Raw genomic sequence first — 121,896 nt, forward strand, 5'->3', positions numbered from 1 at the left:
TGCTGGAGATCAGAGTCGAGAGTGTAGTGCTAGAAAAGCACAGCAGGTCAGGCAGCGTCCGCTCATGACACCACCTCCCTCCACCCATTTACATAGCCATAAGCACCCCCTTTGTGAGTGTCACTTCCGTTGGTGACGTCATGATTGACCCCATACCCACACCCACTCAAGCTAGAGTCTCCGCCCCCACCTGAAGCTCCAGCCCCATTCCAGGTCCTAGCTCCCACCTCTGTCATGTCTTCACCATTCCCTCAGACCTCCCCCTCACTGAGGATGAATGTTTAGTCCTCAGTAAAGGCCTCACCTTTATCCCTCTACAGTCCCAGATTGATGAGTGTGACCTTGAACGTTTCTTCCGTCACCTCCGGGCCCATGTTTTCAACCAGAACACCCGCCCACCCACTGAGGACCCCTTTTCCGGCCTCCAACCCTTTCTCCCGCATCCACCTGCACACCCTGTGCTGGCCTGTTACCCACCCTAGACCTCTTCATTTCAAATTGCCGCTGTGACATGGACCGCCTCAACCTGTCCACCCCCCTCACCCACTCCAACCTCCCACCCACACAATATGCAGCCCTCCACACCTTCAGATCCAACCCCAACCTGACCATCAAACTCGCAGACAACAGGGGTGCAGTAGTAGTGTGGTGCACTGACCTCTACATTGCTGAAGCCAGGTGCCAACTTGCAGACACCTCCTCCTACTGCCCCCTCAATCAAGACGACACCTCCCATCACCAAATCATCATCTCCCAGACCATCCACAGCCTCACTACCCCTGGGGATCTCCCAGCCACAGCCTTCAACCTCATTGTCTGTGAATCCCTCACTGCCCGATTTTACCTCCTTCTGAAGAATCACAAACCTGACTGCCCCGGTCGACCCATTGTCACAGCCTGCTCCTGTCCCACTGAACTCATCTCATCCTACCTCAACATCGTCCTGTCTTCCAAACAGACCCCAGGAACTCCCCACCTACGTTTGTGACAAAACCCATGCCCTTCATCTCCTCCAAGATTTTCATTTCCCCGGCCCCCAACACCTCATTTTCACCGTGGACATCCAGTCCCTATACACATCGATCCGCCACGATGAAAGTCTCCAAGCTCTCCATTTCTTCCTCTCATGCCGTCCCAACCAGTACCCTTGCACCGACACCCTCCTCCCTCCTGTCCTCACCCTCAACAACTTCTTCCAATACTCCCACTTCCTCCAAACCAAAGGAATAGCCATGGGCAACCGCATAAGACCCAGCTATGCCTGCCTGTTTGTCGGATATGTGGAACAGTCCATCTTCTGCAGTTACGCCAGCACCACCCCCCCCCCCCCCCCCACCTGTTCCTCCGCTACATCGATGACTGTATTGGTGCTGTCTCATGCTCCCACAAGGAGGTCGAACAGTTCATCAACTTTACCAACATCTTCCACCCTGACCTCAAATTCACCTGGACTATCTCGGAGACACCTCCCTCCTCTTTCTGGACCTCTCCATCACTGACTCTGGCGACTGACTAACCACAGACATATACTACAAGCCCACCGACTCCCACAGCTACCTAGACTACACCTCCTCCCACCCTACCTCCTGTAAAAATGCCATCCCTTATTCCCAATTCCTCTGCCTCTGTCACATCTGTTCCCAGGATGATCAATTCCACCTTAGAAAGTACCAGACGACCTCCTTCTTCCACAATCGCAAATTCCCTTCCCACGGTTGACAATGCCTTCCGGCGCATTTCCTCCACTTCATGCCCACTGCTCTTGAACCCCATTCCTCCTAAAGCAACAAGAACAGAATCCACCCAGTCCTCACCTGCCACTCCACAGATCTCCGCACACAACGCATCATCCTCTGCCACTTCCAAACAGACCCCACCACCAGAGATATACTTCCCTCCCCACTCCTATCAGCGTTCTGAAAAGACCTTTCCTTCCACAACTCCCTCATCAGGTCCACACCCCCCAACCAGCCCACAGCCCATTCCTGGCACCCTTCCCTGCCACCACAGGAAGTGCAAAATCTGCGCTCCCACCACTCCCCTCACCTCCGTCCAAGAATCCAAGGGATCCCTCCACATCCATCAGAAATGTACCTGCACCTCTACCAATGTCATCTGTTGCACCCGGTGTGGTCTCCTCTACATTGGGGAGACAGGACGCCTTCTTGTGGATTGTTTCAGAGAACACCTCTGGGACACCCTTACTCACCAAACCCACCGCCCTGGGCCTGAACACTTCAACTCCCCCTCCCACTCTGTCAAGGACATGCAGGTCCTGGGCCTCCTCCACTGTCAAACCGTTACCACCCGACTCCTGGAGGAGGAGGAACACCTCATACTCCGTCTTAGGATCCTGCAACCACATGGGATAGATGTGGGTCGGGTCTGACAGATAAATGGGAGTGGGTGAGGTTGGGGGAAGGTGGCTCAGAAAGCGATAGGTGGATGAAGGTGAGGGAAAAGGTGATAGGTCAGAGGGGGCAATGATGGACAGGTCTGGAAGGCGGTGCCGAGTTGGAGGCTTGGGACTGGGATAATGTGTGGGGAGGGAAAATGAGGAAGCTGTTGAAATCCACATTTATCCCGTGTGGTTGCAGGGTCCCAAGACGGAGTATGAGGTTCAACAGCTTCCTCATTTCCCCTCCCCACACATTATCCCAGTCCCAAGCCTCCAACTCGGCACCGCCCTCCAGACCTGTCCATCACTGCCCCCTCTGACCTATCACCTTTTCCCTCACCTTCATACACCTATCGCTTTCTCAGCTACCTTCCCGCAAACCTCACCCCCTCCCATTTATCTGTCAGCCCCGACCCACAACCCCCATTCCTGATGAAGGGCTCATGCCCGAAACGTCGAACTCTCCTGCTCCTCGGATGCTGCCTGACCTGCTGTGCTTTTCCAGCACCACACTCTCAACGGCGGTCCTCAGCATCAGCAGAAACACAATGTGTAACCTCATGGCTGGGTATATCCCCACTCTACCAATGCCATCAAACCAGGAAATGAAACCCTGGTTCAATAGAAAGTTCAGGAGGGCATATCAGGAGCTGCACCGGGCATATCTAAAAATGAGGGGGCAACCTGGTGAAGCTACAATACAGGATTATTTGCAGTGCAAATGGCAGAAGCGTTAAGCGATGGGCAGGTTTAAGTAATACAATAACTAACAGATCAGAACTAAGCTCTGCAGTCCTGCCCATCCAGTCATGAGTGGTGGTGGACAACTCACTGGTGGTGGAGGCTCCATCAATATTCATCTCCTCAATAATGCTTGAGAGCCCAGCTTATCACTGCAAAGACAAGCCTGAAGTATTTGCATACATGTCTGAATAGGGATTCATCTTGACCTCCTCCACAGGTCCCTATCATCAGAGATGCAACCAAATGGATTCGCTCCAAGAAATATCAGAAAATATCTGGAGACACTGGATGCTACAAAGGCAATGGTACTGGAACCTCTAAAATTGACAGCAACCCTATCCAAGCTGTTCCAAGTTTAAAATCACACAACACCAGGTTATAGTCCAACAGGTTCAATTGGAAGCACTAACTTTTGGAGCGCCGCTCCTTCATCAGGTGGTTGTCAGGAAGGAGCGGCGCTCCGAAAGCTAGAGCTTCCAATTAAACCTGTTGGACTTTCACCTGGTGTGTGATTTTTAACTTTGTACATCCCAGTCCAACACCAGCACCTCCAAATCAAGTTGTTCCAGTACAGCTTCCAAACTGACATATACAAAATCCTGGAAGTCCTTTCATTGTGGATGTATCTACAATCTAAGGATTGTAGTAGATTAGATTACTTATAGTGTGGAAACAGGCCCTTCAGCCCAACAAGTCCACACCGACCCGCCGAAGCGCAACCAACCAAGACCCATTCCCCTATATTTACCCCTTCACCTAACACTATGGGCAATTTAGCATGGCCAATCCTCCTAACCTGCACATTTTTGGATTGTGGGAGGAAACCGGAGCACCCGGAGGAAACCCACACAGACATGGGGAGAATGTGCAAACTCCACACAGAGAGTCGCCTGAGGCGGGAATTGAATCCAGGTCTCTGGTGCTGTGAGGCAGCAGTGCTAACCACTGTGCCACCGTGCTGTAGCTCACTACAAACTTCTCAAAGGCAGTTTTGGATGAGCACACAGTGTTGGCCTCACTAACATTGGCCACATAGAGTCATACAACATAGAAACAGACACTTCGGTCCAACCGGTCCACATCTTCCCATGATCACATGAAAATATAATTCATAACCCTGTCCTCATTTTGTCATTTGCCTTTTTGAAATTTTATTTTATTTACTTTGCATTTAGATAGCAGCTATCCTGCCACCCAAACCTCCTGCAGTCAATCTCTTCCCTTCTTCTCTTGTTCCATTACCACACTCCTTGACCTTGCATCATTAAATCTTTTGTCATTTATTCACTTTATCATTAACCTTCCCTTTTTGCCCTTCCTCCTCTCCTGCTTTGCCTTACTCAAAACCTATTACATTTCAAACTTGTTTCTCATTCTGGAGAATGTTCTCAAAAGTTATTATGTTTTTCTCTCTCTACAGGTGCTGCCAAGAGGGCTGAGTATTTGCAGCATTTTCTGCTTTTATTTCAAACTTGCAGCTTCCAGATGATTTTGCTTAAAAGATCTTAATTTCTCCAGCAAAGCTTCTGCTGCCTAAATAGTCATACAGTATGGAAACAGACCTTCGGTCCATTTAGTCCACACTGATCACTTTCCCAGACTAAACTAGTCCCACCTGCCTGCATTAGGCCCATATACCTCCAAACCTTTCCTATTCGTGAACTTATCCAAATGTCGTAACCATACCTGCCTCTACCACTTCCTCTGGAAGTTCATTCCACACACGAACCACTCTCTGTGTAAAAAGGTTGCCCCTCGTGTCTGTTTTAGATCTTTCCCCTGTCACCTTAAAAATATCCGCTCGCCAGTTTTTAAAACTCCCCCAAGCGAGGGAAAAGACCCTTGCTACTCATGTTATTTATGCTCTTCATGATTTTATTAACCTCTATAAGGTCACCCCTCAACTTCCTTCGCTCTAGTGAAAAAAGTCCCAACCTATCCATCATTTTCTTCATTTCAAAATATACTTTATTCATAAAATATTTTGATGATCTGTACAATTGGTCATGCCATACATACGTAAACATTCCATTCCTTTGCATACACCGATTGAGTAATCATTTGTATATACAGGTCTGTACATTTACCATCCATATATCCATATATTTAGCTGAGGCGTCAGCGGAGCCCCCTTACTGCATGGCCCCCCTGTTATTTGGCAGGCAGACGTTACACGGTGTGCCCAACGTGCCAGTCCGCAACATTCAGTCGGGGTCAACTCCTTCAGCTGGAAGATCAACAGTTTTCGGACAGACCAAAGAGCGTCCTTCACCGAGTTGATGATCCTCCAGGCACAGTTGATGTTTGTCGCGGTGTGTGTCCCACGGAACAGACCGCAGAGCATTGAGTCCCACTTCACGGAGCTGCTCGGGACAAGCCTCGACAAACACCACTGCATTCGTCTCCAGACTTCCTTTGCGTAGGCACATTCCAGAAGGAGGTGTGTGACAGTCTCGTCCCCTCCGCAGCCACTTCAAGGGCAGCGTGCGGTGCGGCAGAGAGTCCTGGCGTACATAAAGGATCCCACAGGCATAGCCCTTCTCCCAACCTATCCATCATTTTTTTTATATTTCAAGAATATACTTTATTCATAAAATAATTTCATGGTCCATATAGTTGGTCATTCCATACATACGTAAACATTTGCATACAGAGATCAGAATTTATCATTCATATATACAGGTCTGTACGTTTATCAATCATATGTTATATATTTAGCAGAGGCTGAGAGTCCGGGCTTGCATAAAGGATCTCACAGGCAGAGCCCTTATCACCACCAGCCAAGTCATGTCTTGGTACTTGTTGGAAAGTTCTGGTGATGAGGCATTCTGCCAAATGGCTTTCACAGTCTGCTCAGGGAACCGCTCGATAGGATCCACCCTCTCCTTTTCCCGAAGGGTCTCAGGGACACCACGTGCTGACCACTTCCTGATGGACTTGTGGTCAAAGGTGTTTTTCTTCATAAACTTCTTCACGAAGGACAGGTGATACGGAACGGTCCAACTACTCAGAGCGTTCCGCGGCAGCGAGGCCAGGCCCATCCTTCGCAACACCGGGGACAGGTAGAACCTCAGTACGTAGTGACACTTGGTGTTTGCGTACCGGGGATCCACGCACAGCTTGATGCAGCCACACACAAAGGTGGCCATCAGGGTGAGGGTGGCATTGGGTGTATTTTTTCCCCTGTTGCCCAGATCTTTGTACAGCGAGTCCCTTCAGACCCAGTCCATCTTTGATCTCCATATAAAGTGGAAGATGGCCTGGGTGACTGCAGCGGCACAGGTTCTGGGAATATGCCAGATCTGTGCCACGTATAACAGCAATGACAGTGCCTCACACCTCTGATGACCAGGTTTTGTCTCACGATGGAAAGCGACTGTAGCTTTCATCTGCCCAGTTTCTGCCTCACTTTGCTGATACGCTCCTCCCAAGATTTGGCGCACGCCCCAGTCCCCACGAACCAAATACCCAGCACCTTCAGATGGTCCGTCCTGACGGTGAAGGGGATCGAGGATTGGTCGGCCCAGTTCCCGAAGAGCATGGCCTCGCTCTTGCCTCGGTTTACCTTGGCCCCCAAGGCCCGTTTGAACTGGTCACATATGCACATGAGTCTGCGCACGGACAGCGGATCCGAGCAGAAAACAGCAACGTCATCCATGTACAGGGTGGTCTTGACCTGCAGGCCCCTGCTGCCAGGAATAGTCATCCCTCTCAGGCTCGCATCCTTCCTGATGGACTCGGCAAATGGCTCTATGCAGCACACAAACAAGGCAGGAGAGAGAGAGGGCAGCCCTGCCTGACTCCAGATCTGACTGGGAAGCTATCTGATTCCCACCCATTGATTGAGACTGCACTGACAATGTTGGTGTAGAGCAGTCTGATCCAATTGCAGATTCCCTCCCCTAAGCCCATTTTGGAGAGAACAGCTCTCATATACCCTGTGTGATATCCTGTCAAAGGCTTTCTCCTGGTCCAGGCTGATCAGGCAGGTGTCCAACCCTCTGTCCTATACGTAGGCGATCGTATCCCTGAGGAGTGCGCGACTCTCAGCGATCTTTCTGCCCGGTACAGCACAGGTTTGGTCAGGGTGAATCACCGACCCCAGAGCAGACCTGACCCAGTTGGCAATTACCTTTGACAGAATTTTGTAATCCGCATTCAACAGTGAGATTGGTCTCCAATTTTTGAGTTCCTCCCTCTCCCCCTTCCGCTTGTAGATGAGGGTGATGATGCCTTTACTCATGGATTCACTCATGGTACCTGCCCGAAGCATACTGACATACACCTCCAGCAGGTCCTGGCCAATCAAGTCCCACAGAGCGGAATAGAGCTTGACTGGTAAGCCATCGCTTCTGGGAGTTTTATTCTTTTCGAAGGACTCGAGGGCCTTGGTCAGCTCGTCCAGAGATAGTGGCTAGTCCAGCCTCTCCCGTGTTCTGTCGTCTAAGACCTCCATGATAGAGTACAGGACTCGGAGGCCGTGCTATCGGTCGGCCTTGCGCATGCAGACTGGCATAGAAGGATTTACTGATCCTCATGACGTCAGCCTGAGATGACGTTATCGAGCCATCTTCTTCCTTCAGGCTGCTGAGCACGGAGCTCTCTTTGTGCACCTTCTGGAAGAAGAAACATGAGCACTTCTCGTCCTGCTCCACCGAGCGGACCCTGGACCGGAAGATTATCTTGGAGGCCTCCGAGGCAAAGAGCGAGGCTTGCTGGCCCTTCACCTCCTTGAGGTCCTCCGTGACATCCACCCCCATCGTCTGCAGCAGGAGCAGGTTCTGCTTACTTTCCTGGAGCTGGGACAGTTTTCCCCGCCTCTCTCTCGCCTCCTGAACAGCTTTGAGGATGAAGAACCTCTTGATGTTCCCTTTTACTCTTTCCCACCAGTCCGCTGGGGACTCAAAGAGGGGCTTCACGGTTCTCCAACCTGCGTAGTCCCTCTTGAGCTCCTCAATGTTTCCCGGGGTCAACAGCTTTGTGTTCAGCTTCCACGTTCCCTTACCAGCCCGCTGCTCGTCCTGTAGGTGACAGTCGGCCAGCAGGAGGCAGTGGTCAGAGAAGAACACCGGCTTGACGTCGGTGGATCTGACCGAGAGCGGTCGGGACACAAACAGCTAATCTATCCTTGAGCGGGTGCTGAAGACGTCGTGCAGCTTGGCATTTTTTACCGTGTCCATCAGGGCTCTGGACGTGGCGTCCAGTTTACTGTTCCCCCCGCCGGATCGTCCATCTACATCAATGATACAGAATGACCGGCCTGGACATAGCCAGCAACAGTGGAAGCTGCTGCAAGATGGCCAACCGTTCACTCTTACCCACTGGGGCATACACATTAATCAGTCTCAGGGGAGCATTCCTGTACATGACGTCGGCGACGAGGAGGCGCCCGCCCACCACCTCCTTAAACTCGGAGAAGCTGAAGTTGCCTCCTCGCAACAGGATACCCAGGCCGGAGGCGCGGCTATCATTGCCCCCCCCCCGATCAAACTGACGGCCCATGATCCCACAAGCTCGACCATCTCCTGTAGCTGCTGAGGTGCGGTATCCCACACTCCTGCAGGAACAGGACGTCGGCTTTAACGTTGGCCAGGAAGGCCATCGTAGAAACACATCGCGTAGCCGATTTGATGCTACGCACATTGATGCTGGCAATTCTTATCCCCATTTTAACAGGTTACGAGGTTACAAGTGTCCATTTGCTGCTGGTCTTGCCCCTCTGGGGTAGCTGTGTGCATCCCCATGGTGACGGCAAACTGCTGGAACCTCCCAGGGCTGAGGTAGCTGTCCACGCTGAAGCCATTTCCCCGCTCTGGTGTCTTCAGGTCGGGCCCAGGGTCCGCACCGTCCAGTTCTCCATCTGACAGCGGGGCTGTCACAGGACCGCTGCTCCCAGATACCTGGAGCTGTGGGCCGGTGGGTACCTCTTGGTTCTCACCAGGTGGAGGGAAGCCTTTACCCATCCCCTCAGAGGGATCGTCTTTCCCTGTTTGTGCAGTGCTGCCCTCCTTTTTCCCCAGAGTCTCTTCCTCTGGTGACGACTCTCCTTGCGCCCATCCTCACCTTCGGAAGAGCTGCCTGTATCCTCATCGTGTACGTGTCGCTTCCCCCTTCGCTGGGTGTCTTTGGGGGCCTTGTGAGGTTTCCTCTTCCTGCTTTTGACAGTAATCCAATCCTCTGCCTCCTTTGTTCCCTCCTCTTCCATTTCCTCCGTCTGTCTTGAAGGAGCTTAGATCGGCTGCTGCACCTCCCCGCTGTCTGCGGTCTGCTCCGCTACAGCCTGCCCTTCCTTCTGGGTGCCTCCAGACACCGTTCCCGTGCTGTTTTGTGGTACCTTGCTGGTCTTAGGTGGTCCACGGCTCGTGTTGCCACCTCCGGCCATCCTTGCATAGGTGGCGGCCCCTCGTCTTGGGCAGGCCTTGTACATGTGGCCTGCCTCTCCGCACAGATTACAGTTCTTGGCCTCCTTACATTCCTTGGTCGGGTGGCCTTCCTGCTTGCAGTTTCGGCGGACGGTCACCTTACTATCTGCCGCCATGTGGCCTGGCCTCCCGCGGGTTCGGTACACTTTCGGCTGCCCTGCGTATGTCAGGTAACCTATGCTTCCTCCGATGGCAAAGCTGGAGAGTGGGAGGAGGATGTTCACACTGGCATCGACCCTCAGGGTTACCCTGACCTGTCGTTTGCTGTTCCAGATCCTGAGAGGATCGACCACATCAGTACTCTCTCCCTCGGCGTATCTTCTCAGGAAGATCAAGACATCTGCTGCTGGGACATGGGGGTTGTACATATGGATTGTTACAACCCGACTCCTCTGCGCAGGAAGCACACACAACGGGACCGCCGACAAGATGGAGAACAGAGGTTCCCCTTCCTTCTCCTTGAAGACCTTCAGGAGCTGCTCTCAATTCTTCACACTCCTGAAGGTCACGTCGAAATAGCTTGCCGCAGGGAAATCCTGCAGGCAGTACACTTTTTTTTTCAAAAATATACTTTATTCATAAAATAATTTGATGGTCTGTACAGTTGGTCATGCCATACATGCGTAATCATTTACATACAGAGATCAGAATTTATCATTTTTAAACACAGGTCTGTACATTTATCCATCATATGTCTATATATTTAGTTGAGGCGTCAGCAGAGCCCAAATGACTGCATGGGCCCCCTGTTCTTCTTTAGGCAGACAGATGTTACACGATGGTCTTTCCCCACCGCGCCTTGGTGGCAGCTGTCCCAAGGTTCAGCGCATCCCTCAACACGTAGTCCTGGACCTTGGAATGTGCCAGTCTGCAACACTCAGTCGGGGTCAACTCCTTCAGCTGGAAGATCAACAGGTTTCGGACCGCCCAGAGAGCGTCCTCAGGAACTACACATATTCTGAGCCAAAAGACTGAGAACCTATCCATCATTTTTTTTAATTTCAAAATATACTTTATTCATAGAAATAAATCTTTGGTCTTGTACAATTTGTCATGTCGTTCATAGATATATACATTGCATGTCTTAACATTACAAAGAACAGATTGAATTACTCGAATTTACAGTTACCCTATTTACAGTTCCCTTTATTAACCATCCAGTCTCTTATTATTTAGCTGTGGCTTCAGCAGGACCCACCTACTGAGTGGGTGCCCTGTTATACTATAGCAAATGAACCTTTTTTAATCCCAGTTTATGGGGTTACCGTTGTCCATTTGACTGTCCTGTCTCTGGGGAAGCTGTCTGCATCCCCATGGTGAGCACGAACTGCTGGACCCTCGCTGGGCTGAGGTAGCTATCCAGGCTCTCACTGTGGTCATTTACCTGCTCTGGAGTCATTGAGTCAAGGCAAGGGTCCGCACCGTCCAGTTCTGTGTCTGACAATGGGACTGTCAGAGGATCGCAGCTCTCAGTTGTCTGTAGTTATGGGGCAGTGGGTACCCCCTGGTTCTCACTGGGTGGAGGGTGGACTTCGGGGGGTCCGTTGTTTCCTGGTTGGGAGGAAATGCCCTCCTCTTTATCTACGGTGCTTTGTCTCTTCTTCTGGTGGTAAAAACAATGACTGCAGATGCTGGAAACCAGATTCTGGATCAGTGGTGCTGGAAGAGCACAGCAATTCAGGCAGCATCCGAGGACAGGCAAAATCGACGTTTCGGGCAAAAGCCCTTCATCAGGAATAAAGGCAGAGAGCCTGAAGCGTGGAGAGATAAGCTAGAGGAGGGTGGGGGTGGGGAGAGAGTGGCATAGAGTACAATAGGTCAGTGGGGAAGGAGATGAAGGTGATAGGTCAGGGAGGAGAGGGTGGAGTGGATAGGTGGAAAAGGAGCTGGGCAGGTCGGACAAGTCCGGACAGGTCAGGGGATCGAGTTTCTGGAGGTTAGAAGCTAGGATGAGGTGGGGGAAGGGGAAATGAGGAAACTGTTGAAATCCACATTGATGCCCTGGGGTTGAAGTGTTCCGAGGCGGAAGATGAGGCGTTCTTCCTCCAGGCGTCTGGTGGTGAGGGAGCGGCGGTGGAGGAGGCCCAGCACCTCCATGTCCTCGGCAGAGTGGGAGGGGGAGTTGAAATGTTGAGCCACTGGGCGATGTGGTTGATTGGTGCGGGTGTCTCGGAGATGTTCCCTAAAGCGCTCTGCTAGGAGGCGTCCAGTCTCCCCAATGTAGAGGAGACCGCATCGGGAGCAACGGATACAATAGATGATATTAGTGGATGTGCAGGTAAAACTTTGATGGATGTGGAAAGCTCCTTTGGGGCCTTGGATAGAGGTGAGGGAGGAGGTGTGGGCGCAGGTTTTACAGTTCCTGCGGTGGCAGGGGAAAGTGCCAGGATGGGAGGGTGGGTCGTAGGGGGGCGTGGACCTGACCAGGTAGTCACGGAGGGAACGGTCTTTGCGGAAGGCGGAGAGGGGTGGGGAGGGAAATATATCCCTGGTGGTGGGGTCTGTTTGGAGGTGGCGGAAATGTCGGCGGATGATTTGGTTTATGCGAAGGTTGGTAGGGTGGAAGGTGAGCACCAGGGGCGTTCTGTCCTTGTTGCGGTTGGAGGGGTTGGGTCTGAGGGCGGAGGTGCGGGATGTGGATGAGATGCATTGGAGGGCATCTTTAACCACGTGGGAAGGGAAATTGCAGTCTCTAAAGAAGGAGGCCATCTGGTGTGTTCTATGGTGGAACCGCTCCTCCTGGGAGCAGATACGGCGGAGGCGGAGGAATTGGGAATACGGGATGGCATTTTTGCAAGAGGTAGGGTGGGAAGAGGTGTAATCCAGGTAGCTGTGGGAGTCGGTAGGTTTGTAGAAGATGTCAGTGTCAAGTCGGTCGTCACTGATGGAGATGGAGAGGTCCAGGAAGGGGAGGGAGGTGTCAGAGATGGTCCAGGTAAATTTAAGATCAGGGTGGAATGTGTTGGTGAAGTTGATGAATTGCTCAACCTCCTCGCGGGAACACGAGGTGGCGCCAATGCAGTCATCAATGTAGCGGAGGAAGAGGTGGGGAGTGGTGCCGGTGTAATTACGGAAGATCAACTGCTCTACGTAGCCAACAAAGAGACAGGCATAGCTGGGGCCCCTACGTGTGCCCATGGCTACCCCTTTGGTCTGGAGGAAGTGGGAGGATTCAAAGGAGAAATTGTTAAGGGTGAGGACCAGTTTGGCCAAACGAATGAGAGTGTCGGTGGAGGGGTACTGTTGGGAACGTCTGGAGAGGGAAAAACGGAGGGCTTGGAGGCCCTGGTCATGGCGGATGGAGGTGTAGAGGGATTGGATATCCATGGTGAAGATGAGGCGTTGGGGGCCGGGGAAACGGAAGTCTTGGAGGAGGTGGAGGGCGTGGGTGGTGTCTCGAACGTATGTGGGGAGTTCCTGGACTAGGGGGGATAGGACAGTGTCGAGGTAGGTAGAGATGAGTTCAGTGGGGCAGGAGCATACTGAGACAATGGGTCGGCCAGGGTGGTCAGGCTTGTGGATCTTGGGAAGGAGGTAGAACCGGGCAGTGCGGGGTTCCCGGACTATGAGGTTGGAAGCTGTGGGTGGGAGATCTCCTGAGGTGATGAGGTTCTGTATGGTCTGGGAGATGATGGTTTGGTGATGGGGGGTGGGGTCATGGTCAAGGGGGCGGTAGGAAGAGGTGTCCTCGAGTTGGTGTTTGGCTTCAGCGATGTAGAGGTCAGTGCGCCAGACTACCACTGCGCCCCCTTTGTCCGCTGGCTTGATGGTGAGGTTGGGATTGGAGCAGAGGGATTGGAGGGCTGCGCGTTGTGAGGGTGAGAGGTTGGAGTGGGGGAGGGGGGTCGACAGGTTGAGTCGGTTAATGTCCCGGCGGCAGTTGGAAATGAAGAGGTCGAGGGCAGGTAATAGGCCAGCACGGGGTGTCCAGGTGGATGTGGTGCTGACATTCTGTGTGCCCGTCTTCCCCATCCGAAGAGCTGGCCGTCCATCCCTCGGCTGTCTTTTCCCCCTTTGCTGGGAGGCTTTGGGGGCCTGGCCAGATTTTCTCTTCCTGTTTTTAACAGGTATCCATTACTCTGTCTGCTCGATTACCTTCTCCTCCATTGCTTCCATCTGCCCAGCGAGAGCTAGGATCAGCTGCTGTGTCTCTCCGCTGCTTGCCACCTCCTTCACTCCGTCCTGTTCTTCTTTCTGGGTGCCACCAGACTCTGTTTCCCTGCTGTCTGGGTGGACCTTACTGGTCGTTGGGGGTCCACGGCTCGCATTGCCACCTCCAGCCATTTGTGCGTAAGTGGCCCCCCCCCCCCGGTCTTGGGCAGGTCTTGTACACGTGGCCCGCCTCTCCGCACAGGTGGCAGCTCTTTGCTTCCTGACAGTCCTTAGTCAGGTGACCCTCCTGTTTGCAGTTCCTGCAGATGGTCACCTTGCAGTCCGTCGCCACATGTCCCGACTTCCCGCAGGTTCGGCACACTTTTGGCTGCCCTGCATATGTCAGGTAGCCTCTGTTCCCTCCAATTGCGAAGCTCGAAGGTGGGTGGAGAATGTTCCCATTGCCATCGACCCTCAGAGTCACCCTGACCTGCCGCTTACTGGTCCAGATCCCAAAGGGGTCGATCACATCGGTGGCTTCTCCCTCAACTTGGACGTACCTTCCCAGGAAGGTCAGGACATCAGCCGCTGGAACATGGGGGTTGTACATATGGATTGTAACAACCCGATTCCTCTGTGCAGGGAGCACACACAATGGGGTTGCCGACAAGGTGGAAAACAGTGGCTCCCCCTCCTTCTCCTTGAAGGCCTTCAGGAGCTGTTCGCACTGCTTCACACTTCTGAAGGTCACATCAAAGTAGCCTGCCCCAGGGAAATCCTGCAGGCAGTACACGTCCGCTGCAGCGAACCCACAGCATCCCAGCAGCACTTTCTTGATAAACAGCATGCGGTCAAGCAGCGTACGATCCTCTATCTTCTTCACAGTCACCCAGACGGTGTTTCGAACCCCCTGCCCAGGGCTGCGGGCAGCTGTTGAGGCCATAGCTCTGAGGTTGGCTGGTCCCTGAATTGGCGTTAGGCCGAAGCCAGCATGAAGATCCACCAATAGCAGGTTAGCACAACCAAACGATCCTCCAACGTCCAATCACGATCCAGCGATGATCTCCACTAGCTCTGATGACTTGCAACTTGACCCCTGTCCTGATAAGAACAGACACTTGATCTTAGCCAAAAGGCCGAGAAGCATCATATTTTATAACTCAAACCCTCCATTCTGGAAAACATCTTGATAAATCTTTTCTGAACCCTTTCCAGTTTAATAATGTCCTTCCTATAACGTGGTGACTAAAACTGTGCACAGATTCCAGAAGAGACCTCACCAACATCCTATACAATCCCAATATGATATCCTAACTCCTATATTCAAAGGTCTGAGTAGTGAAGATAAGTGTGCTGTATGTCATCTTAACCAGCCTGTCTACATGTGATGCAAATTTCAAAGAATTATGAACCTGAACCCCTAGATGTCTCTGTCCTACACCACTACACAGGGCCCTACCATTAATTATATAAGTCCTGCCCTTGTTTGTTTTACAAATATCACTGCTGTTGTTAGCGAACAGAATTTTAATGATTATTTTGGGGAAAATAAATCGCATTTCTCTATGACTGTGGGCGGCACAGTGGTTAGCACTGCCGCCTCACAGCGCCAGAGACCTGGGTTCAATTCCCAACTCAGGCGACTGACTGTGTGGAGTTTGCACATTGTCCCCGTGTTTGCGTGGGTTTCCTCCAGGTGCTCCAGTTTCCTCCCACAGTCCAAAGATGTGCAGGTCAGGTGAATTGGCCATGCTAAATTGCCCGTAGTGTTGGGTAAAAAGGGGTAAACGTAGGGGAATGGGTGGGTTGCGCTTCGGCGGGTGTACTTGTTGGGCCGAAGGGCCTGTTTCCACACTGTAAGTAATCTAATCTAATGACTCTATTTGCCTATCAATTTAATCTAAACTGGAGTAAGTGTTAATATTAGAATCAAACACATGATGGCGCCAAATTCTAACCATCCAGATAGTCATGCCCCACAGTTCCCACATAATTTGCTGTAATTGTAGGAGTTCCATTTCTTTCAACTTCAATATTTTGTATTATTCTGTTTCTCAGTGTGTTAACTGGAAATAACTGCACATTCCCTCGCTAGGTTAATGTCCAGCCGTCCCATTTAGCATTTCTTGTTTGCCCTCTGAGTTGGACATAAAAGATGCCATAGACTTATTTGAAAGAGCCCAGGGGAATTCTTCCCCGTGTACTGGCTAATCTTTAGCCTTTAACCAGTAGTACTTTGTCATAAGGTCACTGATGGTGAAGTGGTAATGTCACTAGACTAGTTAACCCAACACACCATGTACATGATCTTGCGACACAGGGTTGAGCCCCACCATGGTAAATAGTGAACCAAAACCTGGTCTAATTGTAATAATTGTTATAAAAGGCGAGGTGAAGTTTTTGCAATATTGCTGCTTGATTATTAATCCAGCAACTCAGGTCAATGCTCTGAGGAGCTCAAATCTTACCGTTGCAGATGATGGATTCTGAATTCGATTAAAAAACTGGAATTTAGAATCCACAAAAATTATTGTCAGTAAAAATACTATCAAGTTCACTAATGTCCATTAGAAAAGAAACTCTGCCATCTTACCTAGTCTGGCCTGCATGTGACTCCAGACCCATAGCCTCTTGACTGCTCTGTGGTCAATACATGCTGGCCTATTCAGTGATGAATGAATTAAAATAAAACTCATTTTGTTCACTAATGTCCTTTAGGGGAAAAAAAACTGGTGTCCTTGCCACAGGACTCTAGACCCACAGAAGTTGTATTAACTCTTAATTGTCCTATAGAGAGATAAGTAGAGATGGGCAACAAATATCATTTTTTAAATACTTTTCAAAAATATCCTTTATTCATAAAAATATTTTTACATGCATATGTAGTCACTGAAGCAGTTCAGTTCTCTACAGTAGCATATGAAGGAACAAACAAATATTAGAGTTTGACTGTATCCAACAAACAAACCAAAGGCATTTCTTACTTATACAAGATTATATTTATATGTACTTGAGGCACAGGGAAGGTCCTGAATGGACCCCCATTTAACTTCGACAGAAAGACCTCAGACAGTGGTCTTTCCTCACTGCAACAAACATCATTGACATTTACCATATCCAATTTAAGATTAAAATCAAATATTGTCTTTGAGAGCTTGCTGTGGGCTATAAATATTTATCACCATCCCTACATTATAACAGCGACTGGACTTCATTGACGGTAAAGCACGTTGAAACATTCGGAGGTTGTGATGCAAAATTTGATATAAATTAGATTAGACTCCCTACAGTGTGGAAACAGGCCCTTCGGTCCACACCGACCCTCTGTGAAGTAACCTACCCAGACCCATTTCCCTCTGACTAATGCAACTAGCACAATGGGCAATTTAGCATGGCCAATTCACCTGACCTGCACATCTTTGGATTGTGGGAGGAAACTGGAACACCCAGAGGAAACCCATGCAGACGCAGGGAAAACGTGCAAACTCTACACAGGCAGTCGCCCGAGGCTGGAATCAAACCTGGGACACTGGTGCTGTGAGTCAGCAGTGTTTACCACTGATCCCTTCATCCCAGATGGAGGCAGATCGTGGCAATATGCCTGACAATGAGGGGTTACAATTCTTTGCAAATAAAAGTTTCATAGATCTACACAGACCATTTCACTTCTGTCAACCTCCCGCTTGAAATCCTTCCTTTCCAACTTCTAAATAAGACCTGAGAGGGGACACATTTAAAAGAGACCGATGGGCAACTTTTTCATGTAGAGGTTGGTGCGTGTATGGAATGAGCTACCAGAGGAAGTGGTGGAGACTAGTACAATTACAACATTTAAAAGGCATCTGGATGGGTATATGAACAGGAAGGGTTTAGAGGAATATGGGCAAAGTGCTGGCAAATGGGATGAGATTAGGTTAGGGTATCTGGTCGGCATGGACGAGTTGGAGCAAGGGGTCTGTTTCCATGCTGTACATCCCTATGACTCCGTGAGCTTTTGCCCAACCTAGGAAAGTATTTCTGTTGTCAGAAACTTGCTCGCAAATTCAAAGCACTTAGTTCATGCAGCATATTTTATTTTGAGAGTACTAGCATGAAGAGCCTTGAAGACCATGTAATACTGCAGATGTAAGAAAGAGATATGCCGCAGCCCGATAAATCAGACATGCTGCATATCCCCGATTTCTAGCCCCCTGTTATAATCTTACAAACCACTTTTTTTACTTTTGACTGGCACAGACATGCTGAGCCAAATGGCGCTCTTCTGAGTTGTAAATTTTCAAGGACTACAGGCAACACATGCATCCAGCTGTTTAAACTTTACAATTCCCTCTATAAAGTTACCAGGCAGGATGATATCTGAGAGCCTTGAGCTCCTCAGGGATACAATCACCCTATGTGCAAGGTAGTGGGGTGGAGAAAGCTTGCCTCATCAGGCTGGACCGGGAGAAGGCCTTTGGCAGGATATTGCACACCTACACATATGGGACATGCTCTCCAAAATGGACTCTGGGGAAGGGATCCACACTTGGATCCGACTACTCTACACCAACATCATTAGTGCAATCAACAGCTGGGAATCAGAAAGCTTCCCGACCGGGTCTGGAGTCAGGCAGGCTTGCCCATTCTCTCCTGCCTTCTTTGTGTGTTGTACAGAGTCCTTTGCTGAGTCCATCAGGAAGGGTGCGAGCATGAGAGGGGTGACTATTCCAGGCAGCGGAAGCATGCAGGTCAAAGCCTCCATGTATGTGCATAACGTCACCATCTTTTGCTCAGATCCGCTGTCAGTGCGCTGACTCATGGGCATCTACGAGCTGCTCAAAGTGGCCTCGAGAGCCAAGGTAAATTGTGGCAGGAGAGAGGCCATGTTCTTTGGGTACTTGGAGGAGAAAGTGAGGGCTGCAGATGCTGGAGATCAGAGCTGAAAATGTGTTGCTGGAAAAGCGCAGCAGGTCAGGCAGCATCCAAGGAACAGGAGAATCGACGGATTCCTGAAGAAGGGCTTATGCCCGAAACGTCGATTCTCCTGTTCCTTGGATGCTGCCTGACCTTCTGCGCTTTTCCAGCAACACATTTTCAGCTCTTTGGGAACTTGGCCAACCCATCCTTTATCCCCTTCACCGTCAAGACAGATTACTTGAAGATGCTGGGAGTATGGTTAGGAATGTGTTGTGGGGAAAATCACCAGTCTCGAATCAGAATCGGGATTCAATGACAGCGTTTATTGTACAAAGAACCTGAACTCCTGGGGGGAGAGAGAGAGAGAGACGTCCGGCAGCACAGCTGTCAGCTGCGAGCCTTCTCTCACCCTCGGACCATAGGTCACGATATTTTATACATTTCACGGTATAATGGTCCAGATATTGAGTCTTTGTTTGTGCAGCTTGGTTTGTTCACAGAAAATATTACAGAGTCAATGTCAGTTTCAGAGGAATGTCACAGAGTCATTGTCAGTTTCAGCAGCTACGCAGAATACCAGTATGAGTGATATAAGGAGAACAGTCCCGCGTGCCAAATAGGATCCCCAGGATTTGTCTTTCAGCCATTCTAGCCAGCTATCTCCTCCTGTGGCTCCTTGTCTGAAATCATCCAGCTGGTCTCGAATGTTTTTAATCGCCTGTGTAAGATTGTAAAAATCGTCAATGGCATGGGTTATACACTTGTCACCAATGATTAGAGTCATAGACTCATAGAGATGTACAGCACGGAAACAGACCCTTTGGTCCAACCCATCCACGCCGACCAGATATCGCAACACAATCTAGTCCCACCTGCCAGCACCCGGCCCATATCCCTCCAAACCCTTCCTATTCATATACCAATCCAAATGCCTCTTAAATGTTGCAATTGTACCAGCCTCCACCACATCCTCTGGCAGCTCATTCCATACACGTACCACCCTCTGCATGAAAAGGTTGCCTCTCACCCTAAACCTATGCCCTCTAGTTCTGGACTCGCCGACCCCAGGGAAAAGACTTTGTCTATTTATCCTATCTATGCCCCTCATAATTTTGTAAACCTCTATAAGGTCACACCTCAGTCTCCGACGCTCCAGGGAAAACAATCCCAGCCTATTCAGTCTCTCCCTGTAGCTCAGATCCTCCAACTCTGGCAACATCCTTGTAAATCTTTTCTGAACCCTTTCAAGTTTCACAACATCTTTCCGATAGGAAGGAGACCAGAACTGCATGCAATATTCCAACAGTGGCCAAACCAATGTCCTGTACAGCCGTAACATGACCTTCCAACTCCTGTACACAGTACTCTGACGAATAAAGGAAAGCATACCAAACGCCTTCTTCACTATCCTATCTACCTGCGACTCCACTTTCAAGGAGCTATGAACCTGCACTCCAAGGTCTCTTTGTTCAGTAGCACTCCCTAGGACCTTACCATTAAGCTTATAAGTTCTGCTAAGATTTGCTTTTCCAAAATGCAGCACTTCACATTTATCTGAATTAAACTCCATCTGCCAATTCTCTGCCCATTGGCCCATCTGGTCCAGATCCTGTTGTAATCTGAGGTAATCCTCTTTGCTGTCTCCTACTCCTCCAATTTTGGTGTCAGCTGCAAACTTACTAACTGTACCTCTTATGCTCGCATCCAAATAATTTATGTAAATGACAAAAAGTAGAGGGCCCAGCACCGAGCCTTGTGACACTCCACTGGTCACAGGCCTCCAGTCTGAAAAACAACCCTCCACCACCACCCTCTGTCTTCTACCTTTCTAGCCAGTTCATGAGATCTAACCTTGCTAATCAGTCTCCCATGGGGAACCTTGTCGAACGTCTTACTGAAGTCCATATAGATCACATCTATTGCTCTGCCCTCATCAATCTTTTTGTTACTTCTTCAAAAAACTCAATCAAGTTTGTGAGACATGATTTCCCATGCACAAAGCCATGTTGACTATCCCGAATCAGTCCTTGCCTTTCCAAATACATGTACATCCTGTCCCTCAGGATTCCCTCCAACCAACTTGCCCACCACCAAGGTCAGGCTCACCAGTCTATAGTTCCCTGGCTTGTCTTTACCACCCTTCTTAAACAGTGGCATCACGTTTGCCAACCTCCAGTCTTCTGGCACCTCACCTGTGACTATCGATGATACAAATATCTCAGCAAGAGGCCCAGCAATCACTTCTCTAGCTTCCCACAGAGTTCTCGGGTATACACCTGATCAGGTCCTGGGGATTTATCCACCTTTAACCGTTTCAAGGCATCCAGCACTTCCTCCTCTGTAATCTGGACATTTTGCAAGATGTCACCATCTATTTCCCTACAGTCTATATCTTCCGTATCCTTTTCCACAGTAAATACTGATGCAAAATATTCATTTAGTATCTCCCCCATTTTCTGTGGCTCTGCACAAAGGCCGCCTTGCTGATCTTTGAGGGGCCCTATTCTCGTACTAGTTATCCTTTTGTCCTTAATATATTTGTAAAAACCTTCTATTTGCCAAAGCTATCTCATGTCCCCGTTTTGCCCTCCTGATTTCCCTCTTAAGTATACTCCTACTTTCTTTATACTCTTCTAAGGGTTCACTCGATCTATCCTGTCTGTACCTGACATATGCTTCCTTCTTTTTCTTAAGCAAACCCTCAATTTCTTTAGTCATCCAGCACCCCCAATACTTACCAGCCTTCCCTTTCACCCTGACAGGAATATACTTTCTCTGGATTCTTGTTATCTCATTTCTGAAGGCTTCCCATTTTCCAGCCATCCCTTTACCTGCGAACATCTGCCTCCAATCAGCTTTCGAAAGTTTTTGCCTAATACCGTCAAAATTGGCCTTTCTCCAATTTAGAACTTCAACTTTTAGATCTGATCTATCCTTTTCCATCACTATTTTAAAATGAACAGAATTATGGTCGTTGGCCCCCAAAGTGCTCCCCCACTGACACCTCAGTCACCTGACCTGCCTTATTTCCCAAGAGTAGGTCAAGTTTTGTACATCCACATACTGAATCAGAAAATTTTCTTGCACACACTTAAGAAATTCCTCTCCATCTAAACCTTTAACACTATGGCAGTCCCAGTCGATGTTTGGAAAGTTAAAATCCCCTACCATAACTACCCTATTATTCTTACAGATAGCTGAGATCTCCTTACAAGTTTGTTTCTCAATTTTCCTCTGACTATTGGGGGGTCTATAATACAATCCCAATAAAGTGACCATCCCTTTCTTATTTCTCAGTTCCACCCAAATAACTTCCCTGGATGTATTTCCGGGAATATCCTCCCTCAGCACAGCTGTAATGCTATCCCTAATCAAAAATGCCACTCGCCCTCCTCTCTTGCCTCCCTTTCTATCCTTCCTGTAGCGTTTATATCCTGGAACATTAAGCTGCCAGTCCTGCCCATCCCTGAGCCATATTTCTGTAATTGCTATGATATCCCAGTCCCATGTTCCTAACCATGCCCTGAGTTCATCTGCCTTCCCTGTTAGGCCCCTTGCATTGAAATAAATGCAGTTTAATTTATTAGTCCTACCTTGTCGGTGCCTGTCCTGACTGTTTGACGCACTTCTGTTCTCAGCTGTACCCGTCTCAGATCGATCTCTTTCCTCACTATCTCCCTGTATCCCCCCCCCCCCACCTTACTAGTTTAAATCCTCCCAAGCAGTTCTAGCAAATCTCCCTGCCAGTATATTAGTCCCCTTCGAATTTAAGTGCAATCCATCCTTCTTGTACAGGTCACTTCTACCCCAAAAGAGATTCCAATGATCCAAAAATGTGAATCCTTCTCCCATCACCAGCTCCTCAGCCAAGCATTCATCTGCTCTATCCTCTTATTCCTGCCCTCACTAGCTCATAGCACTGGGAGTAATCCAGATATTACTTCCCTTGAGGACCTCCTTTTTAAATTTCTGCCTAACTCAACCTTTTCCCTTCTGATGTCGTTGGTTCCAATGTGGACAATGACCTCCTGCTGGCCCCTCTCCCTCGTGAGAACATTCTGCACTCTCTCTGAGACATCCTTGATCCTGGCACCAGGGAAACAACACACCATTCTGCTTTTTCTCTGCTGGCCACAGAAACATCTGTCTATACCTCTGACTACAGACTCCCCTAATACAATTGATCTCTTGGAAGCCGACATACCCCTCGTTGCATTACCGCCAGTCTCAATATCAGAAACTTGGCTGTTTGTGCTACGTTCCCCTGAGAATCCATCACCCCCTACATTTTCCAAAACAGCATACCTGTTTGAAATGGGTATATCCACAAAAGACTCGTGCACTAGCTGCCTACCTCTCTTACCCTTCGTGGAGTTAACCGATCCGTGTGACTGTATCTGAGACTTTCCCCCCTTCCTATAACTGCCATCCATCACATACTGTTGCTGTTGCAAATTCCTCATCGCTTCTACCTGTCTCTCCAACCAATCCACTCGATCTGATAAGATTCGCATCCAACAGCATTTATGGCAAATATAATCCGCAGTAACCCTTAAACTCTCTTTAAACTCCCCCATCTGACAAGAAGTACATATCACTGCAAAGGCCATTTTTGCTCCTTCACAATCTACAGACCCAGAAAATAACACCGTCTTATTCCTCTACAAACATTGCCCCAGGTTAAATTAATAGCTATGGCTTATATTTTAAGTTAAATCAAGAGACTTATCTCCAAAAACATATAATCAAGAAAGAATCCACTATACTCACAACTGCAGCCTTTCTCTTAGAAAGACTTAAAACAACAATTAACTTATCTGATTCTGTGCTGTGAACTTCGCCCAACAGTTCCTCCAAGATTAGTTGTGCATTTCACTGTTTGTTCATTTTCCCAGATGCACTCCGATGTCCAGCAATACATGAATTCAAACAGCAAAGGCGGTAACTGTGCACGTTCTCTCTCTCTCTCTCCTGCACTGTCCTCACCATGTGCTTCCTTTGTCTGCCCTTCTCCTTTTAAAACTGCTGTTGTTTTGACTGTTTTTTACCAAAGTTCCAAAACAATGTAACAGCATATAAAACAGTATTTGCTGCTCCTGGAATTCGAGGAAATCACCTCCAACACCTAAAATTGTATGTACTCCCTCTTGCTGGGCTAACGTGGCCGCTATGCATAAAGTCTGAGTTCAGCCAATTCACCATTGATTGCTTCTAGAGCTTTTTTTGTATTGCTCCCCAAGATTGTCCATCCACACACAACATAGTTTCGGCTTTTAGCGTTGACGACCCCTGTTGCTCCCCCCCCCCCAAAGACAGAGATCCCAAAGATCCATACCCCAATGATGGTCCTAGCGTGATGGGGATCTGCCAATCAGTGCAGAATTCCTGGCTGATGGAGCGGATCACTATCCTTCTCCGAACATGTCCCCCACTTGGACATGGAACAATGCGAGGTCCTATCATTCCTATTGCGAAAAGGTTTGGGAGGTTTGGTTATCAGTAACATAAATCCCCTTAAATAAGAAAACGACTCCCTTCGCTGCTCGCTGTTCCTGGGCTTGTTTGTCTACCCATCTCGCCTCTGGCTCCTCGTTTGTTCCCACCAGCTGGTCGGTATCAAACAGGTTATGTCCACGTGGCAGAGCTGACGTTAGTGCCATTGCACCATCTGCATATAAACTGCCTTCCCACAGTCACATTCAAGCATGCCTGCTCGCTGCAGGTGCAGATAAGTTGTCCCTGGATGATTGTACGGTGCTGGTGAGTACATTGTGTCTGCATGCATGAATTGTTTCGAGCTACCAGGGCATAAACACATCTCCACCCCGTGAAATAGAGTGGGTAATCAACGATGTTTAAATAGGCCTTTCCCTCCCCCTGTTGGGGCACCCAACTCCATGGGCCGGTGGGCTTGACCAATTCTACACACCTACCCTGGAGTCCCCTTTCATATTTCCCCAGCTGTCCCTTAAATTAAACGCCCGAGGAATCTATTGTGTTTCAGTCACGAGGGATTCACACAGGGATGGCCACAAATAAGGAATCGACCAGTCGTGCCAGTGGGTAGCGGACAGTTCGGCTCCCATGTAAATGTAGGTGGATTTTGTAAAAGAGGTTATCCTCAAATCCCAATAGGCTTCCAGGTATCGCAACATTTAGATATACTCAAGTATGTACATGATTAAAGTTAAATGAGGTTAATAGTCAGTGTCCTTTTTTTTTAACAATGGTACCCGGAAGTCGACAACAGTGGGTGATTTCTGTGTCTTTTCAGCAGTTTTATCCGTGCCTCTGGATGATTTGCTCAGTTGTGGTCTCGGTGCTCTCCCCTTGGTCACTGTCTTGCTCGCAGTTCCTGTCTGTGCCTGGGGGATGGTCAATCTGATTAGTTTGTTCATAGGAGTCCTTATACGATTTGAGTTGGGTCCAGTGCTTCCACATGCCTTTTCCCCTGATGTCTATACAGGCACAGGTGTCCCCACTGACTATAACTTCATACAGTCCATTCCACTTTGGGGCAAAGCCTGGTTTGTCGGGCAGGGTTCGTACAAGGACCCAACTCTCAGCTGCTGAGACCTTAGGGAGGGTTTCGAGTTCCCCTGACTTGTCCTTTTGCTTTTGTCTCTCAGTTACCAACTTACGCATCCCTTTTAGTTGTGTGCTTAATTCCAGTACATATCTCTGAATTTTGTCTTTTAGCAGACCTACATCGGTCCCATCCGTTATAGTGGTCTCTGGTAATTGCATTGCTCGCATGGTCATTACGTTGTAGGGTGTTAGTCTGATTGCCTGATTCGTGGTGGCTCTTAATTTCATTGGTATGGCAGGCAGCACTTCAGCCCATGTCCTCCCAGATGTCTGTGTGGCCTTGCCTAAAGCATTTTTAAGGGTTCTGTTCATTCTCTCTGTCATCCCTGAGCTCTGGGGATGATAGGGGATATGAAATTTTTGTTTTATTCCTAGTAGCTGGCATACATTTTCATAATTTTGAAAAAAGCCCGTGAAATGTGTTCCTTGGTCGGAGTCGATCTGTAGGGGTATCCCTCACCTTGGGATTACCTCCTCTACTAGAATCCTGACTACAGTGGTAGCGATACAGTTCTTGGTGGGGAATGCCTCTACCCACCAGGTGAACTGGTCTATGATGACCAGGCAGTACGTTTTCCCAAGGGAAGGTGGTAGTGACCCTGTGAAATCCATTTGGAGATATTCCCAGGGTCCCCTTGGCCTTGACTGGTGTCCCAGCATACCTTTTATGGGTTTACCTGGGTTGTGCTGTTCGCAAACCTTGCATTTGTGACTATACCTCTTCCCATTACCTTCCACCACCACTCTCTCCCTAGACTTGCTATCATAGATTCCCTGCCTGTATTAGAGAGCCCGTGGTGCAGCTCGAGCAAGGTGTTTTGTCTGCACGTTGACTACTTGGCTCTAGACACCGTCCTCCCCTTTAGGTGCTCCCTGCATTTTCCATCTCTCTCTCTCTCTTCCTGAAGGGTGTCCTCCTGTAGCTGCTGTGTGTGAATAGCATCTTCCACAAGTTCTATTTTTGCTATTAGAATCTCATCAATGGTTTCCTGCTCTAAGGCTCGCTAAGCTGCTCAGTCTGCGGCTTGGCTCCCTTTAAGTTTCAGCCAGGCCTGGACTATCTGTCCCTGGCTCCTTTTGGTGCGCTTTGATTTTTATTACTGCAGCCTCTTTTGGCTGTTCGCTGGTGCTCAGCAGTGCTTGGATTCTTAATTGGTGTTTGATGGGGGTTCCTCCAACGGTGGAGAGCCCTCTTCTCTCCCATGCAACCATGTAGTCATGTACAACTCCGAAGGTATATTGGCGATCTGTATAAATGTTCATAATTCTCCCCTTTGACAACTCAAACGCTTTGGTTAGAGCTACTATCTCTGCTACTTGTGTGGACTAACTTCCATCAACCCTTCCTGACATAACAGTCTCTAGTTTATTGTTTACCACAGATTATGTTGCTCGGGGCGACCCTGCTATATACTTCCGTGACCCACCTATGAAGAGGGTCTCCTCAGCTGTGTCTATGGGGGTATCCTTTGCCCTACCCCTATCTTCATCACCATCTATGCCTCTGTTACTGTGTGGTTCCCATGTGTCCAGAATTCCCTCGGCTGGATTTTCTCCCATATCCCTAACTATTACCACAGATTGACTTGGTGGGAGGAGAACTGCCCCCCACTTTGCCCTTCTCATTTGGAGATGGCCCTCAGCTTTCTGGTGTTTAACATTTCCACTAGGGTGTGTTCGGTGCGAAGGATGACATTCTCTGCCAGTACTATGGGTTCGCTGACCCTCATGGCCCAAGCAGCCCAGTCTAAGGCCGCTAGCCATTCCTTGGTAGAGTAATACCTACGGGTCATCTCCTGCCACCGTAGTCCTATGTGACCACTGTGGAGTAAATTCCTCCCTCATTTTTACAACGTATGTGGGAGTCTTTAGTGGGATTTGGCAGCACTAGCCGATAGTAACTGAATTTTTAGCTCACTGTAAGCCTCTCCCTGTTCTGGTCCCCAGCTCAGAGGTTCCAGGGCGGGCTTGTCCCCTTTGATTAGTTTTTGAATTGGTTCAGCCAATTTGGCAAATTCTGGTATAAAGCTCTGGCTATAGTTGAATAGCCTCAAGACCTTTCTGACTCCCCTTACAGTAACGGGGCGTGGCATTTGCTGAATTGCTTTCTTTCAGTCGCTTGGCACTTCCTTGAGTCCCTGGGGTATAAGGTGTCCCAGGTATAGGACTTGAGCTTATCCAATTTGTGCTTTTGCGGAGCTGACTGTTAACCCTGCAGATGCCAGCTCGTGCAGCACGAGGTATAACGCTTCCTGGTGTCCTGATTCAGACTCCAGAGCAATCAGGATATTGTCCACGTATTGTAGGACAGTGCTCCCTTCAGGTAAATTTATTTTGTTGAGGATGTCGCTCATCACTCAGTGAAAAATAGTGGCGCTGTTGTAGAACCCCTGTGGCAGGGGACCCTACAGGACCCCTTGTCCTCTGTCCCTTACTGTGAAGGCGAATTTATTCTGGGATCCAGGGTCGAGTGGGATGGACCAAAACCTGTTGCCTATGTCTAATACTGTGAAAATTTTGTGCTCAGGGGCCAATCCGTTTAGAATTGTGGAGGGGTCTGCTACAATGGGATGCAATTTGGGGGTGACCTTGTTTAACCCTGTATAGTCAATGGTGAGTCTGTAGCTCCCATCAGGCTTTATTACTGGTCATGTTGGGGAATTGGTTTAACTTGTGGCTTCTCTCAGGATTCCCTGTTTTACTAGTCCTTTAACCATCTCCACGACTGCATTCTCTGCTTCAGGCTTGATTGGGTACTGCAGGTGGGGCTTATGCTCCAGTCCAGGCACCATTATAGGATCTATCTCGGCTAAACCTGTGTCTAGCTTTGTCTCTGCCCATGCCTCGGGGATGGATGTGCAGATGACTCCTATTCCCCCCTTTTCGAGGTTCCAGTCCCTACTGGTGGCTGTAGCTGCTTTAATAGTCTTGAGGTGACTTGTAAGTTTCCCAATCTCGGTCTTTTGACCATCCTGTTTTGACCAGATCAATTTACCTTTTGCAAAATCAATCAAGACTTCCTATTCCTTCATGAGATTGTTACCCATTACGGTGCTTTCATTATTTTGGCACACATAAAATCTCATCGGGATATATCTGTTATTGATTTCCACGAGGGTGGTCTCGCTTAAGTAAGCGGGTGTCTTATCCCCTCCTACCCCAGTAAGGTGGATCAGTTTATTTGTGTGGGGTAAGGATAAGTTGGTGATAGTTATGGCCGCTCCTGTGTCTACCAACACCTCACAGTTTCTACCTCCAACTACCTTGAATTCCACCCCCCTACCCCCCCCCCACACCCCCCCCCCCCCCCCCCCCCCCACCACTTACCCTTATGAATGTGGCAGCTGATTGTCAGCTCTGTGGACCTCAGGAATCCCATGGTTCAGCGGTGTTCCAGGTGTTGTTTGGGGTTCCCCATGCTTTTCCCAGCACACTGTCCCTGTATGACCTGCTCTATTGCAGTGGCTGCAGTACTTTATGCTGTTCCTTGTCCTATTCTCTGCCTGTGGGGCCTGACAGTCTCTGGCAAAATGTCCCTGTTGGCCACAGTTGTGCAGGATAGTTTGGTTCTGCCTTGACCTCTGTTCTGGTAGGCTGCTCTGTGGGGTTTTGTTTTTATTGCAGGAGCTTCTGCCTCCTATACCCTGCTAGCCCACTCTACCAGGTCGTCATAATTTCGGGACATTATCACTCCCATTTTCAGGATGGATTGATGGGCGCTGGAGAGCCCGTCTCTAAAAGCCTGAATGAATGCCTGGTCCCCACTTTGCTTTTCCTGACCACTCCTGGTAAACCCTAAATAATTGTTCCCCATTCTCAGAGGCTCCTTCCCCTTTCAGCTGTTTAGTGATTTTGCTCCAGTTCGTGGGAGCATTTCCTAATAGCCCCTGGATCTCTTCTTTAAAATGGGCAAAGGGGGTCTGCTGGGCATCTATCTCAGCTGTAAGGGCAATGGCATGTGTCCACCATCCCACCGTAGTCTTGGGCTGCTGTGGCTTTGGGTCCGCATCTACCTGTCTCCATTTGACCGCTGGGCAGGCTGCCCGGACCAGCTGGTGTATATCCCTCAGGTGCAGTTGGTGCCCTACCCATATACTGTTTTGCTCTTCCCAAAACCCTGTGTTTGCACTTCAGGGCAGTAATTTGTCCATGATCCGTTGTCTTTCCCCCAGGGAAAAGTATTTATGGTTTGCTTTTGGCTGCAACTCTGTCCCTCCTCTAGTGACTGGCACTAGATTATATTCTCGTACCTCCTTCTCTGCTGAGGGAGCAGCTGGTCCCTGCTGTACAGTTTTGTAGGACGGGAGAGAGCCAGTCTCCCTTTCCTCCTGTACTTTTTGTAATCTTTGTTGTAGCTCTTTTATCCTATCCTCCAACTCCTCAATTCGTTCTTGGTCTTTTCTCTACCTGCTAGTGGAGGCACCTACTTGTTCAGTTAGGCCTGATAATTGGTACACTAACATTACCCTATCCTTTTAGTTTTATTTCGTTTTTTTCTTTGTCAATCCAATTCCGCTGCTGTACTATCGTCTGGGATGGGTCCCAGCCACCTTTCGTCATCTGTTCTGTCAGTGCTAGTCTATCTGTCTTGTATTTCTCAAAAAGGGAACCTGCAGTATCCCCTTTAAAATCCTGATCTGGCATCTCGCAGATTGTGTAACCCCAGATACCATCAACTGTAAAGTGTCCTTAACCAGTGGGACTTCTCTATCCCCTGGACAATAATACAATCTCAGCACCATCTGTATGGCCGTAGCAACCTCCTAGCAAGGTGTGCTCTCTACCAGTGAGACTTCTCTACCCTCCCGGTCACCACTGCTAATCAGTATCTACCGGTTGATTGGGAATGTTGGTTCAATAGGGTGTGCTCTCTACCGGGACTCCTCTACCCTACCGGCCTCCTCTACTATTCCAACACTGCCCGAATGGCCCAGAAACCTACCTCTAGCCCGGTGTGCTCTCAGTCGGTGGAACCATTTACCCTCCTGGCCACTGCCACTATTCAAGCTCTGTCGCTCTACTATGGAGTAACAGGGTATCATGGTTACTCACAGTGTCCACGCTCCCCACCTTGGTAACGTGCGCTCCACTGAGGTTTGGCTCTTGGTCAGAGTGATCAGCTCCTTTTCCTCATCACTTCAGTTTAAAACACAATAATAGACAGCAGCCAACCTTCAACCAAGCCCTACCTGGACTCTGCGTTGCTCAACCCTACAATGTTACCCGACTTTGCCACTTGTGCTTCACAACTCCTAGTGCACTTGGTACCTCAATTCCCATTTCAATTCCCAACCATCGTGTGGGTGGCTACGCTTCTTAACAACCAGTTTAGGGCAGGGTTTTGGAGGCAGGCACTACCTTGCCCTCTGGTAGTTTCAGCACAAGCAGCTGGTTATCACAATAGTTAGTACATTTTCCCACTTAACACTCCACAGGCCTGCACTTATACTCAACCCGGTACTATCGCACAAGTTACACATTACAATGGTATATCCTTTTAAACTGTGTCTTTGGCTCGGTCTGACTCTTCCTGTTTGCAGTTTCAGTGTGTCCCTTACGCCGGCTCCCCAATTATGGCCTTTGACCAGAGCACCAGGAATAGGAGACCCTGTTCATAGCACCAATTGTTATGGGGAAAATAACCAGTCTCGGAGTCAGAATCGGGATCCAACAACCGAGCTTATTGTACAAAGAAACCAGAGCTCCAGGGAGAGAGAGAGAGAGAGAGACGTCCGGCAGCACAGCTGTCAGCTGCGAGCCTTCTCTCACCCTCGGACCACAGGTCACGATATTTTATACATTTCACGGTATAATGGTCTAGATATTGAGTCTTTGTTTGTGCAGCTTGGTTTGTTCACAGAAAACATGACAGAGTCAATGTCAGTTTCAGAGGAATGTTACAGAGTCATTGTCAGTTTCAGCAGCTACGCAGAAGTCCATTGCTGCAGTAATTGGTCGTGATTGTTCTTCCTGAGAAGGAAGATCGTTTTCCATTGCTGCAAATCCGGGGTATTAAACTTGTATACAAGCAGTCGCAAGTAGTTAACATTTCTATTGAAAGTGATGGCTGGAGTCAGACACTTCAGCGGGCAGTGGATGTTACTGATGTATATTCTCTCCCCCACCCACCTTAAACTAATTACCTATGCTCTGTGTCTATTGTGCTGGCATCCTGTTAGCCTCAAGCAGTATCTGTGTATGCTTCGCTGTACTTTTCCATGTAATGGCTCAGTGGCCATCTTGTGTGCTAAGTGACCAACTTATGGCTCAGCAGCCATCTTGGGTCTGTGTGCCCCATGTCAGCATGCCCTGTGTCAGCTACCACTTCAAAGGGATGGCATGTGCAAAAACTTAGGAAGATTGCATCACCAAGGTGAGGCAGAAACTGAGCTTATGGAAGTACCGTTCCCTCTCTATTGTGGGTAAAACCTGGTCATCAGGTGTGAGGCACTCTCTGTGCTGTTGTACATGGCGCAGGTCTAGCCCATTCCCCAAACCTGTGCCGTTGCAGTCACTTTCCATCATCTGGAGGTCTAAGATGGACTGTATCCACAGGGACACCATGTTCAAAGTTCTGGATAAGGGGATGGACAAATATCCAACACTGGGGTAAAAACAATGACTGCAGATGCTGGAAACCAGATTCTGGATCAGTGGTGCTGGAAGAGCACAGCAATTCAGGCAGCATCCGACGAGCAGCAAAATCGACATTTCGGGCAAAAGCCCACTGATCCAAATATCCAACACTGCTCTCATCTTGATGGTCACCTTTGTGTGTAACTGTATCAAGCTATGCGTAGACCCTCGGTACGCAAATACCAAATGTCACTACATACTAAGGGACTATGTATCCCTGATGTTGTGAAGGATAGGACTGGCTCTTTGCCATGGAATGCTCCAGGTAGTTGGACTGTTTCTTATTGCCTGTCCTTTGTGGAGAAATTTTCAAAGACAAACACCTTTGACCACAAGTTCATCAGGAAGTGGTTAGCATGTAGCGTCTTCGAGACCATATTGGAAAAGGGAAGAATTGTCAGATTGTTCCTTGAGTATTTGGCAAAATGCCTCATCTCCAGAACTTTCCAACAAGCACCAAGGCATCAATTGGCTGGTGATGGGGAGGGCACTGCCCATCAGATCCTCCATGTATGCCCAGTTGATCTGCTCTACTGTAGGCTGTCCCTGAAGAATCTTGCAGGGTGAGTAGACACTGTCATATGTCTCCTGCTGGAATATACTTTTGCAAAGGAAGTCTGAAGAGAGATGCAGTAGGTTTTAGGTCATTGAGTATATTTAAGAGAAAGATTGACAGATTTTTGATTGTTATGGGGATCAAAGGTTACAAGGAGAAGGCAGGAGAATGGGGTTGAGAAACTTATCAGCCATGATTGAATGGCAGAGCAGATTTGATGGGCCAAATGGCCTAATTTCTATTCCTATGTCTTACGGTCTTTTTGTTAAAGTTCATTATGAGTAGCTCCATAATGCGAGACTCTGTGCTACACGGTCTGTTCCCTGGGACGCACATCGAGACCAACACTGACTGGCCTCGAGAGCCATCAACTCAGTTGAGGATGCTCTTTGGTCTGCCTGAAACATGTTGGTCTTCCAGAGCAGGGAGTTGACCCCAATCAAGTGTTACAGACTGCCACATGCTAAGGTGCAGGACTATGTGCTGAGGGATGCACTGAAGCTTGGGGCAGCTGCTGCCAAGGCGAATTGGGGAAAGACCACATTCTTCCTGCTGAAGTTAAATGGGGGTCCATTCAGTTATCAGACCCTCCTAGTAACACAAATAGCAGAACCTCGATTATTCGAAGGACATGGGCGGTGATTATTTCACTCGGTTAATCAATTTCCGGATAATCGAATGCCGGATAACATAGTTTAGCTGAACATCGGGACCTTGCGATCTTGCTGAATAATCCAATGTTTGGATAATCAAATGCTGGATAATCGAGGTTCCTCCATATTTACATATAATCTTTTATAAATATGAAATGCCTTGGGTTTGTTTGTTTCTCCAGATATAAATAATGCACAGAATCGAACAGCTCTCATGATCAGTTGTGTACATGAAGATTTTTTAAGAATAAAGTATATTTTGGAAACTTACAAAACCCATCTTTCCTTCTTTAAGACACTCCTTAAAACATTCCTCTGTGGTTGAACTTTGGGTCACTTAATCCAATATCTTCCATGAAGCTTGGTGTCATATTTCATTTGATTATTTTCCTGTAAAATTTCTTTGGTGATTTTCACTATTTTGAATATGTTATACATTTAGAATCCCCATGGTGCAGAATCCCCACGTGCAGAAAGAGACCATTTGACTCATTAGGTCTGCACTGACCCTCTGAAGGGCATTTTACCCAGACTCACCCCCACACTCCATCCCTGTAATCCCACATCGGGTTTTTTCCATGGTTAACCCACCTAACCTGCACAGCCCTGGACACTACAGGGCAAATTTTACTGTGTCTAATCCACCTGACCTGGGCCTATTTGGACTGTGGGAGGGAACTGGAGCACCCAACAGAAACCCATGCAGACATGGGGAGAATGTGCAAACTCCACAGCCAGTCATGCAGGGCTGGAATTGAACCCCCAGGTCCCTGGCTCTGTGAGGCAGCAATGATAAGCACTGAGCCACCATGCCAACCTAAATTCTCTTGAAAATTAAAAAGAAGAATATTATCTAAATTATGAGAAATTGCAGAGCTGAGAAGTACAGAAATCTGAGCATCCATGAATCATCAACAGTTACTATGTAGATTGAGTAAATAATTAGGAAAGCAAATAGAATGTTATAATTTATGGTTAGTTTGATCTTAGAGTAAGCACAATATCGAGGGCCTACGGGCCTGTACTGTCCTGTACTGTTCTATAATTTATTACAAGGGGAATTAAGTTTAAAAGTAGGGAGCTAATGCTTCAGTTATACTGGGTACTTATGAGATCTGGTGCATTGTGCACAGTATTGGTCTCTTTACTTGATGAAGAATGTAAATGTATTGGAATTAATTCATAATTAATTCATCCACTAATACCTGATGAAATGCTTATGCCTGAAACATCAACTCTCCTGCTTCTCAGATGCTGCCTGACCTGCTGTGCTTTTCCAGTGCCACACTTCTCAACTCTGACTCTCCAGCATCTGCACTCCTCACTTTCTCCTAACACCTGGAATAGGCAATTGTCTTATGAGGAACATTTAAAGAGATTAGTGCTGGAGTTTGGGAAAGTAAGTGGTGACTTGATTGAAACATATACAGTTCTGAAAGGTCTTGGCAGAGTGTATGAGAATCAGATGTTTCCTTTTGTGGAAGAATATAGAACTAAGTGTAATATGAGATTTCAACACACATACGGCCTAAAAATAATGAAACAGGGATTCTTTATTCCACTAGCATCGGGTCAATACAAACAGGAAGGAAATTAAGGATAACAAGTGGGACGGGTCGCAATTCTGAGATTATTGTTTTTGAGGTCCTACATTTTAAGATTTTTTTTAAGATTAGATTCCCTATAGTGTGGATATAGGCCCTTCGGCCCAACAAGTCCACACCGACCCTCCGAAGAGTAACCCACCCAGACCCATTTCGCTCTGACTAATGCACCTAACACTATAGGCAATTTAGCATGGCCAATTCACCTGATCCGCACATCTTTGGACTGTGGGAGGAAACTGGAGCACCCGGAGGAAACCCAGGCAGACACTGAGAGAATGTGCAAACTCCACACAGACAAGGCTGGAATCGAACCTGGGACCCTGGTGCTGTGGGGCTGCAGTACTAACCGCTGAGCCACTTGCCGCCCCTGTTTTCTGGGTAGTTAGGAACATAAAAAAACAAAAAGATAGCTTGTGTTTTATTTTATATTTTAATTTGTATTTTAGATGATATTCTACTTTCAGGACTTCATCCATTTCTTACCCAGGTCATTTACAGTGAAGTGTTCTATGACCGTCCCACTCCATAACGTCCTGCAGCCACTCTGAGACATCCCAGAGTTGCATCAGCCTCCCTTACAGCCATTGTCAGTTTTAAATCTGCGACCATCCACTCCATCTTGGCTCTGCACCTTTCAACATCATCTGCCATGACTCGACTGTGCTGTGGAAATCTTGTCACATGTAAGGCCCAAAGATCATGTCAGGATTTCTTTATTCCACTGGTGCCAGGTCAGTAGAAACAGAAAGTGAAATTAAGGAGAACAAGGAGCACATACAACTATCATCATCAAAGACCTCTCCCATCCATGTTAGACTCTATTTCAACCCCTTCTATCAGGCAAAAGATACAAAAGCTTAAACACAAATACAAAAGCTTAATAGGTTGAGTAACAGCTTCTGCCCCACTGTTATTAGACTGCTGAATGAACCTCACAAATTTCAAATTTAATGTTGACCTCACTCTTTGCGCATCTTCTCTGCAGCTGTAACATTGTATTCCTCGCGCTGTTCTATTAACCTAAAGCACTTTGTATAGTATGATCTGCCAGTACTGCACACAAAACAAACGTTTCACTGTACATAGATACAGGTTACAATAATAAATCATTTTTTAAAAAAGTACATGAAAGGACTGTGAGGCTAGGAATCACTAGATGAACTCAGCAGGTCTGGCAAGATCTGTGTAGACAGAGAGCAAAGTTAATGTTTTGAGTCTAGTGACCCTTCTTCAGAACTAGGAACAGAGGTGAGGATAGTAAGGGCCAGAGATAAGGATATCTTGTATGACCCTTTAAGAGAGTCGAGACCCTTTGGAATTCTCTTCCTCAAATAGCTGGAGAAGTAGAATCTTTCAATATTTTTAAGGTGGGGGAGAATAATTCTTGATAAGCAAGGTGTGAAAGATTATCAGAGTAGGCAGGAATGTGCTAGAATTGGATTAGCCATGAATGCTAGATCTGGTGTGATGAGCCACTGGCCTGCTCCTGGTCCTAACTCATTTGTTCATATGTATGTTTATAAACAATCGCAAATTGCAGTAGTGTTTCCTGATGGAGTCCAAGCAAAAGCCAAAACGCTTTGATATTGGACATTCTGCCAAAACCTTCAACTATCTGGCAGAAAATGTTGAACAGTCACTTCCATTTGGATACAGCAAACTTCAAGGAATCACCAAGCCATTTTTACAAGGCCATTTGTTAACTCTGAGGCTCACAGAGATTCAGTTAGAGGATTGCTGACAACAAGTAAAACGCAAAAAGACATTAAATTAGTCTCAGCGATGAGGCTCTGCTTGGGCGACAGTGTGGAGATATGGTAATGATCAGCTGCTTCTATGCCTTTCTCGTGTAGAGATTTTTCACCGTTAGAGGATCATAACGCTCTTAAAATCTTTTCATTGTTGATGCTTACAACTAATGGACTTACATTCCTGTTCTTCTTTACAAATCCTTCCATCCTTATCCGTGTAATTGCCTCCAATCGTGAAATTCTGTAATCTCAGCTCTGATCCTCTCTGTCTTGTTTCTCTCCTAGATGCTGTGTGTCTGCCTACAAGGGTTAGGGAGGTAGCATAGGAAAGTGGGTAGATCAGCCATGATCTCCCTGAATAAAGGAGCATTCTCAAGCAATTGAACAACCCATTCCATCTGCTATGTTCCTCTGTTCCTTCATAAGACACTATTTAAAAGTTCTTCATCATGTCTATCCTAATAACACTAGATGTGCATCATATTTTGTTTCATAATGCTCTTGTGAAGCATCTTCAGATATTTTGTGACTTCAAATGTGCGACACAAATACATTGTTGTTGCAGATATATTGTATGTTTCCTTTAACATTCCAGTTCCCATTCCTTAAAGTTGATCAATTGGAAACAGGGATTAGACGTGGCCAGTCCATCAGTCATGATCATTGTTTCATGGTTGAGTTGGAATTAAAGATCTTTAAATTTATTTACAGAATACTACTACTCTCCGGGGCAACAGTTATAATTTAACAGAGTGCAGCATTTTGCAAAATATTTCAATTAACTGTGATTTCTTTTGGCAAAGACATGAACAGCTGTTCCAAGAAGGAGGTGCAAAGGGTAACTCTTATACACAGATTGCAGCACTTAACATATTGCAATGTAAAATAAACTAATTCATTACTTAAGGAAATAAAATATCTTTTTATTTTTGAACTGCCAGCATCTAAACAAATCTCCTTCTTTCTTTTTCTTTAGCAGTCCCTCAGGATCGATGGTGACTTGCTTCCATTCCGGGGGATTTGTGTGGATGGATATTCCAATCCTGTAGCAACAGACTCTGACACAAGTCGGGCAGGTGGTGTCTGAGGTGGGCGGGTCACTCTGAATTCTGCAAACTCTGACCTCCACATGCTCCACTTGGTGACACTTCAAGTAGTTGGCACTTTCACAGATGCCTCTTCTCCAATTTGTGTGCATTCTCTAGCAGGCAATTCCCACATGACAGTGGGAAATATTGCATTTGTTTAAGGAGGCTTTCGGGTGTCCTTGAAGTGTTTTCTCTGCTCTCCCAGTGTTCGCTTAGTGTTGTGGAACTCAGAGAGCACTTGCTCAGCAAGTCTTCTGTCGAGAACGTGTACAATATGACCAGTACTTTGATACTTAGGGGATATCGGCCTGGGAGAGTGCGTTCATGTTGGTGCACCTCTCTTGTAGATGGATTAGCAAAGGCAGTGTTTGTGATAATTCTCCAGGGATTTGAGGTGTCTGGTGTACATGATCCATGGTTTCTGATGTATGCAGGAGGGTGGGGACCACAGCTGCTCTGTAGACCATGAGTTTGGTGCTGAGTTTGAGATCTCGGTCTTTGAACACTCTGTTCCTCCAAAACAAATACACTCATGTGGACAGCAACCGTATCACATTACATCAAAAAAAACTCATGAATTATATTTTGAAGTTGAGTGACTGTTGTGAACTAAGTAAGCTCTCTGTGTTGATATCTTAAGTAATTGCTTGCTTTGCTATATTGGGTCTGCAAGACCATAAGACATGGGAACAGAAGTAGGCCTTTCAGCCCATCGAGTCTGCTCTGCTATACAATGATATCATGGTTGATCTGATAATCCTCAACTCCACCTTCTTGCCTTTCTCTCATACTTCTTGATAGGTATGTCCACAGAAAGTCATTATTTTGTTAATTACAATATCCAGGCTCAGGCTGAGAAATATCAAGTAAAATTCATGCCACACAATTATCAGATAATGACCAACTCCAACAAAAGAGAACCTAACCATTTATCATTGATGTTCAACCACATTCTGCACAGCACATTTCTCACCATTGCATCCTGAGTGTGACCAGCCACCACATAAATGCCATTGCCGTTGCTACGAATTAGATGTTGGTTATTCTGCAGCAAGTAACTCATCTCTAATCTTCCTAAAGCCTCTCTACCTGTCAACAAAACTCAAGTCTGAAATTGTGGTCGAATAGTCCCCACTTTACGGGATAAATACAGCTCCAATAAAATTCAAATGCTAACACCATCCAGGACAATGTAGTCAGTTTGATCATCAGTCCTTCAAGCACCTCAAACATCCAGTCCCACAAGCCACAGTGAGCATGACTGCTGTGTGCACTACTCACATGAAACATCACAGTAACTCACTGAGACTTCCCATCCCATAAGTACCACCAACTGAAGGGTCAAGGCAGTGCTCAGTGACCCACATTGGATCCTGGTCTGGCAACACCTTGGTTTCAAATTCTCGGCTTTGTTTAAAATCAGCTGTCTCATGCCCAAACTCTGGAGTTCCCTCCCAAACCTTTCCATTTCTCTAACAGACAGGCTTAAAAAGTACCTCCTTAACAAAGCGTTTGGCCATCTTACTTAGTAACTCCAATGTGGCTCAATGACAGAATGCATGTGATAAGGCTCGTGTGAAGCACCTTGTGCTAGGCCATTATGCTGAATAAATGCAAGATACTGCTTTTTTTGAGACAGGAAGGAGCTATCGGCTGCAAGACCAGCATGCCCATTTTCTTTTTAACTTTCTGTGGCATGTGAACATCACATGTACATCTTCTAATTGCCCTTGAGAGGGCAGTGGTGAGCTGGCCTTCTTCAGATTAGATTAGATTCGATTCCCTACAATGTGGAAACAGGCCCTTCGGCCCAACAAGTCCACACCGACCCTCCGAAGAGCAACCCACCCAGACCCACCCCCCCACCCCCCGGCGACTAATGCACCTAACACTACGAGCAATTTAGTTTGGTCAATTCACCTAACCTGCACATCTTTGGACTGTGGGAGGAAACCGGAGCACCCGGAAGAAACCCACGCAGACACGGGGAGAGTGTGCAAACTCCACACAGACAGTTGCCCAAGGCGGGAATTGAACCCGGCTCCTTGGCGCTGTGAGGCAGCAGTGCTAACCACTGAGCCACCGTGTCGCCCCGACCACGATGTTGGGGAGCCGGTGTTGGACTGGGGTGGACCAAAGTTAAAAAGCATTGTGGCACTACCTACAGAACTTGGACTGCATTGCTTTAAAAAGTTAAAAAATCACACAAAACCAGGTTATAGTCCAACAGGTTTATTTTGAAGTACTAGTTTTCACAGTGCTGCTCCTTCATCCTAATTGGAAGCACTAGCTTTCGGAGTGCTCTGAAAGCTAGTGCTTCCACATAAACCTGTTGGACTATAACCTGGTTTTGTGTGATTTTTAACTTTTTAAAGCAATGCAGTCCAAGTTCTGTAGGTAGTGCCACAATGCCCTAAGAGGGAATTCCAGGATTTTGACCCTGCAACAGTGAAGGAACAGCAATATTTTCCCATGTCAGGATGGTGAGTGACTTGGAGGGGAGCTTTTAAGTGTGCTGTTTCGATAAGTCTGCTGCTTTGGCCGAGATAGAAGTTGTCATGGGTTTGGAAGGTGCTGTCTAAGGAGACTTGGCAAGTTTCTGCAGTGCATCTTGTAGTCAGTATACACTGCTGCTACTGAGCATCGGTGATGAAGGGAATGGATGCTTGTAGATGTGGTGCCAATAAAGTGGACTACTCTGACCTGGATGGTGTCAAGCCTTTTGACTGTTGTTGGAGCTGTACCCCTCCATGTAAATAAGAAGCATTCCATAACACTCTTGACTTGTGCCTTACAGATGGTGTCAGGCTATCTGGAGTCAAGAGGTGAATTACTCACTGCAATGAGTATCTAACTTATTCACTCTGACCTGCTGTTGCAGCTAGAGCTTTAGTAGATAAATGGCCCTCATTGCAAGAGGATTTGAGCACAGGAGCAAGAAAATCATGCTGCTGCAGTCCAGGGCCTTGGATGAAACCACACTTTGAATGTTTTGGACACCTCACCTAAGAAAAGATATACTTTTTACAAAGGGAGTGCAACACATGATTCTGAGATAGGACGTTTGTCCTAGTAAGAGAAAGATTGTTTGAACTGGACACATACCAAAGAATGAAAGAGAATTTCATTAAAACATATAAAATTCTGACAGGATTAAAGAGACTGGATGCAAGTATGATGCTTTCCCTGGCTAGGGGGAGTCCACAGCATAGGGTCACATGCTTCAGGATATGCATTTGATCATTTCTGACTGAGTTGCGAAATTTCTTCACTCAGGGGATGGTGAACCTGTGGTGTTCTCTGCAGAGAAGGCTGTAGGGGCAAAGTCACTGAATATAATTAAGAAATAAAAATGACACTCCCAAAATTTGCCGTGATGCACTGCTATAGGCAGGCTGGTTATGCAATTATTGGCTATGCAGCACCAAATTACAGCATTACAGCCAGGATGTTGTGCAGGCTAATAGTCTAAGCTTGGTTTAGTGCTGCCAAGCAATTCGTAATGTCACAGGGAGTGAGCCAAATTGGCTAGTGGTTATTGATGTGATGGAAACCTTGGAAGGAGCCTTGTTAGGATTACTCAGTAGATTTCTAGAGGTGTCAAAGAGTATGGGGTGAGAGGAGGAGTTTTGAAATTGAGACCAAGGATCAGCCATGGTCATGTTAAATGGCGGACTGACTTCAAAAGATTAAATGGCATCTTCCTCTTCTCCTTCTTTGTATTTCTATGGTATGTAGCCATTATATTTCTACTGCTAGTCCAGTTCAGTTTCTGTATACAAGAGGATAAGCGAGTGTTTACTAATGTCCTCAGCGTAATATGCTATCTGAGTAATCCTAACAAGGCTCCTACTAAGGTCTCCATCACATCAATCAGCAACCAGCCAATTTGGCTCACTCCCTGTCACATTATGAATTGCTTGGCAGCACTAAACCAAGCTAAGACTATTAGCCTGCACAACATCCTGGCTGTAATGCTGAAGTTCAGTGCTCTACAGCCAATAATTGCACAGCCAGCCTGCCTGGTGTATCTACAATATAGGAGTGCATCACAGTAAACAATGGAGTTATCATGTTTATTCAGAGCAAGGTATCCCAAAACCAAGGGATTAGGCCAAAGCACTGCGGTCCTGTCATATCCAGTTCCCAATTGCGATGAATAATGAAAGAGAAGAAAGCTTCACAAATATCCACATCCTCAATAATGGGGGAATCTGATACAATAGTTCAAAAGACAAAGAAATCTTCAAACAAATGCAGTGACTGCACGATCCATCTCAGTCTCCTCCGTGTCAGAGCATCTTCAGTCAATTTGATTCACCCCACCTAACAACAAGAAGGGCACTGGATACTGCACAAGTAATTGGCCCTGGATGTGGTATTGAAGATTCAGATCCTTCGCCAAGTTGTTCCAGTTCAACAACATTGATGTCTACTCAGCAATGTGGAGTATTGTCCAAAAAGACAGGGTGAATCCAGCCTACCTATGAACTAGTTAATACTACCTATTAACAAAATGATCGAAGGTCTCGTTGACAGTGCTATCAAAAAGATTTTAGTCACCAGTAACCTGTTTACTCAGCTTGGGCTCTGCAAGGACCAATCTGTTCCAGACAATATTATAGCCTCTGCCCAAATATGATCTAAAGTGCTGAATTCCGGTGGTGAGGCAGGAGTGACTGCCTGTGACATTAAGGCTACATTTGACAGAATGTGGCATTAATAGGTCTTGGCAAAATTCATGAAAATAGGAATGAGACAAATTCTTTACTGGCCGGTGTCATACCTAGCACAAAATTGTCGCTGAGTCAAAATTCTGGAATTCCCTCCCTTACAGCATTGTGGGTCTACTGGCAGCATATGGACTAGAGTCATAGAGATGTACAACATGGAAAGAAACCCTTTGGTCCAACTCATCCATGCCAACCAAATATCCTAACCTATTCTAGTCCCACCTGCCAGCATCCAGTCCATAACTCTCTAAACCCTTTCTATTGATATACCCATCCAGATGCCTTTTAAATGCTGTAATTGTACCAGCCTCCACCACTTCCTCTGACAGCTCATTCCATACACATACCACCCTCTGCATGAAAACGTTGCCCCTTAGGTCCCTTTTAAATCTTTCCCCTCTCACCCTAAACATATGCCCTCTAGTTCTGAACCCTCCCCATCCCAGGTAAAAGACCTTGTCTGTATATCGTATCCATGCCCCTCATGACTTTATAAACCTCTGGAAGGTCATCCCTCAGCCTCCAACGCTCCAGGGGAAACAGCCCCAGCCTATTCAGACTCTCCCTATAGCTCAAATCCTCCAACCCTGGCAACATCTTTGTAAATATTTTTCTGAACCCTTTCAAGTTTCACAACATCCTTCTGATAAGAAGGAGACCAGAATTGCATGAAATATTCCAAAAGTGGCCTGACCAGTGTCCTGGACAGCTCAACATGACCTCCCAACTACGATACACAATGTTCTGACCAATAAAGGAAAGCATACCAAATGCCTTCATTACTATTCTATCTACCTGTGATTCTACTTTCAAGGAATTATGAACCTGCACTCCAAGGTCTCCTTGCTCAGCAACACTCCCCAGAACCTTACCATTAAGTGTATAAGTCCTGCTCTGATTTGCTTTTCCAAATTGCAGCACCTCACATTTATCTACATTAAACTTCATCTGCCATTACAATAAAACCATTCAGCCCATAGTCTGCTCTGCCATTCAATCCTGACTGATATATTTCTCAACCCCATTCTTCTGCCTTCCCTTTGTAACCCTTGATCCCTTTACGAATCAAGAACCTATCTATCTGTGTTATAAATATACTAAATGACTTGGCCTCTGCAGTCTTCTTTGGCAATGAGTTCCACAGATTCATACCCTCTGGCTGAAGAAATTCATCCTCATCTCAGTTCTACAGGGTTGTACCTTCACTGTACCCTTGAGTCCTAGTCTCTTCTACTCGTGGAAACATCTTCTCTATGTCCACTCTATCCAGGCCTCTCAGTATGTTCTAAGTTTCAGAGAGGTGATGGCTTACTGGCATTATTGCTTTACTGTTAATCAACAGAGGCACCAACTCAAAGACACCTCCTCCTACCGCCCCCTCAACCATGACCCCACTCCCTATCACCAAACCATCATCTCCCAGACCATACACAACATCATCACCTCAGGAGATCTCCCACCCACAGCTTCCAACCTCATTGTTCGGGAGCCCCACACCGCCCGATTCTACCTCCTTCCCAAGATCCACAAGCCTGACCACCCAAGCCGACCCATTGTCTCAGCATGCTTCTGCCCCACTGAACTCATCTCCACCTACTTCGATACGATCCTATCCCCCCGTAGTTCAGGAACTCCCCAATTATGTTTGAGATACCACCCACACACTCCACCTCCTCCAAGACTTCCGTTTCGCTGGCCCTCAATGCCTCATCTTAACCATGGACATCCAATCCCTCTACCCCTCCATCCGCCGTGACCAGGGCCTCCAAGCCCTCCATTTCTTCCTTTCCCGACATCCCCACCAGTACCTTTCCACTGACACTCTCATTCATTTGGCTGAACTGGTCCTCACCCTCAACAATTTCTCCTTCGAATCCTCCCACTTCCTCCAGACGAAAGGGGTAGCCATTGGCACCCACATGGGCCCCTGCTATGCCTGTTTCTTTGTTGGCTACGTAGAACAGTCTATCTCCCGTAGGTTACACCAGCACCACTCCCCACCTCTTCCTCTGCTACTTTGATGACTGCATTGGCGCCACCTCGTGCTCCCGCGAGGAGGTTGAGCAATTCATCAACTTCACCAACACATTCCACCCCGACCTTAAATTCACCTGGACCATCTCTGACACCTCCTTCCCCTTCCTGGACCTCTCCATCTCCATCAATGACAACTGACTTAACACTGATAGTTTTTACAAACCCACCAACTCCCACAGCTACCCGGATTACACCGCTTCCCACCCACCTCCTGCAAAGATGCCATCCCGTATTCCAAACGTCTCAGCCTCCGCCGTATCTGCTTGCAGGAGGGTCAGTTCCTCCACAGAACACACCAGATGGCCTCCTTCTTTAAAGATCGTAATTTCCCTTCCCGCGTGGTTGAAGATGCCCTCCAATGCATCTCATCCACGTCCTACACCTCCGCCCTCAAACCCCACCCTTCCAACCACAAGAAGGACAGAACCCCCTGGTCCTTACCTTCCACCCCATCAACCTCCACATAAACTGCATCATCCACCGACATTTCTGCCACCTCCAAACGGATCCAACCACCAGGGATCCCTCTGCACCCCTTTCTACTTTCCGCAAAGGCCGTTCCCTCCATGACTACCTGGTCAGGTCCACACCCCCCAACAACCCATCCTCCCGTCCTGGCACCTTCCCCTGCCACCGCAGGAATTGTAAAACCGGTGCCCACACTTCCTCCCTCACCTCCATCCAAGGCCCTAAAAGAGTCTTCCACATCCATCAAAGTTTCACCTGCCCAATCATCAATGTCATTTATTGTATACGTTGCTCCCGATGCAGTCTCCTTTACATTGGGGAGGCTGGACACCTTCTCGGAGAGCATTTTAGGGAACATCTCCGGAACACCCACACCAATCAACCCCACCACCCCGTGGCCGAATATTTCAACTCCCCCTCCGGCTCTGCCGAGGACATGCAGGTCCTGGGCCTCCTCCACCACCGCTCCCTCACCACCAGACGCCTGGAGGAAGAACGCCTCATCTTCCGCCTCAGAACACTTCAATCCCAGGGCATCAGTATGGACTTCACCAGTTTCCTAATTTCCCCTCCCCCACCTTAGCCCAGTTCCAACCTTCCAGCTCAGCACCATCCTCATGACCTGTCCTACCTGTCAATTTTCCTTCCCACCTATCCGCTCCACCTTCCTCTCCGACCTATCACCTTCATCCCCATTCACCTATTGCACTCTTTGCTACCTTCTCCCAGCCGTACCCTCCTCCCATTTATCTCTCCACCCCGGAGGCTTCCTGCCTCATTCCTGGTGCAGGGCCTTTTCCCAAAACATCGATTCTCCTGCTCCTCGGATGCAGTGTGACGTGCTGTGCTTTTCCAGCACCACTCTAATCTTGACTGTTAATCAACAGACCTGGGTTTTAATTCTGCCACAACAGATGGTGGGAGTTAAATTCAGTAACAGTCTTGATGTCTAATGATGACCAGGAATCCATTGTCGATTACTGGGAAAAACTCACCTGGATCACTAATGTGCTTTAGGGAAGGAAACTGCCAACCTTACTTGGTCTGGACTAAATGGCCAGAATATAATTAGCATTCACCCATATTACTGTGGGTTGGGAGTCACACATAGGCCAGGGATTAGTGAACTAGATTTTTTTTTCTTCATGGTCACCATTAGAGTGTTAATCTTTTTTGTTAATTGAATTCAAATTCCAACATCTGCCACGGCAGGGTGTGAACCCAGGTCCCCAGAACATTACCTGGATCCCTTGATTAAAGTCCAGCATAAATATCACTAGGCCATTGCCTCCTCTATTTCGCATAGGTTGCCTAGACTGGTGAGTTTGAGTTATGAAGAGAGATTGGACACTTGGGTAAAAGCTAAAGGAACTGTGGATGCTGTAAATCAGAAACAAGAACAGGAATTGCCGGTAAAGTTCAACAGGTCTAGCATCATCTGTGGAGAGAAATCAGAGTTAATGTTTTGGGTTGAGTGACCCTTCCTCAGAATGGAGTGTCCTGAGGAAGGCTCACTCAACCCATTAACTCTGATTTCTCTCCGCAGATGCTGCCAGACCTGCTGAGCCTTTCCAGCAATTTCTGTTTTTGTTTGTGTTGGATAGAATTTGAATTTGAATTTGAATTGAATTTATTGTCACATGTACTGAGGCACAGTGAAAAGCTTTGTCTTGTGAGCAATACAGGGAGATCACAGAGTTAAGTAGCCTAGATAAGTAAATAATAGGTAAACAGCGGCAAAAACAAAAACACAGGTACAGGCAAATGTTAAGAGTTTGTGAGTCCATTCAGTATTCTAACAACAGTCGGGTAGAAACTGTTGCAAAACCGGCTGGTGCATGTGTGCAGGCTTCTGTACCTTCTCCCCGATGGTAGAGGTTGTAGAAAAACATTGCCAGGATGGGATGGATCTTTGAGAATGCTGACGGCCTTTCCTTGACAGCCGGCCTGATAGATGGATTCTATAGGTGGGAGGTTGGTCTTTGTGATTGTCCAGACCGAGTTCACCACTCTCTGCAACCACCTCTGATCTTGAAACAACCAGCACTTTGGTTGTTTTCTTTAGAACAGAAAGTTTGAGACGGGACATGATTGAAATGTATCAAATTATGAGGGGCATAGAGATGGTAGACAGGGAGAACAATATCCCTTTGACGGAGGGATCAATGACCGGGAGAATAGATTTAAGGGGCAGAAGGTTTAGTGGAGATGTGAGGAAAAACTTTTTCACCCACGGGTTGGTGGAAATCTGGAACCTACTGCCTGAAAGTATGGTAGAGGCAGAACCCTCATAACATTTAAGAAGTGCTTAGATGTGTATTGCAATACCAAGGATAATGGGATTAGAATAGTTAGGTGGTTGTTTTTGACTGGCAGAGACACAATGGGCCTTTTTCTGTGCTGTAGACCTCTATGGCTCTATGATTCTAATATAGGATGATTCTGATTGTTGGTGTCCAAACATTTCAGATCCAGGATCTTGCTGAAGGAGTTCCTAAGGATTATGATGGTTTCAGATGTTTGTACGATACTGAATTTCATTTACAGCTCCTCACACACTAAAGTAATCCACGTTGAGTGCAAAACATGTGTGCCTGGGCTGCTTTGTTGGAAATAACATTGTCACAATACAAGTCCTTTTACTACAGAACTCAATATCCACCACTGAGTTCTGATAAAGTCACCTAACTTGAAACGTGAAGTCTGTTTTCTCTCTACACATGCTGCCAGAAATGCTGAGTCTTTCTGGCAATTTCTGTTTTTGTTTCAGATCTCCAGCATCTGTAGTTTTCTGTTTTATATCAATGACCATTGCTTCAGCACTAAATCCCTGGCTGTGATTTCTATCATTCTACCAGAAGTATGGGCCACAGTCTTATTCCAAACAATGTTTCCCTCAGCAATTTGCAGTCTACCATCAAGAAGCTAAGTGGCACTAACAAAGTTGCACAGTGGCTCAGTGGTTAGTACTGCTGCCTCACAGCACCAGGGACCTGGGTTGGATTCCAGCCTTGGGTGACTGTCCGTGTGGAGTTTGCACATTCTCCCCATGTGTGTGTGGGTTTCCTTTGAGTACTCCGGTTTCCTCTCACGGTCCAAAGATGTTCAGGTTAGGTGGATTGGCCATGTTAAATTGCCCATAGTGTTAGGTGCATTACTCAGGGGTAAACGTGGGGAATGGTTCTGGGTGGGTGACTCTTCGGAGGGTCAATGTGGACTAGTTGGACTGAAGGGCCTGTTTCCACAATGTAGGGAATCTAATTTAATTATAAGGTCATAGTTTCCCATCAAATCACACACTCAGATAGATATCTAGCTGTTACTTCACTATTGATACATTAGAGCTATGAGGGAAGGCAAGTCACACAAAATCGATACAAAAATTAGCCAACTGGTTTCCAATTTGCTTTTATTCACTCATGGGATGTGGGCATCACTGGCATGGCCAGTATTTATTGCCTATCCCTAGTTGCCCTTAGAAGGTGGTGATGAGATGCCTTAAGGCCACAAGAAATAGAAAATGAGTAGGCTGTTCAGCAAAGTGGGCATGAGAAATGGTGTTTGAGAAGGTTCCACATGGTAGACTGGTTAGCAAGGTTAGATCACATGGAATACATGGAGAACTAGCCATTTGGATACAGAACTGGCTCAAAGGTAGAAGACAGAGGCTGGTGGTGGAGGGTTGTTTTTCATACTGGAAGCCTGTGATCAGTGGAATGGCACAAGGATCAGTGCTGGGTCCATTGCTTTTTGTCATTTATATAACTGATTTGGTTGTGAACATAGGAGGTATAGTTAGTAAGTTTGCAGATGATACCAAAATTGGAGGTGTAGTGGACAGCGAAGAAGGTTACTTCAGAGCACAATGGAATCTTGATTAGATGGGCCAATTGGCCAAGGAATGACAGATGGTGCTTAATTTAGACAAATGTGAGGTGCTGCATTTTGGAAATGCAAATCAGGGCAGGACTTATTTATAAGGTCCTGAGGAGTGTTGCTGAACAAAGAGATCTTCAAGTCCAGGCTCATAGTTTCCTGAAAGTGGAGACGCGGGTAGATAGGATAGTGAAAAAGGTGTTTGATATGCTTTCCTTTATTGGTCAGTGCATTGAGTACACAAGTTGGGAGGTCATGTTGCAGCTATACAGGACATTGGTTAGGCCACTTTTGGAATATTGTGAGCCATTCTGGTCTCCCTCCTCAAAGAAGGATGTTATGAAACTTGAAACACTTCAGAAAGATTTAAAAGGATGTTGCCAGGGTTGGAGAGTTTGAGGTATAGAGAGAGGTGGAACAGGCTCTTTTCCATGGAGTGTCAGAGGCTGAAGGGTGACCATATAGAGGTTATAAAATCTTGAGGGGTATGGAGAGGATAAATAGATGAGGTCTTCTCCCGGGGTGAGAGAGGTCATAGGTTTATGGTGAGAGGGGAAGGATTTAAAAGGGACCTAAGGGGCAACCTTTTCACGCAGAGGGTGATGCGTGTATGGAATGAGCTGCCAGAGAAAGTGGTGGAGGCTGGTACAGTTATAGCATTTAAAAGGCCTCTGGATCGGTGTATGTCCAGGAAGGGTTTAGGGGGACCAAAAGAGAAAATGCTGGAAAATCTCAGCAGGTCTGGCAGCATCTGTAAGGAGAGAAAAGAGCTGACGTTTCCAGTCTAACTGACCCTTTGTTCAATCTGTCTTTAGCTTTGACAAAGGGTCAGTTAGACTCAAAACGTCAGCTCTTTTCTCTCCTTACAGATGCTGCCAGACATGATGAGATTTTCCAGCATTTTCTCTTATGGTTTCAGATTCCAGCATCTGCAGTAATTTGCTTTTATCCAGGGTTAAGAGGGATATGGGCCAAATGCTGACAAATGGGATTAGATTTATCCAGGATATCTAGTTGGTATGGACGAGTTGGACCAAAGGGCCTGTTTCCATGTTATACATCTCTATGATTCTAAATCTTGAATCAATCATGATCCAATTGAATGGTGGAGCAGATGGAGATGCATTTTTGAACCTCTGCAATCCATTTGGTGTAAGAACACCCTAAAGGCCTTAGGGATGGCGTTCTAGGATTTTGCTCCAATGACAACAAAACAATAGCAATATATTTGCAAGCTAGGATGGTGACTGATCTGCAGAGGAAATTACAGATGGTGGTGTTCCCATGAATCTGCAGTTCTTGTCCTCCTGGCTGTTAGAGGCTGGCGGTTTAGAAGGTGCTGTCTAAGGAGCTTTGATGAATTTCTGTCGTGCATCTTTCAGATAGTACAACCTGCTCCTACTGTCAATAGAGGAGGGAGTGGATGCGTATGGATGCCAGTCAAGTGGACTGCTTTGTCCTGGATGGTATCAAGGTTCTTGAGTGTTGTTGGAGTTGCACCTATCCAGTCAAGTGGGGAGAATTCCATCACACTCCTGACATCTGTCTTGTAGATGATGAACAAGCAGAGGGGTCAGAAGCTGCTGAATTCCCAAGCACTGACCTTCACTTTAGATTAGATTAGATTACTTACAGTGTGGAAACAGGCCCTTCAGCCCAACAAGTCCACACCGACCCACGCAAACCCATTCCCCTACACCTAACGCTACGGGCAATTTAGCATAGCCAATTCACCTAACCTGCACATTTTTGGACTGTGGGAGGAAACCGGAGCACCCGGAGGAAACCCACGCAGGCAAAGGGACAATGTGCAAACTCCACGCAGACAGTCGCCTGAGGCGGGAATTGAACCCGGGTCTCTGGCGCTGTGAGGCAACAGTGCTAACCACTGTGCCACCGTGCCACCCATAGTATTTAAATGACAGTTCGAATTCAGTTTCTGGTCAATGGCAACTTGCAGGTTGTCAATAGAGGGCATTTTAGTGATGGTAATGCCAATGAATGTCAAGGACCAATGTCTAGATCCTCCCTTGTTGGAGATGGTCATTACCTGGCATTTGTGTGGTGTAAATGTTACTTCAATTTAGCTTCAATTTCCACCACAGCAAGCTCAATACATGATAAATTGCATTGTAGCTATACAAATGGTGCTCCCATTAGCAGGACACTTCCTTCAAGCCAAAAACACGTTCTTCCGATCACCCAAAGAATAGTGAGACATATGACCTTCAATGCTGGTGTGATGTCAGGCAAAAAAGACCATATGGAGCAAGGACTTGCAGACTGCCCCAACAAGAATATCCTGTGGGCCGGTTGCAACAAGCAAGGCACTGTCTGTACCTAACCACCCCATGCTTGCAAAACGAGCAAAACAGTGTCCAACTTTAGTTGTGATTTTCCGATTGGACAGCATTTCCTGGACAATCCTGAGTATATGAAAATTCATGGTGGCAACCAAATTAGGTTTACCAGTCAAGATTGCTGTGTGGCACACTCTTGTGTACTGTAATCTACATATATGAATACACAGAGCCCTGATCTTTCTTTCTCATTGGCAAATATACATATGTATGCATAAAAACCTGTGTACATACATGGTTACAAATGTAGTTCAGTTCTGTACAGTCTTTCCATATGGAGAACAAACAAACATTGGGGTTTGACTTGCTGTATGGTTGTAAACACTCAAAGGCATTTCTTAATTATGCAAGATACTATTCACATGTATTTGAGGCACCAGAGGGATAGTCCAATAACTGAATGGACTCCCGCTGTGTTTTGACAGAAAGATCTTAGACGGTGGTCTTTCCCCACTGTGCCTTGGCAGCAGCTGCCCCAAGTTTTAGTGTATCCCTCAGCATGTGTCCTGGACCTTGGACCTTGCGACACTCATTTGAGGTCTGCTCCTTGTACCAACAAGTTCCAGGCAGACCAAAGAGCATCTTTCACCAAGTTGATAGTCCTCCAGTTGCATTTGATGTTTGTCTCAGTGTGAATCCCCGGGAACAGACCGTACAGCACAAAATCCCATGTCATGGAGCTGCTTGGGACAAACCTCGACAAAAACCATTGCACCGCTCTCCAGACTTCCTTTGCAAAGACACATTCCAGAAGATGTGTGACAGTCTCATTCCCCACACAGCCACTTTGAGAGCAGTGTGCAGTGACGCAGATGGACTGGACATACAGAAAGGATCTTACAGGCAGTGCCCTTCTCACAACAGGCAAAGTGATGACTAAAGATGCTGGAGATTAGAGTCAAGAGTGCGATGCTGGAAAAGCACAGCAGGTCAGGTGGGAGCGCTGCCTGATCTGCTGTGCTTCCACCTTTTCACCACCAGCCAGGCGATGTTTTTGTGCTTGTTGGAAAGTTCTGGCAATGAGACATCCTGCCATACGTAGACATGCACTGCACCTGTTTCAACTCAACAAAACAGGCGAATGACATTTGCTGGTTCATGTCTCAAGACAACTACCTGATCAATCAGCCATAGAGATGTACAGCATGGAAACAGACCTTTCAGTCCAACTTGTCCATGCTGACCAGATATCCCAACCCAAACTAGTCCCACCTGCCAGCACTCGGACCACATCCCTCCAAACCCTTCCTATTCATATACCCATCCAGATACCTTTTAAATGTTGCAATTGAGCCAGCCTCCATCACTTCCTCTGGCAGCTCATTCCACACAGGTACCACCCTCTGCCTGAAAAAAAGTTGCCCCTTAGGTCTCTTTTATATCTTGCCCCTCTCACCCTAAACCTACGCCCTCCAGTTCTCGACTCCCCCACCCAGGGGAAAGACTTTATCTATTTATCCTATCCATGCCCCTCATGATTTTATAACCCTCTATAAGGTCACCCCTCAGCCTCCGACACTCCAGGGAAAACAGCCCCAGCCTATTCAACCTCTCCCTGTAGCATCCTGACCAGTAACTCTGAAGAATTAACTTTGTCTCTCTCCATAGATGCCCCCAACCTGCAGTTTCTGTGTGTTTGAATCAGTCATCCTGCCTGGTTTAAAATCTGGAGGAGAAAGTGAGGACTGCAGATGCTGGAGATCAGAGCTGAAAATGTGTTGCTGGAAAAGCACAGCAGGTCAGGCAGCATCCAAGGAACAGGAGAATCGACGTTTCGGGCTCATGCTGTGCTTTTCCAGCAACACATTTTCAGCGCTGGTTTAAAATCTGAACAAGATTGATCTTCAAGAGTAGTAACACCTACAGCGAAATACCTCTACGCCCTTAAATATCATGGGATGATATTTAAATCGAGTGAATGAACTGGGCGTGTTGCGTGTTCTCTCATATTTTAGTGCATTGCTCAGCTGTCAGCAGGGGGCAGAATGCCATTCCCTTCATCACTTCCACCCTCCCTATTTAAAAAAGCAACTCCACTTTTCCTCCTCCTCCTTGTGAGATTCTTTCACTTTTGAACACGCTGTGGCAAATTGGTTTTCAGTTCTCTTTCTCTGTGTGTGTCTGCGTGCGTGCAATTATGAAAGAATGTTGAGCAACACCAAGTAATATTCATCGGAAAGATTGCAGTGTTGCAGACAAACGTGAAACAGTTGCAGCAAAACAAGAACAAAATAAAAGTAACCGGACAAAGCACTCGGTATCACTGACAGCCTTGCAGAGATTAGCTCGCCACTAGATGCTTTGTTCGACTTTACCCAAGTCTCCTGGTAGCCGTCAGTGTCATCTCTGAGCTTCCGGGAGCCAGTCTTTCTGTTGTTTTACAACAAAACAGCCCGCTCTGACAGCCACCAATTCTGCAGCTACTCTTTGTGTTCAGAGCGTATCAGGGTTAAAAGAAAAAGTCTAGAAAGCAACTTGTATCGACTTGGGAGGAGGAAGCCACATGTTTCAAAGAGGCAAGCACCCCTACAATAGGAACACGTGGGGTAAAGGGAGATAACTTCCTTCTTTTAATATCAATTTTGCCCTCTTCTGTTTTAACGTCAGCTGCAATACAGAGCTATGAAATCCCAAAAATATATCATTGGGGTATGCTAGCTAAACATAACAGAACCCCCATTCGTCATCCCGATAGCCATTAGTATTTCCTTTACAAGTAGATACCCTGGTCAGATGTCATAGTTTGTATGGTAGGGCCCTGGCAAGTACAGAGGTGAAGGATTTTGGTGTGCATGTCCATAGATCAGTGAAGGCTGCAGGGCAGGTAGACACGGTGTTTAAGAAGTCAAATGCAACAAAAACAGAAATTGCTGGAAAAGCTCAGCAGTGAACACAGAGGTTATGACTGGGCTATACTGTATATAAGGTTCTGGATCAGTGGTGCTGGAAGAGCACAGCAATTCAGGCAGCATCCGAGGAGCTTCGAAATCGACGTTTCGGGCAAAAGCCCTTCATCAGGAATGGAATAACATTGGTGAGGCGACAGCTTCACTACTTTGTGCAGTTCGGGTCACCATATTGCAGGAAGGAAAGGCTGCAGAGGAGATTCACCAGAATATTGCCTAGGCTGAAGCGATGCCGCTGAGAATTGAAACTAAACAGCCTGAAGTTGTTGAGGCTGCGGCGGGAGAACTGAGCTGTACAAAGTTCAGATCAACAATTAGGAGGCATAGTTTTAAAGTAAGGAGGATTTGAGGATTTTCTTTCACCCAGAGGTTTGTGCGTTTCTGGAATTCACTGCCTGAAAGGGTGATAGAGACAGGAATCCTCAAGACAAAAACACTTGCAACACTATCACCATACACAGCTAAGGGCCAAGTGCTAGAAAATGGGATCAGAATAGATGAATGTTTGATGACCCACATGGACATGATGGGCCGAAGAGCCTCTTTTCGTTCTGTAGATAGACTACAACCAAGAGACAGAGGTCTGTGAAGGATTTAAGATCAAAGGGAGGCTTTAAGCTGGATGAATCTAAATTCTACCATCACAACTGAACTGCTACCTTCATCAAAACAGGTCTTTACAAACAGAGGATAATGCAAACGATGACATATGTCCCCTGCAGACCCTTAACACAGGGTTAAGGGGGCTGGGTGAAGGCAGTCTCTCATTCCTCCTGCACTCATGCATTCAACGCTTCCTTCCAAAGTGAAGTGACTGTTTCTTTTCTCTTTTAACACGTAATGTTTCCCCCCCTGGATCCTGGCTGTTGAAGTGAGCTAGTTATTTTTAATCCCTGGATGGCTGAGGGGGGTGGGAGAAGAGAGCCTGTGAGCTTTGGCTACAAGCTGACCAGCACAAAGCCCCGTTTGTGGCTGCTGTCTCTACAAACCCATACTGAGGGAGAGTGCCCAGGCGTTCACATCTGTCCTCCTCAGCAGTAGGCACACACTACTCTAGAAAGGTAAGTGATCTTTGCACCAGAAATTTAAACATTCATTCTATTGTGTAAATAAACATTTATTCAAAATCCTCCGTTCCGTATCTGTATAAAAAAGGGAGCAGCAACAGTTGGACCTCAGCAATTAATCTTCAAAGTAAATTTAATACATATAACCTGCTCTCAACTCATTATCTTAACAACTAAATTATCTTAAATGTTAACAGATAATTTCTAGTTTGCAATTGCAGATTATGGCTAGGTTCAAAGTGTGGCCTTTTTTTAAAAAAAAATCAATGATTCCTTAAATGGGTTACTTTTGAATGTGTTTCCTCTCGTTTCTTTACATTTCTTAGAAAAAAAGCAATTATATATATTTTTAAAAAAATTTTTTTGTTTGTTTTTCATGTGTGCAATTCTATATGAATTGGTAACGTAGCAACCACCCTGTCTGAATGAGAATGACTGACTGACTATCCCCTCACACATACGCCTTCCTGGATTGTAAAATTATCCTTATTTAATAAATTTGTTTCAGGTGAACTTACAATGCAAAGGCACGGAATCAAAAGCGTATATTTATTGCAGAGTTCAATTTTTTGGATTTATTTATTTAAAGTTATTATTCCAAGGAAGGAATTACAAAAGTGGGAGAAAAATAAAATCAATATTTATGGGATTTTTTTTGCTTATTTAAACATGGCGAAGTCTTTCGGGTTGTTTTATATCTCTGTGTTAAAAGATATACTTGTCGATTAAAGATCTGGCATGTTCTGCCTCTCAGCCTCCAGTGGAAAATGAAAAAGCCCATTGTTCTTATGCTTTTGAGCTTGCTGCTGGTTACCCAAGCCATGCCGACAAATCGTCCGTCGTGTTACAAAAAGCTGTTGCAGGGTCGAAGCTGCCATAACATCCCCGAAGGGACCGAACACTTACGGCTCATAGACCAGGGGTTGACGGATCACTTCTGGGCTGGGGACGACTGCGAGGTTGTGTGTTATTGCAGTTTCCAAGAATTGCTTTGCTGCCCTAAGTAAGTCTTTCTCTCTGCACACACACACACACACAGACAGACATACCCCTCCTGGCCTTGCCATTAGGGGGAGCAGTGATAACACACTCGACCGTATTTGCAGATACTGTCAGGAGTGAATGACTCACTCAACAAAGTAGCACACACTTTCTCCCTGTAATGTACTGCGATTCACTGACTGATAAATGCCACGAATTCTAGAATAGCGAAGGGCATTGAGTATTTATCAAGTCACTCGCCTCCACAGCATGCATTTATGTAGCGCCTTACGAATCAAGAAAAACGTCCCAAGACAAAGGTTTTGGCTCAAATGTGTGCAAGAATATCACAACGTGGTAAACACATAGTTTGTATTTGGAAAGCGCCTTCCGCAACTCGACATCTCCAAGCGCTTTCCAGCCAGAAAAATATTGCTGTATTTAATGTTGACCCGTAACATCTCTTTTCCTCATAAATTCCCGCACATTTGGTGATGTTTAATGTTGGTTGGGGCATTAGCCAGAAGTCTCTTTCACGTCAGAATAGTTCTGTGAAATCTTTTCCTTCCTTCCTGATAAGAGGACACTCGCAGCCCAGGTTTAACATTATGGAGAATTTCGCTGTGTATAGATTATGACATTGTGTTTATCTGCATAAAATCGCCGGCCTAGGTTGTGCGAACAATGTTCCTTTGCCAGGGTTTAGAGCTGAACTCAAGACTTCTCATGGTCTTTTAGAGCAGGAAGTAACCCATACCAGATACCAGAGCCTTTTCAGTACTGAGACTTCTACAGGGTCGGGGGGGGGGGGCTTACAGGTGCGTGTAACAGGATAAGATTAAACATTTATGGGATGCGGGCATTACTGACCAGGCCAGCATTTATTGACCAGAGGGCTGTTAAGAGTTAGCCACATTGCTTGGGTCTGGAGTCACGTGTAGGCCAGACCAGGAAAGGATGGCAGTTTCGTTCCCGAATCATTTGGGTTTTTAACAACAATTGACAATGGTTTCATTATCATCATTCGATGGAATTAAAATTCTAGGAGAAAGTGAGGACTGCAAATGCTGGAGATCAGAGTTGAGAGTGTGGTGCTGGAAAAACACAGCAGGTCAACCAGCAGCCGAAGAGCTTATGCCGAAACGTTGACTCTCCTGCTCCTGGGATGCTGCCAGCCCTGCTGTGCTTTTCCAGCACCACAGTGTCAACTCTGAATTAAAATTCTATCATATGCCAGGACTGGGTTCAAATCCCAGAATATTACCTGAGTCTCTGGATGAATAGTGGAGTGATAATATCACTGGATCATTGCATCCCCTGACATGGTGTCTCCTCAGCCTTAAAAATCGCCACTTAAATGCTTAGTTACTGAGCCATTGGAAATAAGGGTTCTTGGTGATGGTCCAGAAAAGTGGTGGGAGGCTTATTTTGGTCAAATACTAAATGATGATTTGGAGAAGTCCCAACCCCAGAGGGCTGTTAGGAAGAGGAATGGAGTCAGTGACAATAGATTGAAGAGGATCAACAGGAAAGCAGCCTATAAGACGCAAGTGTATAATTTTAGCATGAAATTCTAGGAAATTAATCTAGATAAATGGGAGATGATGCACTTAGAGTCATAGGCATAGAGATGTACAGAATGGAAACAGACCCTTCGGTCCAACCCATCCATGCCGACCAGATATCCCAACCCAATCTAGTCCCACCTACCAGCACCCGGCCCATATCCCTCCAAACCCTTCCTATTCATATACCCATCCAAATACCTCTAAACAAGGCAAGGGAATACATGATGAAGGTAGGACCCTGGGAAGCACCAGGAATCAGGGGAACCTTGGGTGTGCATGTATGCCAGTCCCTTAAAGTAGTGGGAGAGATGGATAGAGTGGTTAAGAGGTATATGGGATACTTGCAATTACTAGCCGAGGCATAGAGTTTAAGAGCAGGGAGATTATGCCACAGCTTGTGTATTGTGCGCAGTTCTGGAATCCATATTCTAGGAGCAATGTAATAGCACTGGAGAGGGTGAGAGGTCATTTACCAGGATGTTGCCTGGGTTGGAGAGTTTCAATTAGGAAGAAAGATTGGACAGACTGATTTTGTTTTCCTTAGAGCAGAGGAGATAGAGAGAGGCCATGATTGAGGTGTAAAAAATTATGAAGGACATACATAGGGTAGACAAGAAGAAACTTCTCCCCTTGCTGGAGGAACTAATTACCATGTAGAATAGATTTAAGGAAAGCAGCAGAAACTTTAAGGGGTATGTGAGGAAAATCTTGTTTTTAACTTAGAGGGTGATGGGAACCTGTAACTCATTGCCTGTAAGGGTGGTAAAGGCAGAAACCTGCAAGAAGTATTTAAGATGTGCACTTGTGATGGCAAGCATACAAGGCTATGGGCCAAGTGCTGCAATTAGATAGCTGGTTGTTTTTGACCAGCGTGAACAAGATGAGCCAAAGGGACTTTTTCTATCCTGCAGACCTCTTTGACTCTACAACATGTCCTCTGATTCACTCTTGAGCAATCAAAGTCAGTTCAGGAGATCACTGTGGTCTTGCTAATGCTAGCACTGTCCTTTCATGTTACGAAGTAATAGCAGGCCCAGCCAGAAAATAGAAATCAGCTCTCACTTGAAATAATTGTAGTGAATAGGCTCTCACTGTGCAAGCCAGCAGCTATTCCAAATACTTACGTTCTCCAGGGGAAAAAAAAACTGGTGGTCCTAATTGACAAAATTGCATTATTGTTGAGCAGTCAGTTTCTGGATATTAGAAGGTTGGTGATGTATACTGCCTTAGTTAGTCCTGCGATGAATCACCATAATATACTTAAACTTTTAATAAACTCATGAAGAAAATACCAGGCTGTTTTTTCACAAATTAAAATGCGTACAAAAACTTGAGCAATATCTTAAGCTTCAAGTGGGAGTTTCATGAAAATCCCAAAGTACATACACTGTACTTGCAATTAGGTATTGGCCTAGCTGTTCTGATCAGAACAGATTCCCTAATTCTGGCTCTTATTGGACAAAAAAGTACCCACTTACCTTTGGAGGTGTTCTCTGTGCAAACCTCTGGGCCAGGAGGGTACCCAACTAAAGCTGTCAAGTCATGGCCTGGAATCCACAGCAGTGAGTGGATCTATGTTGAAACAGTGTCCCTTATTTCTACACAAGCTTCTGTTTTTCCAAGGTTGAAAAGTCTGGACTTCACTTTAACAGCTGCTGAGAGAACATAGGTGTCTAAGGTATGTGACAGGGTAGGGTGGCAGGTGAGTGAGCAGATGCAATGACAATAGGTACGGAGGGTGGGGAGCATGACATGAGGTGCCAGGTCGAGAGTATGATGCTCAGGTCGAGAGTAAAAGCACAGCAGATCAGGCAGCATCTGAGGAGCAGGAAAATTGACGTTTCGGGCAAATGCCCTTCATCAGGAATTAGGCTGTGAACCTTAGGGGTGGAGAGATAAATGGGAGGGGTTGGGGCTGGGGGGAAGATAACTGAGAGTGTGATAGGTCGGTGAGGAGGGTGGAGCAGATAGGTGGGTAGGAAGATGGACATGTGGGACAGGTCATGAGGGCAGTGCTGAGCTGGAAGGTTGAAACTGGGATAAGGTGGGGGAACGGAAATGACGGAACTGGTAAAATCCACATTGATGCCATGGGGTTGGAGGGTCCCAAGACAGAAAATGAGGCATTCTTCCACCAGGCGTCAGGTGGTAAGGGAGTGACAATGGAGGAGGCCCAAGACCTGCATGTCCTCGGTGGAGTGAGAGGGAAAGTTGAAGTGTTCGGCCACGGGGCGGTGGGATTGATTGTTGTGCGTGTCCCACAGAGCGCTTCAGAAAACATCTCCAGGACACCCACACCAATCAACACCACCGTTCCGTGGCTGAACACTTCAACTCCCCCTCTCACTCCGCTGAGGACATGCAGGTCCTGGGCCTCCTCCACCACCACTCCTTTACCACCCGACACCTGGAGGAAGAACACCTCATCTTCTGCCTCGGGACCCTCCAATCCCACGGCATCAATGTGGACTTCACCAGTTTCCTCATTTCCCCCTCCCACCTTACCCCAGTTCCAACCTTCCAGCTCAGCACCACCTTCATGACCTGCCCCAACTGTCATTCTTCCTTTCCACCTATCTGCTCCACCCTCCCCTCTGACCTACCACCATTACCCCCCACTTCCACCCACCTATTGCACTCTCAGCAACCTTCATCCCAGTCGCACCCCCTCACATTTATCTCTCTATCTGAGGCTCCCAGGCTCATTCCTGATGAAGGGCTTTTGACTGAAACATCGATTTTCCTGTTCCTTGGATGCTGCCTGACCTGCTGTGCTTTTCCAGCACCACACTCTTGACTCTAATCTCCAACATCTGCAGTCCTCACTTTCAGCTACAAGGTGCCAGGTGACTGGAGGTAAGATGCCAGGTGGGTGAGCTGGTAGAGTGCCAGGTGATGGAGTGCCCTGTTGGGTGAGGGATAGGGTGACCAGTGGATGGGGGATGAGTTAAGTGAGTGAGTGCTTAGTGTTTGTTGGGTTTGGAGAATTTGAAGCCTGTTGAGGCAGCTGTGGTTAGGATGGTAGTCTTTGGAACTGGGGATTGGCGGTGATTGGAAGCAGAATAGGGTCTTGGTCAAGTCAGTCAATTTGGTCTGGAAGGATAATGGAGAGCAAGGGGTATTAGATCAGGTCTGGTGTGGGGGTGGGGTAGCTGTCCCGTGATGAAGGTGCTGGGGTGGGAGTTTCAGTGTAATGATGATGGGGTAATGTGTGTGTTTGAATGATCAGATTCATATACAGCCTGGAGTTAGAGTAAAAACCCGCACTTCGAATGCTTTCTTACTAACACAGGGTAAAAGTAGCGAGAGCAGACCATATGATTTATTCAGATTGCACTGCCAGTTGATACAATCATGGCTGATCTTGGATTTTAGCCCAATTTCTCACCCATTCTTACATCCCTTGATTCCGTGAGAAACTAAAATCCCATATCAGCTGAAACTTTTAGTCACTGATGGAATATGCACAACCCTTCAGGAGAGAAAATTCCAAAGATTCTCTGCTCTCGGTGACCCTGGTGGAGGTGATGGTATAACACTGATGGCACCAATTCAGATCTACCAGCCCAATTCTGGGATCACAGGTTCGAATCTAATCGTGGCGCGTGGTGAATTCCAAATTCAACGAAAATCCGAAATACTCGTCTAATGGTGACCATAATTGAGTTTTTTAAAATAAACCCATCCGGTTAGCTAATGTCCTTTGGGAAGGAAATTACCAGCCGACCGTGACTCCAGACCAACAACAATGTTGGTATCCCTTAGCTGCCCGCTAGATAATCAGGGATCGGCAATAAATGCTGTCCTAGCCAGCGATGCCCACAGGGAAAGCAAATCTTGACAGGACTTATTCAATTAATGGTAAGGTTCGAGGGAGTGCTGCTGACAAAAGTGCAGATTCATAGCTCCTTGAAAGTGGATTCGCAGGTAGGTAGGATAGTGAAGAAGGTGTTTGGTATGCTTTCCTTTATTGGTCAGAGTATTGCGTACAGGAGTTGGGAGGTCATGTTGCATCTGTACAGGACATTGGTTAGGCCACTGTTGGAATATTGCATGCAATTCTGGTCTCCTTCCTATCAGAAAGATGTTGTGAAACTTGAAAGGGTTCAGAAAACATTTACAAGGATGTTGCCAGGTTTGGAGGATTTGAGCTACAGGGAGAGGCTGAGCAGGCTGGAGTTGTTTTCCCTGGAGCGTCGGAGGTTGAGGGGTGACCTTATAGAGGTTTACAAAATTATGAGGGGCATGGATAGGGTAAATAGGCAAAGTTTTTTCCCCGGGGTGAGGGAGTCCAGAACTAGAGGGCATAGGTTTAGTGTAAGAGGGGAAAGATATAAAAGTGACCTAAGGGGCAACTTTTTCACACAGAGGGTAGTACAGGTATGGAGTAAGCTGCCAGAAGAAGTGGTGGAGGCTGGTACAATTGCAACATTTAAAAGGCATTTGGATGGGTATATGAATAGGAAGGGTTTGGAAGGATATGGGCCGGGTGCTGGTAGGTGGGACTAGATTGGGTTGGGATATCTGGTCGGCATGGATGGGTTGGACCGAAGGGTCTGTTTCCATGCTGTACATCTCTATGACTCTATGAATCTAAGTTAAAAAAAGGACAATGGCATGGTCAGTACACTTGGTTATGATGACCCTGTGGAAGGGAAGAGAAAAATCGGTCAGAAATCACGATGCAGCAAACCCACAGCAGTGTGGGATCAATTGAAGAGACAATTGTTGTTAGGTGTGGTATTATTAGTAGGAGAGGTCTGCCAACATTAAAGAAACAAAGAGTAGTGATAAACGGCTCCATTTTGGAATGGCAGGCAGTGACCAGTGGGGTACTGCAGGGATCAGTGCTGGGACTGCAGCTTTTTACACTATATATTAATGATATAAAAGATGGTATTAGTAATAACATTAGCAAATTTGCTGATGATTCTATGCTGGGTGGCAGGGTAAAATGTGAGGAGGATGTTAGGAGATTACAGGGTGACCTGGACAGGTTAGGTGAGTGGTCAGATGCATGGCAGATGCAGTTTAATGTGGATAAATGTATGGTTATCCACTTTGGTGGCAAGAACAGGAAAGCAGATTACTACCTAAATGGAATCAATTTAGGTAATGGGACAGTACAGAGAGATCTGGGTGTTCTTGTACAGCAGTCAATGAAGGTAACCATGCAGGTACAGCAGGTAGTGAAGGCGGCTAATAGCATGCTGGCCTTCATAACAAGAGGGATTGAGTGTAGAAGCAAAGAGGTTCTTCTGCAGCTATACAGGGCACTGGTGAGACCACACCTGGAGTACTGTGTGCAGTTCTGGTCTCCAAATTTGAGGAAAGACATTCTGGCTATTGAGGGAGTGCAGCATAGGTTATCTATGTCAATTCCTGGAATGGTGGGACTACCTCACGCTGAAAGACTGGAGCGACTGGGCTTGTATACCCATGAGTTTAGAAGACTGAGAGGGGATCTGATTGAGACATATAAGATTATTAAAGGATTGGACACTCTGGAGGCAGGAAACATGTTTCCGCTGATGGGTGAGTGCCGAAACAGAGGACAGAACTTAAAAATATGGGGTGGACCATTTAGGACAGAGATGAGAAGAAACCTCTTCACCCAGAGAGTGGTGGCTGTGTGGAATGCTCTGCCCCAGAGGGCAGTGGAGGCCCAGTCTCTAGATTCATTTAAGAAAGAGTTAGATAGAACTCTCAAGGATAGTGGAATCAAGGGTTATGGAGATAAGGCAGGAACAGGATACTGATTAAGAATGATCAGCCATGATCATATTGAATGGTGGTGCAGACTTGAAGGGCAGAATGGCCTACTCCTGCACCTATTGTCTATTGTCTATTAACTAGCAGCACTGCTAGAGTTTAGCATCACCCATTACCTAGTGCTGCTCATCACCACTCAACCATTCCTGACAGGATCTGTCAAAGCTGAAATGTGACCTTGGAAGGAACTATTGACATTTAACAGCTTTCCATCTTGTTCTGTTTCAGGGACATATTCTTTGGACCAAAGATTTCTTTTGTGATTCCTTGCAATTCCCAATGAAAAGAAATTTAACAGCAGCTTGAAAACCATTCACTGGTCTGCAATCAAAGAAAGGGTTACCTACTCCCTGCGTATAGAACTTTACAAAATCTCCTGTGATTTTCCTAAAATGTCATTTGTAGAATGTGCCCCACAACACATGTACTTTTTTGCATGAACAATTGTTAAGTTATATTTTAATTTCAAAGATTGAAATAACAATACAGTGCATGCTTTTTCAATCTAACATATAAATCAACAATCATTGTTTACCATCTTACTAAATAGTTGTTCAATCATATTAACACCACTCTTTTTTCTAAAAATATATTTGATTTCTGGATATTAAAATAACAAGCTGAAATGCACTTAAAATACTGATATTTATCCAAACTAATCATATAATTAGATTAGATTCCCTACAGTATGGAAACAGGCCCTTCGGCCCAACAAGTCTACACTGATCCTCTGAAGAGTAACCCACCCAGACCTATTCCCCTACCATTTATTTACCCCTGACTAATGCACCTCACACTATGGGCAATTTAGCATTGTCTGGCCTGCGTATCTTTGGATTGTGGGATGAAACCGGAGAACCCGGAGGAAACCCACACAAACGTGGTATTTGTTTTCCTTGCAACTGCTAACTTACTGTTTCAAGTAAAATTTATAAGTACTGATATTAACACTCCATTTTATAGATTTTCTTACTGTATTTTAATAGTTTTGTTATTGTAATTGATTTACTTGCTGTAATAAAAATACTGACAGTTCCACTGAGTCAAAGTTTATTTCATTGCACAAACATTCTAACTTTAATTATAAGATGTACTTTTCTATATAGTTGCTTGAGTCCTAAGTAGAGGCAAATATTTTCAAAAGGCTGAATTTTTACCAGAAATTGGCGATGTTAATTTCAATGAATTTAAAGGATGGTTTATCTCTATGGCCTAGCGAGATTTGGACTCAGAGTCATAGAGATCTATAGCACAGAAAGAGGCCCTTCAGCCCATCGCATACACACCTATAAAAAACAGCCATCTAACCTTCTCACATTATTTTCTGAAATGTCCCTCATAACCAATGCACCACACCTCGAAGGTGCGCCATTGGTCATACTGGCCCTCTTGCCAAAGGCAGAAGTATGTGCCACTGCTGGGACCTCCCAGGATTCCTGACACCAGCACCAGACTTAAAAGGCAGTAATGCACCAGGTCGATCCCCATCAGCCTGGAGTTGCCCGGCACAGCGCCTGTCAATTGCCTCGGATATTGGGGAACAGAAGAGAATTGACAGCTCACTCTGTTGATAGACAGAGGTCCTGGTTAACAAGACGGTGTAAAGGTGGGTTGACCTCTTTCTCTCAAAATCTACAGAGGTGATCACACCAGCAGACTCCACCAACCTGGTCCTAGATTGTCACCTGAGTCAGTGCTGCATCCACAGTGAGTAAGAACACAAGCAATGCTGCCAGGAGGTCAACGATCATCTCCACTCTGAAGGTAAGAGCCAGCATCTTCACACGAAAACATCACTCTCCCTCTATCTCCTCTACTGCACACACCTCCCACCAAGGCTCACTCTCACTATCAGGTATTTCTTCATATGTCAGCTGCAGAGATATGGTGGCGATGTGTTCCCTGGCATGTGCTAGCAACCATTTTCACACCCATTGTCCACTCACTACTTGGATCACAATTGAAGGAAAACAGTCATGCTTCATGGACGGAGTCACATAGTCAGCTTCTCAGTCCAGCTGACCCCCAAACTCTTCATATTTCTTTCATGATTGCCCTCCTCATCAACCCCACCAGCTTGGATCTTCCCAAATTCCCACTGGATATGTTTAACCGGTCATCTCCACATTTCACCTGCCAGCCTCACTGTCACCTGACATTGACACATAGAAACAAGATAGTTGCAAATGTTGAGAATGAGCGAGTGAATTTGATGATATCGTGAAAATCAGCCAGATGGTTAATAGTAAGGCAGCTTAGGTTACAGGAAAATATAGGTGGGTCGGTCAGCTGGGAAGATCAGTGACAGATGGAATTTAAGACTGATAAAAGGGAAGTGATGCACTTTGGAAGAGGGAACAAGATAAGTGAGTACTTAATAAATAACAGGACACTGGGAAGCTCAGATGAACAGAAGGATCTTGCGGTGCTTGTCTGCAGATCACTCATGGTGGCAGGGCAGATTAATAGGTTAGTTAAGAAGGCCTTTATCAGTTATGGCATAGATTATAAGAGCAAAGAGATTATGTTGGAGCTGAACAGAGCTTTGGTTAGGCCACTGCTGGAGTAGTGTTTGTAGTTCTGGTCACCACACTAAGGGATGGATGTTATTGCACTGGAAGGGGTGCACAGGAGTTGGAGAGTTTAAGCTACGAAGAGAGGTGAGATAGGCTCAGGTTGTTTTATTTCGAAGAGAGTAGGTTGAGGGACCAAATTAAGGTATACAAGATTATGAAGGACATGGACAGCAGGGAAGAGACAGGACGTATTAGAGGAGAAATATTTTCACCCAGAGGGCGGTGGGTATCTGAAATGCACTGCCTGGGAGGGTAGTAGAGGCAGGAAACCTCAACATTTAGAAAATATATGGGCGCACACTTAATGTGTCATACATTGGGCTAAGTGCTGGAAAGTGGGATTAGTGTAAATGGGTTGCACTGGGGCGGAAGGGAATCTTCTCTGCTGTCTGCCTCTCTGTGGCATTGGGGTAGCATGTTGGAAATCACTAACCTTTGTGATGACTCCAGGAATAAAGATTTCAAAGTAAATACACAAAATTCCCCAATTCAACTGATTTCCAGACCCAAGTGGATAGGAAGCTTGGACCAGGATTATGTACTTAATAATTATTACTACTTGTTATAAGGGCAAATTAGACTCTAGCTCCAGGTAAACAGTTATAAATCATCAGCATATACTCCATATTGAATTCTAATCCTCTTACACACACTGACAACTGGGAAATATAAGTTATTTGCAGAGGAGAACAAAAAAGAGGTGGTTCAATGGTTTCTACTCTGTGTTGCTGTGATGATCCTTACAATCTGATTCGGGTCAGAATCATCTTTCTTTGGATGATTTCAAGGGACACAAGACGACTGGTTCATTTACAAAAGACATAAAAGTTACAGTTTACAACTGCTAAAGAAAAAAAATTAGCTGGTTTTCATCAAATTTAAAACAGGTTTTGATGGCAGAGAACAGAGACCCCGGTCTTGTGCTGTTGGAGATCAAAATACTCTTCTCTCTCTGACTTGTTCCCAGCCCCAAGCTGTTCAGTTACCTGAGAACCATAGGCTTTTGTCATCAGTAGTTTGTCACTAGTCCACAGATCAATGAAATGTTTGTTGCCCCAACTGCATCTGCATGCAGAACCCCTAGGCTCCAAAGCTTTACAAACCAGACAGCAATCCTCAATAACATGTTTTAAAATGGTTCTTTCCCAATTTTACAATTTTAAAAATCACAAAAATAAAAAGACATGGCCTTTACGCCATAGATACTGCATCATAACCTATATACAGCTCTCTGACCGACTTAGCACAACTCACTGGATTTGTTGCACAGGACTGATTGTGTTCACTCCTCTGACTGCAGAGATTAAGACCCCAGATTCCAAACACACCAAGCTGCTGAGTGATTGTATCCAAGTCCCTGGACTGATATCAGAGGCTGTCTTTGACTTTCTGAGGTCTACTGCTCTTTCACTTTGAGACTAGCTATTTGTTTAATACACAATGCAGTATGTTTGTAGCATTTACTGCTGGCACATAGTGTGGGCGTGGGTGAGAGACTGATGTAGCACAGTGACAATCAGCAACATGTCCACCCCTTATGACTGATGGCTGCTGACTACCATAACAAGCTCCCTGGCTTTGACTGCACTTACCAGCAAGTCAAAAACAGAGTTACAGTGAGTCTTTAACCACTGTTTGAGGTGGCAAAGTGCAAAAAGGCAAAGCAGAGATTCTGAGCATCCAAAAGAGGGAAAGTGAGCAATCACAGAGAGCAAGCAAGAAGGCCTCCGACGCTCATGATCCAACCCACAAGTTGGTGCCTATCCCTACACTCCGAAGTGCAGCATTAATGTGCCTCACCATGTTGTAAGTGGGTCAGTGAGGTACCTTGAGTACTGTATGTGTTGAGACTAGCATGAGGCCAATGCCAATTTCAGTGAATTAGAATCCCTATAGTATGGAAACAGGCCATTTGGCCCAACAAGTTCATACTGATCCTCTGAAGAGTAACCCATCCGGACAAATTCCCCTGCCCTGTATTTACCCCTGACTAATGCACCTAATACTATGACCAATTCACCTGACCTGCACATCTTTGGATTGTGGGAGGCAGCCAGAGCACCTGGAGGAAACCACGCAGAAATAGACAGTCACCCAAGGTGGGAATCAAAGCCAGGTCCCTGGTGCTATGAGGCAACAGTGCTAACCGGTGAGCCACTGTGCTACCCACCCTGATGGGAATGCGTGCAGTTGGCATCCATGGGGTATGCCCTGGGACATTGGTGACCACTTTCCAAATAGGAGGGTAGGAGTAACCAGGTACCCATTCTGATGTTCATGTCAGGAATTGTCACTACCTAGTTTCTATCTGGTAGATGGGAGAATGGGAAACTGCATAAGAATGTGAAAAAATTAACTAATAATGCGATGCAAACATGTACAAATGTGTGCAAATAGGCCTCACACTTATTAGCAAGGCTGTTGTCTCGCCATTCACGTGGTTGGAAAATGGTTCTTTTTGCCCTTTATGTTGGAGAACCTCATTCCTGCCGATCTCCCTCGATTTCACTAACTTTCTCATCATTGCTTAGGAGCTGAGAAGATTCCATTCTCAGAAACCAAGGATTAAGGATGGGTTCAGCAAACTGAACTGAATGTGAAGACAAGGGCTTGAATGGAACAGTGGGACTGAGGTCTTTCAGTGTCTTGGAGGATAGTTCAGCAATCCAAAACGGGCCCACAATTAACCTTCATTCTTCTGAAAAAGTTTGCACAGCCTTTCTGGTGTTACATACTGCTATTGTCTGACCTCTACTGGAAACGAAGAGGATTATTTTATGTTCATACGAAAGTTAAACAACAGAAAATAGTGCTGCAGTATTTAGTGAATGGTTTAATATTCAGGAACTGCAAGAATATCAGAAATAGAAGCATGTCATATTGTTCACTTGTACATTTTCTGTCATTCAGTAAGGTCATCAGTAATATCATCATGGCTCTCTGTTCATTTTCCTTTATAACCAGATCATAACTATCCCCTGCCCCCTCAATAATTGTTGACCTAATATTTCAGGATATTAAAGAAAAGCATGAAAAGCTATCACATACAAGCAATTTGTTTTCCCCAATTACCAAATCACCATGTTTTTCTTTCTCTTTCTACTAACCACCGCCAGTAATCATCCATGTTTCCAAGTGAATATGTGCAAAACCTGTGAAGGACAACGCAAACCATCAAAAGGTGACGTGGTGGTAGGGGGAACGGTAAGGAGCCAATTCAAAAGTGCATTGGAAGGGGAAACAATATATTATATTATATCCACTTCTCTCAAGGCATTGAGTGTATTATGGACACCGCATGGTCCCTCTTCAATGGGACCAGGGCTCAAACATAACTGCAGGAAAGGGGCAGTTGGCAGAGATGACCTCCTCCACAGCCTGCTGCCTGGACCTGTTTATAGCAAGCATGACAAGCCCCAGGAGCAGACCCACAAAAGCCAGTACCCCGATCTGTGCCCAAGGATCAGGAGTATTGGGCTGAATTGCAAGCAAAAGCACATAAGAAGGTTGTTCAAATAACTAAAAAGGGAGTGCAAACACCCACAATCAATAGATACATAATCCACAGACTCCACAACGTTGGGAGTCCATGAATTGTTGCAACCTACGATTATAACAGATTGCTGAGTTTCCAACACCTTCACCCCAAGTCGCTAATGGAAAAATAGGAGGATTTCTGCAGAGAGCGTTCTCCATTGTGGATCTCAGTCACCCGGAGGTAAATAAGCATGTCAACTGAGTTTGTTACATTGCAGCATGTGATGAGGCCAGGTGCTAAGGAATTTGGTGTTGGTGGGTTTCTTTCCAATATACTTTTCCCCAACTGTAAAGCTATAATTTAGGTTAGCAGTCTGATTCTGACTTAGAATTTTAAGACTGTAAGCTAGTTTAATGAGCTAATTTACAAAAACTGCTTAGCAATGGCAGTTAGTTGCCCATCAACTGGATGTGAATGGATGCCAACCGCAGTAGCAGATGAGTGACTTAGCCATTGCAACTTGGCTATTACTCATCAAATCTTCCTGAGAGAACAGACTTAGAACACAGAACAGTACAGCACAGGAACAGGCCCTTCAGCCCACAATGTTGTGCCAAACGTGACACCAAATGAAACTAATCCCTCTGCCTGCCTTTGGTCCATTTCACTCCATTGCTTGTACATTCATGTGCTTATCTAAAAGTCCCTTAAACAGCCCTATTATATCTGTCTCCACCACCACCTCTGGCAGTGCGTTGCAGACTCCTACCGCTGTGTAAAAGATTTGCTCCTCAACTCCTTCGCACTTTTGCCCACCTCTCTTGCTAAATGCATGCCCCCTTGTATTAGACATTTCAACTATGGGAAAAAGATTCTGACCGTCAACCCCATCTATGCATCTCAATTGTATAGTCTTCAATCAAGTGTCCCCTCTGCCACTCCAGAGAAAACAACCAGAGTTTTTCTAGCCTCTTACTACAGCTCGTGCTGTCTCATCTAGGCAGCTTCCTGGCACAAACCAAAAGAACAGCAAATGCTGCAAATCAGAAACAAAAACAGAAGTTGCTGGAAAAACTCATCAGGTCTGGCAGCATCTATGAAAAGAGATCAGAGTTAAAGTTTTGGATCTGGTGACCCTTCCTCATGCTGGCATCCAGGTAAACCTGTTCTGCACTCTCTCCAAAGCCTCCACATGCTTCTTGTAACATGGCAAACAGAATAGAACACAATATTCTAAGTGTAGTCTAAACAGTCTTATAAACCTGCAACATGACATCCTGACACTTGTACTTAATTTCCCAACCAATAAAGGCAAGCATGCCATACACCTCCTTGACCACTCCATCTTTGTTATCTTCACACAGTATGCAAGCACTAGATGGGGTGAGGCCTATGTGCAAGGAGCTCCCAAGTGCTAATTTGCTCCTTTTATACAGGTATTTTTTTAAAAAATCAATCCAAGTTATATGAGCATGAGCTAAGCAGCATTTATTGTCCATCTGTGATTGGCGTGGAAACGTTGGTGATGAGGTACCTTCCTGAACTGCTAGAGCCCTTTTATTTACAATGTCATAAGATAAAAAGATGGAGGAGTAGAATTCAGCCATTTGGCCTATTGAGTTTGCTCCAATAGTCAATCATGGCTGATATGTTTCTCTACCACATTCACCTGCTTTCTCCCACTAACCCTTAATTCCCTTACTCATCAAGAACTATCTCTGACTTAAATACACTCAGTGACTTGGCCTCCATAGCCTTCTACAGCAATTAATTCTAGATTCACCACCCTCTGATTGGAGAAATTCCTCCACAGCTCAGTTCTAAAGGATCCTCCCTTCACTTGGAATCTGTCCCTTGAGTCCTAGTCTCTCCTATTTGTGAAACAACTTCACCATGTCTGCACCATCCAGAGCCTCTCAGTATTCTGCAAGTTTCAATCAGATCCCTCCTCATCCTTCTAAACCCTAATGAGTATAAACCCAGAATTCTGAACTGTTCCTCATATGACAACAGTGTCTCCAACAGTGGCTGAGTGTTCTGGCTTTAAGTAGGTGAGCAGCAAGGTGGTTTTTGGAGGGTTTTTACAGTTTTAATATCTTTAAACATGGGCAGAAATATAAGTTGGTACTTGGAAGATGAAAGTGTTGCATTAAATTAAAAGATTAACTATCAAACTATTTGTAATAGTTACAGACAACAGTTGAATGATATTTCTAAACTTAAAACCTAAGTAGTAAAATAAAACACAATAAATATGGCAGAGAGACTGTGCATACTTGGTGAAAGGAGTAAATGTTGAAGATGGTGAAAGGGGTCTTTTCAAGTGGGTGCTTCGTCTGGTTGGCATTAAGTTTCTCAAGTGGAGAATATTCTGTCAGACTCTTACTTTTGTCTTCCAGATAGTGAGTGAGCTACATGACTGCAGAAATCCTAACCTCTGACCTGTTTTTGTGGTCAGCATTATCTGTAATGGCTAGTCCAGTTGTTCCTGACCAATGTTGAACTGCAGGAAACTGATAATGGGGATTTAGTGATGACCCTCTTTTCTTGAAAATGATCATTGTTTGCTAAATGGCAGTCATGCCACACAATGGCCTGGCAAAGTCTTGATATTGTCCATTGTTACATATGGATACAGACTACTTCAGTCATTGAGGAATTACAAAACATACTGAAGATTGCACAGTGAACATCCCCCCTTCTGACCTTAGACTGGAGATACTACTTTACTAGAGTCATAGAGATGTACAGCATGGAAACAGATCCTTCGGTCCAACCTGTCCATGCCAACCAGATATCCCAACCCAATCTAGTCCCACCTGCCAGCACCCGGCCCATATCCTTCCAAACCCTTCCTATTCATATACCCACCCCAATGCCTCTTAAATTTGCAATTGTACCAGCCTCCACCACATCCTCTGGCAGCTCATTCCATACACATACCACCCTCTGCGTGAAAAAGTTGCCCCTTATGTCACTTTTATATCTTTCCCCTCTCACCCTAAACCTATGCCCTCTAGTTCTGGACTCCCTGACCCCAGGAAAAAGACTTTGTCTATTTATCCTATCCATGCCCCTCATAATTTAGTAAACCTCTATAAGGTCACCGCTCAGCTTCCGATGCTCCAGGGAACACAGCCCCAGCCTGTTCAGCCTCTCCCTGTAGCTCAGATCCTCCAACCCTGGCAACATCCTTGTAAATCTTTTCCCTACTGCAGAGAATGTTTTAAACTGAATAATGATGAGGGTAGATGTGGAAGTTTAAAATGAACAAGGAAATAGTGCAGGGCAGCAATTCAGGAAAAGATATCCAGTGAGCGACAGGGACTGAGCACAGAAACATAACAATGCACTAAAAAAGTCAGTAGAAAAATACACAAGGTAAAAAGACAGAATTCTAAGGTCCTTACCTGAATGCTTGCAGCACAATAGATTAAATGAATATACAATATAATTGTCATTACTGAGACAAGGCTGCAAAAAGACCACACCTGGAACCTGAATGTTTATGGGTGTTTGACATTTTGTAATGATAGGGAGATAGGAAAAGGTGGTGAGGTGGATCTGTTAATAAAGGATAATAGTTACAGCATTGAGAAAAGAAAAGAACTTGACTCAGAGTCTAAATGTAGAATCATATTGCACAGAACAGACAACAAAGGAAATCTGTTACTGTTGGTTGAAAGAGCCCTTGACTACATTGATTTATACTCTGTACTTTCGCATCAATCAATCAATCGATCAGAGGAGCTAATAAAAGTACTACAACAATCATGGGAGACTAATCTTCATAAAGATAGATAAATTGGCAAAAATAGCCTGGAGGATATATTTGTAGAATGTACTCGGAACAATATTTTTTACAATACATATTGGATCAAACAGAGAACAGGCGGCTTTGGATTCAGTGTTGGGTAAGGAGGTTGGATTAGTTAATGAGTAATAATACATAATTAGTAAGAATCCTCTAGGTAGGATTGATTGTAAAATTCATCACATTACATTCAGTTTGAGCATACAATTTGCATCTAAAACTAGCGTCTTAAGCAGAAAGCTGATGAGGGAAGTCAGAGTTGGCTAAAATAGCAATATAGATTACTAGATAAGGAGGAATAGTGGTGGTAGTCATAGAGACATACAGCACGGAAACAGACCCTTCAGTCACAACTCCTCACGGTGACCAGATATCCTAAATTAATCTAGTCCCATTGTCTAGCATTTGGCCCATATCCCTTTAACCCTTTCTATTCATGTACCCACCCAGATGCCTTTTAAATGTTGTAATTGTACCAGTCTCCAACACTTCCTCTGGCAACTCATTCCATACACACACCATCCTTTGCATGAAAAATTTATTCCTTAGGTCCCTTTTAAGTCTTTCCCCTCTCAACCTAGACACCACAACACACGGAAAAAACCTTGTCTATTTACCCTATCCATGCCTCTCATGATTTTAAACCTCTATAAAGTCACCCCTCATTCACCAATGATCCAGGGAAAACAGCCCGAGCCTATTCAGCTTCTCCTTATAGCTCAAACCCTCCAACCCTGGCAATATCCTTGTCAATCTTTTCTGAACCCTTTCAAGTTTCACAACATCCTTCCTACAGGAGGGAGACCAGAATTGCACACAATATTCCAAAAGTGGCCCAACCAATGCCCTGTACTGCTGCAACATGATCTTCGGAGATAATCTTCAATAACTTTCAACTATCATATTTGATTGAGAAAGAAAGAGTTAAACACACCATCCATGGCTAACTAAAGAAAGGTATTAAATTTAAAGAGATGTACTGCCTGATTTACACATTACCAGATCTAAAACAAGTGGATCCAGAACAGTTTGGCTGGGCTGAGGGCATGGTTTGTCCTGAACTGGTTGAGCAAGGGACCACACTCTCAGTGATGGTGGTGATTCAAAGTCTGCCATTCAATAGGTGAGGCTTGTTGCAAGAAACTTGTTATTGACGTTTTGTCTCTCCCATTCCTTGACCATCTAGAAGTCTGGTGGTGGATCAGGTTCAGAATATTTGCGTCTTATGGGGCATGAGATGGAAGGTGGACAGTGGATAGATGGAATATGTCATGAAATGGTCAGTGAGGTGATGATGATTTCAAACAAGTCCTGGGTTTTTGCCAGTCAGCATTCATACCCATCGTCATATACAGGCATCCCTGAAGCAAATAATCCTCCTATCTAATTCCAATTACACAGCTCTTCAGACTTGGATGTTTCAACTACATTATAAATCCAAATGAAGAAATAGTCACTGCTTTAACAACTGAAACTAAGTTGTTACCCTAAATAATTTTTTTTTAAAAAAGTCAAATACTGAATTTTCCATCCAAATATCTTTCAAAATAACTACAAAAGTATTTCTGAAGCACAAATTCAGCTAAGTATGTCTTTAGCTTGAAGCACTGGCTCATTGGGAAACAAAACGAAGAGTGATACAAGTTACAGCAGACATTGTTATAGACAGAGATGTACAGCACCGAAACAGACCCTTCAGTCCAACTCATCCACGCCAACCAAATATCCAAAGCTAATCTAATCAATCAATTGGCCCATATCCTTCTCAATCCTTCCTATTCATATATCCATTCATATGACTTTTAAATGTTGCAATTGTACCAGCCTCCACCATTTCCTCTGGCAGCTCATTCCATCTGCGCACCACCCACTGAGTGAAAAAATTGTCGCTTAGGGTCCTTTTAAATTTTGTCCCCTCATCCTCATTTATGGGCGGCAGTGGTTAGCACTACTGCCTCACAGCGCCAGAGACCCGGGTTCAATTCCCACCTCAGGTGACTGACTGTGTGGAGTTTGCACATTCTCCCAGTGTCTGCGTGGGTTTCCTCCGGGTGCTCCGGTTTCCTCCCACAGTCCAAACATGTGCAGGTTAGGTGAATTGACTATGCTAAATTGTCCGTAGATTTAGGTGAAGGGGTAAATGTAGGGGAATGGGTCTGGGTGGGTTGCGCTTCGGCGGGTCGGTGTGGACTTGTTGGGCTGAAGGGCCTGTTTCCACACTAAGTAATCTAATCCTAAACCTGGACTGGACTTCTCCACCCCAGGAAAAAGACCTTGCCTATTTACCCTATCCATGCCCCTCATGATTTTATAAACATCTAAGGTCACTCCTCAGCCTCTGACATTCCAGGGAAAAACAGCTCCAGCCTACTCAACCTCTCCCGAAAGCTCAAATTCTCCAACCCTGGCAACATCCTTGTAAATCTTTTCTGAACTCTTTCAAGTTTCACAACATCCTTCCCCTATTGAGTTAAACAATCTGTTCTATACTTTAAGAAATCATCTAACCTCGAAGTTTGATTTCTTCCTTCAAGCAATCTAATTTAGTCTTAAATGTATTTATAACTTCTCAAAAAAAATTGAAATGCTTCATTTGTTATCTACCATCTGCTCTTGAACTGAATGGCCTCAGAACCACACTGGTGTGGGTTTGCAGTCAAGAGGTAAGGATGGTGAGTTTCCTTCTCTGAAGGGCATTTGTGAACCAGAATTTTATTTTTGTTAAAAAAAGTTTCCAGAGCACCAGAACAGACCAGTTTTAAATTCAAGATTTATCGGTGGGATTTAAGTTCCACTAGCTGCCATAGTGGGATTTGAATCCATTTTCCTAGAGCATTAGCCTGGGGCTCTTGATAAAACTTAACCAGCCAATACATTACCACCAGCCCCAGTTGCAATCCTCTAAATAAAGATCTATTCCTGAATTTGAGAGTTATTTCTGGCCCAACTTGTGGCCTCCCTCACAGTAGAAGACATTCCTTTAGATTTACTCAAAAAAAATTGCTTCCTAACCTTAAAGACTTCTATTGGTTAATATTCAGTTCAAGAAAAAAAGACCCCAGTCTGTTCAGCCTTCTCTTGTATATATTACTTTGTACGTATTGAACTCATTCCTGAGTATTATTTATGGATACCAGAACTGTTCCCGATGAAGGGCTTTTGCCCGAAACGTCGATTTCGCTGCTCCTTGGATGCTGCCTGAACTGCTGTGCTCTTCCAGCACCACTAATCCAGAATCCCCTACTCCAAGGGTCTAACCAAGAGTGAATAGAAGGTTAACATAACCTTTTATTAAAAATTCTAACATTCTGGAAATAAACCTCAGGTTGTTGTATTCTTGCAAGATCTCAGAAAGGCATTACACCTTTAGTCCAGCCAGATGGTATCTCAATAGAGGATGCTGTATTATACTAGGTCTTCATTTTAGTCTTTGTACATTCTGTTCATCTGTTAGCATGCAAATCAGCTGCAGACTCTCTATGTAATATAATAGTAATCCAAATAAACATATAATCCAGACTGTATTACAAAGTCTTGAGGGATCATTTGTGTAATAGCTAATAAACTTTTGGATATCGGAGTCAAGATGGTGTGCTATGTCAGCTAACATATAGAAAGCCACATTATGCACGCAGTAGATTGAACTTTATTTTTAAAAATGGCATTAACTTTTAAGGCTACTTTTTAAAAGTGATTTGTGATATGTACTCACCTTTTCTCTTAAGATATTTATCAAGCAGATTGCTGCCTCTGTTTTTGCTTTCAGAATACATCTCAAATTTACTAGGGAATATTCAACAAGCAATTGTTATCCTCCATGGTAGTATCAGGTGGAAATTGATGCCATTGCAGCAATTATCCCATCACAACTGGGGAGTTTTAAACTAGAACTAATGATAAAGTCATAGAGTCGTACAGCACGGAAACAGACCCATCACTCCAATTCATCCATGCTGACTAGATATCCTAAATTGACCTAGTCCCATTTGCCAGCATTTGGCCCAAATCCCTCTAAATCCTTCCTATTCATATACCCATCCAGATGCCTTTTAAATGTTGCAATTGTACCAGCCTCCACCACTTCCTCTGGCAGCTCATTCCATACACGCACCACCTTCTGCATGAAAATGTTGCCCCTTAGGTCCCTTTTAAATCTTTCTCCTCTCACTTTGAACTCATGCCCTCTAGTCTTGGATTCCCCTAGTCTGGAAAAAAAGACCTTGGCTATTCACCCTACCTATGCCCCTCATGATTTTATAAACCTCTATAAAGTTCACCCCTCAGTCTTTTATGTTCCAGGAAAAATAGCTCCAGCCTACTCAGCCTCTCCCTGTAGCTCAAACCCTCCAACCATGGCAACATGCTTGTAAATCTTTTCTGCACTCTTCAAGTTTCACAATGTTTTTCCTATAACACGGAGACCAGAATTGAATGAGGTATTCCAAAAGTGGCCGAGCACAGCCACAACTTGCTAACCCAATTCCTATACTCAATGCACTGACCAATAAAAACAATAAGAATACAGCATCACTACCCTGTCTGAGATTCCAACTTCAAGGAATTGTGACCTGCATCCCAAAAACTCTCTATTTGGCACCATTCACCAGGGCCTCACCATTAAGTGCATAAGTCCTGACTTGCCTTACCAAAATGCAACACTGCACGTTTATCTAAATTAAAATTCCATCTACCACTCCTCAGCCCATTAGATCAAGGTCCCATCGTACTCTGAGGTAACCTTCTTTACTCTCCACCACACCACCAATTTAGATGTCATCTGCAAACTTATGAACCATTCCTCCTTATTCACATCCAAATCATTTATATAAATGTTGAAAATTAGATTAACAGAAATTAAGTTGATATCTGTTAGTGAACACAGCAACTTGCTCAGCAGAAGGTCTCATCTGGTTCTCAAGTCCTTTAAAAAGGAAACTTACTACCATTATCCAGCCTGACTTACATGCAACTCCAAACTCTCAGCAATATGACTGATTTTGGATTATTCTGAAGTGACTCATGAACATCAATACAGTAGTTCACATCTACCACCTTCAACCCTTTCAAATGAATAAAATCAAAAATCTTTCCAGGTGGGTTGAGAGCTACCCAGTGTGTTAAAGCTATTTGTCATTTGCAGGATGGTAATGCATGAAACAGTTCACATTTTCAATAAATGTCACAAATGCAGGCCTGAACAGGAAACCTGGACAACTTTTTTTTCCCAAGGAAGAAGATTACTTACAGGGCCTCTGCATGAATTTAGCACAAATTGGAAGACACAATCAAATAATCTTGATCTCAGGAGGTTCAGCCATTCACTGAAAAAACTGTTCAGATTTTTTTTAAAAAAAAACATGGTCTGGAATTCTAAAGTAAAAGCTGTGTACTTTTGTTTGCAGCAGTCAACCAAATAGAATTCAAACATTACCAAAGTTTTGTTCATCCAAGGCAGTTGTTGAAAGTTAATTGAACTTAACACCATTCTTCATCCATAATGACAGCATGAAGTAATCCAATAAAATGAGAGTGGGATTTTATGTTGATTTAAGAGGGTTGCAGTAAATTTGTTGACTCAAACGTTCTCCACTTCTACACTCAAAAGCAAGTGATTCACCTTGATAGCAGCTTTTGTTGCCAGCTACTTTAGGCAAATACCAACCTTCAAAGTAATGAGGGTAATGAATGTCCACAGCAGCCATTGGAGTGGATAAGTTGATCCCAGTTCTGCCCAAGGATTAGCAAATAGCAGGAATGACAGTCAGAATGGACTTTTAAAAATGTTTTAGCTAGAATATTAAATAATCAAAGAACAAAGAAAATTTACAGCCCAGGAACAGGCCCTTCGGCCCTCCAAGTCTGTGCCAATCCAAATCCACTACCTAAACCTATCGCCCAATTCCTAAGAATCTGTATCCCTCCGCTCCCAACTACTCATGCATCTGTCCAGATGTATCTTAACTGAATCAATTGTGCCGGCCTCTACCACCTCTGCTGGCAATGCGTTACAGGCACCTACCAACCTTTGTGTAAAGTACTTTCTGTGTGCACCCCCCTTAAAAACTTTTCTCCTCTCATTATTGAATCCATCAATCTAGGGAAAAAGTTTCTCTCTAGCTACACCAGTCATGATTTTGTAGACCTCAAATCAGGTCCCTCCTCAATCTCCTTTTTTCTCATGAAAATAATCCTAACCAACTGAACCCCTCTTCACAGCTAGCACCTTCCTTACCAGGCAACATCCTCATAAACCTGCTCTGCACCCTCTCCAAAGCATCCACATCCTTTTGGTAATGAGGCGACCAGAACTGTACACAGTATTCTAAATGCGTTCAAACCAAAGTCTTGTACAATTTTAACATTATCTGCCAGCTATTATACTCAACACCCCATCCAATGAGGAGAAAGTGAGCAGATGCTGGAGATCAGAGCTGAAAATGTGTTGCTGGAAAAGCGCAGGTCAGGCAGAATCCAAGGAGCAGGAGAATCGACGTTTCGGGCATGAGCCCTTCTTCGGGCTCATGCCCGAAACGTCGATTCTCCTGCTCCTTGGATGCTGCCTGACCTGCTGCACTTTTCCAGCAACACGTTTTCAACCCCATCCAATGAGGGCAAGCATACCATACGCCTTCGTGACCACTCTATCTACTTGTGCAGGCATCTTCAGGGTACAATGGACCTGAACTCCCAGACCTCTCTGCTCATCAACTTTTCCCAAGGCTCTTCTGTTTACGGTACAGTTCGCTCTAGAATTAGACCTTCCAAAATGCATCACCTCGCATTTGTCCGGATTGAACTCATCTGCTACTTCTCCGGCCAACTCTCCAGTCTATCTATATTCTCAGACAGTCCGCTATGTTTTCTGCCACTCCACCAATCTTAGTGTCATCTGCAAACTTACTGATCAGACCACCAATGCCCTCTTACAAGTCATTTACGTATATCACAAATAGTGGTTCCAGCACTGATCCCTGTGGAACACCACTGGTCACCTTACATTAGAGTCTCATTTAAACTTCAAACAAGACCATTTAATGCAGTACTGAAAATGAAGCCTCAAATCCTTTGGGTTTCTGTGGTTCAGCATAATTTTCTTGCATTGCCTGTTCGCTTGAAAGTATGGAACACAGAACAGAACATAGAACAGTACAGGCCCTTCGAACCTCAATGTTGCACTGATCTTTTATTCTACTCTAAGATCAGACTAACCTACATACCTACCCTTCATTTTACTGTCATCCATGTGCCTAATCAAGTATCATTTAAATGTCGCTAATGTATCTGAATCTACCACTACCACTGGCAGTGCATTCCTCACACTCAGCACTCTGTGTAAAGAGCAGACCTGTGACATCTCCTCTAAACCTTAAATTATGCCCCGTTGTGATAGGTGTTTCTGCCCTGGGAAAACATCTGACTATTCACTATCATCTATTCCTCTCATCATCTTCGACACTTCTATCAAGTCACCTCTTATCCTTCTTCACTCCAATGAGAAAAGCCCTAGCTCCCTCAACCTTTCTTTATAAGTCATACCCTCCAGCCCAGGCAGCATCCTGGTAAATTTCCTCTGCACCCTCTCTAAAGCTTCCATATCCTTCCTATAATGAAGCGACCAAAACCGAACACAATATTCCAAGTGTGGTCTAAGCAGGGCTCTATAGAGCTGCAGCAGACCCTCGCAGCTCTTAAACTCAATCCCCCAGCTAATGAAAAGTCAACACACCATACACCTTCTTAACAATCCTATCAACTAGAGTGCCAACTCTTCCAAACCATGGATCGTCAGGCACCAGCTGTACAAATGAAGTTGCCTTTCAGGGTGCTTTGTAAATCCTGAAGCATAGACATGTGGGAAGTTGCAACTTGCAGTGGGCAATTCCACTGTTACCCTGCAAGTGTCTCTGATTCAAAGTTAGAGACCTAGAACATAAAGAAGGTTACAGCACAGAAAGAGGCCATTCACCCCATTATGCCAAAAGTTATTCAGGAAACATCAGACAGATAAAAAGCTAATCTAAAACATCATCAACTATACACATTACGGCCCACCTTCATCACTGAAGCATACCAAGTCCCCTCTTACAAACATGCCCTGACTACCCTCCTCAGGTAGTCGATCACTCCCCTTTAAAACCTTATCGTACCACAGTTAGTGCCATAGCTGTGTCCAGTCTTCCCTTGACTCTGTGCCGTTTGAGTTCCTCCAGCAGCACTGCATTGCCAATTTCTATGAAAGCCTAGATTGGAAGGGCCAGAAGAAATTCAAAGCAAGATCCAGGCAAACTTGTCTAATACAGTCACCCTCTACATTTCAGAATGGAAGGAACATCAGGTTTTATCTTCAGGCTGTATGGAGTTACATTAGTGCAGTATCACAGTAGTTAATGGTCTGTCAACAATTATTAGCTTGGCTCACAACTGGAGGGCAGCCAATTAACAGTAAATGTTCAAGAGCTTGCAATCCCTCAAAGCCATCTTTCAAACAAAAGTCAGTGTTCAAAGAAGTGGGGACAATTTCCTTAACTTTCCTTGACCCATCAAGGCCACACACAGCTCAATATGGCAAACTAGACATCTTCGATGGCTTTAGGGATAGATGATTGGTAGTACAAACTCAAAAGGCCAAAGAGCCTCTTCAGTACTGTATGACAAACAGGCTCCTTTCTTTTGATTACATAAAAATCATCAACTCATGGTCTACTAAAGCCACTAATGTTATCTGATCACACACACCACTGTAGTGTAATGGCTGAACCTTCACTTCAGGAGATTTCTGTGTTCACCAAGCATTTCTGATTATTTCAGTCTTTGACTGAATCATGGTGCTTGGCCCCTTGAGAGATTCATCTTAAGGAGTCCTTTGAGGGGGAATAAAAGATGAAATACAACCCGAATGTTTAGAGTTCAACTTTTTGACAATCACTAACATTGCCCGAACTTATCAAATAACAGAAAGAATAACAAAGTTAGGGTCCACATCTGTTTAATGCAAAATTGACAATCAAGTCTTAAGTAGCCCGCCAGATAACAGTAGTAACAAACGTGTACCTCTGCAACCACATCCCAACCCCACTGAAGCTGACAAGTGTAAATATTACAAAAATTCTGACAGTTATTGTACAGTACATTGTATATTTGTGCACACAGAAAAAAATTAACACTGTAATCAATCTTAAGAAAATCCTGGTGCACAAAAAAGTTCAAACTTTATAATTGATCACTGTATTGCAGACAGGACAATGTCTCACTTCCAACTATGATAAATGTTTTGCTGCATTAAAAAAATTGAATTAATAAGCGCTACGACATTCTCAACTGCGATCCTTCTTTTTCCAGAGTTGTGTTTTCTTGCTACGAATTCCCATTCCAGCCAAGTTTTAAAAAACTTAAACCAGAGTTAGGTATGCCTGTTGCAACATAAATTGCGATGCAGAGCTGAATTCCTGCATTCCGCAATGCTGCCCATCTTCTGTCTTTCCAGGGTTGCACTAATTGGAGCCACGTTACTTCCAAGATGATGGGACAAAATAAGAATTCTAAACAATGAGGTGGTCTCCAGGTCCTGAAGCACTTCCTCAGAATGTGTGTTGCAAGTGTAATTTTCTCTTTCAGTACTTGACTTCATTCAAGAGCTAAACAAAAATATGCAAAAGGAATCTGTTTTTCTCGTGGCTCTATTTAACTATAGCATATTCTAGACATTAAAATTCTGAGACTGGCAAATAATAACTGCAAACGTTTTGCTTTTACATAAGAATTCAAAGAAAATCACACGCCAATTTCAGCTGATGCTTTTAAAGAATAAAATGGCTTTAGAAGTGGAAATCTTGTCACTGCATGATCCTGTGATCAACAAAAGCCCAGTTAATGTCTTTCAGTGAATGCTGCTGTCAGATTTCTGATCATGCCTCATTTTTTCATTCTTCACCATGTAGATAAAATAGGCTAGAGTTTCCTTTTCGTTGACTGGAATGGTCCTAAAATGACGACTGATTGTCTAGGGGAGAAAAAGATGATATTTATTTTTTTAAAAATTAGGACATATTTTCCATTTTCATTGAAAGTGTGTTACATTTCAAGCAGGTACTTTCCCCTGCAGCTTATGGAACCCAGTACAGTATAGATGATCTTTCTGCCCCATTTGCATAACCATGTCCACCTGCACAAGGTATTGAGATTATAACTATCACATACACAGTTAATACTCTTCTTTTAAATCATCAACAAATGCACAGAAGATAACAAGAACCACACCAGGATTGCTGTGTTATCTGCAGTTTGAAAAAAAAAACAAGACAAATTATAAAGGGTAACTGAAAAAGTAAAAATCTTACTATGAAGAATGAAATATTTAAACCCAAATTTCAATAGAAACATGGGAGAACTGCCCAAAGACTGTTCAGTCATTTTGAGATTGCGAGTGATCCTTGTTGATATGCACAACAACTCAGCTCTCCAGAAATTGGATTCCCATCAGAGGGAAAACATTTCATGCAAGACTGGCCTCCCAGCAGCACAAGAGGTTGCAAAACATTCAGGGAATTACAATATCAGTCATGTTTCACTATTCCTTGAGGAATCAAAGGTTTCATTCAAAAGGGATTGGGGAGGCTCTGGAAAGCAGAATTACTACACAGAAGCAGGTTACAAAATCAAATCACTAGCAAGACTTAGCAACTGGTAAACGAACTTGGACAAATCCCTCAACTACAATGAATTGCCAACAGCAGGAAAACGAGGAACAAAGAAGCTGATTACTTTGCATTGAAAGGATAGGTCATAAAAATTCTACTGATCTGCACTCCTTGATTAGCTAAATCAAGTCACATAGGTATTGTAAAGCACACAAAATAATGCCAAATTCACCATGTTATGCTGTAGCAGAAACTAATAAACTTTCAAATTTGAATCTTGGAACATGTTAAAATTGCTCATAATATAGTCAGAGATGTACAGCATGGAAACAGACCCTTCGGTCCAACCCATCCATGCCGACCAGATATCCCAGCCCAATCTAATCCCCACCTGCCAGCACCCGGCCCACATCCCTCCAAACCCTTCCTATTCATATACCCATCCAAATGCCTCTTAAATGTTGCAATTGTACCAGCCTCTACCACATCCTCTGGCAGCTCATTCCATACACCTACCACCCTCTGTGTGAAAAAGTTACCTCTTAGGTCTCTTTTATATCTTTCCCCTCTCACCCTAAACCTATGCCCTCTAGTCTTGGACTCCCCGACCCCAGGGAAAAGACTTTGTCTATTTATCCTATCCATGCCCCTCAATTTTGTAAACCTCTACAAGGTCACCCCTCAGCCTCTGACGCTCCAGGGAAAACAGCCCCAGCCTGTTCAGCCGCTCCCTGTAGCTCAAATCCTCCAACCTTGGCAACATCCTTGTAAAATGTTTTCTGAACCCTTTCAAGTTTCACAACATCTTTCCGATAGGAAGGAGACCAGAATTGCATGCAATATTCCAACAGTGGCCTAACCAATGTCCTGTACAGCCGCAACATGACATCCCAACTCCTGTACTCAATACTCTGGACCAATAAAGGAAAGCATACCAAACCCCTTCTTCACTTTTCCTATCTACCTGCGACTTCACTTTCAAGGGGCTATGAACCTGCACTCCAAGGTCTCTTTGTTCAGCAACACTCCCTATGACCTTACCATGAAGTCCTGCTAAGATTTGCTTTCCCAAAAGTACAGCACCTCACATTTATCTGAATTAAACTCCATCTGCCACTTCTCAGTCCATTGGCCCATCTGGTCCAGATCCTGATGTAATCTGAGGTAACCCTCTTCACTGTCCACTACACCTCCAATTTTGGTGTCATCTGCAAACTTACTAACTGTACCTCTTATGCTCACATCCAAATCATTTATGTAAATGACAAAAAGTAGAGGGCCCAGCACCAAGCCTTGTGGCACTCCACTGGTCACAGGCCTCCAGTCTGAAAACCAACCCTCCACCACCACCCTCTGACTCTGCCTTTGAGCCAGTTCTGTATCCAAATGGCTAGCTCTCCCTGTATTCCATGAGATCTAACCTTGCTGATCAGTCTCCCATGGGGAACCTTGTTGAATGCCTTATTGAAGTCCATATAGATCACATCTACTGCTCTGCCCTCATCAATCGTCTTTGTTACTTCTTCAAAAAAACTCAATCAAGTTTGTGAGACATGATTTACCACGCACAAAGCCACGTTGACTATCCCGAATCAGTCCTTGCCTTTTCAAATACATGTACATACTTTCCCTCAGGATTCCCTCCAACAACTTGCCCACCACTGAGGTCAGGCTCACCGGTCTATAGTTCCCTGGCTTGTCTTTACCACCCTTCTTAAACAGTGGCACCACATTTGCCAACCTCCAGTCTTCCGGCACCTCACCTGTGACTATCGATGATACAAATATCTCAGCAAGAGGCCCAGCAATCACTTCTCTAGCTTCCCACAGAGTTCTCAGGTACACCTAATCACCTCTTGGGGATTCATCCACCTTTAACCGTTTCAAGATATGCAGCACTTCCTCCTTCGTAATCTAGACATTTTGCATGATGTCACCATCTATTTCCCTACAGTCTATATCTTCCATACCCTTTTCCACAGTAAATACTGATGCAAAATATTCATTTAGTATCTCCCCCATTTTCTGTGGCTCCACACAAAGACCGCCTTGCTGATCTTGATTCCTGAAGAAGGGCCTGTGCCAGAAACGTCGAATCTCCTGTTCCCTGGATGCTGCCTGACCTGCTGTGCTGTTCCAGCAATAAAGTTTCAACAATCCTATTCTCTCCCTAGTTACCCTTTTGTCCTTAACATATTTGTAAAATCCCTTTGGATTCTTCTCAATTGTATTTGCCAAAGCTATCTCATGTCCCCGTTTTGCCCTCCTGATTTCCCTCGTAAGTATACTCCTACTTTCTTTATACTCTAAGGATTCACTCGATCTATCCTGTCTGTACCTGACATATGCTTCCTTCTTTTTCTTAAGCAAACCCTCAATTTCTTTAGTCATCCAGCATTCCCTATACCTACCAGCCTTCCCTTTCACCCTAACAGGAATATACTTACTCTGGATTCTTATCTCATTTCTGAAGGCTTCCCATTTTCCAGCCGTCCCTTTACCTGTGAACATCTGCCTCCAATCAGCTTTCGAAAGTTCTTGCCTAATACTATCAAAATTGGCCTTTCTCCAATTTAAAACTTCAATAATGCTGATCTTGAGTACACCAAAGCTAATCTCAGCAATTCAATGCAAGGGTGGGGGAAGAACATCAGTACACAGTACATGTAATTGCTGGCCAGGATCCCCAGGTAATAACATGTGTGGACATCAACTGAGGATGGAACTCTTCAATCCAGACTGTGTCCAAATCTCACCCAGGCACATTAAAATAATCTGGTATCACGGGTCCGAAAGGGTTAATGCTTGACTCAGTGCTGGGCCAGTATTTACTGCCATCCATAGATGCTGTCAAGAAGGTGGCAGAGAGTTGTGTTCTTGAACTACTGCAATTCCCTTGTGCTGTAGATGGACTCAACACCATTGGGGAGGGAATTTCAGGACTTTGACACTGAAGGAACGGCGATATATTTCCAAGTCATGATGCTGATCGGCTTGGATGGGCACTTGCACATGGTGGTCTTCCATGTACCTGTTGCTCTTGATCTGCCAGATGGAAGTGGCCACTGGTTTGGAAGATGCTGTCTAAGCAAGTCAGATGAATTTCTGCAGTACACTGTATACACACTGCTGCTACTGAGCTTTGGTGGTGGTGGAAGTAGTGGATGTTTGCGAATGTGGTGCCAATCAAATGGACTGCTTTATCCTGGATAGTGTCAAGCTTCCTTGAGTGCTGTTGGAGTGGCACTCATCCAGACAACTGGAGAGTGAGTATTACATCCACACTCCTGACTTGAGCCTTGTAGATAGTGGACAAGCTTTGGTGAGTTACTCACTGCAAGATTTTCAGGCTCTGACCTGTTCGTGTAGCCACACTATTCATGTGGAAAATTCAACTCAGTTTCTGGTCAGTGTTAACCACAGCATGATGGCGGTGTGGGATTCAATGACGGTAATGCCAGTGAATATCAAGGAGCAAAGGTTAGATTGTCTGTTATTGGAGATGGTCATTGCCTGACACTTTTGGCATGAATATTACATTCCACTTTTCAGTCCTAGTGTTCCTAAAAAAAATCTCTGCAGTAATAGATGTTGTACTCATGTAGTCTGTAAATAATTGCAGTCATACAATATGCTGTTTCTTGAACAAGACTTTTAGTCAGATGAGAACAGTACATAGCCTTATCTATAATAGATCACTTTGGGCATGAAAGAATTCACAACTTCCTGAATGCAACCTGGTGACAAGAGAGGAACACTTTCCACAACGTCATGACCAGTGGTGATCAGCACCATTTCCAAATGGTGCCAAGTAAGAGAAATTAGAATCTGGGACTTCAGGAAAAAAAGCATGTTGGTGACAGAGAAGACTTCAGGAGAAGGAGATGTCACAAATTTTGTGACAACACTCAACAAAGGAGAATACTTCAGAGGACACTACAGAAAGTGCTCAGGAGCAAAGGAAATAAGCAATTCCCAAGGCAGAGGTACAGGCCAAATCACGAGGTGGCCTGTTGAAGCAGTCCTAAGCCCACGTTGAATTAGTGAGCCAACAGCTGCACGAGTCATAACATGGAAATCCCTTACACAAACAGGGAAGCCTTAAACAGCAACAGTAACTCATGTCAAAATTGCACCAACTTAAAATCTGCAGCTCCTATTGGGGTTCAGTGGCGCAGTGCACAAATACACTGAGGCAGGGCAGGAAAAACAAAACAAAGGATCATGAGAGAATATTCATACATTCCAAGAATGAGAGTCAGCAAAAATCTCTAGCCATGAACATGAAACACACTGGGCAATTGAAAGATGGTCACTATTCTAATTGAACAGAATTATTTTCAGGAAACAAGAAAGCAACAAGAGTCTTAACAAGGTTCTGAAGCAAGGGAGAAACTTTACAAGACGAAGGATGGCAAGATTCCCGTTACTGCAGAATGAAAATCTTAAAGGAACATAAAATACCTAATCATGTTAGGAAACTGTGGTATCAGAAATAGTATTACCAGCAAGATTTATCTTCAGAAATGGGCTAAATAAAAATCAAAACTTGATACCAAAAAAAAATTCTTGAACAGCTCCCAAATTAGACAGTTAAACAGAAGCTTAAAGTATCAATACAATTTGTTACATAATTAGATGTATAGCAGATGATGTTATTGGTTGAACTTGAGAACATAAATATGAGTAGGAGTAAGCCATATGGTACCTCATCAAGTAGGCCTGTCATGTCATTCATCAAGACCTTAACTGATGTAGCTCAGGCCTCAATTCTTTTGACATACCAGCTCTCATAGTTCTCAACTCCCCTGATACTTCAATAATCTTAACTCCTCTTTAAATACTTTCAGAGATCCAAACTCCAGCTCGATCAGTAGAGAACTGCAGACATTCACCACTCCTTGGGAGAAGACATTTCTTCACATCTGAGTTTTAATTGACTGTCTGCTTATTCTATAAGTATGGCCTCTAAGCAAGATTACCCCACAAATTGGAATATCATCTTAATGTTGATCCTATCAACTCCCCCCCGCCCCGCCACGTTGTCTACGTTTCAGTGAGATCATCTCTCGTTCTTCTAAACGAGAATGAATAAAGGCTTAACCTATTCTTGTTAAGTCAAGCCCTTCACCCCAAGGGGCAGTCTAGTGAATCGATTTTGAACTGCCTCCAATGCCAGTATATCCTTTCTCAACCAAAACTGTGTGCACAACTCCAGGGGCAGGTGAATCTACACCCTGTGCAATGTTAACAAAGACTTCCTTACTTTTAAATTCCAATATCTAAATCTTAATTGCTTGCTGAACCTGCATGCAAACTATGCTCTATGCACACAAAAAAATCAGATAACTCTGTGCTGTGCTTTTTTCAAAGTCTCTATTTAAATAATATCCTGCCTTTGATTCTTCTGACCAAATCTCTGACTTTCCTATATTTCTGTGGCAAGTTTTTTGCCAACTCCCTACCCATACCCCTTTGCAGATTTCTTACATCAGAACATGCACTCCCACCTACTTTTGTATTCTCATACATTACATTACGCCCCCTCCTCAAAGTTATTAATACAGATAGCAATTGAGGCCCAAGAACTGGCACTCCACTAGATAAGTCTTTCCAACCTGAAAAAGATCCACTGATGACAATTTTTCTGAATCTAGAATCCATGTTAATATATTAACCCCAATATTATGAGCAACATTACATCAGCTCCTAACTGTTGTAGCCTTTTAAGTGGCACCTTATCAGGCGTCTTATGCAAATTTACTTGTTACATCCCCAAAGAATTCTTGTAAATTTGTCAAACCTGACTTCCCTTTTACAAAACCATTTTGACTGACTCCATTAAGCTTTTCTAAACACTATTTCTTCCTTAACACGAACTCTAGCATTTTTCCAATGAAGATGTTAGGCCAACTAGCCTAGTTTCCTACTTTGTTTCGCTTCTTCTTCAACAGTGGCGCCACATTAGCAGTTTTCCAATCTGCTGTAACCCTCCTACAATCCAGTGAGTTCCGGAATACTTTGACCCATGCTTCCACTATTTCACAGCCACTTCCTTTAAAACCTTTGGATGCAGGCCATTAAGACCTGGCAACTCGCCTGCCTTCAGTCACATTAGCTTGCCAATTATTTTGTCCCTCGTGATAGCAACAGTTACAAGATCTTTTCTCCCATAAAACCTTGCTAATGTCTTTGGGATGAAAAAGTGTCTTCTACCATGAAAATCGACAATATATTTGTTTAAATTAACTGCCGTTGCCCTGCTCCCTGTTATTAATTCCACAGTTGCATTATCCAAGTGTCCCACACTTAATTTAGCAATCTTTTTCTTCACATAGTCAGAATTTCTTGCTGCTTGTTTCATTATTCCTTGTCAGTTTACTTTCATAATCAAAACCAAAGAACCTCAGATGTTAGAAATCAGAAACAGCAGCAGAAATTGCTAGAAAAGCTCAGCAGGTCTGGAAGCACATATGAAGAGAAATCAGAGTTAACGCTTCAGGTCCAGTGACCCTTTGTTGGAAATGCACCCGAAGCGTTAATTCTAATTTCTCTTCACAGATGCTGCCAGACCTGCTGAGTTTTCCAGAAATTTCTGTTTTTACTTTCATTATCAATTTCCTCGCTCATTATTGGCATTTTAAGTCAGCCACTGCTGTGTTCACAAAAGATTTCCAATCCAAATAGCCCTTTTGTCTGCCACTTCTGTAGTCCTATGCAAAATACAGGATCTCTTGGTTAGTTAAATTGGAATAAAAACAAAGTCTTGCATCATAAGTGAGACGAAAAACTGACGATAGTGGTTTGGATGAAATAATTTCCACAAGTGTCCAAACTAGAGAATCCAGATTCCTAGTGGCAAAGTTTTTCATGAAGATCAAACTAAGCAGCAACTGAATGGACTACACCACTGAAAAGGATGCAAAGTGATAGACAACGAAAGATTCTGCTACAGAATTGAGCCAGATTGCCACACTGCATAAAGTCTGTCAGTCACTGAAGCGACTGGAAAAGGTAAAGATTGAGCAAAATACCCAACCTCGTAACCTCCCAAATAAAGAACCCCAACAAAATAAAAGGCCATTACATCAGTCAGTAACAAATCTGCAGCTATCAAAATTGAGGAAGTGAAAAAAATGGTTTCAATCACTTCTGGAGCGCAAAGTTGAAAGCCCAGAATATTGAAAAAATTGAGGATGTGAAAGCTGAACATAAGAAGTTAGGAGGCAAGTTAAAATGCAGGCCCTCAAAATGGAGTAATCTCAGGATTACTCCCAGTGCCATGTGTTGGCAACAGCAGGAATAAGAGGATCGATCAAATGAATGCATAGCTGGAGAAATGGTGTACCAGAGAGGGGCTTAGCTTCTTGAGGCATTGGCATAGTTTCTGGGAAAGGTGGGACCTGTATAAGCTGGACGAGTTGCACCTAGATGGAACAAATACCCTTGGGGAGGCTTTTGGTAAGGTTTTAAACTAATATGGCAGGAGAATGGGAATCAAAAATTACACTTTGATGGGTCAGATTCAGATGAGGAAACAGAAGATAGAATTAGTTAGTGATGTCGTCAGCAATCTGGAAAGTCAAAAGAAACAAGGGTTAAAAAGCGCCCAAAGGAAATCAAGAGAGTTGAGCTGTTTATATTTCGATGCAAGGAGTATTACAAATAAGGCAGGTGAACTAAGGGCACAAAGAGACTGTTGGAATGGCGTCATTGCTATAATGGCTAAAGGAGGGCAGAATTGGCAATTCAATATCCCTGGATATGCAGTTTTCAGGCACGATAGAGGTGGTGACAAAAAAAAAGGAGCAGGGGTGGCAGTATTGGTTACAGTTGTGAAAGGAATGATATACTAAATGGATTAACAAATGAGGCTTTTATGAGTTGAGCTTAGGACTTAAAAACAAAAGTGTGGGCAATCACACTTACAAGACAAACTACAGACAACTCCCTCCCTCCAGCGCCCCCCCCCAACCAAATAGGAAGAGGAAGATAGAACATATACATCAACAGATTTCTGTCTATAGGAATAAGAGAGCAATAACAGGAGGAGAGGACTTCAACTATTCCAATAGCAATTGGGTTTCAAACAAAGTAAGGGACATGAGGGTGAAAAACTCATACACTGTATTCAAGAATTTTGTTTAAACATTAGGTGACAAGCCCACTGAGAGGAGATGCAATTCTGGATTTAGTTTTGGGAAATGAAGATAGGCAAATGGGTAAACTGATAGTGGGTTACCATTTGGGGAGAGTGACTACAACTTGGTTAGATGTCGTATTATTATGGAAAAAAGGACAGAGGTAAATCAGGAGTAAAAAAGTTTTAACTTGGGGAGAAGAAAATTTTACAAAACTGAGAAGTGACGTGGCTGAGGTGGACTGGTCAGCGCTGCTCAAGGATAAATCAGTAGGAAACCAGTGGGAGGCACCAAAAAGTGAGATCCTTAGGGGAAAAGGCAAGTGTGCCCCCTCCAAAAATAAGAATGGTATTGCTAAATCTATGCCCTCATAGTTCTCTCGAAAAATACAAGGAAAGATTAAACAGATTCTGGGTAATTCAAGATGGAGGAAGGGAAAAAAATGTGGATCTAAGTGCTACGCCTTTTTTTTTTTTTAGGTATTTTAGGTGTTGGAGGTGATTTCCTCGAATTCCAGGAGCAGCAATTACTGTTTTATATGATGTTGCATTGTTTTGGAACTTTGAGGAAAAAAGTATCAAAACAACTGTACTTTTAAAAAAAGCAGGACAAGAGACAAAGGCCGCGAACACATGGTCACAGAAAGAAACCTATACTGCTGTCTGACACTGCAAATCTGCACAGTTACTGTCATTGCTGTTTGAGTTCAAATATCTCTGGACATCAGAGTGAGACTAGGAAAAAATGTTAACAACAACAAAATTCATAGCTGACCTTGGAGGAACCTGTGAGGAAGAGTTCACAGCACATGACCAGATAAATGCATAATTTTTGAGTGTAACCTTGCAGTAAATCTACAATAGTGAGTAGAATAGGTTCTTTCTTGATGTGATCTGTCTCTTGATTAAATCTTAAAAATATAAACCATAAGTACTCAGTTAGCCTGGAGCAGTTTTTTTTTTAGAACCATAAGACAGTGCTATTTTCAGGGTCTACAGATTGTGAAGGAGCAAAGGTAGCCTTTAGTACAGTGATGTACTCTTCCTGTCGGATGTGGGAGTTCAGAGAGAGTTTGAATGTTACCGATTATTATGTCTGCAGGAAGTGTCTTTGGTTGCAAATCCTACCAGATTGTTGGAGCGGCAGTTAGAAGCAATGAGGAATATATAGGAGCTGGGAGTGTGATGGATGGCAGATAGGAAGAGGGAAAAGCTGCAGATAGTCAAGTCAATGGGTTAACTCTAGCAGAGGGAGGCAGGCAGGCAGAGTAGGAATCTCCTGTGACTATCCCCATCTCAAACAAGTATACAATCTTGTAGGGGAAAATGTAGGGGATGATGGACTCTCAGGAGAATGTAACATGAACAAGTTTCTGGTACTGAGAATGGCTCTAATGTAGTGAGGGGTAATCGGTTGTGATAGGGGACTCTAGTCAGAGGCACAGACAGATGTTTCTGCGGCTGGAAGCAAGAAATCAGAATGATGTGTTGCCTCCCTGGTGCCAGGCTCAAGGATATCTCGGAGAGGGTGCAGAATGTTCTCAAAGGGGAAAGGGACCAGCAGGAAGTCAAAGGAAGTGGTAGGGGCTGATACAATTACAACATTTAAAAGGCATCCGGATGGGTACATGAATAGGAAGGGTTTAGACGGACAAGGGCCAAATGCTGGCAAATGGGACTAGATTAAGTTGGGATATCTGGTTGACATGGACGAGGTGGACTGAAGGGTCTGCTTCAGTGCTGTACATCTCTATGACTCTGACAAAACAAAAGCTTATGTTAGTCACAAACAACAACACTGCAGATCGCCTAGAGGAGTACAGGGATCAAGTATAAAGAAAAGGAAATCAAACAGAGGGCGTGAAAACAAATTAGCAAGATAAAGGAAACCCCAAGGATATAGCAAACATTTTAAATGAGGTTTTTGACTCTATTCATAACGGAAAGGGATGATTTGGATATAGTAATCTGAGAAAACCAGTGTGAAATACTGGACAAAATAATCAAACAATATAATTATAGACCAAAATAATCATGAAGTTAGAGGAGTTGAATCCTTGAAAGTGGATGGATTGTTCGAGGATTTTGAAAGAGTTCAGGGACAAAATAGTAGATGTTCTGAGGATTATTTTCCCTTCTTCACTAGACTGACATGAGGTGTCAGAAGACTAGAGGACTGTAAATGTGGGTCCATTGTTTAAAAAGGTACAAAAGAAATGCTAAACAATTAAAGGACAGTTGGTCTTACTTCGGTGGTGAATAATGTTTGGAATCAATACTGAGAGATCGTATAAACTGTTACTGAGAAAGGCATGGACTGGTCAGGGGTAGTAAGCATGGCTTTACAAATTTAACTGAATTCTTTAAGTGACAAGGAAGACATGGCAGACTGGTCAAAAAAGTAAAAGCCTACGGGATACAGGGTGGTGTGTCAAATTGGACCTAAAGTTGGCTTAGTAATAGGAAACAAAGGGTAATAGTGATGTCTGCTCATGTAAATGGAAAGCTGCTTCAAGTGGTCTTCCTCAAGGCTCAGTTTTGGGACACCCGCTATTTGATTTATACATTAATAATTTGGACTTGAACAGGTGGGACATAATTGGGAAATTTGCAGATTACACAAAAATTGGCCACGTTGTGCATAGTGCAATGGATAACTGTGGGCTCCAAAATGATATAGATGGATGGACGAGTGGACAAGAAAGTGGCAGGTGAAGTTCAATTCTGATAATTGCAAGGTAATGCATGTAAGGAATGTACTGACCGGGGTTGGGGGTGGGAGGTGAAATATTGCGACTACAAGATCAGGTCAGAACTGGTAGGAAATCTGTAGTGAATAACTTGCATCCTGTCTTCCATCTACACAGCACAAGTTGGGAGTATAATGGAAAGCTCTCCACTTACCTGGAACAGTGTAGCTTAATACCAGTCAGAACAAAGCAACCCACTCAACAGACACCCCATCCACTACCTTTAACATTCATTCCCTGATGCACGTCAGCAACAGTGCATATCATCTCTAAGATGCACTTGAGCAACTCACTCAAGTTCCTTCAACTGCAAATTCTACAACTTGGAAGGCAGCTGATATGTGATATAACATTATCACCTGCAAGTTGTTTCCCCCAAAGTCACACATCATAAGAACCTGGAATCATACCACCACAGATTTCTCGTCAGTAGATCAAAATCCTCACTCCCCCTTTCCAACAGCAGGTAGATCTATACCAGGCACACTGTGGTAGATCAAGGTGGTGAACCACCACCTTAAATGCAATTGGGGAATGCTACAAATTGTGAACTCAGTAGCAAAACCAATATCTATGAATTGAATTAATTCAAATCACTACCATAGCAGTTTACATGTATTCAAAGAAATCCAAGGAAATGAAGTGTTGAACATTTCCAGTAGAGACTCTCTATCCAATCCATTTGCTTTTGTAGTGCTGCTTACCCAGTGATTAAAATGTTCAGTTTTCAGTGAGTCTTGACACTGATGAGATGGTGGACCCAAAACATTGCCCTAGGCTCCACTCTTGAAGGATCCACTAAAGATAGTTCCCCAAGTATAATGTGACATCTTTTATATTTTTAAAAAACATAATTTTAAGTTATAATATATCAATTTGGGAATTTATTCATTTTAAAGCACCATATTCCTAATATGCAGGTACAAAGAAGTTTTAATTTCTTCCCTGCTACAGAAGCCTGAAAGAACCTTATTCATTTTAACATTGAGTGGTATAGAAATCAATGCTTCACATTAAGTCGTTTCAAGTGATTTTCAGGAACACAAACATAATTTTAAGTGAGGATTCCTGCACATCAAACAGGGTCAATGTTAGAGAGCTTCCACAAACTACAACAAGCAATGTATGACTAAAACTATAGCAAAATCTCCTGATTGAAGCAGGATTAGTTCTCCAGCAAAAAGCAGTCGCTGGAGGATAATTACACAATACAAAACCACAGACATCAGAGCAAACCAGTAACTTAGAGCAAGGGAATCTCCAGGGATGATGGCAGTGCAATTACCCATTGATATCTATTCTCACTGGTACTTGTATTGTCATCATGTACAGTGCCTTAAATACTTCCTGCTAAGTGTGCCATACTAAAATGTAATAGTTTAAAACACATTAGTAACTTGGGCAAAAAGAAATGTTGCAAACTTTTCAATGTAGGATCCTATTCACAATTCAGCAACTTAATTTGGCAAAATAATTTTAAAGTGTCACACACTCCACAGTCAGCTTATTTTGTGACAATAGTTAAACAACAGCAAATAAATACGCTGAAATGAAAAGACCAGAGAATGTATAATACCTCAGCTAGCTGAGCTTTATTTAGTCCAGGTCTGGTCTGTAGTTTGAAGTGTCTCTTATAACGCCTCAGCGTGTTTACTTGCAATTGAAACAAATCAACCTAAACAAAAAAAAGAAAAAAAAGGTTTGAGTATTTTTTGGGTAAATCAAGTTGACAGCCACAAAACAAAGTTAGAAGTAATCTCAAAAAGATAGAAATGATGATTGACAATATGAGTAGAGGATTATTTCAGGAAACAAGGATTGAAAAAAGGAAAAGCTATACGCAAGACTTCTGTACCCTAATAACAAACATCTACAGGTCTGTACCAAATTGCAGGCTGTGAGATTGCTCATTCCAACTATGATACATTGTCTTCGATAGTTAAGTGGCACAAACTAAAATTGGGAGCATACAAAACAACAGTTTAAAATGATACTACAAAATCCACAGAATTACAGAAATGGTACAAAATAAAATATTTATGGTGTTGTAAATTTGAAACCAAGTTGTATGGCTATAGGCAAAGAGTGAGGGAGCATTGCTCTTTTAAAAAAAAAATCACAAACAATTGGTTTCGGCTTCTGCTGTATGCTTCTACACTTCTGCACAAGATGAATGTTCTCAGAGCCACATCCTTGCCTCACCCTCAATTATCTTCATCCAAAAGTAGCCACTTTCTTTTCAAAGTTTGGACAGGACAGTACCTGTTCTCTGACTGGAGTATAACAGGCTGGAGACAAGACATCGGCACCAAGACATCTACATAAAAGTATGAGTAGGAGTAGGCCATTCGAACACTTCAGGCGAAAGTGAGGACTGCAGATACTGGAGATCAGAGTCACAAGTGTGGTGCTGGAAAAGCACAGCAAGTTAGGCAGCATCAGAGAAGCAGGAAAATTGATGTTTTGGGCCGAAGATGAAAGGCTTTTGCCAGAAACGCCTATTTTCCTGCTTCTCTGATGCTGCATGAACTGCTGTCCATTCGAAAACTTCAGCATGCTCAGACATTCAATAAGATTGTGGCTGAGCCCACTTATCCTGATAAACTTTCATACCATTTCTTAACCAGAATCTATCCACCTCTACCTCACAAAGTATTTTAGGACTGCTTCCATCATTTTTCAAGAAGAGTCTAAAAGATTGTCAACCTTCAAAGAAAAAAAAATTGCTTCATCCGTTAAGTAGGCAACCCCGATTTTGACAAAGTTCCCACAAGAACAAACAGCCTCTGTACATCAATCACCTCCAGAACTACTAAACTTTAGTAGCTGTAAGCTTAGTCTGTCTGACCTTTCTACATAACACAACTTGTTAATTCCAGGTATTGGACTGGTAAACCTCTGAACTGCTTCAAACACATTTACATCCTTCCTCAAATAAAATGAACTATACAACACTACTATTCCAGATGTGGGCCTTAACTGCCTTCCATAGCTGAGGCAAAGCTTCTTGACTGTTGTATTCTTTTCCCTCATAACAGGTTATAACATTCAATCAGTTTTCATAACTACTTCCTGTATCTGCATACTAATCTTTTGTGATTCATGCACTACGCCAAGATCCTTTTGTACCGCAAAGTTCAGCACTCTCCCATTTGATAATTTTTTTTTCAGAAAGGATAACTTCACATTTTCCCATACTATATGTCATCTGCCCAGATCATTGCTCACTCACTTACACTATCTATATTCCCCTCCCCTTGCCTCTATGTCCTCTTCACAACTTACTTGCCTAGCCAGCTTTGTCATCAACTTTGGTAATTAACCTGACAATCCATCCCTTCATCGATGTAATTTATCTAGATTGTAAACAATTGAAGTTCCAGCACCAATCCTTGTAGAACACCACTCATTACATCTTACCACCCTGAGGAAGACCCATTTATGCTTACTCTCTGCTTTCTGTTAGTCAGCCAGTCTTTAATCCAACTCGTAAAAGACACTTTTTATACCTCAGGTACTATGTGCAGTTCTTGGCACCACTTTACAGGAAGAACGAGAAAGCACGAGAGAGTGCAGAAGCGGGTAACTAGAGTGGTTTCAGGTGGGAAACTTGTTATGATGATAGATTGAAGGAGCTGGGAATGTTCTCCTTGGAGTGCAGATAGCTTAAAGGCTTTCAAAAACAGATTTTCAAAGTCATGAGCAGGCTGGATAGAGATGAATGGGGGCAACTGTTTTCACTCAAAAGGAACAGGCAGCACAGAACTAAAATAATCTGCAAAAGATGCAAAGGTGAAGTGAGGAAACACTTTCACTCAACAGATAAGTAGGCATGGAATGCACTGCCTGGAAGTGCTGAGGAGGCTTGTTCAAATGAAATAGTCAAGAGCTCATTGGATGATTACTTGGATAAAAATAAACATACAAGGGCACAGGGATAAAGCAGGACATTGGCACCAGTTTTTAATGCTCATTTAATAGGCCAGTGCAGCACAAGAGGTTGAGTGGTCTCCTTCTAGACTGTAATCTTTGTGATTCTTTAATCTACTAATCACTGATAAAGTTCTCCATCAAAGATTATTGTGGAATAAAAAAAAAACTTGTATAATATCTTCTGGAAATCCAAATAAAGTACATCTACTGATCTCCCTTCATGGTCGGCATATGTTACTTCTACAAAGTCATCAGTAGATCAGCAAAACGTTTTGCTTTCACAAAAACCATCTTGGATCTGCCTAATTACTTTTACCTCAGTGCCCGGCTTTAACAATATTTTCTAATATTTCCAGCCACCAGGAATGGAAAACTGGAATAATTATTTTTGACTTTTTGGAATACCAAGCATCAGAGTAACGATATAACCCAAGAACACCAAGCTAATTTCAGTGAAAAGGAACAATTCCATTCATAATGTTAAACTACAAATTCTTCTACCTCGGGTAACTGGGTCATGATTTTAGTTAATGACCAGATCTGGAGTGCTACACAATTATCACAAGAAAGGAAGATTTTGTATTTATAACGTAGCTTTCACTCACTTGGAATTTAACAGAATAGTTCCAAGGTACACTCCCTGCTCTAATTTAGGAAAATGTGGCCAATTCGTGCACACCATTGCACCACAAACAGCAACAATCATTTACTTTTGAAGTCAGGATAAATATTGACCGGGACAGAGGAAAACTCTATTCTTCCCCGTAAGATAATAACAGCCATAGAATCTTTCAACTTTTATCTTCTGGGGCTTACAAGGCCTCAGTTTAGAATCTCACCTTAAAACAAGTATTAAAAAGTGCAACATTCATTCAGTCCTGTACTGAAGTATTGACCTAGACTTCATACCCAGTTCTAGGGAGTAACACTTGAACTCTCAGTGTCAACTCAAGCAAAGTGCTTTGTCTGATAACCCCTTAGCTAAACCAAATCATATCACTATTCTACCTGATTTTGACAGCAGTTATTCAAAGTTCCAAATATTTAAATCTCCTCAAACAATAAACTTAATGTATTAACAAATACAGATTTGACTCAACAGTAACTCTTCCCCAACTTGGACAGGTATTGAACAATAGTTAGCTCCCACAAAAGTGCATATTAGCATGAAACAGTACCATTCTGAGTGTGCCATCATGGCCAAAATGTTAGATATCTGAACAAAAAAAAACACAGGTTGATTGAAGGAATAGTGCACTTTGTTATACATGTCATCTTGTGGATGAGACATTTGTCACAAATGTGAAGTTTGTAAGATTGTTATGTTTTGGGACTCTCTGCAATCTAGTGCAACGAGGAAACAGAAATTTTCCCCAAGATTGGGTGGCTTGGTTGTGAAAGGCAAAGAGGGCCCAGGCTGTTTGAAGGAAGAAAGCGCAAGATATCTGCACCTGTGGACAACGACAAGACCAATCTGTGATGACTCTAATCACACACTGCTAATCTCAGTCTTACAGGATGGTGGTAGGAATGTCTGATTTTATAAATGGATGTACTTTATTAAATGCAGAGAGCAAAGACAACCATTCTACATCATCTTCATTGACCTCACAAAAGGCCTTTGGTGTTGTGAGCAGAGACGGCCTGTTCAAAGCCCTCACCAGGATTGGTTGTCACTTGAGGCTCTTCAGGATAGTTCAGTCATTCCACAGAGACATGAAGGGCATCCAATCATCACAGCTCTTCTTTGGAGGCCTTCAACATTCACAGTGGTGTGAAGCTGGGATGTGCGCTCACCCCCCACCCTGTTTGGCATCATCTTCGCAGTCATGTAAGCACGCCTTTGGAACATCATTTGATGTACCTCCACCAGAAGGCTGTTCAATCTGACCCAGCCGAGGGTGAAAACCAAGGTTTGTGAAGTACTTATCAGGGACATGTTGCTTGCAGACCACGTGGTACTGGAAGAGCAACTGCAACACTTCATGGACAGCTCAAGACCCTGCCAGGACTTCAGCTTGACCATCAGCCAAGACGACTAACGTGTTGGGTCAAGGCGTTGAGCACTCCTCTACCATTACAAACAACAACTATGAGCTGGAGATAGTCCACAAGTTTACAAACCTTGGCTCCACTATCACAGACAGTCTCTCCCTAGACTCCAAGATCAACAGACAAATCGGACAAGCAGCCTCAACATTCGTCAGGCTAACAGACAGTCTGAGAGAACAGAAAGCTGCTGACGAATACTAAGATTGCTGTCTACAGGGCCTGCTTCCTCAGCACACTGCTTTATGGCAGCGAGACCTGGAACCTCTACTCCAGACAAGAGCAGCGTCTCAACACCTTCCACCTTCCCAGCCCGAGACGCATCCGGGACATCAAGTGGACTTGCAGAGTCATCAACAATGAGGTCCTGGCCCATGCCCAGACACCCAGCTCCAACAACACCATTACCGCTGGCTGGGCCACGTGCATTGCATGTCAGACAGGAGGATCCTGAAAGACCTGATGTATGAGGATCTGGCCTCCGGCAAGAGAGCAGAAGGCTGGCCCCATCTTCATTTCAAAAATGTCTGCAAGTGAGACGTGAAGTCACTGAACATGAACATTGAGAGGTGGGAGGACATTGCAAGCGATCGCTCTCGCTGGAGCCTGGAATTTCGCAGAGGTCTAAAAAGAGGAGGAGAAGAGAAGCTGAGGCTTGCTGAAGACAAGCGCACCCACCGAAAAAACAGCCGCACCAAGACAACACCTTCAAGTGCAGTCGCTGCAGGCGCGTCTGCCACTCCAGTGTGGGCCTCTACAGCTACAGCAGACACTGCTCTACCAACAAAGACTGAAGCAAAACTTCCCAGGCATAGATCCATGGTTTTGCGAGACTAACGGATGTCACCACTTTAATTCTAAGATAGAACAGAGTTGATTTAGCAAACAGTCAATCAGCACTTCCACCTGGATACAAAGCCCATGTGATTTCTGCCGACATTGGTTTGAGACAGGAACTAGTCGTAGAAAGCATTGAAGTATCAGCATATAGGATTTTTTTTAAAAAGGTAACCCTGAACCCCTCAGACAGATAAATCTGCAATAATCATGGAAAGCGAGAGAAGGCAGAAAGGTAAAGATAGCTATCGTTCATTACACAGGTGAGAGCTCACGCTTGGATTTAAGACACTACCTACGTCAGCACAAGGCTGGAAGAGCTGTCAGACTTTAGCCAGATGTGGACATCACTTTGAAAGTGAATTTGGGGTTGGAGGTTATCTGGCTGGAAAAGGGAAAACAAACCATCAGGAGGGAGAATGCCTAAGACCTACCTAGTCCATAGCCAATGTCCAATAGCAGGGGAATTAAGGTTAAATGGGGGTGAAGTCTTCTGGAGTTTAAAGTTGCTTATTGAAATAGTGTGTAATCATTAGTGTTTTTAGTTTGTTACAATAAAAATGGTGTTAATCTTAAACTCTTGAAAGACCCTTCCAGTAGCTTGGGGATATTTAAACTTTTATTTAAAGGTTGTTTGCCTTTATATTTATCTTGCAATCAATCTCACTTATACCAAGTATAACAGTGATTAATCAAAAAAAAAACAAAACTATACAGTGTGTTCTGGGTTGTACAATATGCTATACATCTGTCAACATTTCTTCTAAAGGGTTAAACTGCAGAGGTAAAATTTGAATACAGAAGATAGAACAATCTCATTTGTATATAATGATGTCAGAAGGATATAGAATTGTATGAGTAGAATTGTATGATTGGATTGCAAAAGTCCCAAACCAAAAATCACCTAAACAACCAGCGCTGCACACACTTACCTCTGGAGACTCCGCATCATGGTCTGGTGAATCACCTCCATCATCATCACTACCTTTTCTCTTCCTCTTGTTTCGCACACTTTGTATGAAACTTTTATGAAAGTCACATATGTACAGATGTCGAACCTGAGAAAGAAATATTTAACAAAAAGAAAAACAAATTACAACAAACTGATTCTCATAAGAAACAAGAAGCAAAAAACTCATTGCAGAATGGTGATGATTCAAATCTGAGAGAGAGGGGGAAACTGGCAGTTGAATTGGAATTAAAAACACTTCTTCCCAAGTTCTTGACAAAAGTTTGCAACCACTGCAAATTCATTTCATGAGACTCTAAAATCATTACCTACTAAGCACCATCCTGATTGGGTTGTGTTGGGGAGGAAGGGGAGATTACAAGATTGCTTTTGTGATTAAAGTAGACTACAAAATTCAACCACCTGATTACTTAGACAGTCGTGAAGAATTATCACATATCTCAGTCAAAATAGGCCTACATTGCTCCAAAATACTGTTCATTGACACCCTGACTTATTGTAGACTCATTCTACCCGTAGGGCAGAATCATCACTGAAGATGGGGTTCTTTCCATTCAGGCAATGCTGCCAGTTAATGAATGTCTTGCAGTTATATGGTGCTGCTCATAGTCCCCAAAATGTATGAAAATATTTTACAGACAAAGATGCACACCATGAAAGGAAATCATCATTATGACATAGGGAACAAGACAGGGAGAAAAGTGAGGACTGCAGATGCTGGAGACCAGAGTTGAAAATTGTGATGCTGGAAAAACACAGCAGGCCAGGCAGTGACGTTTCTGCCATTCCTGAAGAAGGGCTTATGCCCGAAACGTCGATTCTCCTGCTCCTCGGATGCTGCCTGGCCTGTGTTTTTCCAGCATCACATTTTTCAACATAGGGAACAAGACAACCAATTGGCATCATGCCAGCAGCAACCAGATCATCTGCTTTTCAAAACATCTAAATTATCATAACACCAGGGATAAACCTCCCTTTCACCTTCAAAACAGTGTCTTTTTTCAAAATGCCCACCTGAGAGTAAATAGGGTTATGGTTAGGGTTAGGGATAGGGACTGATTCCTCACCTGAAGGATGACACCTCTGACAATGCAGCACCCCCTCTATACTGGACTGGAGTATCAAAAAGGCTTTTATTTTGATGTGCAACTTCTCCTGTGAACTTGAACCCATGACCTTCTGACACAATGGAAATGCTACCCATTAAACTAAGGCCAACACTGCCCTAAGGCAGTGACTTAGGTAAACAAACGGGCAGCTCCTTACAAGAGTGTGAACTCCACAACTGGGAAATAGAATTGCCCAAATGTCCAAAGTAAACCAAAAAAGCAACATAGGTGGTGGTCATTGTTAGGTCTCGAAGTAGCTGCACGCAGGGAGGTCAAGGCAATTTCTTATTTGCTAAACTGGTGCGGATCTAGAGTGCACTATCTGAAGTAGTGGTGGTGATTCAGTAGTGACTTGTAAAATGGAATTGGATACTTAAACCAAACAACATTTCGCAAATATCTTATTGAAATTTTCAGCTGACATTGAAAACTCTGAAGATGGGCAACAGATCTAAAGCAAAACTTAAAGCTTTAAATCAGCTAAGTCAAAATTTGACAGAACAAATCATAACCTTTTTAAAAGTCATTACTGAGTCAGCACTTCTTTTAAAAATAACCTAGTGAATGACATTGTAGCAAAGAAAGCAAGTTCGGTGTTCTGCATGATACAAAGGCACATTTCCCAATACAGAGGTGTCAGCCTTGACTGAGTCACATCTGATTCAGAAGGCTGTGGGTTCAAGTGCCACTCAAATGACTGCAGACCAAAATCTTGCCACTGTCATCGTCAGCATTCGGAAAGCCTTTTGACTGTTAGCAACTATTGTGGCACTTGCCAACTATAGCTACTGCACTAACTGCAATTAATGTGCACTTGGCCATAAAATTGCAACGGCCACATTTAAGTGACAGATTTAAATGTAGCAAAATAGCGACTTACAGAAGTGTTATCAGACATAACTACTCTTTACATAGTTTGATGTTAATTTAAGATGAGTAGCAAAATGTCTGGACAAAACGATCGGCCAGAAGGAAGTTCTTGAAGGTGAGAGTGAATGCTAGTGGGGTTTAGGAAGGGTATTTTAGAGTCCACAGCCTGTTGAAATCATAGCCATAAATAACTCATCGAGAATAAGATGTCAGAATTAAAGAATGCAGAGGATTGAACATTTTAGAAACAAGGAGTGGTAAAATCTGTTTGAGGAGTGATTTAGGTACAGGTTCCTTGACAGTGCTACTGTGCAAGAAGTCAGTGGAAGATGTGCAACAGATGTCTTATTTTTCATTACTTTGTAGGTAAACTGCTCACCTAGTTTTCAATGTTCCTCCCAATATTACATAGTATAACTATTAGCACACTAACATAAAACTCTTAGTGCCCTCCAGACCCGGACAAACCTGCTTCCAAACCAACTCATGAAGCAGAAATTAGCTTCAAAGTGTTCACAGTCAAGAGGCAATAGTCATCAAGCTGCAGTCCCTGGCACAGTTGCCAAATACATTGACAATACTGACTGCTCTGAATACTAGAAACTTTCAGCACACAACTATTGGATGGAAATTGCTCCCATGCAGAGACCAGACGTCTCTAAGCCACAACCCAACGGAACAGGCAGCTGTCAAGATGGGTCTGCAGCCTAAGGATTATTTGGTCTCTGGTAAGGAAGCACTTGTGGTAGCAAAGTTGGTTTACAATGCACCATGGATAAAAGCAAGGAGACACAGGATAGTTCTTCCAAAAGGTTTTCATAGTTTAGCATGGGCTGAATGGTTCCCTTGTGCACTGAAAGGCTCTTAACCCACACCTATGTATGTGAAAAGTTAGGCAGAATGCATTTGTTTGATCTCTCAGCAACGATGGAAACTGCACAATTCGGATGCATCTGGGTTTGGATGCAATACCCTTGTGATCAAATGGCTTTCCCCACTGACTTATCCCTACTCAAATTTCAAATTAGCAGCAGAGAAAGCTTCTAAAGGATATTCCCTGTTGAAGATAGCAAAATGTCAGCTCAAGACAAACAAACAATCAGAAAAATCAAATTTCCCCTTTCCCACTCTGTTCCTGAACACATCATACAAAACCACCTCTCATTAAATATATTCTCCAATTCTGGTAGATAGCAGCCACAGTCACTCAGCATCTGAGACCAAAAGGTTTATGGTTTTGTGTCCCAGAGACATGAATACACAATCCAGTCTGAGACTCTTGTACAGTACTGAGGGAGGGCTGCACTGCCACCATTGAATGGAAACTCAGACTGGCATCTTGGCTGGTTGTTTTAAGATTTCATTGCAAAGATCAGGACGGTCTCACCAATTCAATATTTACTGATCAAACCTTTTAACAACATCATCAAAAAAACAGTCACAATGCTTTGTGTTACCCTTCATCTTTAAATTGGCAGCAGTGAGCATTATTTAAAATCATTTCAGTGGCTAAAAAGTGTGTTGAGTTGGTCTGAGGCAGGAAAGGCACTATATAAATGCAAGTTCTTTTCTCACCCTTCTTCCCTTCACAACACCCTATAGTAATCCCTTTTCTTCCAAAGCTTCCCATACTCTAGAATTGATTGTTCCTTCACTGCCCATATAGCACCAACTTGTGGAGTCAGTGTACGGTCCAACATCACTAATTCAACTCAAATACTTCAAATAAGTCGCAATTATAGGTGATAGCCCACTGAAGTACTTTACCAACACAAGCCAAAATATATCCTTGCCTGACATTTGAGGACAGACACTCGTGCTAGTCAGGGAGCATGATCATGGTCTCAGCATACAGGGCAGGCCACTTCAGATTCAGACAAGGTGAAGTCTCTCACTCAGGGTGGCGAATGTGAGAAATTCTCCACCACAGAAGGCAGGGAGGCCAAATAATTCAATGTTTAAGAAAGAAATTGAAAAATTTCTAGAGGCTAAAACGTTAAGGAGAGAATACAGCATTGAGATAGAGGATCAGCCATGGTCATGTTGAAAGGCTCAATGGGTCAAATGGCTTACTGTTTTACAGAGTCATATGGCACAGAAACAGACGTTTCGCTCCATCCAGTCCATACTGAACATAATCCCAAACTAAACTAATCCCACCTACCTGCACTTGGCCCATATCCCTCAAACCCCTTCCATTCATATACATAGCCAAGTGTCTTTTAAACATTGTAATTGTGCCCACATGCCCTACTCCCCTCTGGAAGCTCATTTTACACACTAACCACCCTCTGTGCAAACTGTTGCTCTGATTCTGTGTTTTCAGAAAGTACAGAAAATAAAAGATTGGGACCAGATCTTTAAGGAATGAAGTTCAGATACATTACTATAAAAGGTTTGTAATGCTCAATGCAGGAAACAGCCAGATTAGACCGCTTGGCCCCTTGAGACTGCTCCCCACTCAATATGATCATAGTTGATCATCAACCTTAACTTGAATCCCCTTCCTGTTCACCATCTCTTTCGATCTTAGACAAAAAATTCTGTCAAAATCTTCAGCAATTGATGGTAAAGCACCTGTCTTTTTAAACTTAGATTGATAGACACCTCCTAGCAAAGAATGTTAAGAGATAGGGAGAAGGGGCTATATGGAGTCAATCTCAGGTCAGCCACAAGCTCAGTGAGTGGGTGGTTGGAGGGCCTGAATGGTCTCTTGTTTATTTTGAATGTCAGGATTAGCATGGACCCCTTCGCCGATTTCCCCCTTTCTTGAAGCCAGTCAATCAATCTAATGATTAAGCACCCCCCTATCTCCCGCCCTCATGACACTAGCTAAAGTAGAATAAGATCAAGAATGAAAGCGGGAGCTTTCCTAGTCTGCTACAGGGGCTGCTCAATTACTAACTCGAAGACTCAAAAGAACATGACACATTCTGGCCCGGGGAAACTCAAGTAAGGACCGCGATTACTCCGTCGCCACAGACTCCCCAATGTTAATCTGGAGGTCACACCAGCGTCAGTTTAAACACAACAGCGAGCGTGTGTGGAAACTGCTGGCCTTTTAACCACCCGGAGAAAGGGAACTAACAACAAGAAAAATCCCCACCTGGTATTTTAACCTTTTAAATAAACAAAGATAGCTCAAGTTTGTACAGGCAGTTCAAATCTACTATTTTCAGGCCTTTAATCGACCGCACAATGTTGTTTCACATCAGCTTCTACACAGTACTGTATATGTGTTCAATCTTCCTCTACCAACGATGTTACTTTGCAGAATGTATATTTATTTTTAAAAGGGGGAGGGGAGAGAAACAATTAAGAGTCAACAGACTTACGTTCTTGTCGGTTTCCAGTTTGAGTTTCTTCTGTGAAATACTTTTCTGGATTCTCTTGCTAAAGCTGGCGTTGCCGGCTGGGCGGTTGCACCTCTCTCCATCATCAACCAGACAACAAATGTGGCCAAAGCCTGGAGCCCCGGCGCCGCCATCCCGGCTGTCTTCTTCGGTACTGAAACCGTTCATTTTTTTTTCCTACTGTCCCCCCCCCCCCAACCCCCTCCCACTTTGGAACCCCTTTCTCGCTCTCCTCAAATACTCTTCTTCTACCCCTAAACCGGGTTCAGAGAACGGTTCTATCAACTCAACGCAAGTGTGTGGGGATTCGAAACCAGCGGTAGCACTCTCAGTTCCACAACAAGCAACGAAAAAAAACTCATATATACACATATAAAAAGAATTCAATATGGCAGAAAACGTCTCTTTAACGGTAGGTTAAAGAACTCACATTGCAACTTTCTTAGTGAGAAGTGGTGGGGGTGGGGGAGATGGGAACAGAAGGGTGATCGAATTCTTATTTTTAAAACAAAAATTACAACTCTCTAAGAAGCTCACAATGGCCGGGCTGTTCCATGCAAAGCCCTTTATGACAATTATTCGCTTTCCTGCGCCGATAACGCGCGTCTTTGCAGAAGAAAAAAATGACAAAAAAAGGGGTGCTGAAGAGGAAGAAAAAGAGATGGAAAGAAAAATTATCCACCCGGATTAAAGTACGGTGTTTTCATTCAGTCTTATTGGACACACGTACAATACAAACCTCGAGCTTAAATGGATAATAAAGCAACGCGCACCATACGTCTTACACACGTCTCCCTCCCCTTTAAAAAGACGGTAAAAGGGTGGGAATGGAAACAAAAAACACAAACGACAGCAACAAAATATAATAAATTACACTGACGTCCGCCCGCTGCAGTGCTTGGGCTGCTGCTGGCGAACAGCTGTTGCCATGTACCAACGTTCCAAATGGAATCCAGGAAATAATGCCCCTGCATTGATACATTACCAGCGTTCCAAACCCGAGGAGCCTACCGCTTCGCCCGCACTGCAACACGGGAACTGTAGTTCCTCCCGGCTCGCTGCCACACATGTCACGTGTTGTTACCAGGAGGCAGTGAGGACTACAACTCCCAGGAGGCTGCACGCTGCGTTTAGCCTCTGCGCATGCACATAGCTTTAAACACGGAAGAAGCCTATGTGTGTAAAAAAATAAATGAGCGCAGCGATTTTTTTCTGTCTCAAAACTGTATTTTGGCTCAGCAGTTAACGTCTCGTTTTTTTTCAGTTCGGCAAGTATTGCCATAAAACGAAACTGTTTTAGATTAAGGTTGTCATAGGATCGATTATTGCTCCAGACCCTGTAAAAGTGCCAACAAATAAACAAATCTTTCTTTGAAAACAATACATTGTGGGGAATTCCGTTTTCTTTTGCTCCAATGTTGTACCGGTGGAGTTGAAATCTTCCTAATCGTGTGTTTGTGAATGTGTCTGTTTTTAATACCAGTTTTGCAATCATTCTACGGTCTCTCTTCCTGTTTAAGTTGTTCCGCGACAAACAATGTTTTAAGCTTCTCACTTCAACTGGCAAAATGATTGAGGACCTTCTGTGGTCGTCGCTTAAATAGCTGCGCCAAACCCGAACATCTGGCAGCTACAGAGAAGAGGATTGACTGTACAATTTACATGTTTTCTGGGAGGTCACAAGTTAACCGAGAAAATGTACACGGGCAACAGACTGCCAATGTCAAAGTTAAGTTTTAAAAAAGGTAAAGATTCTGCCGCCTCAGAGACGTAGTAAATTACGATTGGATGAAAAAAAAGGCCTATTGTAAAGATGTAGCGTGGGTAAAGTCAACGCGAGTGTGAATGACAAGTTAAAGCACAATGGCTGATTCTGCAGTGAGAAGCGGTCCGGGCCTGTAATACCATACATAACAAATTAGTTCTTAGTGTGACGTTAACAGGAAGCGTTGAGCACAGGAAAAGAAATCGAGTCGATAGGATATATTTACAGTGTCCTGGGCCAGCCGTCTTTTACATATTTCCTAGTGCTCGTTCAGGGCAGCTTTGAAGATGTACAGAACAAACCTTGAGTACAAAAATGCACGTGTACGATGCTCTTTTTTTTACGCTAGTACAACGAGTGAGGCGCAGTGCACGATTTAGCGAAGAGCATTATATCATGAGGGGAGAATCCTTCGACAAAAGTAGCAATAAACTCGCCAAGGCGTCTTCAACAGCATCTTCCAAAATCCGGGACCCGTAGCAGCAAGAAGCAAAGGGGCATTAGCTGCCTGTAAGCACCAACAAGAACAATTAATTCCATCGATCCTGTTCGGTCATTCAATGACTCATGATTGATGGAACATTTCAGTACGTTTTACTAACTCAATCCCCATAATGTTATATGCCATTGGTACTCAGAAATCTATCAATGTTTACCGTAAAACTACTCATAGCCTGAGCTTCCACAACCCCCTATAGTAGAGAACACCACACGTGAACTGCCTGAGTAAACTTATTTTTCTCCTCATCTCTGATCTAAGCGGCATCAACTTTATTTTAAATTGTGCTCTGATTCTGGACTTCTCAACCAAGGGAAAACAAAACCAAAAAAAAAGCAAACTGTGGGTTTTTTTAATTTCAAAAATATACTTTTTCATTAAAAAATATACATAATCAGAAATGCATTGTAGTTCTGTACAGTAGCATGAGGAAAAAAATCGAATATTGGAGTTTGACTAATAAACAAATTAAAGACATCTCTTACATAAATCTCTTATATTTGAGGTACAGGGAGAATCCGATACTGAACAGACCCCGTTTAACTTTGGCAGAAAGATCTCAGACAGTTGTCTTTTCCCAGTATGCCTTGCAGCAACTGCGCCAAACTTTAGTCTATCCATCAGCACATAATCCTAGATTTTGGAATGTGCCAGTCTGCAACATTTGATCGGGGTCAACTCTTTGTTGGAAGACCAACATATTTTAGGCAAACCAAAGAGCGTCTTACATTGAGTTGAGGGTCTTCCAGGCGCAGATGATGTTTGTCTTGGCGTGGGTCCTGGGCCACAGACTGTACAGCAGAGTTCTGCAGGAATTGGTTGGGATGAACCTCGACAAAAACCATTGAATCTTTCTCCGACGTCCTTTGCAAAGGCACATTGCAGAAGAAGATGTGTGACAGTCTCGTCCCCTCCACAGCTGCCTTGAGGGCAGCGTGCGGTGGTGCAGGCAGACCGGGCATGCAAGAAGAATCTCAAAGGTAGTCTCACCACCAGCCAAGTGGTGTCTTAGTGTTTGTTGGATAATTAGGAACAAAAACAGAAGAAATTGATGGGAAAACTAAGCAAGTCTGGCAGCATCTGTGAAGAGAGAGTAGAGTTAACGTTTGAGCTCTAGTGACCAAAAGTTCTGAAGGAAAGTCACTGGACCTGTAGCATTATTTCTGTTTTCTCTCCAAAGATACTGCCAGAGCTGCTGAGCTTTTCAACCAATTTCTGTTTTTGTTGTAGGGGAAAACTCTATCCTGCATCTACTGGTCTACCCATTTAAATATTTTGCATTCTTAATAAGATCTACCTCTCATTCTCTGATGTGGCTATGTTCCCTTCCAATTTGCATATTAACTGATATTTACGTAGCACCCAGAGTAATAAATTTGAAGACACTTCTCTGGGCTACTCTTAAACAAAGTGTAAAATCAAGCTATAAGGAGCGTGTAGGTCAGGTTCGAAGCTTTGTCAAACAGGTACGTTTTGAGCCGTGTTTTAAAAGAAGAAAGCAAATAGGGAGACAGAAGTGTGGGGAGGGAATTCAGAGCTTGGGCCCGAGAAAACTATGGCCTGTTCCCTGGGATGCACAAAAGTCATTTATCAGAATGCCTCATCACCAGAACTTTCAACAAGCACCAAGACACTGCTGGGCTGGTGGTGAGAAGGGCACTACCTGTGATATCCCTCATGTATGCCCAGTCAGTCTGTGCCACTGCACACTACCGTCGAAGCAGCTGAGAGGATAGGGGTTGGGACTGTAACACATCTTTTTCTGGAATGTCTCTTTTAGATTAGATTAGATTAGATTCCCTACAGTGTGGAAATAGGCCATTCGGCCCAACAAGTCCACACCGACCCTCCGAAGAGCAATCCACCCAGACCCATTTCCCTCTGATCAATGTGCCTGACACTATGGGCAATTTACCATGTCCAATTCATCTAACCTGCACATCTTTGGACTATGGGAGGAAACCCACGCAGATACAGGGAGAATGTGAAAGCTGCACACAGCCCGAGGCTGGAATCGAACCTGGGACCCTGGTGCTGTGAGGCAGCAGTGCTAACCACTGAGCCATTGAGTTGCCCTATTGCAAAGAAAATCTGGAGAAAGATGCAGAGGTTTTTGTCAAGTAGCTCCATGAGGCAGGACTTTATGCGCAGGCTCTGTTCCCCAGGATGCACACCCGAGACAAACCTCGACTGTACTTGGAGGACCATCAACTCAGTGAAAGGCATTCTTTGGTTTGCCTGAAATTTGTTGATCTTCCAGAACAAGGAGTGATCTCAACAGAGTGTTGCAGACTGATATATTCCAAGGTTCAGGACTATGTGCTGACGGACACGCTAAAGCCTAGGCAACTGCCACCACAGCACTGTGGGGAAAGACCACCATCTAAGGCCCACCAATCCTTGAGACCCTTCACCATGAGGACAGATTACCTGAAGGTGCTGGGAATGTGGTCCGGAAGAATCGGGGAATGTGGAAAATCTTGGAGTGTAGCTCCAAGGTGTGGCAGAAACTGGGCATTGGCAGCATCTCTCCGTCTCCATTGCAGGTAAAATTATAGTCTTTAGATTTGTGGTATTCTCTTGGTTGAATGTACATGGCGCAGGTCTGGCCCATTCTCAAATGGAGTCACCTTAGCCATTTTTCACTATCTGGGGGTGTGAGATGGAGCGTGTCCAAAGGGACACCATGTACAAAACTCTGGCTAAGGTGCGGGTTACAAACGAATCCAATGCTGTGTCACTATGGACTGAGGTTCTACCTATCCTCAGTGTTGTGAAGGATGAGACTGATCTTGTTGCTATGGAATGCTCCAAGTAGTTGGACTGTCCTTCATGGAGAAATTAGCAAAGCGAAACAACTTTGACCGCAAGTTCATCAGGAAGTGGTCAGCACGTAGTATTGTGAGAAACCATGTGGGAAGAGGAGAAGGTGGATACTGTTGGGTTGTTTCCATTTGCAGACTGTCAAAGAACTTTCCAACAAGCACCAAGACATCGCTTGGCTGATAGTGAGAAGGGCATTACCAGTGAGATCCTTCATCTATGCCTGGACTCTCTGCACCAAGACACAGTGCCCTTGAGGTGGTTGTGGAGTAGATACTGACATGCATGTCCTGCTGGAATGTGTCCTTGCAAACAAGTCTGGAGATGGATGCGTTTGTCCCAAGCATTTCCATCACACTCTATGCTGTATGGTCTGATAGGAGAAAGTGAGGACTGCAGATGCTGGGGATCAGAGCTTAAAAATGTGTTGCTGGAAAAGGCAGCATCAAAGGAGAAGGAGAATCGATGTTTCGGGCATAAACCCGAAACTCCTTCTCCTTTGATGCTGCTTGACCTGCTGCGCTTTTCCAGCAACACATTTTTAAGCTCTGTATGGTCTGATCTCTGGAATGCACACAGAGACAAACATCGAGTGCGCCCAGAAAACCATAACTTTGATGAAAGACGTTCTTTCGTCTGCCCAAAATTTGTTGGGTCTTCCAGAGTAAAGAGTTCATCATGACCGAATGTTGTAGGCTGGCATATTCCAACGTCCAGGAATATGTGCTCAGGAGTGCACCGAAGCCCGGGTTAGCTGCCACCAAGGCACAGTAGGGAAAGACAAGAGTGTGAGGTCTTTATGCCAAAGTAAATGGAAGTCTGTTCAGTTATTGGATTCTCCCAGTACCTCAAATGTGTTTAAATATGGTCTTGTACAAGTAAGAAATGCCTTTGGTTTATTTGCTGGATAGAGTCAAATTCCAATGTTTGTTTGTTTCTCCTTATGCTACTGTATAGAACTGAACTGCTTCAGAGGCTGTCAATATAAATATATTTTTATGAATAAAGTACATATTTGAAATAAAAAAATACAATTAAAGAGGTGCATAATAGGCCAGAATTAGTACAGTATAGATATCTTTGAGATTTGTGAAGCTGGAAGAGATTACAAAGATAAGGAAGGCTATACCATGTAGAGATTTGAGTGGTTTTAGAGATTTACTGCACAGATATAGGCCCTTCAGCTCATCATGTCTGCGCTAGTCAAAAACAACCAGCTAACAATTTAATCCAATTTTCCAGTATTTGACCCTTTGCATCACAAATGCACATCTAAATACTTAAACGATATGAGGACTTCTGCCTTTACCATGCCTACAGGCAGTGAGTTCCAAATTCCCACCACTTCTCCACTAAACCTCTGCTTCTTACCTTAAATCTATGTTTCATTGATCCCTGCACCAAAGGGAAAAGTTTTTTTTTCCATCTACTCCATCTATGCCCCTATAATTTTATACATCTCAATCAAGTCTTCTCTTAATCTCCTCTGCTCTAAGGCACGGTGGCACAGTGGTTAGCACTGCTGCCTCACAGCGCCAGAGACCCGGGTTCAATTCCCGCCTCAGGCGACTGACTGTGTGGAGTTTGCACGTTCTCTCTGTGTCTGCGTGGGTTTCCTCCGGGTGCTCAGGTTTCCTCCCACAGTCCAAAGATGTGCAGGTCAGGTGAATTGGCCATGCTAAATTGCCCGTAGTGTTAGGTAAGGGGCAAATGTAGGGGTATGGGTGGGTTGCGCTTCGGCGGGTCAGTGAGAACTTGTTGGGTCGAAGGGCCTGTTTCCACAGTGTAATGTAATCTAAGCAATGAAACAATTCCAGTCTATCCAATCACTCTTCATAACTGAAACTCTCCAACCCAGGTAACATTCTGGTAAACCTTCTCTGCAGCCTATCTAGTGCTGTCATATCCCTCCTAAATGTAGACTCCAGAACTACACACAATACACGAACCAACTTTCTATACAGTTTCAGCATAACCTTCCTGCTCTTAAACTCTATGTACCTCTGTACTTGTCTGAAAGGGAAGTATACCAGATGCTTTCTTAACTTTATTCACCTGTCCTGTAGAGTGTACATGCACATCAAGGTCGCTATGATCCTTGTTACTTCCCAGGGTCCTACCGTTCATGATGTATTCACTTGCCTTGTCCTGCCCAAGTGCATCCTCACTTCTCGTTGCTGTGAAAAAGCTGCCAGTATCATCAAAGACACCTCTCACTCCAGTAATGCACTCTTCCAACCTCTTCCATCAGGCAGAAGACATGGAAGCTTTAACCAATGCAAAGTTCTCATTCAGAATCTCACCCATTTTCTCTGACCCCACGCATAACTTGCCTCTTTTTTCCTTGAGTGGGCCAACCCTTTCTCTAGTTACCCTCTTGCTCGTTATATACAAATAAAAGGCTTTGGGATTTTCAAACAGATTAAAGAGCAGTTTCTTCTCTGCTGTTATTAGACTGCTGATTGGACCTCTCTAACTTTAAACAATGTTGATTTTGGTTGGGGAAAACCACCTATGCAGCTGTAATAGCGTTGCTTGCCTTGCCTAAGCACCTTATGTCCTCGTTTGCTATGATCTGCCTATACTGCTCACAAACCAAAAATTTTCACTGTACTTGACTACAATAAATCAAATCAGATCACAAGGATGAAAACTTTAAAATGAAGACATTATTTGATCTGGAACCAATGAAAGTCAGTAAGCACTGGGAAACAGTTTTTGCTTGAAATTAAGACACAAGCAGTAGGGTTTTGGACAAGCTCAAGTTTACAGAGGATAGAATTTAAATAGGTAATTCAGCCAAGAGTGTGTTACAATAGTTGAGCCTAGAGGTAGCTAATGCATGAGTTTCAGCATTGAGAGTTGAGCTGAGGCAGGACTGAAGCCTAGTGATCTGGAGGTGAAAATAGGTGATCTTAGAGACAGCACAAATATGAGGTCAGAAGGTCATCTTGGGATTAAGTTTGTTTGTAAACTGATTAGCTTAAATATTTTCTAATCAACCTGTTCAGAGATGTTATTATACAATTCTAGGACACGTAGAATTTGAACTGATTGGCTTAATGTTAGACAATTGTTGAGGAGAACAGTGAGTTGGAAGTTAAGGAACAGAATTTGAATCAGTGGATGAAAACCACGGCTTCAGTCTTAGCAGTGTATCTTTAAAAGGAATTTTTGCTTATCCGTTACTAGTTCTCGGGTGAGCAGTCTAATAATTTAGCAACAATACAGGAGTCAAAAGAGATAGGAGTCAAAAGAGGCAATAGTGAGATAGAGCTGGGTGTTGTCATGTGTGCAGATGAAAATTAACATGCTTTCAGATAAGAAAGGTTAAATTCTTTAGGAGGGATAAATGATGTAGAGAACAAGAGAAGATAATATAAGTGATTCTACTCTAGCGACAATTAAGCAGGTACGTTAGGATACAAACTCAGTGAATACTGGACAAACTCAGTAGATCTGGCAGTATCTGTTCTGAATAATTCTGAAGAAGAGTCATACTGGATTCAAAATGTTAACTTTGTTTCTTTCTTCACAGATGCTGCCAGACCTGCTCAGTTTCTCCAGCATTCTGTGTTTGTTTCAGATTTTCAGTATCTGCAGTATTTTGCTTTTATTATACAGTAAGAAAGGATATTTTGTTTTGTTCCAAGTAAGTCATATCAGACTTAAAATGTTAATTTTGTTTCTCTGTTTTATCACAGATGCTGTTGCACCTGCTGAGTTTCTCCAGCATTGTCTGCTTTTAATTGGGTAAGAAGGTAACCGGGAGAGAGCAGTGCCGCCTAGCTGCACGACCGTGGAGAAGTTTTGGAAGTGAATGGTGTGGTCAGTCATGTCAAAGGTTGCAGGCAGTATGAGTAGCATGACGACAGTAAGTCTACATGTCACAGTTACATAGGACATCATTTCTGATTTTGATAAGAGCAATTCTGGTGCTCTGGCAGAGATAGAAATGCAATTTGAGGGATTCAAATGATCATCATATATTATTATTCTTTCTTTGTGAGTTAAAATTCCTGGAAGACTTTACCTTACAGCCACTTGTTGTTTATGTAATTTAGAATGTAATTACTGTAGCAGACAACACCAGGAAAATAAAACTGAGCAGTGTTCCAAAACCTGTGCCTAAGAGAAGTGGGGTAGCTGCTTACACAATGCTTCTTCGTTCACGCAATTCCTGAAACTAATTTGGTACAGTGCAATCCAGTGTAACATCCTACAATAGGTTCGAAAATTACCTACTTACCCCACCACAGCAGTGATGTTCCTATAAAAACTTCTAGAGACCATAAAAATATACGTTTCTAAGCAGAATAAACTGCTATGATATTAAGTAATTTGCATGCACCCTCAACAAGGCTACCTATATTAAACCACATAATTAGACAGAGAAAAATGATTCAAGCTAACTCAGATTAATTAACACAGGTTTATAATTTATATTCAACAGTTCATCATTACAAACCACTGTATTTCCTACAATACAATGATGACATTTCAAAAGCACTTAATTGAATGTAATGTGATGTCCAAGATTCTTAAATTTTCTACAGTATAGCCTCATGGAAATGCAAGTCTTTCTTCCTTTCCGTTTAAAGATATACACTTTGTCTGAATTTTTGAACAATGCCACATACTGACCAGATTATTTCCTGGTAATGAACTGCAAATTGTTTCTCAAACTCGGGAGAATCATAGAATCCCTACAGTATAGAAAGAGGCCATTCAGCCCATCAAGTCTATCCACTCGCCAAAGAGCATTCCACACTGACCTAGTCCCTAACATATCCCTCTAACCCTGCATTTATCATGGCTAATACACCTAGCCTGCACATCCCTAGACACCTCGGAGACACAGGGAGAATATGCAAACTCCACACAGTTACCAAGGCTGCAATCAAACCCAGGTCTCTGGTACTGTTTGGCAGCAGTGGTAACCGCTGAGCCACTCATTAAGTGTTTAAAATAAAGCTCATCACATCTCAGGTACATCATGTAGGGTCTTCAAAGACAATGCACTATTTTAAGTACATTTGCTTCTTACGTCACCAAATTCCACAACTAACTGGCATGCAGCAAAATCTCATGATGGTCAACAAGGAAATAACTAATTTTGGTTTGGACAACCACTGATTGACATAAAGAATGTGGATGTGTGTATATAAACTCTAACTCTCATCAATACTGCTTTGGGATAGGTAACATCTACCTGAACCACCAGAAAGGGCCATCTTAACTGAAAGACAGAATCTTCCATGGAAGAAGGCTAATTTTGATGGTATTAGGCAAGAACTTTCAAATGTTGATTGGATGCGGATGTTTGCAGGTAAAGGAACAGCTGAAAAATGGGAAGCCTTCAAAAATGAGATAATGAGAGTCTAGAGACAGTATGTTCCTGTTAGGGTGAAAGGCAAGGCTGATAGGTGTAGGGAATGCTGGATGACTAGAAAAATTGAGGTTTTGGTCAAGATAAAGAAGGAAGCATATGCCGGATATAGACAGCAGAGATTGAGTGAATACTTAGAAGAGTATAAAGGCAGTAGGAATATACTTAAGAGGGAAATCAGAAGGGCAAAAAGGGGACATGAGATAACTTTGGCAAATAGAATTAAGGAGAATCCAAAGGGGTTTTATAAATACATTAAGAACAATAGGATGACAAGGGAAAGAATAGGGTCCCTCAAAGAGCAGCAAGGCAGCCTATGTGTGGAACAGCCAAAGATGGGGGAGATACTAAACAAGTATTTTGCAAGTTTTACTGTGGAGACGGACATGGAAGATACAGAATGTGGGGAAATAGAAATGGACACCTTGAAAAAGAGGAGGAGGTGCTGAATGTCTTAAAATGCATAAAGGTGGATAAATACACAGGACCTGGTAAGAACTTAGAACTCTGTGGGAAGCTGGAGAAGCGATTGCTGGGTCTCTTGCTGAGATATTTGTATCATCGATAGTCACAAGTGCGGTGCTGGAAGACTGGAGGTTGGCTAATATGGTGCCACTATTTAAGAAAGGTGGTATGGAACAGACCGGTGAGTCTGAAATTGGTGGAGGGAATCCTGAGAGACAGGATTTACATGTATTTGGATAGTTAAGAACTGATTAGGGATAGTCAGCATGACTTTGTGCATGGAAAATCATGTCTCACTAACTTGATTGAGTTTTCTGAAGAAGTAACAAAGAGGATTGATGGGGACAGAACAGTGGGCATGATCTATGTGGACTTCAGTAAGGGGTTCGACAAGGTTCCTCATGGTAGACTGGTTAGCAAGGTTAGATGACATGGAATACAGGGAGAACTAGCCATCTTCCTTCCCACCTATCCCTCCACCCTCAGCTCTGACCTATCACCATCATCCCTCACTTGCATCCACCCATCATCATCCTAGCTATCTACCCTTTGGTACAACAGCACCCCTCTTCCTGTTTATCTCTCAGCCCCCTTGACTCCCAACCATTCCTGATGAAGTGCATATGCCCAAAATGTCGATTCTCCTACTCCTCCTGCTGCCTGACCTGCTGTGCTTTTCCAGCGCCACAATTTTGACTAGTGAAGAAGGCTAGGAGAAAGTGAGGACTGCAGGTGCTGGAGTCCAGAGTTGAAAAATGTGGTGCTGGAAAAACACAGCAGGCCAGGCAGCATCCGAGGAGCAGGAGAATCGACATTTGGGCATAAGCCCTTCTTCAGGAATGAGGCTGGTGTGCCAAGCGGGCTGAGATAAAGGGTAGGGGGGAGGGAATTTGGGGGAGGGGCGCTGGGAATACGATAGGTGGAAGGAGGTGAGGGTGACGGTGATAGGCCGTAGAGGGGGTGGGGGCGGTGAGGTCGGGAAGAAGATAGGCAGGTGCTGAGGAAAGAGATGTGGCTCTGGTAGCGAGTCTGTTTCAGGACATGGCTGAAGAGCTTCAGGGCAGAGGAGATGACCTGGGGGGGGGGGGGGTGCAGTGAGAGAGGGACTCACTGTGATCCTTGTAGAGGGAGGAGGAGAGCTTCTTCAAGGTAGGCATCCTTGCAAGAGGATTCACAGTTGGTTAAGGTCAACTAGGAGAAAGTGAGGACTGCAGATGCTGGAGTAGAAGGTGCTTGGTATGCTTTCCTTTGTTGATCAGAGAATTGAGTGTAAGAGTTGGGATGTCATGTTGCAGCTGTACAGCTCATTGCTTAGGCCACTTTTGGAGTACCGTGTGCAAGTCTGGTCTTCCTCCTATCGGATGTTGTGAAACTTGAAAGGGTTCAGAAAAGATTGTTTTGCCATAGTAGGAGGGTTTGAGCTACAGGGAAAGGCTGAATAGGTGGGGCTGTTTTTCCTGGAGCGTCAGAGGCTGACGGGGTGACCTTACAGACGTTTATAAAATCATGAGGGGCATGGATAGGGGAAGTAGACAAGATCTTTTCCATAGGTTGGGAGAGTTCAGAACTAGAGGGCATAGGTTTAAGGTGAGAGGGGAAAGATTTAAAAGGAACCTAATGATGAACTTTTTCACGCAGAGGGTGGTGCGTGTATGGAGTGAGCTGCCAGAGGAAGTGGTGGAGGATGTCATTTAAAAGACATCTAGATGGGTATGTGAATAGGAAGGGTTAGAGGGATATGGGACAAGTGAAGGCAAATGAGCCTAGATTGATTTGGGATATCTGGTTGGCAAGGAAGAGTTGGACCGAAGGTTCTGTTTCGATGCTGCATATCTCTATGACTCTCTAATCTGTAAAAATGCAGCTTTCCATCAATATTATGCTGAAGTGTCAGTATTAGTAGGGAAATGATTTTGGAAAAGTTGATGGGAATAGAGGCCAATAAATATCCAGGGCCCAAACATTTACATCTCAAGAGTATTTAAGGAAGTAACTCTAGAAATAATGAATGCATTGGTCATCTTCCAAGATTCTATCCAATACATAACATTTGCCACAGGTTGGAATGAAGCTCATGTAACCTCACTATTTCAAAAGGGAGATAAATAGAAAACAGGAAATTATAGACCAGTCAGCTTCAACCTTGGTAGTGGGAAAAATAATAGAGTCCATGATAAAAGATTTCATAGCATAGCACTTGAAAAACAATGATGTGATCAGATATGCTCAGCACAGATTTATGAAAAGGAAATAATATTTGACAAACGACTGTAGCTAGTAATGTTGACAAGGGGGAATCAGTGCATGTGTTTCACTTTGACCTCTAGAAAGCTTTTGATAAGGTCCCACGTAAGAGATTGGCATGTAAAATTCAAGTACATGGGTTTGAGTTTATGTAATGATGTGTTTAGAGAAATGTTTCCAGACAGGAAAGAAACATTGCAAATTAACCTGTTTTTCTCCAAGTGACAGGCAGTGACTCATCAGGTACTGCAGGGTTCAATGTAAGGCCTTCAGCTAATCACAATATAATTATTGAATAATGGGAGGCAATGGCCGAGTAGTACTATCACTAGGCTGTTAATCCAGAGAGGAGAAAGTGAGGACTGCAGATGCTGGAGATCAGAGCTGAAAATGTGTTGCTGGAAAAGCGCAGCAGGTCAGGCAGCATCCAGGGAACAGGAGAATCGACGTTTCGGACATAAGCCCTTCTTCAGGAATGAGGAAAGTTTGTCCAGCAGGCTAAGATAAAAGGTAGGGAGGAGGGACTTGGGGGAGGGGCGTCGGAAATGTGATAGGTGGAAAGAGGTCAAGGTGAGGGTGATAGGTCAGACTGGGGTGGGGGCGGAGAGGTCGGGAAGAAGATTGCAGGTTAGGAAGGCGGTGCTGAGTTCGATGGATTAGACTGAGACAGGGTGGGGGGAGGGGAAATGAGGAAACTGGTGAAATCCGAGTTCATCCCTTGTGGTTGGAGGGTTCCTAGGCGGAAGATGAGGCGTTCTTCCTCCAACCGTCGTTTTGTTGTGGTCTGACGATGGAGGAGTCCAAAGACCTGCATATCCTTGGTGGAGTGGGAGGGGGAATTGAAATGTTGAGCCACAGGGTGGTTGGGTTGGTTGGTCCGGATGTCCCAGAGGTGTTCTCTGAAACGCTCCGCAAGTAGCCGGCCTGTCTCCCCAATATAGAGGAGGCCACATCGGGTGCAGAGGATGCAATAGATAATGTGTGTGGAGGTGCAGG

The 121,896-nt window shown here is 44.3% G+C and overlaps 2 protein-coding genes and 1 long non-coding RNA gene across 4 annotated transcripts; 2 read left to right on the top strand and 1 right to left on the bottom strand.

Annotated features, from left to right (window-relative positions):
- The first annotated feature begins 54,525 nt into the window (after positions 1-54,525).
- LOC122565302 (scrapie-responsive protein 1-like) lies at positions 54,526-64,234 on the top strand. Its single transcript, XM_043721119.2, has 3 exons — positions 54,526-54,872; positions 55,633-55,881; positions 63,428-64,234. Exons 2-3 carry the CDS (start codon positions 55,646-55,648, stop codon positions 63,480-63,482), a joined length of 291 nt encoding a protein of 96 aa, XP_043577054.2. The 5' UTR covers positions 54,526-54,872; positions 55,633-55,645; the 3' UTR covers positions 63,483-64,234.
- A 17,802-nt stretch (positions 64,235-82,036) lies between these two features.
- Positions 82,037-108,799, bottom strand: sap30l (sap30-like). 2 transcript variants are annotated; one of them, XM_087973910.1, is made up of 4 exons: positions 108,596-108,799; positions 102,346-102,471; positions 96,171-96,269; positions 82,037-83,067 (listed from the first exon to the last, which is right to left on the bottom strand). In XM_087973910.1, exons 1-4 carry the CDS (start codon positions 108,782-108,784, stop codon positions 82,945-82,947), a joined length of 537 nt encoding a protein of 178 aa, XP_087830036.1. In that variant the 5' UTR covers positions 108,785-108,799; the 3' UTR covers positions 82,037-82,944. The 2 variants fall into 2 exon arrangements, with proteins under 2 accessions (XP_087830036.1, XP_043560396.1); XM_043704461.2 differs by lacking the exon at positions 108,596-108,799 and adding an exon at positions 107,698-108,585.
- Positions 108,800-108,891: 92 nt separating this feature from the next.
- LOC148152006 (uncharacterized) lies at positions 108,892-116,962 on the top strand. The gene is made up of 2 exons (XR_015751070.1): positions 108,892-109,460; positions 116,507-116,962. It is a non-coding gene; the product is annotated as an uncharacterized LOC148152006 (long non-coding RNA).
- The last annotated feature ends 4,934 nt before the right edge of the window (positions 116,963-121,896 follow it).

This window comes from Chiloscyllium plagiosum, unplaced genomic scaffold, assembly GCF_037043375.1.
Source record: "Chiloscyllium plagiosum isolate Xiang-an unplaced genomic scaffold, Cpla_swu_hap1 HiC_scaffold_2, whole genome shotgun sequence".
NCBI classification, from domain to species: Eukaryota; Metazoa; Chordata; class Chondrichthyes; order Orectolobiformes; family Hemiscylliidae; genus Chiloscyllium; species Chiloscyllium plagiosum.

What these genes read in the sequence shown, in the direction of transcription:
- sap30l (XM_087973910.1), bottom strand. Translation starts at nt 108,784, where the DNA reads ATGTGTGGCAGCGAGCCGGGAGGAACTACAGTTCCCGTGTTGCAGTGC. An exon ending in AAGCACTGCAGCGGGCGGAC is followed by an intron (nt 102,472 to 108,595) that starts GTCAGTGTAATT and finishes TTTCTTTCTCAG; the next exon opens with GTTCGACATCTGTACATATG. An exon ending in ATAAAGCTCAGCTAGCTGAG is followed by an intron (nt 83,068 to 96,170) that starts GTATTATACATT and finishes TTTCTCCCCTAG; the next exon opens with ACAATCAGTCGTCATTTTAG.
- LOC122565302 (XM_043721119.2), top strand. Translation starts at nt 55,646, where the DNA reads ATGAAAAAGCCCATTGTTCTTATGCTTTTGAGCTTGCTGCTGGTTACC. An exon ending in GAATTGCTTTGCTGCCCTAA is followed by an intron (nt 55,882 to 63,427) that starts GTAAGTCTTTCT and finishes GTTCTGTTTCAG; the next exon opens with GGACATATTCTTTGGACCAA.